The sequence below is a fragment of the Perca flavescens genome, chromosome 8 (assembly GCF_004354835.1).
Source record: "Perca flavescens isolate YP-PL-M2 chromosome 8, PFLA_1.0, whole genome shotgun sequence".
NCBI classification, from domain to species: Eukaryota; Metazoa; Chordata; class Actinopteri; order Perciformes; family Percidae; genus Perca; species Perca flavescens.
The window spans coordinates 31,964,587-32,108,765 of NC_041338.1; the positions used below are offsets into that span (position 1 = coordinate 31,964,587).

The 144,179-nt window shown below is 39.8% G+C and overlaps 1 protein-coding gene across 1 annotated transcript; it reads right to left on the minus strand.

Annotated features, from left to right (window-relative positions):
• Positions 1-17,018: 17,018 nt before the first annotated feature.
• On the minus strand, positions 17,019-74,576 carry si:dkey-106n21.1 (solute carrier family 23 member 2). The gene is made up of 12 exons (XM_028585254.1): positions 74,505-74,576; positions 61,991-62,143; positions 49,558-49,715; positions 48,106-48,289; positions 44,596-44,777; positions 40,647-40,764; positions 37,575-37,731; positions 30,115-30,368; positions 24,859-25,023; positions 19,255-19,363; positions 17,296-17,391; positions 17,019-17,200 (listed from the first exon to the last, which is right to left on the minus strand). Exons 1-12 carry the CDS (start codon positions 74,574-74,576, stop codon positions 17,019-17,021), a joined length of 1,830 nt encoding a protein of 609 aa, XP_028441055.1.
• Between the last annotated feature and the right edge of the window lie 69,603 nt (positions 74,577-144,179).

Consider the following 144,179-nt stretch of genomic DNA (forward strand, 5'->3'; position numbering starts at 1 on the left):
ACATAAAATTTGATGAAAGTCATGCTTTTGAAAACATGCTATTTCTGACAATAAATGAAAGATTTTTGAAATGGCATGTCTATTTTGTCTCGGCGGAGCTGAGATGAGAACAATCGGAACACGGCAGTATTCTTGTTCAGCTGCTTAATCTCGTTGTCAGTCGACCATCGCGCACCGCTCGCGCATGTGTTTCTAGGTAGGCTTAGGCTATATTTTTTGATGAATGTTCCTGGGAGATCCTTAGTTGCGTGGGATGTGGAAGCGCACGGAAGTTCGAGAAGACCTTATTCTGCCTTGAAAAAAAATCTCACGAGCTGCGGGCCGCCCCTGCTGCAGCAGATAGCCCAGCCAGCAATGACATGTGGGGCCCAGATGAGGGCTTCATGGGCGGCAAATGTGGGCCCCATTATGGGCTTGCACCCGGGATCCACATTGGGGCAAGCCGTGGAAGCCCAGACATACTAAAAGTGGGACCTGTAAGGGTACTGCATGGGTCTTAATTGGGCACTTCATGTCAGACCCATTTGGGCCCCACCTGCCCAAATGGGTCTAAAGTGGGCTTGCACCCGGGATCCAACCATGGCTACCCAGATGGGCTTTAAATGGGCTCTGTAAGTCTTATGTGGGTCCTAACTGGGCAATTCATGTCAGACCCATTTGGGCCCCACCTGCCTAAATGGCGTTTAAAATGGGCTTGCACCCGGGATCCACACAGGGGCCAGCTGTGGATGCCCAGATGGGTTTTAAGTGGGCCTGTAAGGGTCTTATGTGGATCCTAACTGGGTAATTTATGTCAGACCCATTTGGGCCCCACCTGCCCAAAGGGGTTTAAAGTGGGTTTGCACCCAGGATCCAGCCGTGGATGCCCAGATGGGCTTTAAAAGGGACCTATAAGGGTGTTATGTGGGATCTTAACCTGGCAATTCATGTCAGACCCATTTGGGCCCCACCTGCCTAAAGAGCGTTTAAAATGGGCTTGCACCCGGGATCCACACGGGGGCCAGCCGTGGATGCCCAGATGGGTTTTAAGTGGGACCTGTAAGGGTCTTATGTGGGTCTTAACTGGGTAATTCATGTCAGACCCATTTGGGCCACACCTGACTAAAGGGGTTTAAAGTGGGCTTGCACCAGGATTCAACCGTGAATGCCCCTATGGGCTTAAAGTGGGCTCTGTAAGGATCTTATGTGGGTCCTAACTGGGCAATTCATGCAAGGTCTATCTAAGCCCAACCATGCCAAATGGTTTAAGGAAGCAATCTAAGAAAAACGAAGAATGAATATAAGTCCAAGATAAATAAAAGACACTTGACGCTTTGAACTGCAAGAAATATATTGTTAAATTGAACAACAAAAATGATCTTTAAAAAACAATTTAAATGTCACAACATACCGGTAAACAAATCAAAAATATATTTTTAAAAAATCTCTGAAAAAAAACATCCCTCCAAAAAAAATACATTAATACAAAATTGTTACATCAAACAACAAACAATCTTTAAAAAACAATTTAAGTGTCACAACATACCGGTAAATAAATCAAAAATGTTTTTTTTTTTAAAAATCTCTGGGAAAAAAAAAAAAAAAAAAAAAAAAAAAAAACCTCTCCAAAAAATACATTAATACAAAATACACTCATGGCGTCCGTGTGGTGGACGCTCCTTTTTCTCTTTGGGCTCTTGCAGCCCTCTCCCCTCCACGGTCACGCGCGCCGGTAAACCACTTCAACAGCGCCATTTCCACTTCTTTGCGGTTCACATTTTGAGTCATTGCATTACTCTTCAGTGCACCTAAAAACAAAGAAGCATAAGTCAATATAGCAAGGTTCTTTTTTGCTCCAACAAGTGCATGTTCTGCTCTTTCAATGGGTTGTCTCAGTCCGTTTTTTAGCGCTAACAGTCACGGAGATATTCAAGCAGTTTAGCACTGTGATGGCCACAGCCGTGGCCACACAGCCATCTTAAAGGTGGTAACCTCATACACTCACATTTATCTTAGTTCATGCGGTTTTCCTTAAGATTGGTTTCTATATCTTTTCAGACACATTATATATTTTGTTGTAAACATTTATTTAGTTTTAAATAACTTACAGGGCACTGGATTTGGTTTACATATATACTTTATTAGTTTTGGATTGGTTTTCTAATATAACGGTTTTCTTTGAGCTTACCAGTGTTGCGGATTCCACACCCTGGAGTGAGGCATGCAGGCTGCAGGGACAAAGTGGTGGTGTCTGGAACTACAGCAGCTTTATAGGGGTGGTGGCTAAATTGGACTCTACCACTACTTGTTATGTCAGGGGGGAGTTTTATTTTTATTTGTCCTCAAGATATTTGAGTTTTGATTTGTATTGTCTTTAGTACATTTATTCAGTTAATGTTAATTAAGATTACATTTCTTTTGGAGTAAGTGTTTAGTTGTTTTCTTTTGTTATTTGTAATTTAAATATTAGTGTTATTGTTAGTCTCCCCCTGGGTGTCAAACCTGGTCTGATCACCCAGTATATAAGTCCCCTTTGTTTCTTTTGTAGGAGGTCAGTTGTATTTTTGAGTTTGTTATGTTCAGAGCTTAAGTTCAGTTTGTTTGTTTGACCTCTTTTAAGGGCCCAAACTTTATCTTTTTTTTTTGTTGTCAGAATTTTTTGTGGGTAAAATAAAAACCCCTTTTTTGAAATCTCCTTGCGACTCCTCATGCCTAACTGCTTGGTCCCTGACAAGCACCATGGATTTCTTTTCCAGTTAGTGCTCACCTTTCTTTGAAAAAAAGTCAGTTACCAATTGTTTCCCCTCATTCTGTTTTCTCTCCTCCTCCTGTCTTTCCTCTCTTTTTGGTAGCATTATTTGGCTTTCTTTGAGAAAAGACATTTCTACAGCAGAAGTTTGCGCTCCACCAGACGCTCAACTGAACTAGCTAACGTAATGCATGCAGGTGGACTAAACCATTTGGCACATTAGCAAAGGGGGTGGGGGGGTGAGACCTTTTTGTATACAAAATAGTCAGTCAATCAACCAAGTTATTCTGCCAATACACTAACTTTACATTTAATCTGATATGCATTATGAAATTTTATTAGGAAATAAAAATATCCAGGTAAAATAAAATATATTCCAGACTTTTCAAGGGCCCTCTCTCCCCTTGGGCCCTAGTAATCAGTATTGGTTTTACCCCTAGTCCTATGCCCCTGGTGTCTGTGCTGCTGCTCGTCTTTATCCAGAGAGAGCGAACACTAAGTGGCGCACAGGTCTGCTTCAGAGCTCCGTCTATCGTGATATATTAATTATTGTCCAACCTCTCCCGCTGTTTTTCCTTTTGGTTAGATTCTACATCAGATTAAACAGCACAAACCAAAAATACAGACCACTGTACAATCTGCAGTGTTATTTTTCTGGCAAAATAATATTTCAACTTACCTCAATTTGTGAATGTCTGATAGAAGTTCTCCTTGAAGTCACAGCTAGCAGCAGTGCTTTCCGAATGGACTGCTAACGTTTTGAGCGCGAAACAAGGCCTTTGCATACAGGCCCCTTATAGATGTCCTAAGAACTGCCTGACCAAATAACAATTAAATACAGTAAAATTTGTAAATTGAGAGAATTAACAAACGTTAACTGCTCCGCTGGCTTCATTATGAATGAGCCTAATTAGGTGTTGTGTGCATAACAGGCGGAAAGAGTACTGAAAATCTGTACTCAAGTACAAGTACTGTTACATTGCTAAAATATTACTCTGTTACAAGTAAAAGTACTGGTGTTAGAGAAATACTCAAGTAAAAGTACAAATTGTAAAAAAAAAAAAAAAAAAAAACTACTCAGAGTATTAGTTACTTTTAACCACCGTCACTTCTCCAGACTAGGTCTGGATGTGTGTTTTCCTTTACCAAAAGTTAAAATGCCAACAATCTATTAATCATTAATAATTGATTAGATACAAAACAAGAGTTTTTCCCTCATTTTTTTCTCAAACAGATCTACTGTACCTTTTACAGCCAACACATCAGTCATTGTTGGTGTATGAGCTACACCTTGATAGAAACACATGCTACTCCTTGGTCCAAGGACATCTATCAACACAGAAGTGGAAGACAGATTGATGATGAGGCCTCCTGCAAGTCCTTTTCTAACAAATATCGAATTACAATTTCCTAAGAGGAAATAAATGCATCATATTCATGTCCATAAAGGGACTAGCTGTCTGTGAGCTATTTGGCCTCATCTTCAAAAATGAAGTACCGTAAAACTTCGGTAGTTTTATTTGATCAAATAGAGCATTGGGACAGGCATCAATGGGATGTGGATAACCGTATGGGGTTATTTGTAGGGATGCTTGACATTGATTTTGTACCGATATCCGATATACCAATATTGTCCAATGCTTAATTTCTGATACCGATATTAGCCGATACAGATACCGAAACATAAGACGGTTTATAGGCTTACTGCCCACTGTTCCATGACTCCCTTGATACTGGGGATTTGAATGTTTTGAAGGACTAGCCAGCAACCGGTAGGATAACTGGGGTGCGGTGCTTACTACCCCTTCGAGAGAAGATGCCAACTGAACATTTCTTTGACTGAAAACCAATCTGAAAACAAATATTCACACAAGAACAAAAATTCAACTCATTCCACTCATTGGGGCTTAGATCTGCCCTGCTCAAGTATTTATTTACTCTACAAACCCTGTGTGTATGCTGGTTGGCCAACAACCTACACCCAAATTTTGTCTGCATTCGCTTTGAGAGGAAACAAGCTTTCCAATAAGGTATAAAATGACATACTTTAGTCATTTTAAACCATTTCAAAAACAATTCCGATATTTACCGATATTGAATTTTAAAGCCAATATCGGCCGATAATATCGAGCATAGTTATTTGTCTAAATATGTGTTTCTGCCCCAAGGGAGAGGCGTCTGGGACTGGGCTATTATTTGAAGTGTTACGGTAGGCCTGCAACCTTTCTGAGAGTCCACTAATCAGCATAATTCAACACTAAAACTTTGATGTTTTTTACATTTTTGGGAAGTTACATTTTTCATTTTCTGCACGACTAACAAAAATGACTGATGGATTGTTTTGGTGAAAGATCTACATGTATGCAATGTTTGTTCTTTGGTGACTAGCGTGACTTGAAATGTATTGAGTTACAATTACTAAATCTCAACATGCTTGATTAGCCTAAATGTAGAGGAACTAGAAGTTACTAAAAATTGTACAGTAAGTAATTACTTAACTCAATAGGCCTACATAGTTACTTTGCGCCTCTGCCATGCAGGTCCCGTATATGTGTTCCCAGATTAAACCCATGCCCACTCGGCACATAAATATGTCATGCAGGACCCATATATGTGTTCCCTGATTAAACCCATGCCCACTCGGCCCATAAAACTTCTATGCAGGATCCATATATGCATTCCCAGTTCAAACCCATGCCCACTCGGCCCATAAATGTGCCATTCAAGACCCATATATCTGTTCCCAGTTCAAACCCATGCCCACTCGGCCCATAAAACTTCTATGCAGGACCCATATATGCTTTCCCAGTTCAAACCCATGCCCACTCGTCCCATAAATGTGCCATTCAAGACCCATATATGTGTTCCCAGTTCAAACCCATGCCCACTTGGACCATAAATATGCCATTCAAGACCCATATATGTGTTCCCAGATCAAACCCATGCCCACTTGGCCCATAAATATGCTATGCAGGACCCATATATGTGTTCTCAGTTCAAACCCATGCCCACTCGGCCCATAAATGTGCCATTCAAGACCCATATATGTGTTCCCAGTTCAAACCCATGCCCACTCGGCCCATAAAACTTCTATGCAGGACCCATATATGCTTTCCCAGTTCAAACCCATGCCCACTCGTCCCATAAATGTGCCATTCAAGACCCATATATGTGTTCCCAGATCAAACCCATGCCCACTTGGCCCACAAATATGCTATGCAGGACCCATATATGTGTTCTCAGTTCAAACCCATGCCCAATTGTCCCATGCCTGTCCCTTATGGGGCCCATGTAATCAGCTCATATGGGCTTCCTATGTGGGACTCATACTACAAAACTTACATGGAACCCGCTGATTTCACCCAGCCAAAGCCCATGCCCACACAGTAGCCATGGAACCCGTACTTAACCAATCTTGGCCCCACATGTCATTGCTGGCTGGCAGACTTTGTCAAGTTCATCTGAGAGCACAATGTTGGTGGTACAAAAATTGCCCTGGCCTTGAATGACTAGGTTGACCGTGTGATGTTTGAAAAATTAATGAACATAGTGTTTCCCAAAGTCATAAAATGGCTGAAAGTATACTTAAAAAGCAACAAGACAAAACATTAGAAACAAGTTTTCTCAGAACCGAGTCTGAAATTCTTGAGTCTACTTTCAGTGTGTTTAGAACAGCCTACTATGTAATGTTTGCAAAGAGCAACCGGCCTTACACTGACCATCCAAAACTCATTGACTTGCAGATGCTTAACGGTGTGAATGTTGGCCGTGTTCTTCATTCAAATGTTACATGTACTGAGATCATTAATTTCATATCCAGGGAGATGAGAAGGGCATCAAACAAAGTCGACCAAAGCTAACAGTGATAGTAGATGAGAGTACCTCGTTAAGCAAGAGGTCCTGCCTGATCGTGTACCTTAGGACATCTGTCCATAATTCGGAACCATTGACCTTTTTAGATTTGCTTGAGTTGGAGAGCACCACTTCAGATGGGATTACAACCGACCTACTTAACTGTCTTCAGAAACATGGTCTTGATGAAACATTTCTAAAAGAATGCATGGTGGGTTTCTGCTCAGATGGAGCTGCCGTTATGTTGGGCAGAAACAATGGCGTGTTCGCAATACTCAAAAGTCAGTTCCCTGGCCTCATTGGTTGGCACTGCTTAAACCATAGATTAGAGTTGTCAGTGTCAGACGCAGTAAAACAGTGAACCAAAACCAATCACTTCTCATCATTTCTAGACAAGCTTTACTGCTTGTAAAATCAATCACCAAAGAATGTAAGATAACTTGAGACTGCTGTAACTGAAGTAGGCAGTTGTCTGAGAAGGATAGGTAGAGTCTTGGGGATAAGGTGGGTGGCATCATCATTCCATACAGTTAAAGCTGTTTGGACGATGTATGCAGCGCTATACAATCATCTCACAGCTTCAAGTAAAGATCTTAAAGGTCCCATGACATGGTGCTATTTGGATGCTTTTATATAGACCAGGGGTCGGCAACCTTTTTGATATGAAGTGCCCTTTTCAATATGTCTTGTTTATTAGTGTGCCATGTCAACATTAGGTTTAATTTTGACTTCACATCAAAATGTAATATCCAGGGAATCTGTAATTTTATTCCATAGCAACATCAGACAACATTTATTTCTCATAATCAGAACCTTGTAATTATTATTATTGTATATTATTATTATGATTGAAGTAGACGTGGAAAAGCCCAGCTTTAATGATGAATGGACTGATAAGCAGGTCCTGTATGCCTCATTTTCAATGAAACAATGCTGTGGCAAAAATAACACAATCGGCATCATTATCAAGAATGAAGAACACGAACATAACGATTGCGTCATTCACGTGCATATTAAGTAGCCACATGTATTTGTTTTGGTCTTATAATGCATCCATATTTACCGCTCCAGTGGAGAGGATGGTTTCTTCAGACAACTTAAGTTTATAAGAATGTGTCCAAATTTCAAGATTCCCTGCAAACTAAGATAAACAGACTACAAACCGTACAAACTTGTTTTGCAAAAATTCTCTATTTGCAGAGTAGAGCTGTGTTTGCGTAAAACAGCGCAGCAGACAAGAGTGGATTGAGCAGACAGAGTAGATTGAAATATCGCTTTCTACATGTTGATGACGGTCTACACAGGTGAGTGCATTGATAAGTATTGGCTTTTAACTCACGAAGGTTTTAATGTAGCCTACTTACAGTAACAAGACTAGCGTTAGTTCATCTACTCCAGCAGCCGTTGGTAATCCTCTTTGTATTGTTCCCAGTCAGAGATATGAGTCAATAAAACTACCGTAAATAACAGGTCGCGCAACTGTGAAAGTTGTAATTTGGCATGCGGATGAGAGATAATCAATAACTCTCTTGCACACATATTGCCAGTGTGCCATTGGTTAAGGTAACACGTGCCCATGGTGGCACGCGTGCCTAAGGTTGCCGATGCCTGATATAGACCTTAGTGATAATACTGTATCTGAAGTCTCTTTTATATAGACCTTAGTGGTCTCCTAATACTGTATCTGAAGTCTCTTTCCCGAAATTCATCCTTGGTGCAGAATTACAGCCACTAGAGCCAGTCCCACAATGAGCTTTCCTTAGGATGTGCCATTTCTGTGTCTGTAGCTATTGAGGAGGAGAGAGAGGGGGCAAGGTGGAGGGTGGGGGTGTGGCTTTGACCAACTGCCACTTTGCTTGTTGAAAGCCATGATGTCTCTCTCTCATGGGTGGGCCAAATTCTCTGGGCGGGCAAGAGAAAGGGAGAGCTCATCTGAGCTTTCATTTTCTCAAAGGCAGGGAACCTGGTGGTCATTTCTATAAGAAAGCATGTGATGCAGTGAAGGGATTTTTTTAGTATTGGCTTTGCTAGCATGAAGGCAAGCATTAGGGATTTAAAAAGTGACCCCAGTCTACCCATGACTACACCACTTCTAACACTCAGGCATGCTGTTGAAACAGTTGCTGTAAGCAGTGCAGAATGTGAGAGAGGTTTTTCCAAAATAAACGCAATTGTTAAATTTTTACATTCCCCGCTGAGAATTGAAAATGTGTCCTCTCTAATGTTTTTTTTTGGGGGCATTTTAGGCCTTTAATTGACAGGACAGCTGAAGATGTGAAAGGGGAGAGAGAGGGGGGGAATGACATGCAGCAAAGGGCCGCAGGTCGGAGTCAAACCCGGGCCCGCTGCGTCGAGGAGTAATCCTCTATACGTGGGCGCCCGCGCTACCAACTGAGCTATCTGGGTGCCCCTCTCTAATGTTTGTTAACATTGTTGGCCCTCCATCAGCATCCTGGGACCCCACTAAATTTGTTAGAAAGTGGGTAGCAAGGAGGAGATCTGCAGAGCACCTGGCCTGTAAGAAAAGGCAGACTAATACTGAGGTGTTTGCATACCAGCCATTATGGGAAGTAATGAAGTTATAGATGAGTTATGAGTTATAGATGTGTGTACTCTGTACTGTGTACTGTTTTTAATAATTTGTATGAAATGTAAAATCCAAATAAATTACAAAGGTAAAACACAAATAAATCCAAATGTTGATTGTAAAACTAACCAGTGTTATCATCATTTTTGTATCTTAATAATAGGCCCTTTGTAATGAGGCAACCACTGGAGCCAGTAATCAAAACTACATACTTGGTTGCCAAGCTGGCAGCTTTGAAGAGTTTATGTTGAGTCCTGGTTAAACTGTGTTTGTGTGTGAGTGTGTGTGTTGTAGTAGTAGTAGGCCTAGTAGTAAAGAGAGAGAATGGGAGAAGGAAGTTTGTGTGAGGTGGACCTGGTCACCACAGACCCTTCTCAGCCGCTGCTACTCTCATATGCTGCACTGTCTCTTCATGTGGCACATTATCTTTGGCAAATTGTATGGGTCACTTCTTATATCATAACAAGGTAATACAATGTGTAATCAAGTGATGTCTGATTAAAAGTAATGTAAATGCTAAATGCCCTAATACCTGTTGATACTACAACAATGCAAAGTATAGGCTCTTAACCTTGCAGTGTTGCACATATCATGTAAGACTCAATTTCTCTGCACAAAACTCTCCAGAAAGTGCCATTTAATGGTTTGTTTTTCAAAAAGAATTCCCAGGTGGGCATACCCCCAGACCCCCCTAGGGAGAGCCCCCCCACATATCAAATCCCAATTTAACCCCTGTGTGGACACATACTTACTCATGCATTCATGTGCAAACCCACACATTTAGGCACCAGGTTATAACCATGTGAAGGGCTCTTAGCTGCTTAAGCTTAAACCCCAGCTTAACCTTTACCCCTAGCTAATCTTACCAAATGAACCTTCTCCTCAGCCATTATATGACCTGTAAATCAGAACAAGATGCTGTGCGGCAAGTAAGGTCTAATCAAAATATGACTTCTGTGACGTGATACGGAGAACTCAACCACAGAACAATCCTCCAAAGTCTGTTTTTGATTAGAACATGATTTGCAATTATTATTATTTAACATTCACACGAGCAGCCCAAAGGAGCCAAAGCAGACAATTGAGCAGACATAGCTTACAATCCCCTTAAAAAACTTATAACAATCCCCTTTTGATATAATTGATCCTAAATTGTGCCAATTAAAAGCAACAAAACCCCCAGACCTATTCACAGTAACTGATTCGCATGATGCCTCCCACAGATAATATGCAAGTTGTTCGACCTCAGACAGTGACAATTTGGTACACCCTCAGGACAAAGTGCAATTAATTTGGGAATTTCCTAAATCTCCCCTGGTTTATGGTTCAATATGAATGCCATTTCTGTTAAGAAAAAACTCAGGAGCCGCACAACTCATTTGACATACAGTGGTGTGAAAAAGTGTTTGCCCCCTTCCTCATTTCCTGTTCCTTTGCATGTGTGTCACACTTAAGTGTTTCGGAACATCAAACCAATTTAAACAAAAGTCAAGGACAACACAAGTAAACACAAAATGCAATTTGTAAATGAAGGTGTTTATTATTAAAGGAGAAAAAAAATCCAAACCATCATGGCCCTGTGTGAAAAAGTGATTGCCCCCCTTGTTAAAACATACTATAACTGTGGTTGTCCACACCTGAGTTCAATTTCTCTAGCCACACCCAGGCCTGATTATTGCCACACCTGTTCACAATCAAGGCATCACTTAAATAGGAGCTGCTTGACACAGTAAGGTCCACCAGAAGATCCTTAAAAGCTACACATCATGCCGAGACCCAAAGAAATTCAGGAACAATTGAGAAAGAAAGTAATTGAGATCTATCAGTCTGGAAAGGGTTATAAAGCCATTTCCAAAGCTTTGGGAATCCAGCGAACCACAGTGAGAGCCATTATCCACAAATGGCGAAGACATGGAACAGTGGTGAACCTTCCCAGGAGTGGCCTTTACCCCAAGAGCGCAGCGACGACTCATCAAGAGGTCACAAAAGACCCCACAACAACGTCCAAAGAACTGCAGGCCTCACTTGCCTCAGTTAAGGTCAGCGTTCATGCCTCCACCATCAGGAAAAGACTGGGCAAAAATGGCCTGCATGGCAGAGTTCAAGGAGAAAACCACTGCTGAGCAAAAAGAACATCAAAGCTCGTCTCAATTTCTCCAGAACACATCTTGATGATCCCCAAGACTTTTGGGACAACATTCTGTGGACCGATGAGACAAAAGTGGAACTCTTTGGAAGGTGTGTGTCCAAGTATATCTGGCGTAGAAGGAACACTGCATTTCATAAAAAGAACATTATACCAACTGTAAAATATGGTGGTGGCAGTGTGATGGTCTGGGGCTGTTTTGCTGCTTCAGGACCTGGAAGACTTGCCGTGATAAAAGGAACTATGAATTCTGCTGTCTACCAAGAGATCCTGAAGGAGAATGTCCGACCATCTGTTCGTGTACTCAAGCTGAAACGAACTTGGGTTCTGCAGCAGGACAATGATCCTAAACACACCAGCAAGTCCACCACCGAATGGCTGAAGAAAAACAAAATGAAGACTTTGGAGTGGCCTAGCCAAAGTCCTGACCTGAATCCTATTGAGATGTTGTGGTATGACCTTAAAAAGGCCGTTCATGCTCGAAAACCCTCTAATGTAACTGAATTAGGACAATTCTGCAAAGATGAGTGGGCCAAAATTCCTCCAGGACGCTGTAAAAGCCTCATTGCACGTTATCGCAAACGCTTGGTTGCAGTTGTTGCTGCTAAGGGTGGCCCAACCAGTTATTAGGTTTAGGGGGCAATCACTTTTTCACACAGGGCCATGATGGTTTGGATTTTTTTTCTCCTTTAATGATAAACACCTTCATTTACAAATTGCATTTTGTGTTTACTTGTGTTGTCCTTGACTATTGTTTAAATTGGTTTGATGTTCCGAAACACTTAAGTGTGACAAACATGCAAAGGAACAGGAAATGAGGAAGGGGGCAAACACTTTTTCACACCACTGTACATAAAGAAGGTTTGGGAGACCTTGATGAATTATACAGGAGCATTTAATGAACACTCAATTGAGAAGACAATTAAGCAGGCAGTACAGTACAACTACGATGCGTTATTGTGCAGTGCCGTCCCAACTCTCTGAAGTTCCTGTCCTCCTAAAGGTGTATTTATAAAGGAGACGTTACGTTTAACTGAACCTTGAACAAAGACATTGCAGTGCCGTTAACACAGATACTAAATCGTATGGCTGGCCCACCAACCTCCAAAAAGAGACAGGCCTGAGACAAAACCGTCCCTTATCATGTAGCTGCCTACGTAAACTCTCTCTGAAGCTGTAGATAGTTACTGTATACACAAAGAGGTTTGGTTGTTAGAGACTGGTCGAATTCTCGTCCCCTGACCTGTAACCTGATGTTGTCAGAGAAAGCTTCCCCTTAGTCTCATCATACCACAACATGGTGTTCCTAGAAATTCCACCAATCAGCCTCAGCTGTAGTTTCTCTTTAGTGCTAATTTAAGATAAGATAAGCTTTATTGATTCCCAGAGGGGAAATAGGATTTGGTGCAGCAGGATGGAAATAAGTATGAATAAATAGAGAAGTCAAAATAAAAAAGAACATAATAAGAGGTACATTATATACAACTAGTAAAAGAGCAGAAGTTTTAAAAAAAAACTATATAAGAGCAATTAAAGACAAAGTTGTGAGGTTGGGTGCCTTCGCACACACTGTGGCGGTCACTTTGTCCCTTGGCCGGTGGGTTAATGTCCTATGCTAACCTTGGGTTGCATCAATGCCTGTTTCTGCTCTTTCTCTTTACCTCTTCATTGGCTTCCAGGATCCAGTTGCTGAGGTGTGAGAAGGGTGGTGGAACAGTACAGGTATTGTGGAGATGTCCTTGTGTTCACTATAGTTAACTGTTGCTGACTATTAATGGTGCAATGTGTAATACCGACAGCTAGCGTTTAAAATGGTTACTGCAGTCCAAATTCAAAATAATGGAGAGAGTCTTCTCCCCCGGTCCGAAGTTCACGGGGGTTGCCAGGTTGAGACAGCTAAACCCAATTTCCCACAATGTCAATGTTAGCTAGATGCTAGTCTCGCATTGCCAGACATTAATCCACAGCGTAGAGGAGTAGCTTAGATGCTGGCTATATTGACAGTAATAAAAGCCTACGCTCTCACTGTCACTGACAGCCACCCTTTCTCAGCTAAACCTTTCTGCAACAACCACTAAAACCACTGACCTCTTAGTCCTCTTTACCCAACTGACAGCCACCTTTACTCAGCTTAAAATTACAGCAACAACTGCTAAAAACACTGCAACCTTGTGGTCGTCTGTACCCAGGTCACAGTCACAGTTTGTCGGCTACGGCCGCTGAACAGGCGACACGGTTGTTTTGCCAAAGTTAAATTGCATGTTTCCATTGTGAGGAAGTCAAACTTGCAATTTCTCTCATATGTCTGTCATTGTGGTTGTAAACAGCCGTGGCTTGCTGGCCCAGTCCTCCGGTAACGCTAGCAGTTAGCGTGTGTTAGCATGGCGGCGTAAGCCAGCACCAGTTGGGATCACATTTATTTGCAAGTAACTAACTCTCTATATAATTTAATGCGAGTACGCAAATGTTGAAATGACTGAAAATGCCCATCCCTAGCAGCCGTGATAAATTTGCTTAAAGCTCAATGCTTACCTGTTCAGGAAGAAAATTAGCCTTTTCAGCTCTAAGCTGTCTCCATCTTTCAATTGCATTTCCAATATTTACCCATGTTTTACCACGTTTCTGGTCATGCAACTGTTTAGGAAGATGCTGAGTTTTTTTAAAGGAACACGCCGACTTATTGGGAATTTAGCTTATTCACCGTAACCCCAAGAGTTAGATAAGTCCATATATACCCTTCTCATCTCCATGCGTGCTGTAACGCTGTCTGACAGCCCCAGCGGCAGCAGCCCATCACAGAACATGCAGGTGAATGGTTCCAGTAATCCTACTGCTCCGAATTGTGACAAAAGTGACAAAATAACGCCAACATGTTTCTATTTACATGTTGGGATTTGTAGAGTCACAGCGTGTACAAAAAACAACGTAACATGAGACACAGCCATCTTCTAACCGTAAACAAACCGGGAACTATATTCTCAGACAGGCTTGCTGCAAAGCAAATCACTCCGCCCAAGTAGCAGAAGTAGCAGAGCTTCGCCTTCTGAGAATATAGTTCCCGGTTTGTTTAGGGTTAGAAGATGGCTGTGTCTCATGTTACATTGTTTTTTGTACACGCTGTGACTCTACAAATCACAACATGTAAAAAGGAACATGTTGGCGTTATTTTGTCACTTATTCGGAGCAGTAGGATTGCTGGAACCAGTCACCTGCATGTTCTGTGCTGGCCTGCTGCCACTGGAGTTTAGTTTAGTTTTAGTTTTAGTTTTATGATTTGTTTGCACTTTTACACTCACACACACTCATCCATCACTCAAACACACTTACACCACTGACTATACTGAAAACCACACCCCACACCTTAATAATCATTTAATTTGGTCTAATTTGGTTTGAGTGGCATAATAAAGTAAATCATGGTGTGTCTCCTATTTGTTTTGGCCTAAGAGCCGGGTGATAACAATATTGTTAAAGTACAGTATAAATTAAATTGTAAGTATAGTATAATATTTAAAGATGGCCCTAGCCTCTTAGCCTTGTTTAAAAAATAGGTTGTGCTTTTGAATTTCATGGATTTTTGGTGTAGTTTTCATTCTCATACAGTAAATGCACGAGACACACACACACACACACACACACACACACACACACACACACACACACACACACACACACACACACGTGTACAACCGTAGCTCAGAGCAGGGGTCAGGAAGTGTGAGTATCAGTGAGTGTTGGGGTTGAATGGATTGTTCTCCATGTGTGTGTGTTAGTGAGAAGACGCTTAAACATGGACACACACGCAGAGAATCATATGGACACCTATGAAAATAAATGCTTGCCAAAAACAAACCTAATCTAATGTCTAAAGTTGAAAACATGTTGAGAAACATGATGAAAATCTATTTTCAGAATTTATTCAATGACAGTCACAGTTTAGTTTAGACTGATATAAAACACTATAGTACAAACATTAGTAAAACTGCATATATATTCTTAAATGTAAAAGCATCATAATTATGTAAACATTTAAAATGTCCTTTTATACAGTGACAAAAAAAATGTAATGTATAAAGCAGTAACCTTAATAATCAAATGTTAATAAAAAAACAGACAATATTTTTTTAATGAAAATGCCTTCCATTAATTTTGTATCTGTACGTTACTGTTCTTGATGAGGTAGTAATGATCCTGCTAAAAACGTATGGGTTACAACACATTTGTAACACCTGAACAGTGGCTTCTGTGCAGCATCAGGACGCTGAATTGGAACAGTGCATCAGTTTATTGAGCATATATCAATTTATTTAATATAACGGAGCCTTGATTCAATGTACTTCATTGTTACATTTCATTTCAAATGCAAAGATCCTCACTCATCATTGCATTCTTTATTATTTGGTGGGTTGGACATCATTGACCACTCACAGAAAGTGATACTAGGTACACTTCCAGCTTACCTCTATACCCTTCTCTGTCTAAGTTCTGGTAGCTACATTCCTTCCAGGTTGCTGTGTAATGTTCCCCAGGTTTTGATGGATCTGGGATCAACTTTAATATAAAGAATGAGATGATGGAGACATGTGGTTGTTATTCTTTTTTTGGGGGCATTTTTAGGCCTTTATTTTCACAGAACAGATGAAGACATGAAAGGGGAGAGAGAGGGGGAACAACATGCAGAAAAGGGCCACAGGCCGGAGTCGAACCCGCGGCTGCTGCGTCGAGGAGTAAACCTCTACATATGTGAACCCGCTCTACCAACTGAGCTAACCCGGCAACTGTCGCTGTTGTTCTTGAGAAGCCACTGTGTAGCTGTTCTTCTGCTTCATTTGTGAATTTTTGTATATCATATTGAATAATGTCGCCGTCGGGCAGAAACCTTGTATATCTTGTATTTTGCCACTTTGTTTACATAAATCAATGCTATTGATCAACTTGTACGTCTGTCTGTGGGTTTTACAAATATTTAAACAGTTTAGAGCAGGGGTATTTAACATTTTTTAGGGCAGGGACCCTTTAGCTGAATGAGAGACTGAGTAAAACAAGGTTTTCAACCGACAGCGAGGATATGTTGTATTTTACTATGTTTTAAATTTTTTAGCACTGTTACCATGGCCAGGTCTCTTGTAAAAGAGATTTATTTATTTTTTTATCTCAATGAGACTTCCTGGTAAAATGAAGGTAAAATAAGGTAAGGTAAAAATTCTTAAGGTCAATTGGCTGTGTTTGAAACATGGGTAATGCAAAGATTTCGTGCATGCTTAAAGCCTCAAAAAGCTTTGCACACCCAAGAGACATTTTTCTTAAATAAACAAAATGTTTCATCTTCAAAATCTCTCTTTCACAAATTAAAGGAGTGTCTAATTTATGTCTTTGCAAGCTCTTTGTGAGGACTGATGATTCTTCCTAAGTGTATCATGCTGCTCTTTGCTTGTTCAGGCACTACAGATGTTTTATTAAGCTAGACATGGAGGGGGTTTATTTTGTTGAATTCCAACTGTAAGGAGACACAGTACCTCGACTTTGTTGTCAAAATTCATTAAAACGTTTAAATCAATGTTTTACTCTATATAAGGACAAAAGTATTGAACTTGGAAGTCCTGAAGAAGATATAATGTTTAGATAGAATTTATTTAATAAAACCTCAAATACTGATTGGCTATTAGTCCAGCAACAATGCTACCCTGTAAGTTAAAACGTCATTACTAGGATGCCCCCTGTTGGGTGGTCTTGTAAGAAGGGAGGAAGGGCAGGTATTGGAAGCATCTAAACCGTTTCAAAACACCGTTGCAGAAAGGGATATCATAGCACGACTGGTCACAAAAGTTTCTGCCTTCCTGTTGCACCTTGTCTCTCCAGCTTTTGATGCCCCGCTCTTTATCAGTGCCTGAAAAAGAAAAGACAAAGTAAGCTGATAGTGATGTTATGGCTTGTTTAACCATTTCTTATTATTAACCCAAGTTTTTTTTTTTTTTGTCAAACCTGGAATGGTGTTGTCCAGTATAAATCCAAAGAATCCTCCAATGAACATGTGTGTGGTGAAGAGCACTACAATCACTTGGTCCAGCTCTTTTATTCCTTCAAACGGAGAAGAGAGTAAAGAAATGACATTTGTTAACCAGTAATGAGTGTGTAACATGTTAAACAGCAATGTGACCACTTTAAATCTCGTAGGCAGGTTCTCTTTGCTCTGACCACTTCCACATGTCAGAGGTCAGGTTTAAGTTCAACCTACTAAAAGTGAAAGAAATAAAAGCACCTTCAAACAACAGCAACTGGAGCCTGGCAGTAAATCCTGTAGGACTGGATAACAGCTAATCCACACAGTCCAGCTGTCGCTCATGTGTAAACTGCTTAATGCAGTTGTAAGAAATTCAATGAATTAAATCGAGAATTGCAAACTGCGCTGAGGTAGTTTGACCCTGAACAAACAAACACTTCTTCAAAGAACCCATCCTAACACACACAGGCACACAAACACAGAAGAAGGAGAGGAAACAGTGAAAAGTTCAAAGGCACCCGCTAAGTTGGCCTTAAGTCCCACAGGCTGTACATATAAAGGCATCTAAAAGAGCAGCAGTGTGTTTACAAAGAGCGCGGACAGGCCTCCTCTTGTGTGGCGCCATCAGCTGAGTGTTGAAGCTGGGGAATAACTCAGGGGTAAGACTGCTCTATCTGAGCCGGGCGGGCAGATTACAGCCAGTTGTTATGGTTTTGGTGTCTTGTCTTATTTTGGTAGTCTGTTTTGTGCTCTGTTTCCTGTTTTATTTTGACGGTCTTGTTTTTTGTCTTGTCTTTTTGGTTTTACTTCCTGTCTTGTGTTTTCCCCGCCTTTTTTGATTACTCTGCCCAGCCTAATGTGTTTCACCTGTTTCCCAGCCCTTGTGTCACCTGTCTTGTGTTATCTCATTACCATCTGTATTTAGTCTTGGTGTTCCCCTTGTCCAGTGTCAGATCATTGTTTGTATGTTTCTGTGTGTGCCTGTCGTGCCTCCCGGTGTTAGTTCGTGTCTGGTTTTTTGCTCCATGGATTTCCTTTGGTTTCATTTTTGGTATTGTTTTTGCCTGCTGCGCTCAGGACTTTCTTTTTGTGTTTCATCAGTAAATCCTTGTTTTCAACTTACTCCTGCCTGTTCTCTGCATTTTGGGTCCGCCTTTCCCTGCTACACCCTTAACACCAGTGACATGGGGGTTAGCCAAGAGGATTGGGAGGTAAGCAGCTTAGACTTGAGAGAACCAGACAAACCCTCATGCCAAGTGTTGAACTCTGGATTAGAGAGTTCAGAGGTATCTTTCTTGGGAGACGCTTGCATAACACGACTTATAGGATCAAGGTCTGATGTCTGCAGAGAAGAGCTGTTTAATCTTAAAGTGCTCATGGCTATGTGAGACAAATGTCTAGCAATATTGCACCTTCAAGCTACACACCCAACTGGACCCATGTGGTTCGTCTGTTGAGATACAAACCGACAGACATTTCTATCCTTAAACTGCCTATATAGGGTTAAAAAAAAAGGAGTTAAAAAAATGGTGAGTTCAGGATCAGGTTAGACAATCATCTTTGCCACTACCAAATGTAGGCTTAAGAGTGAAGGTAACCAAGTGTTTGCCATCTGGGCCTGTGGGATTTGGGAACACCTTGCTTGACTTATAAGCTTTATAAGCAGAACCGCTGCCATCTTTTCAAGGGTAATCTGTAAGTGGAGCAGTGGGAGCACACAGGAGGAGGACCACGTCACTCCTCTGTTAAGGATTTGCAGCTTGGATGTGTCCATTTCTGGCATTGTTTGCTAATTCAATCTTTGCTTTTTCCAGCACGAACAAGACAGTGTGACCCAAGATGCATTTCTCAGCATAAAATAAAAAGGAGTCACAAAATGTTTTGCACACAATAAAAAGCACACCAACACAAGGGTGTGTGTGTGGGTGCCTGAAAATCACCTGTGTCAATGATGCCGGGATTGGAGTGAAACCAGGTAGGTAAAACAAGACCGCTGAAGGTAGAGAAGCCAAGGATGAGCAGGTTACGGGACGAGTTAAGATCCACATACTGGAGAAAGAGAGACAAAGTGAGAGAGAGTGAGACAGAGAGACTTTATTTTGCTGTTTTGGAACTTCACACAAATGTGATCTGAAATAATCTAGAACTTCAAAACAGGCCTGATTTCTTTTCTCACATTTATGGTTATGACAGGTCAACTCATGCCAGCCTATAGGGGCAAATCCTGTCTATAAATGTGCTCTGACTAATTAATTAGTATAAAGTATAAAGAAGCAACATTTATCCAGCCCCACTACAAAAGATTACTGTGGTGCTGAGGGGGGGTTGACACAGTTCTGAGTTAGCTTCTGTTCTACTAGCTTTCAGCTCAAATTTATTTTCCCTCTTCTTTCGTCTTTCTAAAAGAACTGAAATTTGAAACCAGGGTTTTCTGCCCTCACTCTAAGCTAAATCTGACCACCTTGTCGGTGCAAACAATTATTTTGTATATATTCTATACTGTAGCCCCCATGAGATTGTGACCCCTATAACTAAGACTCAAGGGAGCTGTAGTTGTCCAATGCAGACAAAATAAGCATTTGAACAAGGACATAAAACCCTAATATAAGGTTTCATCATTTTGCAAAGAAAAAAAAAACATTACAGGAAAAACACACTGTGTGGTTGGGATTTTGGCTCTTATATTAATGATTCAGTGATAACATGGTTGAAGTACAAAATATTTCTGTATTTAGAGATACAATTTCTGGCGAATACTCCCTCAAACACCCTGCATCTAGAGAACCCCTCCACCAAAATACTTACAAAAATGTTAAAGTGGCCAACAGTTACATTCTGAAACCAGAAAACCCATAAAAGAGCTAAAATATTTTGTAGGATTTAGCATTGTGATATCTTATGTTTTCTTCAAATGTTTCTGTCAGATTTCTGCTCCAAATAACTTCCCAGTATGTCTGTGATGGAAAACCTAGGGGATGTGAGATTTTCTAAGGAAGACCCACGTGTACAATTCAATTCAATTTTATTTATAGTATCAAATCATAACAGAGTTATCTCGAGACACTTTACAGATAGAGTAGGTCTAGACCACACTCTATAATTTACAAAGCCCCAACAATTACAGTAATTCCCTCAAGAGCAAGCATTAGCAGTGGCTATTGCGACAGTGGCAAGGAAAAACTCCCTTTTAGGAAGAAACCTCGGCAGACCCAGACTCTTGGTAGGCGGTGTCTGACGGGGCCGGTTGGGGGTGTGATGGCGATAATAGTTGCATTAAAGATATTGGAACAGTGACTTTGAAGGTAGTCGTTGTTCATGTCACAGCAGGGCGTTGCGGGATGAAACGTGGCGCAGCAGACGCAGCAGGACGCGGCAGGGCGTTTGAAGGGAATAAAGAAACATAAGGACTCCGGGGAGTAAACTCCCCAGAACTAGGTTAGTAACAAGCAGTTCTGGGACAGGATGCGTATAAAAGGAAACGAATGAAAACATTGATGAGAGGCTGTACTGGCCTGCCTCCCTCTACTCACACTATATTATTGATTATATGATCAATAAATCTGATGACTACGAAGAGAAGCAGGCGGACGCTGCAACTCCTCACTTCTTAACCATAAGCTTTATCAAAGAGGAGAGTTTTCAGTTTATTCTTAAATGAGGTGATGGTGTCTGCCCCCCTAACCCAGACTGGGAGCTGGTTCCACAGGAAAGGAGCCTGGTAGCTGAAGGCTCTTGCTCCCAGTCTACTTTTGGAGACTCTAAGAACCACAAGTAACTCTGCATTCTGGGAGCGCAGTGCTCTAGTGGGACAATAAGGTACTAAGAGCTGTTCTAGATAGGATGGTGCTTGACCATTTAGGGCTTTGTAGGTCAGGAGAAGGACTTTAAAGTCAATCCTGAATTTTACAGGAAGCCAGTGCAGAGTAGCTAAAACAGGAGAAATATGATCTCTTTTCTTAGTTCTCGTCAGAACACGTGCTGCAGCATTCTGGATCAGCTGGAAAGTCTTAAGGGACTTATTTGAGCAACCTGACAGTAGGGAATTACAATAGTCCAGCCTGGAAGTAACGAATGCATGGACTAGTTTTTCAGCATCGTTTTGAAACAGGATATTCCTAATTTTGGCAATGTTACGAAGATGAAAAAAGGCTGTTCTCGATGATTGTTTTAGATGGGCGTTAAAGGATATATCCTGATCAAAAATAACTCCTAGATTTCTGACAGTAGTGCTGGAGGCCAGAACAACACCATCCAGAGTAGCTATATCTTTAGATAATGAAGTTCGGAGGTGTTTAGGGCCCAGCACAATAACTTCAGTTTTGTTACAGTTTAACATCAGAAAATTATAGGTCATCCAGGATTTTATATCTTTAATACATGCTTGAAGTTTAGCTAACTGACTTGTTTCGTCTGGTTTGATAAGTATAATTGGGTGTCGTCCGCATAGCAGTGATAGTTAATTGAGTGTTTCCTAATGATATTACCAAGAGGAAGCATATATAAGGAGAATAAAATTGGTCCAAGCACTGAGCCTTGTGGAACGACATGTTTAACTTTAGGCTCTACGTCATACAGTTCATTAGCTGTGAAAAGGGGCGTGGCTAAAGCATAGGGAGTGGGTCAAACTATCTCCAATTAAATAGGAACTCTCTGCTGAGTTCAATGATACCTCACACAAGACTCTACCTTAAATGGGTCACCAGTAATGAAAGGGGGCGTGGCTTGATCATAGAGGGTGGGCCAAACCATCACCAATGAAGAAGGAACTCTCTGCTGAGTTCAATGACACCTCACACAAGACCGTACCTTAAACTGTTCAAATGTTATGAAAGGGGGCGTGGCCTGAGTAAGTGGGCGTGGTTGTCCTCAGGCCTGGACCCTTGTCAATCGTGAGAAATTTAGGACAGATACGACAACTTCTTTGTTCATTGCTCAACACTCAAAATGGCCACCACGCCACACCCACACCGTCTGACAAAAAGTTTTTCTTTTAATAACTTTTCATCTTTAAGGTGTTGAGATGGTACAGACCAAATTTGAAGTCTATCGGATGAAATCTCTAGGAGGAGTTCGTTAAAGTATATCACCTTGACTTTTAGGCCTACTTCCCGTTGCCCCTAGGGCGCACTATGACTTTGAGTCAATTTTGTCCGGTAAATGTCCTCAGAGTTACAGTGTCATGAATCATGAAACGTTTCGAGCCAGTTGGACAATGTACAGTGAAGATACACCCACTTCCTATTTCGGTGACGAAACGCACAAAATGGTCGCCCCGCCACGGCCATGCCCTATGACGAAAAGTTTTTCTTTTAATAACTTTTCATCACTAACATCTTAAGATGGCACAGACTGAGTTTGAAGTTGATCGGATGAAATCTCTAGGAGGAGTTCGTTAAAGTATGACGTGGAAACGGACAAAATTGCACAAATTTCGAACTTTCAATTCAAAATGGTGGACTTCCTGTTGTGTTTAGGGTATGGCTCCAATGACGTTTTTTTGTACGTCTTGACATGCTTCATATGTGTACCAAGTTTCGTGAGCCTACGTTAAACGTACTGCAGGGGCTACATTTTTTTAAAGTTTGTAGGGAGCGCTAGCGAACCATTTTTGTGCGCCTATTCCCGAAACCCTGAAAATATGTAAGTTTTCACCAGACTTGATGTGAACGCCAATTTTGGTGAGTTTTTGAATATGTTAAGCCCCTCAAAAAGGTAATTAATTTGCCGTAATAATAATTATTCCTTCAGTTGCAATAGGGCCTTTGCTACTGTCGGTGTTCGGGCCCTATTTTTTTTATTTTTTATTTTTATTTATTTAAGGACAATGCACATTTAATGAACATGTACAGCAGTACACGTAAAAGTGCCAGATTATAGCCCAAAGGCTAATTTCCATCTGTAGTCCCAATTGGCAGATATAAATTACAATAACAAGACATAAGATAAACACTATTAACATCTGCTATATAAAACAGGATGAAACAAACAAAAATGATTAATAAATGTTATAACAGAGGCTCAACATACATATGTTTCACTAAACTAATACGGTACGACATACGAGTAAGGGTGACCCATATGTGGTTAGTTTTAAGACAAAATATATACAGTAATAACATTTGTTATGTGAAACAAGGAAAAACAAAATAAACAAAAAAAAATTAAAAAAAAAATTACAAAAAAATAAAAAGCAAACAAGACAATTTATTAGTAAGTGTTAAGTGCTAACTAGTCAGTTTGATATTTATATTCCTGATTATATATTAGCTTTACTGATTTATAGTTCTGTTATGTTGGATTTAGATTTTTTTGTCTGCAACCTGTTAATCTGTTTGGTTAGTTTTTAGCAATTTGAGCTACCCAAATAAAGTTTACTTTTATTAATTGACTCCCATAGGAATCTTCTTTTCTTGCTCAACACGTCCTCATACGTAAACAACAGACTTGGTCGTTGGCCAATGATTCACAACACAATATATATGACCATTGTCATGAACATTGTGAGACAGTCACAGTTTTGAACATGTGATTAACGTTTTAAAACGGAACTATTTGGTTAAGTTTAGGCAACACAACTACTGGGTTAGGTTTAGGAAATGATCACGATTTGGGTTAAATTTTGTCTGCTAAGTCTGTGACATTGTTACGCTCAGTGTTGTGCCTGAACGTGTTCATTGAACGATAGATGAACGTTACTGTGAACTCGTTCATTCTGGTGTCTGTGAACGGCACGCTCTCTCAGTTTAACTTCATTCAATAGGGCGCCAGATTTCTATAGAGCCTTCCAGGCGAAAACCTGGCTAAAACACACTGTAAACAGGCCTTAATATGTAGCGGAAACAACACCAAATTTGGCAACACCAGCCACCAGTGTCGCACCGCCGCATGCGTCATCAAAACAAAAAGTAGCATGGAGGTGACAGCAGTATGGAGGTGACAGCAGTATGGAGGCGACAAAGCAGCAAGGAGGCGTCGTACGATCATTTAAATGAGTTTTATGACAAGGTCAACTTTGAACTAGTTCATGTAGAAAGTGGACTTTCTCAACGCAGGTTACGCTGCAATGTGTTTATGAACTAAAAATTGTTTATATTGGTAAACTTAAAAAAAAGTCATCTTTTGGTTTCCCATGGGACAGCAGCAGTCTCCGGGGTTAAAGTCCAATGTTTGTTTGGCGTTTTTTTAAATACTTTTTACTAAGCAACTCACTAAAATGATACTTCCTCTTTTGCTCCCACCATAATTACTACGGCCACTAGAGGTCGAAGCCTGACAACACGTTAACATTGGTCGTAATAAGCTGCTTGCATAATTGACCTATACAGATGGTTTTTTTTTGGTGAGGATGGTCTGGTATTTCAGGTCACAGGGTCAGTGACAGAGCAGCACCCCTGGAACCAGCTAGACTCAGTATCTAGTTCAAGGGCCCCTTAGCAGGGTGGACGTTTTGTGTCTCAGGGTCTTCATTTTCAAAGGAAGTGGGGTGAAATATAATAAAATAATAACATATGATACAGACTGTTACAATATTGAAATGTGTTTACCTGAAGGTTGGATATCCCCACTGCTGCGATCATTCCAAACATAACGAGGAACATGCCTCCAATGACCGGGTCTGGGATGGTGATAAAAACTGCTCCAAATTTCCCAAAGATCCCCAGGACGATCATCAGAATGCCGGTCGTCTGGAGGACCAGTCTGCTGCCAACCTGGAATAAAATGACCACGGGGACTTGTTAACCTGTGTTTACGAGAGGGGTTAATCCATCATTCTCACCATGCAAGCTTTATTTTTTGTACCAGAGGAAAACACCTCTGAGAAGCATGCAGAAGTCTTAACAAGGACACTATCAATTTCATCTGCAATGATTTTAAGTTGGATGTAGACGTGAGAAAACAGAGAATCGGGTCAAGCCCGCATAAATCATAAAACATTCAGCTGTAGCATGGGCTTTTTTTTGTGCTATTTATCTGTGGCTCAGTGCTATATATTTGTACATACCGTTCTAGTGAAATACGCAATAAAAAATTAACTAACTACATGCCAAGTCTCTTACTTCAACATTAATGTCCTCAGTGTTTGCCAAGAGACTACAGGCATCTTTATGGATGTTCTTATCTGTGTGATGCTGATTGTTGCTCATGCAGTTTTTTGCAGTATCTCCTCCTCCAGTTATATTACCGTCATTTAAAGTGTCAGTCTGCTCAGCATCTCAGAAACTGAGACTCACAAACAACTGCAGTGCACAATCAATAAATCATCCCAAATAATAGGTTTCCCTATAATATCATACTCATAAGGTCAAGCTAAATCCTATCTGACCCCTCTAACCCTGCTCACTAGCTTTCCTCAGGAGGTGATACAGGCTCCTGTCCACCCAAAACACTGAGCTTTAAAGACCATTTCCTTCATCCAGGATATACATGCAATTGCGCTAGTGTATAATTTCTTTATTTCTATTCATACTGTTATGACTTACAAATGCCTGGATGATGCTGGCAGTGGATGTATTATAGCTTTATTACGTAATTAAGGAACAGAACTTTTGTAATCACCAGCCAACATGGCTAGTAGATTTTTAAAGTTACCAGCCAATCAGATTTGCAACTAGCCACATTTGTTTTTTTCCTAATTAACTTTACTTTAATTTCAGCTCCTCTGGTTTGTTTGGTACGGAGGTATAGGTGACACAGATATAGGTGGATGTACACAAAATGCAAGGAGAATGGATTAAACATAAGGAAAGACGATGTTCGATTAATTCTACGAAAACTCCAAGGGGTCTTGAACGGGACACTCTAAAACGCTTAACGTGAAAAAGCTTAACGTGGTTTAATGTACCTAAACAATGATTACTGTTTACCAAATTTCTCTCTCATATTGCTCCTCATAACCACTGAAAACTGTCAAAAAATCTAACCAAATGTCCAATTATTATGGACGTTATCTGACATTAATTGTTCTGCTTCACATTTTCAGCAGGGCAGTGGACCGGCTGTGGGTTGACTCTCCACGGTTCTCATGGGCTTTATAAGTCCTAACGTGAAAAAGCTTAACGTGGTTTAATGTACCTAAACAATGATCAATGATCATCAAATTTCTCTCTCATATTGCTCCTCATAACCACTGAAAACTGTAAAAAAAAATCAAACCCAAAGTCCAATTATGGACGTTAGCTGACATTAAGCATTTCTGCTTCATTGAGGCTATAGAAAAAGCTTAACGTGGTTTAATGTACCTAAATACAATCAGTGATCACCAAATTTCTTGTTAGATTTTCTGACAATTTTCAGTGGTTATGAGGAGCAATATGAGAGAGACATTTGGTGATCATTGATCGTTGTTTAGGTACATTAAACCATGTTAAGCTTTTTCACGTTAAGCGTTTTAGAAGGTCCCTGGTGAACTCAGAGTGAGGAGACGGCTCCGTCGCCAAAACTACTTTGCTAAAGGGCCTAATTATATTTGCCACTTAGACTCTTATGACAAATTGAAGCGTTTTGGCATCTATATAAACTCATCTTTAGCCGCCATCCTTTCTAACTGGAGTTCTTTGCTGCAGTGCTGCTGACTCTGGCACTGGCACTGTTCATAATGGGTTTCAAAGCGGCGCACATGAAAACAAATCTGAAGTTTAGTTTCATGTGCTCACTTGAATCTTTCATGTGTGCACATGAAAAGGTTTTGCGTGCACACATGAAATTTTCACGTGAGCACTAAACTTTAGATTTTTTTTTTTTGCTCATGTCCCCTTAGGGGCTCCGTAGTTTGGTGCCGTTCCGTTTGTCTTCTCTGTTTCAGCGTAGCTCGTAATCAATACTGCGGACGCTAGGCACACAACCAATGGTTGTACGACATGTCACGAGATAAGTGTTCATAGGAAACGTAGGAGTAGTACTACAAGCATTGTTGCCAGATAAATATTACGTTTCCAAGCCAAACACACAAAACCGCCGTAACGGTATCACGGAAGGTTTGTATCATGTGGATGCGCCGACAGTTTTGTTTTCATTACTTACAATTCCTCGGGAGGGAGACAGAAACTACGCACTATAGTTTTGAATGTGGATGTTACACCATCAATATGAACTCTATCCCACTACAGGAGAGTGCTACCTAGCTGGCAAAGCTCTCCGCCAGACATACATTAATTACCTATAAATAAACATTATTTGTGAATTCAATAAGTCATTTAGTCTACCCTCCTTTACCTCCATAAGGTCTTACAACGTGAGTGTGGGTAAAGTCTGCTATTAACATGGCAAACACAGTTGCACTCAAACAGGCCAAACAATTGAGAATAATTAATTCACTGCTATCAAAACTATTTACCTAAATTCAATCATTTGACCTTTCATTTTGCAAAGTGCAGAGGAACTGATAGAAGAAGATCACAAAGCATTCTGAAGGGTTGAGCTCACTATAGTTCACTCAAGTTTTCATTTTAATGTACTGGAACTAAAGACAGCAGTAGGGATTCTTCCGAGGGAAAGGGCCGAGGGGCAGTTAACTATCACAACACTCTGCAAGACTTAAAAGGCATGAAGTGACAAGCATTTGTATGTCAAGACACAGTAAATTGTTCCTGCTCTCAAAATAACCAAAAGCGGAATCCTACACTGGCAGCATTAGGCTTTTTAGGTATGTAAACAAGAGGCTTATAGCTGGTTTCCACTGTGTAAATTAAAGTTACAGTGTGAAAATGTGCATATGATTATACTAGCTTTGGAATTATTCTCATACCATAAGGTTATGTTTGTAGGAACAATCTTTGTTTTGGTTTTAGTTCATTCATTTCAAATCTGTTTGCCACAGAGTCATTCTTATCTACCAGCACAAGGGCTATTTCACAAAACCAAGATAAGGGATTAAGCCGGGATTTCCCAGTTATGCTGGCTCATTTAGCCTCACAAAAGCAGAGGCACCTAATTTATTATTTACAGCTAGCCTGCTCCTGACCAGGCTAACAGCCAGGATTTATTAATCCTGGAGCCTTTTCTTTTCACTCAGCAGTGGTTTTACCTTATTGTTATCAGCCTGCATTAAAATACAACATGTGCATACGTCTGTTAACGTTACTGATAGACTTCCAAAAGTGACAAGGAAAAAAAGAGGTGTTCGATGGCTTTACGTCATAGGCCGACCAGGGCTAGGCCATTGGGGGAGGGGCCTCTCACTGATCCCCCTATATTCCTGAAAATCCTAGACATGGTTGTGATCGTTTGTGCTTTCTGATTAGCCTGTGTTTGTATTGAAATAAGAGGGTGCTGCTGCCCACCGTACAGGTTGAGCAGAGGCTGCACAGCGGGCAGCGGACTCCTGATTGCCACTCCGCTACTGCTGGGGGGAAATAACTGATGAATATACTATGTTACATTCATGTTTACAGTGTGCATTATATTGATCACTTAATTGTCTTTATGTTTTCTAGATTTTAGAGTCCAATTTCTGTCTTTATTTTCTATGTCCATATATACGAGGGAGCAAAGCATATAATATGTAAAGAAAGAAACTCGTCTAAAAAGTCTAAAACTATACATTTACGAACTACTGCTCTTAACTGAAACGATTCAATGAGTCAGTTGTACACTTTGCATTAAAAGGGAGCAATGGAAGTTAATATGTCTTAGGAAATTTATATTTTAGTCCATGAGAGAGAGAGAGAGAGAGAGAGAGAGAAAGAAAGAGATATCTATGCATCATATTCTAGCATTGTAGAAAATTGATCTTCATGGTAAATTTCCTGAGGAACATTATCTTCTGCTTACTTTTAAGGCAAAGAGTACAACGGTTAATTTGTGCAAATGATTAGTGGCCTAATCCTTGAACGGTATGATTATGAAGGTTTCAATTCAGAGCAGTGGTCAGTTAATGTAGGCCTATATGTTTAGGTTACATACGCATTCAGTTGGTCCGTAATCGTCTGCCACGCTTTCTCTCAATGTTTCATTACAGCACCCGTTTCTTTTTTTACAAATAATGTGTTTAACATCATCATACTTCCACAAGAATCTTCTGCTCACTCTGTATAAAGAATGAACAATGCGTATTCTCCATTTTAGCATCAGTAAATCTGTTATCGACCTTGCGGTCTGTTAAGTAAAGCCGTGAACGCGCATCTATCCCAAATACTTCAGCCTGGCTCGATTTAGTCGCTCCTCCTCAGCCTGGCTTGGCCCAGATTAGAATAGGTCAAGGCTCGCTTTATTGGTTATCCTGGATTTATAAATTCTGCTTTTGTGAAACAGCCCCCAAATGATTGTAAGTGATGTTTAAGCTGCACTTAATTAGATTTGGGATTTTTTTGTCTGTGGCTATGATTCAAATGACTGTGAGCAATGTTAAAAGGCTTCATTCGTAGGGACATAGAGAGTAGAGAATTATTAGCCCATAGAGAATTATCACTAACTCTGCAGCTTTACAAAAATTGTAGCCTCTTTTAACCCATTATTTTGGATTTACATAACCTTTGCTTGATGGTTCACACTCTGTGCTCCCTTCAGCCCCATTTCCAGCAGCAGCAGGAAGCTGTTTTAAGCAAACAATATAAACCCAGTGTACTCTACCGTCCCAGCATCAGATTGTCCGCAGACAAAGCAACTAACTGGTGATGAAAGTGGAATCTTTAGAAATAGCTGGATATGTTCTTGGTGGAGACAAAGACAAAACTAAAAGGTCAACAGAAACATGACTCCAGATTATGTAGCTTGTCTAGATGATGTACAAATAATCTATTGTTTGCTAAATTACTATATAGCAAGACTCCTAAAACATTTGAGTAAACTATTACGTTGCGTACCTTGGTGATGCCCAGTGCAGCGATGTTCTGGCTGTAGGAAGTGGTTCCGTTTCCAGTTCCCCACAGTGCAGCCAGGATGCAGCCGATGCCCTCCACTGCGATACCTCGGTTTATGGCGTGAGTCGGTGGAGGAGGGGCGCCAGACAAGCGAGCACAAGCGTAGTAGTCACCGATTGATTCCATGGTCGATGCCAAGACGCCTGCCATCATACCCAACACTGAAGACAAACTCACTGTGGGCATACCCCATTGACCTGTGTGTTCAGAATAGGCATACTTTAGTTTCCATACATATAGCTACCTGGGCTGCTCCATTATAGGAAAAAAATTATAGTCACAATTATTTTGGTCAATATTGAAATCAGGATTATTTAACACGATTACTCCTTGACCTTTGGAAAAATGTTGCATTTATTGAACTTGAAATTCCCCTTAAAATAAATAATATAAAAATATATATTAAAATGTTTAAATAGTATTAAATAATGAACACAAAATGAGATTAACTGTTGCAGTGCACTTTCAAAATTTCTTGAAAACAAGTAATAAATAAAATGCAAATAAAAGAAAAAAATTTGAAATTAAATTAGCTCAAAATAAATTTGTTGATATAATGTATTGAACATGTAACATTAAACATCTAGCATTTTGTCAAACTAAAATCAACTAATTCAGGAGGGGCGAGTCATTCAAAACACAAGACAAAAAAAGAGTTTACTTGCATGACTCAATTGTTTTTGTTTTTCTTGATTACATTTTTTGTGATCGTTAAAATTGATCGTTAAAATCAAAATTCTATTAATTGCACAGCCCTCATAGCTACAAACACTCAACCATACACGTAACTGGATTACTGCCAACATCCTTCAACATTTTAAATATTTCATAGGCTAGACCCAGCTCTGGTTGACATTTCCTGAAAGTTGCATATTTCGTTTTGACTGGGGGAATGGCTGCTACTGGATGACCTAGAGGCCAAGAAGTTCCATATGTCAACAGACAAACCATTCCTCCTAAACCATTGAAGTATTTATAGAAAAGATGTAGTGGTGCAAAACATCTGCCAGACCAAAGGTTTACATGACGCCATGTCCACTTTACTCAATCTGTTACATAAACATCTGAACAGATCCAAATATCATGCAAAGATTTATTTTTGTACAATTCTGGAATTGAACCCATCCCAGCAAAAACCTTTCGGGGTTATAGAATTCCTCACATAAATAATTCAACAGGTGAATGTAAGATGCTGATTATCTGATCCATAGGGATAATGCCCTCATAGGACCCTCAGCACAAACTAAAGAAATGCAAATCTTCAGTTTAGGAGACATTTTTTATCTCCACCTGCCATGGTTAACCTGTTGGGCTAGTTGAGAAGTCCAAATAGCTTTGCTTCTGGCTCAAATACAGTATATGGGTGGGATGCCAGTGAGGGGCCCGGTCCTTGTTGCTACATGGGTGAATCCTGCTAGTGGCTTCAGGCATACAGTATGTCTTTTAGGTTATGGACCCCCCCCCCCCCCCCACAGAAACATTTACACAACAAAGTTCATGCAATGTTTTTAGCCATGATTCCATTTCAAATGTTGACATAAAAGACATGACATGATTACATATTATTACATGTATTGACCACCTGAGTTACTGAGTCATCTTGGCATTGAATTGTTAACTTTCTACTTAAGGTAGCATGGTGGCCCAATGGTTAGCACTGTGGCCTCACAGCAAGAGGTTTCTGGGTTTGAATCCAGGTTGTTCTGGTTTCCCCCACCATCAAAAAACATGTACTCCAGTCAGTGCCTTTGATCAAGGCACTGGCTCAGATCTGGAGTTGGTCCCCGGGCGCTGTAAATGGCTGCCCACTTCTCCCGTGAGGGATGGGTTAAATGCAGAGAATGAACTTTGCTATGTGTATGTGACAATAAAGTACCTTTACTTAATATAGGAGTAACATGCAGCAATTGCAATGACTCAGGGACATTGTGGTAATTTAAACACCCAACATCCCTGCTCTCTTTGTTGCTTAGTTTTTGGCCTTTCTGGTGGCATGTAGGCCTGTAACAATGAATTGCAATATGACATGAATGCTTCATCTAAATCACGTTGAAAGAAGCAGGAGCAGCCACTGCAGGATCACGTTGTATAAGATACATTTGTTTCCAGCGATTATTGCATCCTCTCTTTTTGATATGTAAAAAGCTTTACATCTAAATTAACAAAAATTTAAATAATAAAATTTCCACCCATCATCTATGTACAAGCTGAAATGCACAAATGGTTCAAAACGTTTCACTCCTTTACAGAAGATTTTTATTATTTTTATTAGTGACGTTAACAAAATCTAGGGGAACTTATAAAGCAGTCTCCTTTCATACCCATTTCCTACAGGTTCTTTTATCAAAACATATTTTTCAGGTCTTTACCTCCAAAATAAACTATTGTCTCAACTGTAATTACAGTCTTGCATGCTGAAATGTAACCTAATTCCACCCATGTGTACATGTAATGGAAAGTCCTTGGAAAACGCAGCGGTCATGTCTTTTTTATATTCCTTGGCACTTTGTTGTATACATTTTGTAAATTACTTTGGTCCTATGGTGTGCATATTGTCCTTAGTATATATCCGTGATGTGGGTGTGATGTGTTGACTCATGTGTATTGTGTAATACTAACACGCTGATGTTTTTCTTCCGTGTTATTTTTTGTGCAGGAACAATTTTGCCATGGAAAATATAATGTTATTCTATTCTTAACGTATATTTGACAATTACGTTCATAAACCCAGAACCAGTATGTTCGTTAAGGCAGTTATCAACAGATGAAGGTGTCGAGATTACATTGAAAATGACCTTTAAAGCACGTTGTCATCGTCTTGGGTCGATAATGCCGATACTATACGATATAAGAGGACACACATGAATATAAATGCATGGGTTCTTATTCATAAATCTCTCCTAAAATTCCAGAGAGCAGATTAGTCATAGATGGAGAAGTATGAGATTTTCCTTATCCCAGTTGACAAGTCATTGTCCTCTGAAATAAACTTATTTAAAAGAGAAATTTGCCACTTATTATGTGGATGTCCAATCAGAGTTGATGGTAAATGTTATTGATTAAAGCAATACATTTCACAGTGGCATGCTTTATTGACCGAGTCGCAGCTGCAACATCTGTTGTTCTTCCTGCATCCAGTGACGTGACAATGCCGTAGTTGGAGAAGAAGGAAGAACTACAAACTATTCAGCTTGGATTTTGTCTCCGTCTAGCCAGGTGGTGTGGTCTAGATGCCACTCAAAAATAGAATTCCTTGTTCTTTTCACTTGTTTTGCAAACTTGTTACATTTGCAAAAGCTGAAATGGCATCCCAAAATACAAGTGCAGAGGGTGTTATGGAAGACGATTTTTATATTTTGCAGTGTTTTGGTTTCCCCGGATATTCAGCCGTATTTATTCGAGCCAGGGCATATGGCCGAAGAAATGCAGCGAGAGAGGCCGAGGCCGAGGCTGTAGCAGGGAGGATATTGTTGGATGCAGGGAGCCTCCAGAAGCTGAGCTGCCAATATCAAACGACGACTGGTGGTGACTTTGCTCAAATTGCCCTCTGATGCCAACAGAATCATTCTGCTGCAATGAATGTCAGTGGGCAGTTTTTGTTGGATGCTGTTTGTGCATTGCTATGTTTGCAGACCTTCTTCAGGATCCCGAAGATAAACTGGAAAAGAAAACCAAGACCAGCAGGGCCGATGTTTGTCACAGACTATAGACACATTTTGAAACTGAAGTGTTTCATGAACCAATAAAACGCTTCCTTGTATTTAAGGCCATTGGGTCATGTAGATGAGGGGGTGGTAAAGATTGTCCTGCTGTTGATAAAGGACTGTGTCAATGCGCTGAAATGAATGGGTGTTATGGGAGATAATATTGAAGTGGTTAATTGTTTAATATGAAGTTTGATTTATTGTTTCTAACATTTTTGTTTGTTTTTTTCAAGGTCGGTGGCGGGACCTGGCTCTTGAGGAGGGGTGTGTGACGGCTCCTAGGCCTCATTTCAAGTCCTTTTGGTTGCTTGGATCTGGGGATTGGCAAATAAGAACTCATGACTGACGCCTGGGCAGTCACTCTCGCTCCCTCCCTCATCAAGGTTGCTTGGTTTGTTTGGACTTTGGTTGAGTTACTTTTGCTTTCTTACTGTACATCGCTACAACTTCAAACATCCATACACTACACACATTACTGATAAACTAATAGCACGTTCTCCACATTTTGTCATACCTTTGAGCCAGGTTTGTTAAGTTCCTGATAAGGGAAATGGTGAGCAAATTTAAGTTGGGCCTATATTGTAAAAATGGAGTAGTGCTGCTAGTGACCATGTAGAAAAATTAAAGAGTTATTGCCGTCTTGGTTCATGCTGGTTTGGAATGTGGAGCCTCCGTGTTTTAATTTTATTACCTGCATAAGTATAGGGGCAACTCGGCTGCATTATGTTTTGGCTGGTCGTCAGTAGCTTGTGCACAATGCATCCTGGTACATGTATGTAGAAACTGCTGGCACGGTACTGTGAGCAGGAGAACTCTTTTCTCGGCCAATATACCACACACTGAAGAATGTATTGCTTAAATTGACTACAATCAACACACTGATTGGACATCCAAATAAAAGGTGGCACATTTTCCCTTTGATAACCACCATGCTAGAAGTAGATGGGGTTTGGTTCATATTTGGATAACAAAGTGAAACCAGCTAAGTCTCTATTCTGTTAATTAATTGATACCCATTTTTGCACACTGAATAATACAATGTCCTGCCAAAAACATTGCGTACAGACAATTTTCCAATTTGTTAACCGAGAACGTGCTGCTATCATTAAAAAAAAAAAAAAAAAACATTTTGTTTATGTGTTTCATTGGCACAGTTGTTCCTGCTATTATTTTAGATTTTGTTTTCTGGCAATAATATGGATTACAGGACCTGAGTTAATGTACCGCCTGCAAACAGCAGGGGCCATGTGCAAATAATCAAAGAGTCATGAAACTGACTTTGCCATTAACATTCATGAATAAGAAACTGACACCAAACTGACCCTGCAAGTGAGTGTTCCGACATCACAAATCTACAGATTGTTTTTGACACACATATGCATTTAATATTTGGCAGAACAAAGAATATGTAGTGAGAAACAATATATCTATGTCACTGTAATAAGATAAGAACCAAAAACTGCTAAAATGATGACCATGAGTGGTTTTGAAAATCAGTCCAAAGGTGTAGAATTTTATTACAGCAGCACATGTTCTTTGAAACTAAGGAACACATGCTCCACATGGAAATCCTGCATGGGTTGCTGCCAGTTCAACTTCAAGCCATAGCCAACTGACTGTCAGGAGGCGTCTTGTCCCATTGCAGTTATAAAAAATCTTATTTTGTAGATCAACATCCCAGGCACGGCGTTATGGGTGGGCCTGACGGGCCTAGGCCCACCCACTTTTCAACAGGCCCACCCAAAACATTTCCTCAAAAAACATTAATTAATTAATATATTATAATTTGGTGAAGAATTATTAAAAATCGGCAAATAATCTCCTAATTTGTGCTAAAATTTTCTAAATGTTTAGTTTTCAAAAACAATTTAAAAAAACTGGTCATGTCTATTTTTATGTTTATGCGCAAGTTCAGCAGACAGTGAGGTTCGGATTGGATGTTGCTTGTTGGTATGCTAGGCTAGCTCCCAGTGATCTGAGAGTGTGAAAATCATTTCCAGTAAAGGACAAGGTTGCAACAGTCGTTGTTTAAGTACCTTAAACGTGCACGAACGGTCTCAGAGTCATCGCTGCAACCAGGAGATGAGATGAAGGAGAGCTGAGATCCACAACGCCGAGCACATCTTTGTCTCGGCCACCGCAGGATGCTAACGCGGCTAGCTCGACCAGCGCGGCCAGCACGACCAGCGCGACCAGCGCCGGTGCTAATGCCTTTGCTTCTGCCTCGTGAGTGGATGATATAGCCCCTATGGATATAGCCCTGTGGATCGGTCTTCCGTGGATGAGCCCGCAACTCAACTAGTGCTAAAGTATCCGGTCACTTCTTCTGCTGAGTTTAATTGTGTAGGACCGCCAGAGGATAACAATAAGGTATGTGGCTACTCTGCCTGTATTGTATTATGTCGTTATATGAGATATATGGATTAAAATAATCAATTCATAACCCGCTACAGAGCTGCAGGCGCAGTTCTATTTCTATAACAGCTTGTTACTGTTGTCAAGTTGTTGTTCCCTCATGGTTTTCTCTTGTTATGGCCAATAATGCTTTAGGGCTATTAATGCGATTTATTTATTTTTGTTAAACATGTTTTTAACATGAATCATCACACTAAATCAAGAAAATAACTTGAGTCTTGTTTTACATGACAGATGACGTTGTCAATGAACACGTTCTGTGGCCGAGTATTGATTGAAACTGTCGGGCAGTGTTGTTGATTTGTATATTGTTGAAAACTTAAAACAGTTGAAAAGAATTGTGAAATATTCTGCCTCATGTTATACGAGCAGAACTAAACTATGTTTTGGGGAAATGTTAGATTCCTGACCACTTTTACAGTCTATAGGCCTTAGGTTAGGAGAGATGCGCTATAGCACAGCCAGGTATGGTGGTAATGGAGATTCCAAAGCGCTCTTCTTTTGGGCAGAATCAAGGAGAGCGATCGCGGATAGGTCCGTCCTTTGCACCGAAACGTTTTACAATGCAACAACATATAAATAGCATCAAGCTATTACAATCTTTATTATGTAAGAACTTATAATATATATAATATAACAGTATATTAGCCAGTCATTTTTATTAGGTTAAACAGGGATTTGATAACGTTTTTAATTTAAGGCCCACCCACAATTGGTCTGGCCCATCCAAAACTGGAATCCTGGCACCGTGCCTGCAACATCCTCGTGTTAATCATCATCATCCCATTTCAGACACTCAATTGTCAGGAGATTAAGCAATTAAAGCAAACACTGATAAGTTTAATCCACTCCAAGAGATTCAGCGACAGTTTGGCGGCTGAAAGATGAAAGAGCAGTTGTGCAACCCTCCGCTAAGCTACAGAATGTCGTCTGTTTGCATTTGGTTTGGATGTTTGCCAAAGATGAAATTATAAAGAGGCTGACAGACAAGATGAATAAATTAAAGGAACCGCAGTACTCAGCAGTTTCAAACAACCGTTAAAAGTTGGGACACTTTTGACATTTATTACAGCAGTAATTGACAGATTGTTTGTTAGTGCCACAACTAATGGCTAAACATTTAAAAATGTGTTGGCAAATAACTCACCCTTCATAGTTACCATGTGTGTTGCTCCTACTACTCCTAAAATCACGCTCTGGGAAATATACCTTAAGGTGACCAGGTTTGACCAATTAAGTATACAGCATACAAAATGTGTTAAATTATGACATTCATTCACTTACCTGGGTAAGGCACGTGGATCCAAGGGGAGTTTGCCACAGCATCCAGGCTGATGTCGGTCCTGGCTGAGAAGCCATACTCATCGGATTTTGAAGGAAAGACGTCAAAGATGGTCAGTAAGAAGCAGACCAGCCAGGCGCCACACATCCCGAACAAAGCCTAGAATTTGAAATCAGATCCAGAATGTCACATTACATTTAAACTGAAGTTCAACCAACATATAAAACATTAGTGAAATTATTTTAGGCCCGACAAGGCAGTATTTACTACAGGTTTTGAAGACTAAAAGCCTTAAAGGTCCCATGACATGGTGCTCTTTGGATGTTTTTATATAGACCTTAGTGGTCCCCTAATACTTTATCTGAAGTCTCTTTCCCGAAATTCAGCCTTGCTGCAGAATTACAGCCACTAGAGCCAGTCCCACAATGAGCTTTCCTTAGGATGTTTCTGGGTCTGTAGCTATTGAGGAGGAGAGAGGGGGGGCAAGGTCGAGGGTGGGGGTGTGGCCTTGACCAACTGCCACTTTGCTCGTTTGAAAGCCATGATGTCTCTCTTTCATTGGTGGGCCAAATTCTCTGGGTGGGCAAAGCAGAGAAAGGGGAGGTAACCTTCCTCCTTATGACCTCATAAGGAGAAGATTCCAGATCGGCCCATCTGAGCTTTCATTTTCTCAAAGGCAGAGCAGGATACCCAGGGCTCGGTTTACACCTATCACCATTTCTAGCCACTGGGGGACCATAGGCAGGCTAGGGGAACGCATATTAATATTAAAAAACCTCATAAAGTGACATGTTCATGCCATGGGACCTTTAAAGCTATTAAGTAAAGTATTAAACTCAACTAAATGCCTAGCCTCACGTGGCCGAAATTACCTTCTTGTTGTTTGATTTGTACCACAAGCATTCAATTTGAGCCTGCATACGTCTTCATACAACACGCCTTGGGCACAGGTCTGCATTTCTGATTGCATTGGTACAGCAATAAAGTGGGAGCAAAGAGTGGTGCAAGAGAGTGCTTTTACCATTTGCAGGGCTTTCCTAGGAAAGTCAAACAGTAGCTTAAGGCATCAAAAAAATGTCTTCATATTTAATTTCTTTGATACTATCTTGACATCACCTATAAGATCCAAGAGGAAGATAAATCAAGTGAGATCCATAAGATCCTCATATTTGAACTACTAATGATGATGAAGTGCCAGAGTAATGTATGCATTATATGACCCCTTAATGATGAAAAGGAATGTGTAAGCTGTGAGTGTTAGCTAACCTCAGAAAGTAGATAAGATCTTTCCCTGCTGCTATATAATTCCTGGCTTTGTTCCTTCACGCTTAAAAGCTTTGCATTGTATGCTTTGTTTTCATTTGATGAACAAAACTACTAATAAATATCTATAAAAAAAAAAAACTTTGTTTACTCTAAGATCAAAAGACCTTCAGGTCTTTTTTTGTTTCTTAGGTGTTCACATGATGAAAACGTGTTCGCCCTCAGTGGCTTATTCAGACCACACGTGCACGCACACATGTGCACACACATGCATACATGCACACTTACTGTACCTCATCTTTCTGTGCAATCATCATGGGTACAAGTTTGCACTTTGCAATTCATTGTACTTATTGTTATTTATTAGTAGGTGGACTTTTTTGTATCTGCTGTCTTTTTTTTATTATTTACTGACCGAGTGATCCGCACAGGTATTCCAATGCGCCTGTACGTTGTACTTGAGCAAATGGCAAAAATAAAAAACTTGAACTTGAAACTTGAACTTGACCTTATTTAGATATAGGCTATTAAGTCACTACAGATGTTACTGAACATTATTTTGACCATGCGTGCAAGTATGCATACAATGTGAGGATGTGTGCGTGTGTGTGGCTGGCTGTGTGGTGATGATTGTGTAAACTCGGCTTGTTGGCTGGTATTTGAAATATGTGAAATGGGCTAAGCAGAGTTTCCTGGTGCTGTTGTTTCGGCAACTTTAGTGCATAACAAAAAGTAAAATCCCTCACTCTCTCCCTCTCGTTCACTCGTTTATTAGACCGCTGTGTCTGTGTGAAGTTTATTTTTTTTTAAGATAACATTTTTATTTAGTTTTTTATTTTAAACAATAACAACAGAACAGACAAATACACTTGAACAAGAACAACCCCCCTCTCCCACCCCCCATGGTCTCGAGGAAAATCAAAAACAAACAAACAAAATCAAAAATAGAAATCCCACCTTGCCTAGTCGCCCTCCTCTACTTGTAATTCTACTAGAAATGTTGGCTCACATCATCCCACAAAAGACTTTGACTGGGGTTGTGTTTACTCTAGCCCAAAAAAAAAGAAAGACGCAAACCTGTAATTTCGTCATACATTTGTATCTATTTTCCTCAGTCCCATTGACTGCTCTTTGTGTGTTAATGAAAAAGGATAAAAAGATAATTATTGTATAGTATCTATTATAGTACTTCTAAATCGTAAGTTGTTGGTATGCTGTTAGCTGTACAAACTGAATACTCCACATCAGTAGGATTTCCTGTTCCAGGCCTCCTTGACATTAGGATGTTACCTACTGTGAAGGACCAAGCAAACCTATTTTCTCTGACAAAGCTATTTGCTTTGATTCTATGGATCAAGTGGACTCAAGTGTGAGTTCCTGTACTCATTATTTTTACAGCGATGAAAGCAGCAAAATCTGCACAGAGGCTCCTCGAATGGAGATGAGACCACCTATATTGTAAAAACAAATAAACAGATATGTACGCAAGTGGGATAGACTTTATTTGAAGTAAAAATCAAGTTGCGCTTTCTTTTGAATATAGAAAGCACACTATATGATTGATTTATCTCTGATTTGGTCCCTGTCTTTACTCTAAAAGTTATTTTTGCATTCTGGATTGGCAGACTTTAGCTTGATACTAGATACTTCTTTTGCAGTGTATTTTTTTTAAATGTATCGTTTTGAAGCAAGCCAAGGGTGTTATATGCAGGTTTTATGGGCCATAGGTGTTTAAATTACATTTGTATGTGTTTTTTTCACAATAGAAGATAACCCGAATGCATGAGACCTGGGTAATGTTGTCAACTTACAGAGAAGAGCTTGAAGAGTGGATACTGGAAAACCTTCCACTTCTTATCCTTGTAAGCAATCATTGGAACATCGACTTTGCTGAGATACTGAGAAAATAGGAGGATCAGACAGACCGTGCTGTGGGAAAACAGAAGACAGGACAAAATTTGTCACTCACAGTTGTTTCCCCCAAGGCCTTGCCCCCGCTCACAGCTATTAGTATAATTGTGCAAAAGCATGGCAGGCTTCCAAACTGTACAGTTAGTTGGAGGTCAGAGCAAGTGAGCACATGTCATTTTACCCAACAGGCATGCCTACGTGATCATTGTGTAAAGGATTATGGTTAAGTAACAGTGCATGACAGGCCATTTGAACATTGTTAAATACTTTGCTCAGTTTCCTGCCTTTGAATGGCATTTCATGCTGCGCGTGAAGCACTTCATGCTGTGCATGAAAACATTGCACACTGTGCATTAAGCACTGTTCTGGACCAGTGTGTCATGGTGCATGTTATTTCATTTGGAAAGTCTGCAGCCTGCTGAAATGTCTACCAGAGAAAGTAACTGGGGGAAATAAAGACGTATTCTATTTCGAAGAAGAAAGAGATGCTTCATACAATTAGCAAGTCACTCAAATCCGATTTAAACATTTACTTTGTACCTGATCCAGATTAAATGTATGACTGCAGCAGCAAAACCAGTCTAAACATGTAGTTGAACAAATAGAATTAAACATGTGTTTGAACTAAAAAAATAGTAATAATAATACAATTCTGATAATCTGCGCCTGCTCTACCAACTGAGCTATCCGGGTGCCTGCGTTCTGAGGAATCTTAATCGAGCCTGTATCAAAGACCAAGGCAAAGCCAGGACGCCTGAGGAGGGAAAGATGCAGGATACTGCTATACTGTTCAGGGGGACTTATTTTTAGAAGGCTAGTCTACATCCATGATGGTCCACTTCCGGGATTGCTCCTGTGCCGCAGGAAATTCCGCCAGATGCATGTATTTTCGCCGATGTCTTTCTTCCGCTTTCTTTGTGTTGGAATTCTAAACTAGGGTGGGTTAATGAGGACTATGGTTAACTGCTCCTTACACATAATAATCCACGATGATCACATTACACAAAACTGAAATTGTACGTCAAAATGACACATTGTCAATATTTTTAGAGACCCCCCAAAATTTCACAAATCACGTTTTCAGGGGAGCCCATGTCTTATTAAGCTCCCCCCGTAGTTCGCACCCTGAGTCTTTGTACATTTGGTTGTATTAGAGACTGAATTCTTCTGTTAATATGAAAGTCCATGATAACGAAACAACACACCATTCTACTTTTTATCTACTACTATATGGCTTGTTTTCCATGGGCAGTGTCAGTACACTGGGGCTAAGAAGGATATGACTGTTGACCATCCATACCACCAGAAGATGGATGTGCTGAACCTTTTCAAACCCACAAGGCTCACTCTGTGTAATGACTTTAGTTTGCATTATCTGGAGATGGTGGCGGTAAATGAAGACAGATTTCATGGAGTTGGACAGGTCAGGAGCAAAGGTGAATGAAAGTAGGGTTAATGTAGCATATTGAGTTACAGTAGTTGTGGAGAGTAGGTGGATTTAAATTAGGAACATGACTGCTTTGATAAAGAAACAGTGGGTGAAAACCAGACATTTAGATACTGAATGAATACAGACATTTTGCAGCACAGAAGCAAAGAAATTAGATTCGACTTCTGTTTCTGGTTATATTATTAGCTCCCCACGAGTTCTTATTTCTTATCTTGCTGTATTGCATTTGTAAATGCTAACATGCTATGCTGCTATGAGATTTCCTAATAACCTTACCAAAAAAGCTCAGCATGCTGCAAATGTTGGTATAATATGATAATGGCTGGTGGATTTAAGACAAAAAATAATTTATTGAATGAATCAAATTTGAACATATGTGTCAGTGGCGTGTTGATCTTTACATTGTTAGTTAATTTCCTATCCTGGCCTGGGACACACATTCATATGGTTTGATTAAGTACTGACTTTAACTTATCATTGCACTTACAACGAGCGCATCCACCGTGTGTGTTTGTGTGTGTGTGCAAGCATCAGTCGCGGGGGGAACGGAGCAACAGCCCCACCCGCTGCAGAGAGCCGACAGCCAGGATTAAAACAGCAGCAACTTCAGCGACTTTTAAAATGTTACAGTCTACATTGATGTTAAAATGTATACAGGTTGGCAGGACGGTCTGAAATGTTTTGCACGGTCTTTCGCTGTACGTTTTGTTGGTAAATGTTAGATGTTCGAGTCACACACACGTCATGTCTTCATATTTCGTCTTCCTCTGCAGCGCTGTGCAGAGGAAGGTCTGGCAATGCAAGACTATATTGAGTGAGACAGGAATACAGTGAGTAAGACTAGTCTAAGCGATATGTAATACAAGCATTGATGAAAGTTTCTAGATTCTTAAAAAACTATCAAATTTTCGAGATTTTACGAAGTTGCATAGAGCACGATTGAACAATTCACCATATGGTCAAATTCAGTCCAAAGATAACACCCAGATTTGTGCGCTGGGATTTGATACCCACTAGAGGGGCCTGGACCCTACGATAATGGCTACTGACTTGATCTGAGTTTAACTGAAGAATGTTTTGAGAGAGCCAAGATTTAACCTCCGTAAGACAGAATAGTATTTTGACCAGTTGTGTCGTTGGAGTGAAAAGAGAAATAGATCTAAAACGTGAAAATGAAAATTAAAACTGATGTTGTTTTAAAACATTTTAGCTAGAGGTAACATAAATGGAGAATAATAATATCCACATGAATCTTATTGTGTCAGTCAAGTGTTGCAATTTTATCATTTCTCCTATCTATGCTATGAGAGACGTACAATACATTACAGTAAATACAGCCTTAGACACAGACAGATGACAGAAAACAGACGGAAAGGATAAACCTGAATAAATGAGTTGAGAAATCTAATACAGATGTTTCCAAAAAAGCTATTAAGGGTTCTTACACTGTATGATGAGAATGATGTGAATAATATGCTATGGGACCTGACAATCCCCAGATCTCAACCCAGTTGAACATGTGTGGGAGATTTGGGACTTGGACAGGGGTCATCATAAAAACATAAAATGAGAAAATATATTTTGGTGGAATGGTATTGATCCCGTCACTGAAATTCAGAGACAAATTGAAGCTCTGAGGTTTGTGGTGAACAAGGCTAGGTTCACACCTCAAATCGGCTTTATTGCACGGATCAGATTTTAATTTTTTTTATGTGGCCAATATGAAATTCTAGTGTGAACTGGTCATGGTCCTGAACTAACCCACATGCCCAAAAGAAGTAAAAGTAGTATGGAAGTAAAGATGGATGCCACTGAAGTTAGAGTTTACACGTATAAATTGATGCACACTGGAAGCCAGCAAATTCATGAGCAGATGATAATGAGGATGAGGAGAAGGACAGCAGCAATTACGTTTTTTTTGTGGAGCAATGGCTGCTTATAGAATGACAAATTCTGCTTTGAGATTTGCGTAATTGTAGTTTGAAAACTTTTTGGTTTGGAGCGCAACTAGGCGGGCCCAAATTTATTGTAAACCTAAATTGATATTTGAGCCAGATCAAAATTTGCGAGGGGCCTAGAGTGACGTACAGTAAAAGTTGCATAAATTACGATGCTAGAAAAAATCTAATCTGTATCTGATTTAGGACCACATACAAAAAGGGGCCCAAATCAGAAATAAAAAGATCAGATTCCATGTGAGTCGTGCTGTTTACACTGCAAAAATCGATCTGAGTCACATAGAAGCAAAAACATTTGAGCTACTTTTGCCTGAAAAACAAAACTGCTTTTTTCCTTTACCTACCTATCTGTAGATTGGAGAACATATACACATATCCTTTGCTATACAAATATGTTCATATATTTTGTGCAATACACAGATTTAAAACACATCCACTCACAGAGCAGCTATTCCCCAGTGACCTCCAGACTTCTTCCCAGCTTCAATGAACAGTGACAGGCCGATGAGATTGATGGTGGGAGCGATAGCCAGCGGGCCAATGTATTTCAGCACAAGACCCACCAGCCCAGAAAAACCCAGGACGATCTGGAGCAGAGAGGACACAAGGATGGCCCCCTGAATCTGTGGAAGACATGGCAAGACGGACACAATTGAGATATATATACTGTACCAGTTCTGTGGTACTCACGTATGCATCATATAGCATACCAATGGTGTTCCTGGAGGCCTCTTTAAACTTGTATAATCTTTAAAGTAGTCTCGCTTTGACAGACCTTCCTCCACATCGCTGCAGAGGAGGATCTGGCTAGTCCACATAGCATTCCGGGATGGGAGAAAAAGGTGCTCTGGTTTATTGGCATTTCTTTAAACCAATCACAATCGTTGGTGCTAAGGGCCAGATGGAGCAACGGTGCCTCTGCAAAATAGCCTAGGGAAGGAACTTGTTTTGGTGGAACATGTGTACGTTCAAAAGTAGTTTTAGTCGTGCAACAAAAAACTGAGAGTTATCCTGCAGAGATCTGAGGAGCAGTTAACCATAGTCAGTAGCGGAGTGGCAATCGGGAGAGTCAGGACTTTTCCCGGGGGGCCTGTAGGGGTTCGAGGCCACAAGGACCGGTCTGATAATAGTTATACATAACAAGTTCTTAGCGACACCATCTGGCAGCTTGGTGTGCGGCTGCTGCCCACTGGTCAAACTGTGCAGCCTCTGCTCAACCCGTACGGCAAGCCACAGCAGCCTCTTACTTAAATACAAACACAGGCATAGGCGCCGATATCATTTCGACAGTGGGTGCTCCGGAGCGGATCCTGAGCACCTATCTGGGATCCACCATGATGCGCAACACCACACTAGACCTGGAAATATCCACTCATTTTGGAAAAGCAGCCTCTACTTTTGGTCGCCTAACTAAACAAGTCTGGAGGAATATACAACTATCTGTGCGAACTAAAGTTAAAGTGTACGAAGCATGTGTACTGAGTATACTCTTATATGGATCTGAAACCTGGCCTACATATCGCCCCCCCAGAGAGTAAAATCAGTGCTTTCCATACAAGAAACCTGCAGTTCATTATTGGAAAGACCTGGGAGGACAAGATGACGAATGAAGAACTGTTCACTGTCACAAATTCTGAACCCCTGTCTTCAAGGCTGAAATTCAATAGTCTGAGATGGGCAGGCCATGTCAACAGAATACCACGATCTCGCATTCCCCACTCAGTACTTCATGAAGGTATTGGAGGAGGGAACTCGGCATACGGGCAGACTGAAACTGCACTTCAAGGACGTGTTAAAGAGAGATCTCATAGACTTTGACATAAAACCTGAGAGCTGGACAACACTGTCACGAAATCGTGACCAATGGAGAACAAGCCTCTGACCAACAAGCATATGACCAAGATAGGAACCTACAGAAACTGAGGGAGAGACATCTTCGCTCAGCTAACAAGAACTAATATGTGATGATATGTGAAAAGCACCACACATTGTCATTCATGACAGAAGCATGCCAAGAGACTGTATATTTAACAATATCTTTTGCATTTCTAATCCAAACAACGTCAAACTTGGCACTGCACTTACTCGTGCCCATAGCAAGACACCTGCCAAGTTTGCAATCCATCGGACTAACAGTTCGAGAGATATGCGAATAACACACAGACAGACAGACAGACAGACATACAGATGTTCCTGCAATTTACAGATAGATGTTTTGTACTGTACATAAATGTTAGTTGTCCGTTTCATAAAGCAGTAGTTGTTTTTTACTTATCATCCTCCTTATAGAGCATAGATTCTAGATAATGGTGTATTACTATTCCAACGGCTTCTAACCTATTAACGCCAGTGTATTTTTATATTTCATATCTTCATGTTTTGGCATTTATTTTGTCATTTCCTGATAATGGTGACTAACCACGGTGTTCACCAAATATTGTTTGAAAAACAACTTCATTTTGTTCTCAAAGTTTAAAAAAAGGTTCTTGCTAAAATGGGACTATGACTTATGACTATTGTAGAATCTACTTAAAAATATTTGTATCTACAAAAGTAAAGAATTGGGAACTATTGTTCTAATCTTTTTTCAGAGCACATGGGAAACATTCCCTGCTGCAGACACTAGTAGACTCTGAAAGCTTAAACAGGAAATGTGTAGTAACTGTAGGATCTCCTTTAGAGGTTCCCCCTTTAGAAACATGCATCTGTAATATGTTGCAACAGGGAAAAATGTTGTGCAAAACCCTGCCGACAAGGAGGAGATATGAGAGAACAACATATTTAACAAGCTATAAGCTGAAATTGATTTACATGAAATTCCAGATAATGAATCCTTCTGGAAATTCACATTAAAGCCTGCTGTACCCACTCGAACATTGAAAGAGCTCTGTTATGGCAATATAACACCTTATATGACGGAAATAAAGTATATACTGTATTATTATAATGACAGTTATCATTTATGACAGACATTTTTTTTTCTTTGAATTAAATGTTATGATATATTATTATGATTGCTTTTTCATAAAATCCATTAATTTGTGGGGCAACCTAAAGTTTTTAAACCGAAAATTGAGGGTTTGGGGTGTTTTTTTGTTTTTTTTACCCAAATGTAACCCCAAATGTGAATGTTTACTCACACAAACTCTTAGCATTTGAACACAATTTATGGGTATTATTTCACCCAATTCTGAATTTTTTTTTGTTTACCCCAAATTTCCAGTTTTTGGGTCATGTTTTTACCTTTCTTTTTTTTTTTTACATACACTACTAGGTGTTTGGATAATACTTCACCTTTATTCCCAGTTGTCTTTATAATTTTTGTTTTATTTATTTATTTTTATTATGGCATTTTTAACACAATTTGTGAGTCTTTTTGTGTAGTTATCTACTTTTCCACGTTTAAAAATAAATAAATATTTTAAGCAATTGCTTAAAATATTTATTTATTTAACAAATGTCCCAAGGTGAAACAAATTGCAATTTGTTTCACCTTGGGACATTTGTTTCACGCATTACTGCATTTAAACACACTTCACGGGTCCTGGCTTACCATTTTTTCAGGTCTTTAGCTTTTTTTGACAATTTCACATGCTTTTTTCCCTTCAAAGAAAAAAATACATTATTTTGCAATAAAACATAAAGATAATTCTTTTGTGCTCCCATAGTTTAAGACAAAAACACTGTACTGAACATTTACTGCAATCAAGTCTTAACTTTAGTACTTGCTAATGTTGGCATGCAAATCTCTTAAATGAGTACATTTTGTGAGATTTTTCTGGATGCACCAAGAGTTTCTATTGTCAAGCCAACATTAAGGTGAGGCTAAATGATACAGGTCTTCGTTCCTCTTAAATCTGTTAGCGCTGCTAAGGTGAACGATTGGATTCCCTGCAGAAGCACTTAAGTTACTGATAATCATCTTCTGGCTCAAGTGAATATTTTACATACCTCACGCATTCGTGACATCCAGACCTCATCAGAATTTTCCATTTGCTGCGGGCTGGTGCTGTTCTGCAGCTGCACGGACAGCATGACAGATTCTTTTGGGGCTGGACACTGCCACTTCGGCAGAGCGAGAATGGCTAGGGTCGGAGTGATAAAACTGAATGTCCCTCCCTGGAGGATTGGTAACCTGCAAGTCAGTAAGGTGACGGGGTGAGGTCATAGGTCTAATTACCGAATTAGGCCAGGATAAACTGAAAAAAATCCCATGACAAATCTTGGTTATTTAAAGAAAAATTATCTCAGCAAGAACTTCACAAACAGTGCTTACATAAGGTACCTACGTTCAAACCAGCTCAAAATGTTCACATTATGTTACCCAATGGCAGAATTTCTTAATTTATTAGTTTTTAGAAAGTTCTGAGAACTGAACTTAAACTTTGCAAGAAGTTGCAAGAAATGGAAACCCATTTCCCATTTGAGTTGTTATCCTTATATTCCCTTGTTTCACAAAGCCATTCATTCTACAGGTTCGAAAAAAAAAAAATTGACTTACTTATTATTCATTGTCAAAGTGTGGGATCCCACTTTTGTCCCTTTAAGCTTTTGCCAAACTGTGTAGGTGGAGAACTCAAACAAAAACATTAGCTATTTGGCTTACTGTTACACCAGTGGGGGCAGGAAAGTGTGCGTGGAGCCCTGTGCTCTATTGTACTGTACTGTATGTGTGGGAGGCAGCTGCACTGTGGTAAGGCATAGAGATTGATGCATCGGTTTTAGAAGGATTTTCCAAACAGCTCCCAGGATTTCAGGATTCCCAGGATTATGAAAGGAAAGCCACAAATTAAGCCGCGTAAACTTTGGAGATAAGGAAAACTTTAGAACTCATCCTGAAGGGTAAATCTCATTTCCACTCTTAGAGTCATGTAGAGCCCGGTGATGGTGTGACTCACTGGTTAACTGAGCTGAGCTGAGCTTCAGGCTGTTGCAAATACAGCTCATCGCCGCTTTGGCTGGGCATGAAGATTGCGAAACCATCACAGGACCTTTGCAAGGAGGCAGTGTATGTACAGTATGTAGGGAAAGTGTTGGACGAAAGAAGCATACTGTCATGTAATTCTCAATCAATTAAGATTTAAATACTTCCTTGTCCTCATCAATAGAGGTTTAAAACATTCAGGGCAAAAGGTGTGGAAAAAGGTAAATATGCTGGAGTTCCCTTTGTCTTGGGAACATTCTTAACCAGTGCATTCTCTCAGTTTGTAGCTGCCTGACTGACAGCACTACTTCAAATTTGAATACACACACACACACACACACACACACACACACACCAATAACTATAAGTCCACAGAGGGTTACAATAACTTGTGTTACTTCTTAAGTACATGTCAATATCTCTGTGTGGCCTCGTGCTTCACGGTTTACTGGTGCTGTGAGACGATAAGTGGGAGTTACCTGATACCGATAGTTGTCTGCAGCAGTGTACATAGTCCCGACACAAAGAATATGGTGGAGATCAGCTGGCTTTTGGCAATGTTGTTGTCCTTTATGCAGAGGGGCTCGGCCAGGATCAAAGGGACTGCTATGATGCCCCCGAATGCGAGGATGTAATGCTGCGGATGAAGAAAAAAGTGGATCAATTTGGTGACTCTTTGAAGGGGTACTTTTTTTTTCTTCTTTTTTTTACACCCAATTAATCCTGTCTTTCTGGTTTCCTCTGAATTTAGCTGGCCTCCATTCTAAATAGGAAGTATTTGTTTCTTTAAACCAAAACATTTATTTGTATTGCTTACTAAATTACAAGGAATGGTGGAAAAATTAGATGCTAAAAGCCCTTCATAATTGCTGATATATATCTAATATATATATCTTGATAAATAATAAATTTATAAATTAATAAATAAAGTTTATTTTATGAAATATAGAATAATACAAATTAAGACTCAGAAGTCTGCAGCAAAAAGACCACACAGCTGAAATTGTCAAAATGCTTGCCTTTGTCACAGTGTATTTTCAGTGGATATAGAAAACAGATTTTTAGGGCTGCAGCTATCAAATATCTACCAATTATTCCATTGATTAATCGAGTAATCGGATACGAAATACTTTTGTTTTATTGAAGAGCAATAATATACTATAGTTTGGTTTAATTTTCGGAAAAAGCAACATTTGTATTGCCTACATTGCTAACAATATCATCTCTCAAAAAACTAAACATTAAGTGCATTTAAGTGCCATATTACATTGTTTTTAAAGAAAACATTTTCTGAAATGCAATAACAACCTCAAACTAAGGCATACATTAAACATACATAAACATTACCTTAAGTTGTGCAACATAACTTTCAGAACTACAATTTACAACCTGAGACTGTATGTAGGCCTATATGTAAATATTAGTTATACTATAACCTATAACCTATTTTATTTATATATTTAATTACAATGCTACACAGCTCTGTTACACTTATGCTAGTAGATCGTTGATCAGCTGTTTCTCCGTGAAGAGAGAGAGTGAGAGAAAATGGCACGCAACAATCAGTTGTTTTTCCGAAGGGATAGTCAACGCGTCAGCTCTTTAGATCAAATTGTGGTCACCACTACCTATTTTCTTGTCTTTGTTTTTGGTAGTTGTGTTTGGTGTAGTTTCATCGTCGTACAGAGTCATACGACTCTGTGATTTACTTTTGTCGGGTCTGCGTCGTGGAATGGATGATTTAAATTAGACTCCATGTTTTCTGTTGAGGTGCTGAAGCACTGACGTGCTATTATTGTGGTAAGCTAGTTTGATTTTGCAGTAGACATACTGTACAGAGTTTTCGTTTTAATTAAGTTTGAACTGATTCCGATTTGGACACTTTCTGTTGTTTTCTCCAGCCTGTCTCTTCTCTTAGCCCCTCGCTATTTACGCTTTCTTTCTTCATTTTGTAATCTGCACCGGTTGTGTCGGTGTGTGACAGTAACAATCATCCGTGCGGAAACACCGTGAGCGATACAACGTTGGTAACATTGATTAAATGAAGCTTCGAGGCAAATAATTTTGCATCGAGGATTTTTAGTAATTCGAGGAATCGTTTCAGCCCTACTGATTTGTAATGACACGCAACAAAGGTCCAAGGACGGAACCAAACTTTGGATGCTGCAATCACATTAAATGCGCCTTAACCACTAAGCAGCCGCGCACCCCTATGTCAGTGTTGTTTTAGTTCAGATTAGGAGGAAAGAGGCCACCCTGTGTAGCTCGGCAGTAGCTTGGAAAGCTGTGATAATACTGTACCTGGCACATCAGCTCAATGCCAGATCACATTGTGTGGGTGTTCTCCACCTTTAACAGCTGAACAAGTTGTTTATCATCGCCTTCTAAAACGAAACACAATACAACTATTAGTGTGGTCTGATCCAGTGCCTTACTGTATGCCTTGCCCACACTAAAAGATTTTTTAAATCTTAACAGATGTTGAAATTGTGAAGGACATAACGACATGCAATGAAAGATTTAACAGTTTTGTTCCTATAGTGTGTGGGGCCAGAACAGCACAGCACACACAAACAGATTCCATTAACAAGCACCCAGAGTCCTGAATTTCAAAACTCGTGCCAATGTAACTTTAGAGTATGAAAACATGGTGACATCTAGCCGCGCTGTCCGGGCTAGGCTTCTGGGGGAAATTGCTGAGTTTCCCACATACGTAAATATTGAACATGTTTAATATTTGCGATTTGAAATTGCTGTGGCCAGGATGGACTTCCGAGCAGGTTGGGGATGTAAAAAACACTCTTAACGTACCTCGCACAACAGGAGAATCTGGCAAGATAATCTGTAAAAGCATAAAAAAATTTGGGCTTTTCTGATTATTAGGAGGGGGAAATCAAGCCCTAAATCGGCTTGATTCTCACGTGGTGTGTAAACTGTTAAAAAGGACAATTAAAAAATTATACATAAACATTTTCTTGTGTGCCATCTCTCAAGATTTCGTTTAGTTTAGGAAACCAAAACCAAAGTTAACTACTTTAGAAGTAGTTACTAGCTCGATATCATAGTGGCTGTCTTAGTTTCATGTTATGACAAGTGACCTCTTGCAATCCCAAGGGCTCAGCTGCCAGTAGAACTGGAGAAAACTGAAGGAGCAGACTCAGAATAGCAGAATAGCGCTCAGTTTTTAACTCTAAAGATGTTTTGTCATTAAACATACTTCCACAGTCAGCACACTCTAACCATGTGTGTGCATGTGTGTGTTGAGGGGGGTGGGGGAGTTGGTGGTGGCTGAGATTTCATTGATCCAAAAGATAAAGGAAAAAAAATTAAAGGCAGATGTTAATAGGCCTTTTCCAGATTTATGGGGGTCTTTTTCAAACCTACAACTCCCATAGGTCAAAGAGAGATGCTTGTTGTCAGTTTGATGAAAGGAAACTGGGAGATCTTCTTTGGGAATAAGGCTGCTTAAACGGTCTCATGTCATCAACAGTAAATGTATAACCATCTGAATTTGACAGACCCAAAATCTTAACCTAAAATATATTTTTGATCTTCTCTTGGTGGCTGTGACCATGGACCGATTGCTTTCCTTGTTAATGTTATGACACCAAAAGTACTTAATATGTTTGAAATGATCACAATATATATCTTAATATGCTCCAGGAGACCATTTCAAATATGTATTACACCGAATCTAATACAGAAATTATGTGATGACAATAAATAAACCAAACTGTAGTGAAAAACACAGCACTGAGCCACACTATTGCACAGGTTGGGTAATGTCCCGTCTTTACAATGAACATGGCAGTTGTAGTTTACTTGAGTAAATCCCACATACAGGTACATGCTGGAATGCTCAATAACACACAACATTTTTATTAATCCATGACACAAAAAAGTCCCTGACAAATGCAATATTTAATCCTGTAAATTTTGAGTAACGTTTTGTTACTATAAATTACAATGTCCAGATGTTTCAGGAAATTATTTGGGTTTTTTAAAAAGTGAAACTATATACTTGTTTGACCTGCTTTTAAACATGTCCATCTTGAGTAGGAACTAATGGGTTTTTGGGTTGAGTGCCACACACATGTGAAATCATATTGAATCATATTAAATATACTCTGACCTAAAGGATTATTAGGAACACCTGTTAAATTTCACGTTCATGAAATTATCTAATCAACCAATCACATGGCAGCTGCTTCAATGCATTTAGGGGTGTGGTCCAGGTCTAAACAATCTCCTGAACTCCAAACTGAATGTCAGAATGGGAAAGAAAGGTGATCTAAGCAACTTTAAGCAGGGTGCCAGATTGGCTGGTCTGAGTATTTCAGACCAGTATCTGCTCAGTTACTGGGATTTTCACGCACAACCATTTCTAGGGTTTACAAAGAATGGTCTGAAAAAGGAAAAACCTCCAGTATGCTGCAGTCCTGGGGGGCGAAAAATGCCTTGTTGATGCTAGAAGTCAGAGGAGAATGGGCCGACTGATTCCAGGTGATAGAATATCAACTTTGACTCGTTACAACCGAGGTACGCAGCAAAGCATTTGTGAAGCCACAACACGCACAACCTTGAGGCAGATGGGCTACAACAGCAGAAGACCCCACCAGGTACCACTCATTGAAAATAGGAAAATGAGGCTACAATTTGCACGAGCTCACCAAAATTGGACAGTTGAAGACTCGAAAAATGTTGCCTGGTCTGATGAGTCTCGATTTCTGTTGAGACATTCAGATGGTCAGAATCTGGTGTAAACAGAATGAGAACATGGATCTGTCATGCCTTGTTACCACTGGGCAGGCTGTTTGTGGTGGTGGTGTAATGGTGTGGGGGATCCCTTTCGCCTTCAGAACTGCCTTAATTCTTTGTGTCATTGATTCAACAAGGTGCTGGAAGCATTCTTTAGAAATGTTGGGCCATATTGATAGGATAGGGTCAAACACAGTATTAGTATGGTGTTCCTAATAATCCTTTAGGTGAGTGTAATATAATATAGTTCCTTCAATTTATGCAATAAAAACTACTACTAATAAATATATAAGTGTTGTATGTGTGTATGATGGGAGGAGGGGGGGGCAGTCATAGGCAGTGCCCTTATTTGGGATCCTAGGAGCCTCACGGTAGAGGCTCCTACTGAGCCTCTGAGTGCTGGCCTGGTGTATCCGGTACCTTTGTCCTGACCTCAACAGGGAGAAAAGGATGTTTCCCGGGTGGTGTGGAATCTGTAATGATTCTCCCAGCCTTTTTCTTGTGGCGCCTTATGTAAATACCCATAGGCAGGATGCTCTGGAAGGAGTAGAAATTTCTCAGTATTTGAGAGGATACCTGGAATTTCTTCAGGGGTATAAAGTGGAACAATCTCTGTCAGTAGGTGTGGGTGTGAGATTGAGTAGATAAAGGTTAAAGGGGGGCCAGATGCTGGAAATAACTACTCCTATGTCTTCTCAAAGAATCAGGGTCTAAATAAAATGAAATGCAAGGAGGAGACAACCTGATAACCCCCGGTGACGTGCCCTTCAACATTCAGATTCGGTGGTTAGTGAACGGTCAAAAAATCCTGCAGATTTGTATGCTATTTAATAATGTGATAAATAGAAAGGGCAGGCTTTTGTGACTCTGAGGTGACCCCGATAACATGGACACATGTGGTCTTTTGACTTTGTTTTTAGTCACCCTGGGAATTTACAGCATGCCATCCACCTGGGAATGTATAGCTCAACTACTCTTCCCCTTATGAAAGAGACTTTAAAGTGGCCAATGAAAGATCTTCATCCGGCACAAAGCTTTGTTTATAAACCCTAAACTGGTCATTGCTTTCATCTATCATGGTTTCAGTTGTGTCATTTTTCTTCTTTTCCACAAAAATACAAATACCTATAACCAAGACAAGACTTCATACCAACAACTAAAACAATTCAATTCAATTGTATTGTATGAAATCATAAGAAGAGTTACCTCAAGACACTTTACACATAAAGTAGGTCTAGACCACACTCTATAATTTACAAAGACCCAACAATTCCAGTAATTCACCCAAGAGCAAGAAAACTATTTGGCAAGGCAATGGAGATACTACAGTAAGGGCTTGCTAATTTGGCTTGTGGCTGTCCAAAAAGATGTATCAGCCCAAAAAAACTTTCAGTTGAGCCTCATCACTAAACCAGCAAGGCAGCCCCAGTAATATACTTCTTTAGTAGATTCAGTGGCATCATGTTACTAAATGTTTGTAGTTCATGACGTCCAACAGTCTAAACACCAAAGATGTTTACTGTCTTAGAAAGATAAGAAAACCAGCACATACTGTAATTACATTTGAGAAACCTGACCCAGAAGAGTTTTGGCATTTCTGCTTGTTCATCAATCATCAAATATAATACAAATACAAATAATGTTCATATAAAAAACACAAGCTTTCATAACTGGGTACATGGTCAGAAATGGATGTAGTTTATACTCAAAACAGGAAGTAAGATGCAATGGGTTCTAAAAATTGAAAAGCTGGGGAAAAGTAATGATCCTTGTTAAAAAAAGAAGTTGTTGCAGCTGTAAAAGTAATTGGTCTAACTGGGGGAAAAATACTTTCTTACTAAACTTCTCTTCTTGTTTTTTGGTTTTCTTCTTCCATTTTTGTGTTTTAAATCTGTTAGTCTTGAACTTGTAGTGGAGCCCACCATTCTAATAATGCCAGGTATCATATCGCACGGCAAGCTACAAAACAACAAGACAAATCTTTGCCCTAAAACAAGAGGTAACTGCGTACATAAATGATGCCATAATGAACAACATGCAAAGGATGTATTAAATCACTGTTAAATATCTCCCTCAAGGGTACGAGGCTATAGTTTTTACCTTTGATGTGTTACAAATTGTGAGTTGACTTCATGTTTCCTTCAAAGAAAACCACATAAATAATAACAAAACGTTGGAGAAAACAAGACACTATGCAGCCAATAGTTATAATTATCACAGCGGTCGGTCAACTTGTTTCATACTACCCGCTGGAAGACAAAGACATGATCAATTTAACAAAAATTGTTAAAAAGCACCACACACCCCAAAACACTGTGTTCTTGCGTTTCCGTTGTGTGTTGTTTAGCCTAGGGCTGTGACGATGACCACATCACCGCAATACCGGCGTTGACGTGAGACTACAGCAGAGATGATATCATCACTGCTTATTTTCTTTTGCTGCCGAAAGTTACAGGAAAACAGATGTCTTGTGATATGAAATATAATAAAAGCAATAATCATCGGGTAGTTATGCTCATCGACTGTCTTCTATCCTATATTCAGGAGGTTATGGAGGAAAAAAACCTACATTTCCCGTCACTTCAGCTTTGCACAAGAGGATGGACAGTCCATTAAATAGGCTATATGGGGAATTTCTTTTGTGTGTCAGATTATGAATAATTTCTACAGGTAACGTTTAATATAAAACACGGTAGGAAAGGCAAAGACATTTCTCCGTTTTTAACCAAGGTGGACACATTAACATTAATGATGCAATGTTTACCATTGCACATTAGCCTAGCAGTTAGCGGAGTTTCCTTCTTAATCCCAACAAAAAAACGCATCTTATATTGGTAGAGAGTGCAACAAGTTAGCGGACTGTTGAGTCGCCTTCTCTGCTCTCTGTCTGCTCAGCTGCTAGACCCATACACAGTATATAAGAATGGACCAGCAGATCCCGTTGCTCTGGACGGAGACCAGTGAAGGATATTAGAAGCACTTTTCCGGTGAGCGCTGAACGTTACTGCGCAGCCTCCAACTGAGAGAGACGAAGTAAATGTGACGTGAGCAACCTGTCTGGAAGTTGGAAGTCTTCTGGTAGCTGTACCAAGAGAAATCTCAATCATTCCCAATTTTACAGAGATGGAGAGCGTAGTTACATGTAAGGAGATAACATGGGGACAGGCTAATTATTGCTAACTAAAATGCTAGTTAACATTAGTAATTAAACCTAAACAGCTCATGTAAGTCGAAACTGCCTGAACACTTCTCCTGTACTATACGGTAATTCCTCTACTATGTGACACAATCGTTAGCATATTTTTACAAAAATGTCTGCTACGGAGCCATAACGTGAGATACAAGGTAATGGAGCCTTTTATACATTGTCGTGTTTCTTTAGAAATAAACAATGGATAAATAGTCTTTAAACGCTTCAGATGTAATGTTATTCACTGTCAAAGTGACGTCAAAATGAACGGCAGTCAATGGAATGCTAACGGGAGGTGATCGCTTTGTAGCATCAAAATGGCGCCATAGGAGGTTCGAGTTCTGAAGCAAAGCTTACCCCCTTGGCTAGACCGCTGTGCCGCGAAGTGTCTTCTCCCGGCATTGTCTGCAAAATTTTATTTTTTATTTGAACTTTATTGACAATAGAGCCTTCTGAACTGTTTGTGGATTAGATCAACGGAGAGGAGAGAAAGCAGTGCGGCCATAAATGATGCCAAAACTCAGTCAAGACTCTCACATTGAGCTGAAATGGAAACACTGTGCTGCAATCTTTTTATACAGCTATGGCTGCAACATATGTTGTGTTCACATGTGAAACATATAAATTAGTTATCTTGAGAAAGCCTGGGAGAAGAGAAAAAAAGCTCTTTACTTGATTTGTAGATGATGTATTGTTTGTATGTGTGTATATATATATATATATACAGTATATATATATATATATATATATATATATATATATATATATATATATATATATATATATATATATATATATATATTTTTTTGTATTCATGTATTTCTCCAAATGATTTGTATATGCGACCGGAAGATGTCTGTTAAATAGGGTTGTGATGTCTTGTAATCCAACATGGGATTGGCCAAGTGGTTGGCATGACACAGAAATAAAATTGAACAAATTAAGTTTAAGGTTTTAGCCGATGTTTTTTGGGGATAACGCCATTCAGTTTACCGGCAGTATTGACAACAGATAAAGCCACCGTGTCTTGAAAATCTCAAACTTGTTGTTTTAATGGTCACTTTTACCTCACTTTACATCATCTTTGCTATCTCTTTTTCCTCTCGCTTTTCCTCACAGCCGCACTCATACACTACTACTCTCCGTTACCGCTCGCTCTCCCTTGCGCGACCACACGGGCACTGACATCACTCACTCATGGCAGCCCGCCATTCTCGCTCTAACATACGCTTCTCTTGTAAGGGCGTTGCGGTTAATCGCAATACCGCGGTGATACGTTGCTTCTTCACCATGGTAAGAAAAAAACTAAACAGTCACGGAAAATATTACACTCTAAAATATTCTCGATTGGTGATTCATGACCAACTCTTCAACATTTATCCGTTATTCGCAGGGCTTCCTTGTGACAAATTTTATTAAATGGTTCAAATGGCATGGCTGCTTAAACTCATCAAACTCCTGACCTTCTGTTTTTTTTTTTTTTTTTTTTATGTAGACTCAAGCAAGACCTTTAATCATGTCCATTTTGTCTGTATATTACCCTGTATATTATAACTATTCTCTTAATCTTTAATTTTTCTGTGGAGAGCCCCTTCCTTTATCTGGGATGTCTGCCTATAACAACTAATCCGCATGCAGCCATGACTGACAGCTGAAGTCACGAGGACCCACGAGATTTTGCAAATGCACGTATGATTGCGCGATATAACAGGAGGCAGTTTCTATGAACAGAACCACAAAAACCAACAACAGTTTGTTTCCATCCATTATGACGTTTTCAAGGTGTAGTGCAGGGAAATATGATCCGCCATGAGCACGGTGTATTTTATTTTGAAAATTAACCGTATGTTTTATTTTGTTTCTATGCTCGACTTCCTGTCCCGCACGATCTGCCCTGCGCTGAAATGCTGCGGAGCTCTCCGGCGTCCGGCAAAAATAGAAGCTCTGCGTATTAGCGCCGGAGGGCTGCGGACCGCCGGAGCTGGGACGGAGTCGGAACGCAGACGTTCTGCAGTCAGTGGAAATACACACAGTGCAGACTGATTTCATGAATTGGCGTATGTATGACACGCCAATTTGTATTCCGTTTTTGTGTGTTATCAAGACGCATAATCGCATTTTTGCGTGTATATCAACACAAATCGGCCGCCATTGACCTACATTGCGAGTCAGTTTCCGCTGTAGCGAGTAGTATAAAGGAACGGGGGATTGAGTAAAGAGGTAGGTTGGGGTGGCGGACAGGACTTTCACCCGGGAGAGCCGGGTTCGCATCCTGCGTTTGGCGATTTTTCAGCCGTTTCAGTTGTTTGTTTTTTTTGTTTTTTTTAATAAGCCTTACCCAATGTTTCTTTCCTAATTGTTTTCCTAAGCGGGTTTTTGTCGTTATTTTCCGTGTTTTTGTCACTGTTTTTTCCCTGTGTTCTTTTCCTAAACCCAACAATTTTTTTTTTTAACAGGCGTGTGACGTTGTTCTCGCGATAGTACGCCGCGTTCTCGCGATAACACGCAACGTGGCGAGGCCATGTGGTGGGTATGTTTACATATGTATACAGCGTAGGCATACACGTGGATAGCTGAAAATGCGTACAATAACGTCATTTGGCTTTATGAAAATGGCGTGTATATTTACGCAAAGTCATGATGCCATGTTGCACAGTGACTTTAATGGAAACCTAATGACTCCGCCGCTGTTCTGGAGCGGATCTGCAGATGTTCTGCAGTTGGTGGAAATTGCGAGTAAGAACTCTGAAACAAGTTTTGTCCTCCAACATGAGATTCATGAGTCTAAATCATCGTCACATGTTGACAACTGCTGGATCATAGGATGTCAGGATTAATGTCTATGTAGTCTAATCCCTGTGGATTACGGACCTAATACATGTTCACATAAAAATGTGAAGTACTGTGAAATGTTTTAACTACTGTACTGTATAACAAGCATTGTTTAAACATCCTAATACGATTGACCACATAACTTGACACTTCATTACCACATTGTTGTGCTGAGAACATGACTGAGTTACTCAAAAATTTACACTTGAGAGCCACTGAGATCTGATGGATGGCTTTTAGGGCACAAAGCAGGAAGAGGGTGCTGTTCTTCCAGGATGAACAAAGCTAAGTAATTCATAATTCCTTTTTTCTTTTTTTTGTTTAAAGCAGATGGTGAAAAAAAATCCCATCCAACATCTTATCTTTGTCCAAAAAAGGACCAGCCTCTACATGCTGGGGAAAAAAGCTTGGTTGACGAAATAGGATTGGAAATTTGAGAAATGCCACAGGCATAGCTCGCAGTCTGATAATTACACTAACTTGACAATAATATATTGTTGCTTAACACATGGAACCATTTACCATAAGGTAGCAGAATAATTTAGTATGTAAAAATATTTATTTCAAATAGTTTTTTTGGCTCAATATACTGTACATGTACATCATATTCACAAATGATGTACATGTGACTCACAAACTAAGATACACATACTTATTTTCAACCAAATGTAACGTTTTTTTTTTTCTTCTTCCAGTTTTGTGTTTTAAATCTGTTAGTCTTGAACTTGTAGTGGAGCCCACCATTCTAATAATGCCAGGTATCATATCGCACGGCAAGCTACAAAACAACAAGACAAATCTTTGCCCTAAAACAAGAGGTAACTGCGTACATAAATGATGCCATAATGAACAACATGCAAAGGATGTATTAAATCACTGTTAAATATCTCCCTCAAGGGTACGAGGCTATAGTTTTTACCTTTGATGTGTTACAAATTGTGAGTTGACTTAATTTTTCCTTCAAAGAAATGCACATAAATAATAACAAAACGTTGGAGAAAACAAGACACTATGCAGCCAATAGTTATAATTATCACAGCGGTCGGTCAACTTGTTTCATACTACCCGCTGGAAGACAAAGACATGATCAATTTAACAAAAATTGTTAAAAAGCACCACACACCCCAAGACACTGTGTTCTTGCGTTTCCGTTGTGTGTTGTTTAGCCTAGGGCTGTGACGATGACCACATCACCGCAATACCGGCGGTGACGTGAGACTACAGCAGAGATGATATCATCACTGCTTATTTTCTTTTGCTGCCGAAATTTACAGGAGAACAGATGTCTTGTGATATGAAATATAATGAAAGCAATAATCATTGGGTAGTTATCCTCATCGACTGTCTTCAATATAATATAATACACAGTAGGAAAGGCAAAGACATTTCTCCATTCTCAGCTGAGGTGGACGCATTAACGTTAATGCTGCAATGTTTACCTACAAATGTAACGTTTAAAGTTCCACAAATTTTGGAACATTTACTGTATGGTCCAGTCGAGGGCTGCAACTAAAAATCATTTTTATTGTCAATTAATCTGTAGAATATTTTCTTAATTAATCGGTGCGTTATTGGTCTATAAAATGTCAAAAAATTGTGAAAAATGTCGATCAGTGTTCCAAAGTGACATCTTCAAATGTCTTGTTTTATCCACAACTCAAAGATATTCAGTTTACTGTTAAAGAGGAGTGAATAAACTAGAAAATATTCACCTTTAAGAAGCTGAAATCAGAGATTTTTTTTTTTATTACTGAAACCGATTAATCGATTATCAAAATAGTTGGCAATTAATTTAACAGTTGACAACTAATCGATTGATCTTTGAAGCTCTAGTCCAGTCACGTTACTCTCATCAACCTCGTTTCCAGCAGCAGCAGAAAGGTGAATTCAAAGGTGAAGCAAACAAGCCTTGATAAGACCACTGTACACATGTCCAGCACTAAAAGGCAGGCAACGTTAGCAACCAGCTTGTGTTTGTCAATTTGTTCGTGTATTCTTTTGTTAAAAATGAAATAATTCAGCTTTGAAGAAGGATTTCTGCAGCAATATTCATTTAATGGAGGATAATAGGAGGACTTCTTAAACTAATACTATCAAACTAAGCCGAAAAACAAGCCATGGGATTAATTTACCTGGAAACCGAGCAGTATGCAGAGGTACCACGGCGGCCTGTCATTGAGGGAGTAAACCAAATCTGCACGTTTGTCCACAGTCTCCCCCAGGGCCTCTGTGTGTGGCTCCCCAATGTCAACAGTCAGCTGTGGCGGTTCATCACTGTCTTTGTCCTTGAAGAGAAGGAAAGCAAAGGGAAACAAGTCATTAATTCAGCAATTTTATCTATCCATGTAACATCAAATAAAAAAACAATATCTTCTTACGAATTCCATCCAAACTATTTGAACACCAAACATACCTTAAACGAATCACTGTTGTTGTGAGCATACCAGGGACTCTCACAGGGCCAAAGGTTTCATAATGTTTTTTTTTTTTTTTTCTTTGTCTTTAAAACTAAGGGTAGTTCAGATACATTCTTTCGCCTTCACTGTAATTTGGAGCCGTTAATTGAGCTCAGATGAGAAACATAAATACAGACCATACGCGATGGAGTTAATGTGAGCAATGACGTGCGAAACATCCATGTGGGCGATATTGGAGGACAGGTGGGGTGAACAACATACCAACCCAAATTCCATCTAGATGCTGATGATGAAGGTGCTTAAAACTAAAGTGCTCGGGCGCTACAGCCAATTTTAATATTTTTAAAGAGAAACTTGAATGTGTTTTTTAAAAGAGGGAGTGAAGGGAAATAGTGCAACAATGTCATTAAATCACTGTCAACTTCAAAAATCCCAATATCCCTGTTAATGTGTTAAATTAAGATGTGTGGCTGTGATGAGGAGGAACTGAGTTTGGTCCAACTTGCTGAAAGTGGTTTGAATTACATTCAAAGTGGTTAATAAAAACATAAAGAGACGACGTTTTGAGATCATACAACATGCAGTAGCCTATAGCTCCATGTGCTTCCATTTTTATTCATTGTTAAACTTAAAAAGGAAAACTGTTTGTAGCCACTGGGACTGCTGTAAGTGCTTACAGAGAGAAAGTGAGAGAAAGTAGATATTTCTGCATTGTATTAATTACACGGGTAGTTTGATATGTGTGCGTGCAGGTATGTGTGTGACATGTTGTTCTACAGGGTTGGAAAATAATAATAAAAAATGAATGTTACATATTTGCATTAACTTTAATCAATTCAATGTAATGCTTGTAAGGTAATGGTTTGCAGACGGTGTTCCATGTCACATGTAAAAAACACATTCACTCTTAGAAGACACATCTGCCAAGCACCTTGATTTAACCTTCTATTTTTATGTGGTTGTAGCATCTTTCACCTTAGTTTGTTTCACATGCACTTTTATTATAAAAATGGAAAACACCAGGGGAAACTGGCACAGTCTATATGTTGCTTTAAACTCATTAATCTGGCGCAAAGGGGCAGAGCTGTAGTCAAGTCCACCATTGTCGAGTCCAAGGCCAGGACCAAGTCCAAAAGAGGTTCAGGTCCAAGTCAAGACCGAGTCCAAAATAGTTTGAGTCCAAGTCAAGACCGAGTCTGCACGATATACAGTTAATAATGAGACAGAAAAAAAGAATCCTCTTTAAGACCACTTACTTACTTACTTACTTACTTACAGTATATCTTGTGTTTTAAGATGATCATTTTGCTTTATTATTTGTAATAATTAGTGTAGTGCAGAGTAACACACTATAGGATCAAATTAAGCCATATTATTAACTTAAAATATATAATGGAAATGTTCCCATTCTTGAACTTACTACTTGTCCTGAAGAATTCATAATACAAAGTGATCGCTGACATTGTGTCTGTGGCCAAAATGAAAATGACTGATACCTGATGATTGAGGTATGTGATGCAGCCAGGCGTATACCAGGCCACCAATCTCGATGCCTGTTCTAGATGGATTCTGAATTAACTAATACCTGTTTTCAGAATGAGCACGTTTCATCACTGGCTTTCTTTTAAAGGAGGAAGTTACTTTAGAACAAAAGCATATAGTGCTGGACTCGGTCGAGACCAACTACAATATTTGGCGAGTCCAATGGCCGAGTCCGAGACAACAAAAAAGCGGCTTGAGTACTACAGCCCTGCATGTATTGCTGGATTCCGCAATACGAAATATAAAATGCTTTCAAGGGTCTAAAAAACAGTAACTGCCACACCAGGCGTATGTGCCACAGAGATCCGCTCTGAAATCTTGATTGTCAAGGTTAGCACGCTGTAAATAGCTGCTATCACGCACATGCATGCACTCCCCCATCTCAGCAGAGAGCAGAGGTGTAGGTGTGTGTGAAAAGCAAGGTAAGCTGATTAAAGTACTTTGTGAGTATATAAAAACTAAAATAAGATGGAGAATAATTAGAAATCAAATGGTGAAATGAGAAACACTGACTAGAAATAAGGTATTGCATTATTTAATAGACATACAGTATATAATTTCCATGTATATGTTTCCGTTTAAGGGCTCTAAACCTGTTGTATAGTTCACCAAGAAAGTGGCTGTATTCTATAATATCTCATGGTCATTGTGGAAAATCAACTTGTGCCCAGCACCAACTTCAAGTTCTACAGATTAATAAAATGGCAGCTATCATTACATGTCATTTAGCTGACGCTTTTATCCAAAGCGACTTACAATTGCTATATATATATGTCAGAGGTCACACGCCTCTGGAGCAACTAGGGGTTAAGTGTCTTGCTCAGGGACACATTGGTTTAGGTATTGCACTGGGAATCAAACCCAGGTCTCCCACACCAAAGGCATGTGTTATATCCACTGCGCCAACACCACCCCTTTCCTAAACCTTATGCCCCAGCTATCAGTAGTATGAAAAGTAAACCTTTGTTGAAGGGATGAGCGTGTGTACCCACTCAGTTGTATTTAGGTTTAACAACTGTCACCTGTATTTTTTCCCCCGAGGTCAATTGTTTTTACAGCAAGGAATTTTACATCAATCAACATTTTATTACAAAAACTTTCACATTTCCACAGTGTACAAAGCACAGCAACATAACATCTAACAAATAACAAATAAATACTGGACCTCTGTGCCCTTATTTATGATGCCAAGAGTGCCAGAAGTTCTGTTCCCATAATTACAGCTTGCCCAAGGACACTTTATATGTGTGCAGTGGGGATTTAAGGTATTTTACAGCTACATGTCGACTAAATAAGATAAATTATGTGACATGTAACTCCCTCACCGTTCATGCTTTTAGAGGCAAAGTCATTATCCTTTGCTAGATTCACCTTATTATACTCTTACAAATACTGAAATAACCTTGAAACCGGAGATTCAATTCAATTCAATTCAATTTTATTTATAGTATCAAATCATAACAAGAGTTATCTCGAGACACTTTACAGATAGAGTAGGTCTAGACCACACTCTATAATTTACAAAGCCCCAACAATTCCAACAATTACAGTAATTCCCTCAAGAGCAAGCAGTGCGACAGGGCAGCAGGGCGAGATCACATGTATTTCTTCACTACTTCAACTTAAAAGGATAATTCTCCAGGAAATACGTGTTTTCTTTGCCATTCAAATCATTTTGTTAAGATGAAGGACAAGACAACTCATATAAATGTGAGAAAAATGGATATCAAGTGTGCTCCTCTACTCTTCAGTACCACTGAAGGTTCTGTTTATTTTTTTCCCACAATGCAAAGACAGATAGAGTAGGTCAGATGGTTAGTCTGAAGGGGAATACGTCCCAATAAGACTGACAAATGTTATACATAAATAAAAGCACCAACTTGTAGTTCTACAGATTAATAAAATGCCAGCTATCAATTTCCTAAACCTTATGCAGCAGCTATCAGTAGCATGAAAAGTAAACCTTTGTTGAAGGCATGAGCGTGTGTACCCACTCAGTTGTATTTAGGTTTAACAACTGTCACCTGTATTTTGTCCCCCTGAGGTCAATTGTTTATACAGCAAGGAATTTTACAATATTTGAGAGAACATCGACATACAGTGCAGTAAGGGGGAGGGGAATACAAGTGGGCTAGAAGTCCAACAACAGTAATGGTGTCCAACTTTCACATTTCCACAGTGTACAAAGCACAGCAACATAACATCTAACAAATAAAAAATAAATACTGAAGACTGGACCTCTGTGCCCTTATTTATGACGGCAAGAGTGCCAGAAGTTCTGTTCCCATAATTACAGCTTGAATTTTAAAACACCTTTCGAAGGACCCAAGGACGCTTTAAATGTGTGCGGTGGGGATCTAAGGTATTTTACAGCTAAGTGTCGAATAAATAAGATAAATTATGTGATATGTAACTCCCTCACCGTTCATGTTTTTAGAGGCAAAGTCATTATCCTTTGCTAGATTCACCTTATTATACTCTTACAAATACTGAAATAACCTTGAAACTGAGATCACATGTATTTCTTCACTACTTCTACTTAAAATGATATTTCTCCAGGAAATACATGTTTTCTTTGCCATTCAAATCATTTTGTTAAGATGAAGGACAAGACAACTCATATAAATGTGAGAAAAATGGATATCAAGTGTGCTCCTCTACTCTTCAGGTATGTACCACTGAAGGTTCTGTTTTTTTCCCACAATCCAAGATAGAGTAGGTCAGATGGTTAGTATGAAGGGGAATACATCCCAATAAGAGTGACAAATGTTATACATAAATAAAGGCACGTTTTATAAATATATATGATTTATAAATACATTGTGGTTAATTAAGCATGTCCATGTACACGCAGTGGTCAGGATAACATAGCCTCTGCTTAATGAGACAGAAAAAGTGCTGTCAGTGAAGCTATCAAAATAAAAGCCAACTGACACTGATCTATTCATACAGACATACTGTATACATGGTCTTTTGGAAAAAATGCCTTTGCCACATATAATCTTGCTGAAAGGTTGGTCAAGTTTTCTACCGGTCCCTGAACAAAACATTTTTTTGAGGGACCAAAGCATAGACTGTAAATACTAACAGACAACGCATCAGGTTCGGCGTAGTGCTGCAAATGTGGAAGTGCCTTAAACCTGCATTCTCTCTGAATTCCAGCAGGGGGCAAAACGTGTGGTTGCAGAAGGAGTTTGGTTTCTGTAGAAGTCTATGAGACAGTGAGCCACTTCTCACTTGATTTATTACCTCAGTAAACATTTTCATAATGAGTTCATGGTCTCAATCGCTAGTTTTAAGTCTTCTGCAACGCAGAATGATGTTCATTTTTTGAATTATGATCTCGTTGATTTTAAAATCGGCGATAAAGCAGGGGGTGTTTTAGGGCGTGGCTATGATGTGATTGCCAGTGAAAGTGTGTAATGTAACATAGAGTGTAAGGGCTCCTCCTTCACTCCTCCCTTTCATCTAAAATCATCACATTGCAACCAGGATGGCTGCGACAGAAAACGGCAAACTCGGCGACTCATTGCAGATCTCCACAAACCAATGGGTGACGTCACACATGCTCTGTCCATCCAGTCTATGGACCAAAGACATTAAATGAGTCTCCAAACTCCACATTCAAATGTAACGAAAGCCACATGTAGCAGGTAACTCGTGTTCACAAACTCAGCCAATGCAAAATGACAAACATAGACATTAACATGCAAAGGAGGGATATATTTCCCCCCCTCATTAATAGTTTTTTAAGGGAGTATTTTCCAAACTCATTCGGTTTGCACGTCATAGACATTTTCTCATCATTACTCTTTTAAATGTTTTCATATACATAGCACAAACTGAAAAAGGAATAGGACAAAGCAAAATAATAAATACAAACAAACAACCAACAAGCAAACAATACAAATTAATAAATCATATGTTTTTGGGACTGCAAAGTAATTCATTCCCTTTTGGCAGGGCATCCAAAAGTTTATATAGTGTGTACTTGATGCCAAAATTCCATTTAGGTTTATTTTACTACATACATAGTATCGTACAGACATAAGTATTTGTTTTCAAATAATCTAGGCTGCAAGTACGAAAACTATAACAACAAAAAGGTTACAGCCTAAACCGCCTATATTACTATACGTTTTGAAATTTTGAAGGCTATCTACTGATAGTAATGGAGAAATTTTTTCGTCAAAAGCAGAGTACGCAGATTTTTTTTTCCAGTCTGTTCCCATTCTCTCCTTACCTATTTTCACATCTGCAGCTACTTTTAAAACTTAGTTATTTCTCGGTCATCGGCAGGAAGTTGTCTATGTCCCTATGATGCATAGGCATCCTGTTCTGTTCAGGGTTTTATGGGATTTTCTTAGGCATCTTTTGGGAAAAAGTGATAGCTAATAATGGCAGATGTGAGCGTGACTTGTATTAACGACTACGAAGACAGAGTGATTCTGCCACCTGATATATGTGAGAGCAGGGGCGGTCTTCAAAGACAAAGAGGTCAACTCCGTCTTAAAAAAGCCACATGGGAAAGATCAGCTTCCTGTGGGATTTTACAAACACCATTGAGGATGTGATTGAAGTGTAAGTATGCCCGGTTTGCTCGTTACCATATAATTGGTACCATAAACCTTCTGACTTCAGAAACATATATTTTCTATGCAAAAACAGTAGGTTATGGGACGCTCAATGTGACCCATGAGCTGTATTTAAATGCAAAGAGGTCAGTCCCATTTTAACACAGTCCACATTAGACAGATCCATTTCCAAAGGCTTTGTACATCCCAAATCATAATGAGGGGGAATTAATAATTTAACTTTTTTATTATTCATTCATAGAAGAAGATAAAGTACATCATGGCTTTAATTTTGACCAACTTCTGATTTTCAAAAATAGCATGGGAACTATGGGAAAGGTTGAACTTCTCTCTATTATGTGGACGACATAACTAAACCGCTCACCCCAAACTCAATTCGAACACTCAATGAAACAACATAAAGAAACTGATTGGTGTTATGGAAGTTTCCTTTGCAGCAGGGGGGGAAATTTCAGAGTTTAGTAAATTGAAACAAATAAGACAGACTGAGACTAAAACCAAGTTGGGTTTTTGTATTTTATTAAAAAAGATATATTTGCAAATATAGGATCAACATGATTTCACAAAAGGCCGCAGCCCAGTGTGGAGTCCGTTTCTCAAATGAGTGCACAAGAACACTAGGCTTATATGCATCTTCAGAGTGACAACACACACGCACTTGGATTATTATGACGCTACAATTTTGACAGGCAATCTGATACACATGAAGACAATTAGATGAATACAAGAGACATCTCAGAGCCATCTCACCTCCTCCTCCCTGTACGACTGTCACCCCTCAGTTACAGCTAAGCTGGCATGAGAAAACTAGAGATAGTTTTAGGGTGACCTTGTACCTTTATCGGTTCAGGCTAACAGTGCTCACATAATGTTCCAGACTGCATGTCTCACAAAGTTAGAATCAAAATCTGCATGTGGGAATGAGATAGACTCTTTCAGCATTTGTGAGAGCAGTAAAGTAGAAATAAAACATAAAAATATAAGGAATTGTGCTTAAATGTAATTTTGCCATTACATTGGTTACATTTCTGTCCTGTATACTATGAGCCCAATTTAGGATTTATAAAGTCTACATGTTAACACCAAATATATTTCATCAATATTTCAGTATGAAACCTCAAAATAGTTTTTAAAACCCAGCACCAGTAACATTGTTTCTCAATTCACAGAGCACTAAAGTTAAAAACTAAGTATAACCGTTTTTAAACTACTTTTAACAATGAAAACAATGTTATTACCTATAATAACACCAGAAACCACAACTAAAATTTTTTTTTTATATAATAGACTTTTTATATATTATATTCATTCTTCTCACTGTATGTCTCAAATATTACACACTAGAGCCAGCACACAAGAGAAAATCCAGACACCAGCGAATCTAAGGATATTCCACACCAAGGTCCCAAGACAAGGAACAAAGCCACATACGGCAACAATTGCTCTGAAACCTGCGGTGTCTCAGAGGGTGAGTCTGACATTCAGTCAGCACTTCAAACAAGAGAAAACAACTTGTATTACGCATCCCACCGTTGCATCTGTCTCCCACACATGATGGCCACAGACCATGCAAATAGGGCCCCATCTGCACCACATTTCTTCTCCGTCTTTGATTTACTCTCAGGTCACAAAGTTCTCAGCAGGTAGTGTAGACAGACGCTTGCTTCAGTGATTACAAGGCCATTTGCTTCCATCTAGTGGTTTTCCAACTGCATTCCAGTAACCACATTTGTCGCATGCCATCCCCCTCTCTCTTTGTCATAGCTCTACTGTGCTATATCAACTTAAAAAGGCAAAAATGCCCAAAAATACTTAAAATAAAGAACTGTCTGCATTGCAACATACCATTAAGGAGGGAAAATGTGTTTGTTGTGTGTGTGTGTGTGTGTGTGTGTGTGTGTGTGTGTGTGTGTGTGAGAGAGAGAGAGAGAGATTTGGGTGAACTAAAAAGTAGCATTGTTAACATGAAAAATACACAAAATTTATGTAAAAGCTTTGTATTCAAAATCACACTCAAGTAAAAGAACACAGGTATTAGCAGTAAAAATGTAAGGCAATATCAAAACTAAATCCTTTCTGTGGAGAACTAACAGTTTAAAAGTGTATTGTAATGGTCCAGATGGAGATCTGATATAGGTGGCTGTGGTGGATGGTGAGTGTGATGAGTGCAGGACTTTGCCAGCAGGGACCGGGCTTCCCGTCTCGAGTCCCGTCGATGGTTAGGTTTAGGTAACAACAGGACTTTGGTTACGAGTTATGGAAAGATTGTAGTTGCAGTAAACTTTTGCTTAAGATCACAATAGCCCTAACTCTAACACACAATAAGCCTAACCCCCAATCTTTTCCTAAACTTAACCTTGGTTCTGTGCCTAGATACAACTATATGTTAATAATGCTACAAGCAGATATAAACATTATGATCAAAAAGCACAACGCCAATCACAACACTATTTTCCTCTAAAATGAAGAAAAATTAAAGTCATCCAAAAAATCACTCAAGTGGAGTACTAGTACCTGAATAGATAGAAACTGATGGCGCTTAACATGTGGTTAATCATCACTGATGCTGGCCAGTGTGATTATTTAGTGGACAGCATCATGTGCCGTGATGTGTGCCTTCCACGTCACAGCTGTGACTAAATAAATTGAGTGTGGGAAGATTAGTTTGCTGGCTGCATGGATGATCTTCAAGAGACCCTTTTAGTCAGTGACTGTAAAGCATACTGAAGAATACTAAAGAACTGGTTCAATGATGCTATGATGCAGCAGGAAGACAAGTGTTTTAGTTTACGAATGACTGATTGTCAGAGGCCAGAGGCCGTGGTTACACTTGCCTTTCCAATATGACTTTAGTGATCACCAGTGCTGGTCGGATCTCAGATTTCACAGCCTTTTTTTGAGATTGTTGCGGCCCAAAATGCCTGATTTCGCGGGAGCTTTTGTAAAAAAATTGCGATAAAACTTGTGATGTCTTTTGTATTTTTGTCGCAATGAAGTTGCAAGAGACAGTAAAAGTTGCAAAAAAAAGTTTTGATTTTTTTTGTATAGTTCTTTAAAAAAAAAAAAAGGAAAGGGGGAGAATAAAACTACTCTGGGCTGAGTTTTCCTAATAACCTTATCAAAAAGGCTCAGGATAATGCAAATGTTGGTATAATATGAAAATGGCTGGTGGACAGTTTGATAAAGTACTTATTGGACCACGGGGGGAACTGAGCAGCAGCCACGCCCCAACCCGCTGCAGAGAGCCAACAGGATTGAAACAGCAGCAGCTTTCAGCGTCATTAGAGTAAAAAAAAATGTTACAGCGTACATTGATGTTAAAATGTATACAGGGGTTTTGCTGTACGTTTTGTTGGTAAATGGGAGATGTTTGAGTCACACGTGTCTCATCTTCATATCAGAAACAAGGAAATTTATTTGGTGACGTACGTGTGTACGTCAACATGTTCTCACTCCCGCTTGGTCAGTGACTCTCAGAGTCACATACTGATACAAAGTCTGGCACGTGTGACTGCTGGGATTGGTTGAAGTAGCGGGAAACTCCAGTTATTGGTCATATTTGCGGAAAAGTTGCAGTGATTGCGAGCCCACCAAATTCATGGTGATTGGTTGAATTTGTGTGAATTGTTGCGATCGCGACATCACGAAATCCTGGAGGGACTGAATGTAGGGGAAACACTGATCACAGCATGAACTATAAAGTTCTGGTAGAATAAAATAATTTTGCAAAGCAACACAGCAATGTCATCTGCATATTTAAATACAAAAATTAAAGAGAAAAGGGGGGAACTATACCTAGTTATTTCCAAAGGGGGACAGTAGTTTTTTTCCATTTGAAACTGAATTTTAAAGTTTTGAAAAATGCTCTACATCTTACTTAACTTCAACTAAAGGCTTAATACCTGTGTGACAAGTCAAGCAAACAGAGCTGTTATTTCTGTGACCCTCTCTCTCTGCAACAAACATACATACAGTACTTGCCATATTCAATAACACCAACTACTATCCACTGTAAGACGTGTTCTTGCCTTGTTTTAAATACTGCTACTTGTTTGCCATTACTTTGAGTTTTTTGGGGGTGACAACATTTTGTAAGCATAATGGCTATTGTTTACTTCCCTGTCCATAAATGCATCGCTTTCTTTTAATTAATTTAGTTTGCAACAAAATACTGTATACCACTATAGCTACTACTTCTAGCACAGTTTTGTATAAACATGTAAAATGTTTGCCAGTTGTGTTACTTACATCCAGAATCATTTACAGTGAGTAAAAACAATCACCAGTGAGGCAATCATGGGTCAGAGTTACTGTACCATGGCCGTGTTCCAATATCCAGAGGCTACTAAAGTCCACCAAAAATGAATGAGAGATGTGAGTCACACTGAGAGTTGGAAGCTTTCTTTCACGTGAAGCCAGCCTTTGTTTTTGGAGTTTAGCTTCCATCTTGTGTTGATACCTGAAACGCTAAATTGGCTTTCACTGAACTCAAAACTGCACTGACAAACAAAAGCTCACTTGTACTAATGACAAGAAAAATGCCTTAAACACATTTGCTATCCCATTCCATTGCTTTGCACTGGTGAGTCCTAACTGTAGCCTTGGTAGAAAAGACATTCTTTACCAGGTGTACTGTGTATGAAAGACTTGTCAATGTACAATCCAGAATTACAATCCAGGTATATACAGTATATGAAATTTAAGAAATCAGTTCATTAAAACCTTAAGTAATAACATCAAATGAAAGCATCCAATAAAAACATGATTATTGCATTTGCTGAAATTGTTATTGCATCGGCTTCCAGTTTATTTTAAATCAATTATCCACTATCATTATTCCTCACATGGTATATGTTTTTAGCTCTAAATTGAAATGTAAAAAATCTTTAAAAGCAACTAAATATGGTATTTAGCACATATACACATTCTGTATCTAAGAGATATTAATATATGGCACTAGGGTTTCTATTCTATGAAACTCTCCCATGGGTGTCCTATGTTGTGGTTGTTTCCATGGTGCCGAACTGACCCGGAAGTACATTCATTTCCCCACCCCCCCCTCAACCTGAAAAGGTTTGCGAGAAAATGCAAACGTTTTTTCAGGAGAAACCAAAAGTATTTATCTTCCTTTCACCCATAAGTTTTTTTTCCCCCATGTCCCCTTAGCAGTTTCGTAGAAATGTAACTACAACTGATTAAAAAGAAGGAAAAAAAAGTAGGCCCCAAAGTTCAAAAGAGGTCCTTGTGAAATATATCTACATGCTCAAAGCCTAAACAGTAATGAAAACTTAATCTGGATGCCAAAGTCAGCAAGCTCGATTGATTGATTTATTAAATGTATAAATGCTACCTTAACATCTCTGAAATCGTTGTATGGTAGAAGTCTCTCGTTGGGCTTTTGTATAGTGTCAGGTAGTATAATAAGCATAATAATAATAATAATAAATGAGGCCTCGTTCCTTGCTTGTATTATTTTGCAGATGTTGACTACTGATGTGTTCACCCATCTGCAGTTGAAGCTGTGCTGTTTGTTTGGTGTTCCCATTTTTCTAAATTCGTCAGTAAATTTGGATTGGGAGAAAAAAATGGGAAACATCAATGCTGGGCTCAGCTGTGTACACTTGCACACCCCATGCAGCCAGACCTTGCAACCTCACAAACAAACAAAACATTCCCGCTTCAATATGCGTTTCTGTTTCTTCGTTGACGTTTAATTAAAGAGCACTTCTAGTTTAAACTCAGAGCTTTTTGATCCGTCTCAACTACACTCAAGACTGATATCTGCCACATACTTTGAAACCATGCAATTGATTTCGCTGCACAAGTATCCGTCTTTTGTGGAACACATTCACACTTTGGTCATTTCACATTCCACAGTGGCTTACATTTAGCTCTTACTGCTGTGATGTGAGAAAATAGCACTGTACTTCTTCTCTTGGTCTGTAAGTAAAAGCTAAATAATAAATATGTGTATTCATAAGAAAAAGATTAGTATGTGACTTTGTTTTATCTCAAACCCTTGGTCAGTGTTTAATTTTGTGGCTGTCTCAAAAACTAAACTGAAGAGAGAATTAATATGACACTACACTTACCCCAAATGCATGGTTGACTGTCCCCAGGTCCTTGAGTCCCAGCTCAATTTTCTCCTCTGTACTGAGACGCATTCTGATAAAATGAGGCAAGGTGGCGTATAGTTGTTTCTGATCTGAAGTGGACTCCACACAGATCAACGAACACACGGTGGGAGTAATACTCTGACTGATCGCAGACCTAATAGGACAACATCAACGACCGCCTCACGTCACCAGGGAAACCGGGTATCATAGTGAGGAAGAGAGTGGCTCAGTTACTTTGTAATCTCTTCCACAGTGCTGAAACATTTCTGGTCTGCTGCTAAGCTAATATAGGCTTTACTGTAGTCACTCTGACTTAACAGTCATGCGTCTGCTGCTGTGATGATGGATCCTATGAGAGGAGACAAGCACGTTTGTCACATGAATCTTTAGTTTGTCGTACTCATTAAGAAGTTCTTCTTTTATCAAAAGTTTGTAGTTCACACATTTTGTGACTTAAGAGTCATTGAGTTTCAGTAGATCAACCTCTGGTGTTTGATTTGATACATTCCTTTTTTTTCCCCAGGTACTCAGTATCAAGCAACGCTTTATTGAACTGCCAGAATTTTGAACGGTGTTTGACGGGTGACAAAGAAATTCACGTAATAAAGTAAACAAGCCAAGTTAGCCCTCTGAGCTAATGCATGCTGACTACTGTAGCCAAGGTTAATGAAATAAAAAAACGAGGGCTCTGTAATCTTAACCAGCATGAACAAAGATGGCCAACACGCTTGCACGGCAGCGCATAACGCTACAGCTTTACTTTTCCCGTTTTTACCCATCACAATAAAAGCCCAAGTTTTAATTCACTAAGACTAAGGTAAGGCAAATAAAAGGATTTGAATATTTGACTTTGTGTTTTTAAATGTCTTTAATTTGTTGTTGTGCTCTATTCTCAAACTTATCTCCTTGAAATTACGTTCATGTTCTACTAATTTGCAAAAGTACGTTTTCCTAGAATGTAATGCTCCCTAATTTATTTTTTATCAACATGATGATAACGATGTTAACGTTAATCAACATTTATGTGGATGAAATCAAATTTTCTTTGCAGCCTTTGGTTTCAGTAATCATATTGAATGGCAGTAATTTACTGAATTGTCTTGTTGCAATTGCCGATAAGCAAAAGAAAATTTGTAAATAAACAAATAAACATCTAAAATTATCATCGGATTAAGATGCAACCTGAGGATATTGTTAAAAAGGTTAAGAAAGTTTGTTAGTTAGCTCTGTTTGGTTATCAATATTTAATCCAGATTTTCTGGAAATTCGCTTAAAATTATACGCTAAATTTGTATGGATACTTCACTAAAGAGTGCTTTACATGGTCAGTCTGTCCACATTCCTTTACTGTATGTAAACATGAACAGGCAAAGGTTGAGAAGGTAGGGCTGGCTATCATATTTTTCTAAATACTATTAACAATAAAGGTACTTTGACTTGAATACAGGCTCATTCATTATACTTGTTTATTATAATGTTACTGTATTATTAAGAGTTGAGTTAGACATCTCAATAAAGTATTACCTTTAAAGAAGTCCTATAAAAAGAAACATTTACTTTAAAAAGTAAATGTTTTTTTATTTTTAAAGACTAAACAATTTTTTTCAAGTCCATTTTTTCAAGATGTACTAATAATGAAAAACAAAACGATTGCATTAAAAGGGAATTAAATAGCCTAAATACTCTGTCCCTCTGTATATTGAACAGTTTAGAAGGGTATACTTCTACACTTTGTGATAAATATAAGAGCATATTTGCAAGGCCGTGCCTGATCAATTTCATAGTTGGGTTTGCGAGTTGAGACTACATGGTCACAGTGTGGAGCCTTGGGTCTTGTCCCCTCACATTACCACTACTTTACCCTCTGGGGTCTGAGTGTGTGATTTTCAGACACACAGATGATTTTAGCATGCTCTGATATTGTTGTCAATTTGAACAAATGTCAGCAGTATGTTCAGAATACTATGTACTGCTTGTGTGTATTCAGCACAAGTTCAGCAACAATAATATCTAAGTAGAATGTATTTCATGATTGTGATTTTTTTTTTTTTTAAATCCTAAAAAAAAAACTAACTAAACCTTTATTTCAGACTTTACAAACTTTGAAATGTATCCACAATTGAAACCTCATCTGAACTCTAAGTTCCTTTTTTCAAGAATGCTGAGGAATTGGACACACTCTGGGTATGTGAAAGCAAACACTATGCATACACACTTTAAATACTATGTTTAGCATCACCGTCCCGCATGCCAAGTGGGAACCCGTTTTCTTGCTAAAGGAACAAGAAATCAATTCACTCCTATGTCATGGCATATTTTGGGACGCTTGTCTTAAAAGGTGGCAGTCACTGAGAAAAGGTTCTGCTGGGCTAGGAGCAGCTGAGGGGCTGATGCTTTTCTAAGCTTGGTAGTTGGAAAATGTACATTTGATTGCATTTGATTGATTTGCACAGATTAAGTTGCACAGAAGCTTGGACCACGAATAAGTAAATCATTTTGAATTGAATGTACTACTTATGGAAGATGTATGCGCATAACATAAAAACCGAGGACAGTTTAAAAAAAAAAAAAAAAAAAAAACGAAAAGTTTGGGTTCATTACAGAGTTGAATTAAGGTGACAAATCCATAGCTGTGAATCCCTTTTTAAAGCATGTTTACAGAAAATGGCAGCTGAATAGTAGTAGTAATAGTAGTTTAGTTGTTAAGTATGCAATAAAACTAATTCAAAACTAGAATTGTATGGTTTTCAATTATCTAATAAACTTAAAAAAACATCAACTTTAAGCTCTTTGGCTAAACTGCCAATCTGTTACCGTCACAGTTTAATATTAAAACAGCAAACAAACACTTGTTGTTGGTGTCCATTTAATTTATGGAATCAAGAATTTTTCTAATCTAATTTGCTTAATATTACCATACTTTTAGCTCTGATAAGGGCAAAGGTGTCATATTGTGAAAGGTTTTATAGCCAGTTTACGATACGTTTTTTTTAAATTGTAGGTCACAGTAAGCATATATGTCTACATATTGTGGCAAACCAGGGGAAACAGGTCAGCCAATCCGGCACAGGGGGTGGGTACATAGGCTCAGACTGGGGGAGGTGATAGCGGGAGTCTATCTGCCTGTGCAGGTGCTGCAGCCACTTGGCACATGGCACTGGTCACACCTGCAGCCCATCAGGTAATCAGGGGGAAGGTGTAAAGAGAGCCAGCCCAAGGCCCCAGGGAGAGAGGAGACAGTGACTACGTTCACATGCAGCCAATAACCCGTTCAAAACCGGAATATTAGCAATAACCTGGTCGCGCACGGCCATGTAAACAACGGCAAACGAATATGCTCATATTCCGATTTTTAAAAACCCGAAAATGATCCCTGGGTTACCCCTTTTCTAACCCGAAATTTTGGTCATGTAAACGCGTATCGGCATATCCCCATCAAAATGAACATTGATTTGTGTTCTGCGCATGTTCTATTCGCAAGGAATCTTGGTCTTTTGAGTAGAGGAACTTCTTGTATGCGCCAGAAAACATAGTTATAATAATAATTTATTACTATAATAATATAGTTATATATATATGTCAATGCAGAAAACCTGCGTGCAGTATACCAGAAGTAAACAAGAAGTAGAGGTAAACATGGCGAGACGCAGCACAGCACCACACTTTTGGAGCGAGGAGGAAACCGATTTCTTTATTAGTGTGGTGAAAACCATGAATATAATGTCTTTTGTTGACGGCAGAAAGTACCGAGATAGTGAGATTTATAAGAAGGTGACCGAAAAGTTTAGGTCATAAGGTTGTCCGTACGTCCAGACGCTAACCGTGCGTCGCTGTTTATATCGGGATATTGCCAATTGATTACAAATTTCATGTATACAGGAGTAACTCTCTCTGCTCACGCATGTAAACGGGTTATTCCGAATGTTTCAGAAACCCGAATAGTGACCTTAACCCGACCATAACCCGAAAATTGACAGCTTGTAAACGTAGTCAGTGAGTAACAAATGCCCAGAGGAGCAACACTTCAGGAGCTAATGGTCAACAAGGATATGGGCTAGGAGAAAGACTAACCTCTCCCTCTGCTTAAATCCTCCCAGGACAACCCCTCCTGAAGGCTGACAGACCCCAGACGGGAAGAAACCTAAGTTGCAGTTTGTACCATTACTCTTTTCCTGGGCGACTTCATTAAAGAACACTTTATGTTTAAGCCGACTGTCTCTGTGTTTCCTATGTTCATTGTGAATCTGGCGTTCAAGTCTCCTGGGTTGCCACAATATACTTACTTAGAAAGGTACATCACTCCATTGCAAAAGGAATAAAATACAAATATGTACAACAATTTATACCAATATTGTCCCTCCATCACTCTAAAGGTTATAAGGATATTTCAGACACAAAATCCTTTTCTTTTCTAGCTTTGCATGTTTAAATTTATTTTTGTCTTGCACAGAGCAAAGGAAGTCCATACTTGCTTGAGATCAAGAAACCGTGCAGCTGTTTGGATTGAAGCAAAACCAAAAGAAGAAACTAAACAATTCTGTTTGGTGCACCCCTGAGACTTTTGTATATTGTGTGTCATTGCACCATGTAGAGCTGAGTCAAAAGAGATACAATGCTGCCTGTTGTGAGGCTGAATCTCTTAGCCAACTTGGCGAACTTCAAAGCCGTTCAATGTTCTGACCTGAATAGCAACTCTTTGATTTACATTTACCTACAGTATCACCACAAAGAGGCCCTGTAAATAGCATTTCACACTACATTGTTTCTGCTCACATGCAAAATTGTCATTCATGTCTGTTTTCAAAAAACACCTCAGAAACATCAACAGATATCTCCAGTCAGGCAATTTTTCTCCCTTGATTACTGGTTCCCATTTGCCTTAAGTGCAGGTTACAGACTTTTTTTTCCATAAAGTTGCTGCTAAGAGTCTGTAAAGAAGGTGTCTGAAGGGATTTGACATGGTACTGCTTGCACTGAAAAGATTCTTTGTACCTTCAGCTTCTCACAGTTCACAACGATGTCGTGGTGAGTCTTTCACGTGATGAAACCAAAGAGTTCGGAATACTTCCATCATAAGAAAGTTAGCCTTGGTTTCGTTTTGTAGCTTCATTAACTGAAAGCATGGTGAGAACAGACATGGTAGACCGTGACTAATAAAACACATGAGTAGATGTCCATCGGAAATAATCGATCAGAGCTTCATTTCCAGGCTTTGATGAACTGTGGACCCTTGTGACGGTGTGACGCTCCAGGCAAAAGGAGCAGCTGTTGTCCCGTGTACAAGCAAGTGATCAGCATGAGTGTTACTGGCCTCGGCAGAAAGACAGCTTAAATCAACCTATATTGGCATAGTAGGAAGTAACGTGATGTTATGATAGTGTAGCAAAAAGTTATAAGAAGGTCAGGGTGGGTGATGTGTGTACAAAGCAGCTGACTTTGACACTGGAGACAGGGGTAGGTGTCCCGTCTCCTCCTAACAACAGTTTTAATAAGGACAAATATTTTCCCATAGTGATTGTTATGGAATGTAGAGAATGTATGGAAAAGCTACCTGACCCTGACGTGTATAAATGTTTTAAAAAGAAAAAGAGAGTGAGAACCGGTCAGAAACAGTGCCCAGAATAAATCTAATCAATCCAAAATCACGTAACAAGCAGCCACCATTGAAAAGAGTCGCAAAATGTAATTTCCATCTGCAATTTACAGGTCACACTCTCCCTCTCGCCTAAAAAAACCTCTTTTTTTTACCTCTTGTGATAAGTACAACGCAGCACGTGATCTGAGCTGATCATATGACTGCTCGGATCCACTCGGATATTAGACATATTGGCACAGACCCACGCGACAGAATGGAAGACCTGATTAGACTGAATTGCGGAGAGGTACACAGAGCATTGCTAATCTATTGACACAGCTCATGATGTGTCGATCACGTGTAATTCTTTTTGTGATAGTATTAGATAACGGTATGTGGTATATTTCAAATGTAAGGACTTTTTAAGCACTTTGTTAAAAAAGAGGCTATTTTCAAGGTATTCCAGTACTTTTCCTCAAAATTCAAGCACCTTGTGCGGACTGTTATTTGATGCCTGTAGAAATCCACATGTATCAGACCAGGGCTGTGCAATTATTCAAAATTTTAATAGCAATAGGGATTTTGGCTGCTAATGATCCCAAAAACAGAGTAATCAAGAAAAACGATTATTTTGCACACTACGTTTTGCAAGTAAACTCTTATTTTGTCTTGTGTTCTGAATGAAGAAAAAAAAAGTTCAAACGGGAAAAGTATTAAGGGACGTTTTACAGTTGAAGGTGTTTTCGCTATTGTTTTAATTGTTAAACTCTTTTTTAAATTCAATACTTGCAACATCTTTACAAAAGACAATGAATAATCGTGTTAAATAATCGTGATTTCAATATTGACCAAATTAATTGTGATTATGTTAGTTTTTTCTATAATCGAGCGGCCCTACATCATACAGACCGAAGAACTAGTCAAGTTTGATGATTTGAGTAATGTGATTAACTCACTTTTTCTTTAAAGCTTTAGTGCGTAACTTTTCATATTAATTATATTAATGAACATCTGTTACATTCAAGCCATTGCCAAATGAGAACTGCCTATTTTTTAAAGAGCCTATCGTGGAACATCTTTTGTAACCCCAATCAGAACTTTTAATTTTAATAGTAGATAAAAACTCCTATTCTCTTAATGGGTGCATCAAACATGGCAGTGCTTAAATCAGGAATTTAAATAAAGTTAAATTGTATTATAATCAGGCAAGTGAAGCACAGTCTTTGTATTCACGTTGTATCCAACCCCAGTCTTCTCTCCAGACTTAAATCCCTTTAGTGTGCACTGTTAAATTAAATGGATTTACTGAATTTTAAAACTAGGTATGTTTCCCATATTACAAAAAGAAAGCTGAAAAGACTTAGGCTGTAAACTCTTTTGTCCACAAGATGGTGGTATATCCTAAGATAGGATCTGACAATTCTCTGCTAAACTGACTGAACTGCTGAATAAACAGAGAAACACAAACACTATGCTAAATAGAAAACAAAAGTTCTGCATCACATCTGAACAATTACCAGGTTTAGGGTATGGAAGCACGAAAGCAGTCAAGATACAAACATGCACAAACCAACATTTACAACCGCAGTAATTGCAAGGGTTTTAAAAAGCTGAATGAGACAGCTTGTTTATTTATATTTTACAAACTGTGTTCAATTTCTGCATATAGCCGATAAAGCTGTTAAAAGTGGAAACAACAAATCAAGGTCATAGAACAAAGAGCTAGACACTGTCCTCGATACCATGCAGTGTTTCCCACAGGTTGAGAATTTACTTGTGAGGCGCAGGATGTGATGGCACGGTTCAGTAATAAACTAGGTTTATGAACTATATATGGAAAACAATGACTAGGCTACATAACAACAGATAATTTCGAAATAAATAACTACATATTAAAGATATGAAACTAAAAGATGATAAAGATACAGATCGGGGACGGTCCCCCTACAGGTTGTCTCATTGGAACTACAACTCTCGAGACAACCTGTAGGGCTAAAAGTTACATAGTGTTGCTTTAAGATGTAAACATTTGTTTAAGCAGTTGATGTTAACAGGCAGATGGATAGATAGATGGTGCACAACTTTAATTTTCTTCTTAATTTAGGTAAAAGGAGGGAGACAGCAATGAGATGCTGGTATTTAAACATTTCCGGCAAGGCTAGTCCTCTAATGGCTCCGCGTTTATGTAAATTCACAGGAAATGGGCAGAAGCCCTGAGTTAGGAGTGAGTGGCTAATTAGGGCCTTGCTGCTAACAGAGATTGGCTAGCCATGTTAATGGGATTGTGTTTGTATGTCAGCACAGTGTGTAGTGCGCCTGTGTGTGTGTGTGTGTGTGTGTGTGTGTGTGTGTGTGTGTGTGTGTGTGTGTGTGTGTGAGAGAGAGAGAGAGGAAGCAAGCTTACTGTAAGCATATACTGTATGTGTTGTGTGTTTCTTATGTGTGCAAAAATGAGTACATGTTTGTTTGTTTGAGCATATTTGTCTGTGCATGTGTTTGCACTTATGTGTTTGTGTGTGACTATTGGTATTGCATATGCATTTATATGTGTGTGCGTGTGTGTGTGTGTGTGTCTTCCCTCTAATCACTGGCTTTCCATTAGTCCACTGATTATTCTCTTTCTCCCACACACACACACACACACACACACACACACACATACAATAATCTGGAGTGGGATTCTCAATGCTAATGGCAAGCCGGAAAACCAGCAGAGAAAGGTGAACTCTCACAAAAACCCACACTTAGTTAGTGCTTTTGACACGTTACCTCCATCTAGTAAATTATCTGTAAGTTATCTGTCTGTCTGTTTTGAAAATTCCTGGTGTTTCATGTTTAGGCACATCAAACTCACTGCATCTCTTTCGAACACAAACTCTAAACTGTACTTGGTCAATAGGGAACAATCCATTTAACCCCATCACTGACACACACACACACACATACTTCCTGACTCCTGACCTACGGTTGTACACTGTGCGTGTGTGTATGTGCTTGTGTGTGTGTGTGTGTGTGTGTGTGTGTGTGTGTGTGTGTGTGTGTCCAAGCACTGGTCGACACAAATGGCCTCAGGCCTCAGTGAGTTTGACTGACCCAGTTTACATTGATGTTTCAGGCATTTAGCAAACATTAGCTCACTCTGGACTTGAATGGAGCAGTTTAGAGAAAATTTCAATTCCTCAAACATCTGGAAGCCATTTTATTAAAACAACCAGGATAAGAAAAGAATGGACAAGGATGACTACTGTACTAAAAAAAATGAATTGTGAGAAAGTCAGCTATACAGTATTTAGTTAATTAAATATGTTTTTTAGTTTTTTTTGCTTGCAACAGTTTTTTTTTTTTTTTTTTTTAATTGTTTATTTTCACATTTTTGTTCTTACCATAAACATAGAAAAACAAGAGAGCAGAAAAAAATAATAAAAAAAAAAAAAAATAATAATAATTTTTACAGGTCTACTACGCCTTCGTTTAGTTGGTTAGCAGTGTAAATTTTGTACTTCATGTATACACAGACATCGCATATATATACATACATTCTCTACACAAGTTTTATACAGACCGTAGACCATATTTAAGTACATTATTTGGGGGATTTCTTCTTCTCAATCCATATTAATGCATGTTATTGCTTGCCATTCATAGCCAAAATAATCTTTAAGGGGAAACCAATCATTTACAAACGTATCCAGAGTTCCATCCATCCACACATGAAGAATGGAAAGGCGAGCAGCATATAGCATTATAGACATTATTTTTGTTTCCGGCACACAGTTATTTACACCAAGGATACACAACATTGTTTTGACATATCAAAATGAAAGTCACATTTTCAAGTGGCAACAGTGTTGGGGTTGAGGTAAGTACTTATGTTCTACCCATACTTGTAATGCTGATGGGCTGTTGCCGGACATGAGTACAGTCTTTGTATTGCAAGCTGGTTACACTGTGGCAGTCATGTATTTCTGGAAATATGTTCAGGTGGCCATCTGCGGCACAAAAACAAATAAAAAAGCATTTCCCTGTGGACTGCCATCATAGACCTTGGTACCTCAGCGTCAGCCCGTGCAACACAGTACATCATAGTTTCACTTGATTTTCTTTTACCCATGATATCCACCAAGACTCTCGTCCAATGTCATTTTCACAAACCTTAATCTGTGACCTCTAAAGCGTCAAACATTCTAAACCTTTGGGCCCTGCCTTGTGCCTGGACTAGATGCGGTATGTGGGAAATGGAATTGAAATTATGTGTTAAGGGCAGCTAAAAGCAGGATTGAAAATACACTTTTTATTTTTTTATTTAACCTTTATCTAGACATACAGAGTTAACCACACAACAAATTTGTTAAATTACGTTTTTTAACTTCTGGAGCAGAACCCGGAAGTTCCAATTTAACTTTGTCTCTCTACAAAAGAGATGCAAGCAAAACTGTTGACAGGACAAAACTATGTAGATCTAATATTTCTATATCTTTCTTCAATAAGCCAGATATATTTTCTATCTTCCCCTTTTGCTGAGTCTTAGGACCTGCCTAGGTTTCACTGCAGTTGGAACAGGACAATGTTGACATCCATATCTTATTTAAAGGTCCCATGACATGGTGCTCTGTGGATGCTTTTATATAGGCCTTAGTGGTCCCCTAATACTGTATCTCAAGTCTTTTTCCCGAAATTCAGCCTTGGTGCAGAATTACAGCCACTAGAGCCAGTCCCACAATGAGCTTTCCTTAGGATGTTCCATTTCTGTGTCTGTAGCTATTGAGGAGGAGAGAGGGGGGGGGCAAGGTGGAGGGTGGGGGTGTGGCCTTGACCAACTGCCGCTTTGCTCGTTTGAAAGCTATGATGTCTCTTTCTCATGGGCCGGCCATATTCTCTGGGCGGGCAAAGCAGAGAAAGGGGAGGCAACCTTGCTCCTTATGACCTCATAAGGAGAAGATTCCAGATCGGCCCATCTGAGATTTCATTTTCTCAAAGGCAGAGCAGGATACCCAGGGCTCGGTTTACACCTATCACCCTTTCTAGCCACTGGGGGACCATAGGCAGGCTGGGGGAACTTGTGTTAATGTTAAAAAACCTCATAAAGTGACATTTCCATGCCATGGGACCTTTAATACTGTTTCCTCTCATATTGTTTCACTTTTTTCATAACGAAGTAGCTTGAGAGAGCAAAAACCTGACATCACACCCTGTCCCTTTCATCACAGCACATGCAGAGCTCTTCTCACTCTCCGTCTTGCTTTCTCAGTTTCTGTTTTGCTAGTACACTGCACCGAGCAAGGCACATCTTCAAAGCTTACAAATTAATTGTATAGTTGGTCCGTACATTGGCTGTGCCTGCCCTCTAACGTTTCATTGGCTTCTACACAACTATAGGAATATTGCTGTCTCAGGTTTCTTTACATAATTAATTCTGCACAGCACTGGAATTATTCTGTATAATGCTTTGCTTCCTCTTCTGTACATTACTCCTGCTCATATCATTTTTAGCTGAAAATCCTTCCTTGTTCTTTATTCACTCTCTCTGTCTGTCTGTCTGTCTGTCTTTTACCCTCCCTCCATTTCCATCCACTGCATTCAATAAACAGAGTCCACTTTACTATTAGAGTTAGTGAGTTAGTTGTTGATATAAACCCGTCTTTATATCCCTCCCTTCTCCTCCCTTTCTCTTTTTCACTCTCTGTCGAAGCCAATTTTTCCTGAATGGGTATATTTCCTCCGATGACGGCATGCTACCCCTTCGCTCAGGCTCTCTAGTCTCTAGTCCTCTAGTTTTCTCTCCCTCCCCCGTCTTTCATCCATCCTTTCATGCTATTTTCCTGAATGAGCAGTGAAACCATCCCATGACCTCACCATTGGTTCAGCTGTGCCCCTCTCCCCCAAATTTGAAAGATGGAGCGAGGATGATGATAATTGCTGTTGCCATGTTATAAGGCATCCAGAAAAATCCGGTCCTCTGCAGACAATCATGCATGTTCACACACACCGACACTCACAGGCATGCGCTAAATCACTGCGCTTCAGGATTACAGCAATTAATCTGCATGGCAACAGCTGCTGTAATGCTGAGCTGATGGGTGTAAGAAAAGAAATGAAAGAAAAGCATGAGGAAGAAAAAAAAGGAAATGTCAGAAGAAAGGGCACAAGACAGAAAAGCTAAAAAATGACAAACGGAGACACACAGATCACAAGGCGAGAAAGGGTTGGAGAAAGAGACCCAGAGGCAGTGGAGGTGAAGGCAGTGGGGAGAAAGAGACAAGATTTAGAATGGCTGCTTATTCATTCATAAATGCCTGAATGAATTCATCTTCATTCAGAACGCCTGTCAGTCCAGTGGACAGCCATGATCACCCTATTATGTAAGAGAGAGGGGGGGAGGGGCAACAGGAGATGAGGTCAGGTGAGGTAGGGTGGAGATGAAGGAAAAATGGAGAAAGAAAACGAGACAAGCAGCAACTAACTCCCATATTTTTACTGCTGAACTGATCACCTTAGCATCACTATCAGGATGTGATTCATGTAGTTTGATGATGTTGATGGTGATAATTTGTGATGGTTTGAATGGTTACAAAGCTGCAGAGGGAAAGTAGTGCATACAGCACAGATGCTGTTGTTGTAATGGTTGGGCACTATGCTTCTAAAATAAAAGGAAAAAAATACCCCTAAATGCATCCATTTGATTGGCTGAAACAAAGAGGATGTGTCCTGTCCAGTATGTATTATTGTATTATTAATTTGACTAATGGTTATTTCACCGGGACAAAAAGCACAAAGGAATGAGGAGAGGCATTACGATGTCTTACATAAATTCATCACGAATGCGATGGCCTATGACATCATCTATAGGACCAACCCTATAATAGGGATTCAGAATGCTGATTCAAACATGAAAGATGTTTGAATACTAGCCTCAGCTAGCTTGATAATCAGGCTTTGTCAGACCCTAACTCTGCTGTTTTCAGTCAACAGACTTTGTCTAGACAGAGCATAACAGGCTGACCTAGCTATCGTTTGCAAGATAGTTAACTTCTTAGCATAGATACTGCTGTCCTATTCACATCTCAAGTTTACTATTTTCTCACCTCTTTTCTTAAAATAAACTGGCATTGAAAAGTTTTGATTTGTTGCAAAAACTTAAGAAAAGACAAGTGGGTTGGGGCAGGAGAAGGAATTCAATAACACGTTAGATCGCTAGCAAAGGTTAGCAAGCAAGCAGAGGCAGGCTGTCTTCATTAAACTGTCTGCTAACACATGATTAACTCCTGTCTTAAAGCTAAACTAGTGCGTAGTTTCTGTCGCACCGATGAGGAATTCTAAGTAATGACAACAAAACTGTTGGCACGTCCACATGATACAAGCCTTCCGTGTTCAAGCACCCCCCTTCCTTCACGCTAGGGCTGGGCGATAGGCAGCATGGTGGCCCAATGGTTAGCACAGCAAGAAGGTTCTAGGTTGGAATCCAGGTCGTTCCGAGCCTTTGATGAATTTTGCTACATGTATGTGACAATAAAGTACATTTACCTTTACCTTTTATGGAGAAAATCGAATATAATATTTTTGACCAAATACCGATAAAATCGATACCGCAACGATATTGTAGTGTTGACTATTGGTGCTTTCACAAAATATTTACACAATGAGATTTTGGATAAATAATCATCAGTAATGTGGATATAATGATTAAGTGGGTAAAGGCAAATAATAGAACAGTTACAACAGTCAGGTAAGTTCAGAAAATTACCTTTAAAACCAGAAAAAGACAACACTTATGCCAAATTACAATATTCAAAATCTAAGATGATATCTCGTCTCATATCACAATATCGATATAATATCAATATATTGCCCAGCTCTACTTCACGCAGTTGCTAGTAGCCAAGGAGGCAAAAAGAGGTGATTATCTTTACTCGTGGACCTGCGCACGAAAGTTGCCGGACAACACAATCTTCTGAACATAGCCATACTGAGAAATTCAGAGAGAGTCATAATTAACTTTGTAACAACTCATTTGGCAATGGCTTGAATATAACAGACGTTCATTAATATCAAAAAGTTACGCACTAAAACTTTAATTGTGGTCAAACTGAAAATCAAGCAAATTTTAGAGGTGGCCCAGTTGCATGCAAAGACATGAAAAGACGTGAGATGATGTGAGATGTGTGTGAACATGCGTCTGTCTGCAAAGCCTAATCCTGAGGCTGTTTGACTCTAAAATATGAATGTATCAAATAATAAAGCAAAATAAACAAAAGGAAAACTGTACAGTTAATGGTACGTAGGCTTAAAAATTATACAGTAGTCACATTTGTGCAAATACAAATGTAGCCAGGGAAAAAAACCTAACCCTTAGACCTTAAAACCCTTAAAACAATTGACTCATGTACATGTTGAATTTGAAATTAAAAACACTGATTACTGGTGACGTAGCTAACGCGTCGTCTGACTTCGACACACGTTGATAATGTCACCAATTTTAGTTAGTCCCAGCCAAAAAGTCTTGGATTGGCTCAGTTTCTACAGCCAGGGAAAAAAAGGCCATTCATGAGAGTGAAACAAGACCTTTTTGAATTACTGACAAAATTGGAGATGGTGATTCAGAGGTCCGGTACCAGGCAACTGGCAGCTACAAGAGCATAGCAACAGAGAATGAAATGTACAAGAGGAAAAAACTAACAGTGCATTTTTAAATGCACATTTTCAGTGTCACAGGGCTTGACAAGTGCCTCAAAAAGTTCATGTCAATTTACATTTCATGCCATTTACATTTTACTTGTCCATGCACAAAAGTCATTTGTCCGGGTAAAAATTTATCATTTTATAATTATTTTTATTTTTTATTTTGCTAATGCAGAATTCGAACAAACCATTGAAAGCATCCAAACCCTATCAACATTAATACAATTCAGTTGAAACAGTAGAAACAAACGTGTCCCAATGGATTTCCCCTTTAACAAAAAAAAAGGATCTCCAGACTCCATGATACGAAGTAATACTTTGCACGCCGGTGTGCAGTGTATCACCAGAGGTAGTGGTGACTTAAATAAAATAAAACCGTCTGACCTTGATGCAGGCTTCTGTATGGACTGTATGGACTGTTTATTAATTATGGGAAACTGTGTGGTGTATAGGAATGTGTTTATGTGTGAGCTGCTGGACAATTGAATTTCCCCTTGGGGATGAATAAAGTATCTTCTATTCTATTCTATTCTGTGTGTCTGTCCAGGTGGGTAAATCATATCGGCAACATGACTGGAACACTATTCATCTTCTGTATCTTCGGACCCTTGATTCCCAGGGGTTAAATCCTGGGCACCGCTGCCTTTGGCTGCAGGTCCACCACCTCTCCACCACCTATCCAGCATCAAAGTTTTGCAACTTTTATTTGGATCCTCCACTGACAGAAAAAGCAGCCTCTGAAGCTGGACTTTTTTCTACAATTCCACTTTCTACCCGGCAGAGGCTGATTTAGCAAGGGATCCTTTAAAAGGTGTAGCTACTTTACACTTGAATATTAGCTGATATTTAACTACGTACATTTAACCGACACAAACGCTGCTAATGCTTGCTAAGTACACAGCTGCCGACGCTAGCTAGCTAATGTCACTTACGTGTCAGCCACTGGGTTACCCCAGCAGACACCGCAGAACATTACTCCTTCATAACGCACCCAGTCAAATTCATCTCTCCAGCTGTTCACAAATTTTCTTTCCCTTTTTAACTCGTATGGTGCTGCTGCTGTAAGGTTAATTGTTCTTGGTGCTTTCCCTGGCACTTGGTGTGAAAAAACATCACTCTCCATTCCAGTCTCCACCACTGTTCTTCTGAGGCAGGTAAAAATGTATGTTTAAACTGCGGGCGATTATTACTCGGACCGACTCCTGATTGGCCAATCAAAGCATTCTGAGTTGGATGCTGGTTCGACAAATTGTGGGGGAAAAAAAAGTATTCTTTTCAAATCGTTTAAATTTAATCTGTAATCATTTTCATACCATGTGCTGGGTAAGAATGAACACGACTGCAGTGGCTCATATCAACCATCAGGGAGGTCTCCGTTCCCGACAGTTGCACACACTAGCATGCAAACTGATACTGTGGAGTAGGCCTGCACGATTCAGGAAAAAATGTGAATCACGATTTTTTAGCTTAGAATTGATATGACAATTCTCTGCCACGATTTTTTTTCACGATGTGTAATGTTTATTGCACACATGAACCATGACAAAACAAAACAAATTGGCAGTACCAAACATAGATTTTTTTGGTACCTATAGCACATTGCGCATCACCAAAAGCCTGTAAACATAGATGCTTCAATGAATAAAGGAAATAAAGTAAATACTGGCCATTTAAGTACAGTAGGCTACCAAACATAGTGACCTAACATATTGAACTAAATATGGCCCTGATACCGGCTCTATCTGAACTCCATGAACATGTCTTTACATAATTAAAACATGTCAATCAACATGCTGCAGCTACAGCTTCAGTTTCTAGAGAAATGGACTTTGTCAATTGCCAGTTTAATTACATTATCAAAAACAAAATTATTTCTTAGCACACTCTTTAAATGCTTGCCCTTTATAGAATTAACATTCAACTGGCCATTCAAGTAGATTACCAAAAATAGAAGTTTAACGCACTGCGCTAAATACGGCCCTGAACATGGCTGTAAATAGGCTAATTGAAACGTCTTTTAGATTTCTTGTCTTGTACGGCTTCATCATATTGCACTTTGTGGTGACGTTTGAAGTGCTGGTAAAGATTGGTGGTGAGATCTACGTCATTTTGACGTCACATTGTCATAGACATGTCTGGAACGGAGACTGTAAAGAGGACCTTAGTCATGACGAGGAAGGAAGAATGCATTTGTCAAACTATTCCTTTAAAATAAATACTTTGCATACAAGTTGGATTCAGTTTCTTAATGCCCTTTAATTAAAATAAGTTTTTATAATGCATTTCACACAAGTTAAAATGCTTCACAAAGAAACCAAATCGAGTAAATGGACACTACAGAGGAAGTGTTTGTGTGCAACAAACCACATCCCTGAGTTCAGCGAGTTCAGTCCCTGTCCCACATGAGCAGACAGCATGGTGTAAAGACCAATTTAGAAATGGGCCATCACACGGTAACACATGACTGTGGGGAGCGTTATCTATTGGGAATGAGGCCTGTAAATAAATGTAGAAATGTGTGTGCGTCAATGTCCATACATATACAGCCACACAAACACTCACTAATGAATAACATCTAATTCAGCATTAATCATCATCAATTATAGTAAGTACCTTAAATGTACTGTTCATGTAAAGTGCTTCCAATGGGATAAGCAGATATGAGATTATGTAGGTTGTGTGAATTGCGGGTACTTTCTGGATTTCTTTTACTGTGCAGTATTGTATCTTTTGGTTGTCCCATTACAAGGCAATGGTCTGCTTGTGTTTGACACACCTAGTCCATCACCCTCCCAAATACAGACATCCCTTTGATGTCATCCTACAGGGCCATCCAAACTTCCTTCATGGATTTTGCTATTCCATCCAACCAAAATAAATAGCTTTAGGGAGCATATGAATCAAAAACCTCCGCCCATCAAACTCTCCTCCTCCTGTTTCCCCATATATCTCACGACTGTCATTAATTTAAAAAAAATAAAAACAATATTCATCCAGTGTGGACTTTTGCATGTATTGTTCCCCTGGAATTCACTTTCAGATAAGGACTTCCATCCTTAGTCAATAATAAAAATACTTGAAGTATTTCTGCAGACAGTTTAAAGGCTTGTTCAAAATCTTTCAGAACTGCAATCTCTTGCATTTTGCTTCTTACATTATAGTCTGTAATTGTTTTTGGAACAATGATTTCCCTTCCTATTAGAATGTCTACAAGTAGCTAAATTGCATTATTACGTTTTAGTCTGCGTCAGCTGATAGTGTGTTTAGTTCTGATTTAACCCAGGCATTGCAGGTGTGTGAGAAATGAGATTAATTCGGGAGTATGTTTAAATCAGAGGCAGCACGCTGTGGGCGGACAGCTGCACACCAGATGCTATCACAGGGAGACTATATGTATATATATATATATATATATATATATATATAGTATAAACAGTATTCTTGTTTTCCCACAACACAACTTTTGTATATACACCTTTTCTAGGAGGAGGAAAGACATGCACTCATCCAGGCTTGGTCTCACTCTCACATTAAACGCAACACGCAGGGAAAAGTAGACTGGGTTTGCCTTAAGCAGCTGTGTGTCTTTGTTAAACAAGCGCAGATTAGCTTAGCCCTGTAACTAGGGATGCAACGATTATAGATTTTGTTGGTATGATTATAGTCTGAAAAATAGTCAGTTTCACCATTATCACGATTATTAGGCATTAATAAATTTCACTGCTAGTGTGAAATTACATGAACACTCTAGATTTGACTGCGTTATTTATTGCTGCCTTTTGAAACAGAAATAACACACTTACAGTTTTTAATGTTTTGAAAATGATTATATGATCAATCATCAACCTTTTTAATTTAAATTCATCTGAAAAGATTAGAGACCAGAGGTGAATCAGTCACACCACAAACAAAGGCCAAGTTGGCAACAACCATGCTGTCCTTCTTAGGAAGACGTTCAGCATGTTGCCAAGAAATAAAAGCGGTGGAGAGATCTCTTTGCAGCCTTATGTCCAACAGGGGATGAAGAGGAGTAAGTAACGTTAAGTGGTAACGTCAGTGACATGATTGAGCTGTTGCGGAGTTTTGACTCACACGAACATAACGCTATTGTCAGCTCGCTCACTGTAAATGCAAACGTCGGATTCTGACTCGTTAGCTGTTAACTGTAATGTTACAGTTTACATTAGACAGGCTAACCTTAGCTAACTAGTAATGTTAAGCTAACAAACACTTAACAACAACGATAACAAATAATGTCACTAGCAAGCTTATCAACTTGGGTTGGCTGGGGCTGTGCTCTGTTTTCCTGGTGTTTGCTAACTTTATGTAACGTTAAAAAAATGCAGCAGTAAGTTATCCCACCTCAGAGAGCCACTGTCACTCTGTTCACAACATTTACTGTATGTTGTCAAGGAGGTTTAATAAGAACTGCACACACTGCTACTCATAACTTGCGGCCAGTTAACGCTCGGTGTAGCGGAGCCTTTTTGATTAATGAACCATAACATTATAAAGCTCAGTTAATAGTGAAATTGGTTAACCGCTGCATCCCTACTAGTAACAGTATCATAAAACATTTCATGTTCAAAAGTTTAAAAGCCTTATTCTTAAATCAAAAAAATAAAAGTAAAAAACTATTTGCAATATAATCTCTGCACTCGAGGTCTGCAAAAAACTAAGATGAGACATACATTTCATAGTCAACCCTGACTTGATTGAATGTTACAGTTTAGTTAACTGAAACTGAAAATGAGCATAAATGGGACCTTTAAATGTCACCTACATCCATATGACTTAACTATCCGTCATGTTTGCTGTTTCTGGTGGAATTTCGGCGTGACTTTCATCAGAATGAGTGAGCCACCTTATTGATGCTCAGAGAGAAATGGCTTTCTCAGAAATAAAGTAGCTTTGATCAGGTTGGATGATTAATGTTTCTGTTAAGGGAACTGCCATTAATTCGGTCTGAATCTAAATTTGGCCACAACTGATGAACCAGAGTAGCACTGTGTCACACTAGTCTGCATGGTAAACATGGCAGCGGGCTGTGGGTACACACACATGATGCAGCCCCTGGCCCAGACTGGTGCTGTTTACCAGCATTAGGAAGCTGAGCTGGCTGCAGATTGCTTTTGATGTGGTATGTCTCTGGCTTGGTAGTGTTCTGAAGGGATGAGGGCTGTGCTACTGGCACAGGCAGGAGGTTTTCCTGTAAATCTAAAGGAAATATTTGCGTGTCTGGACGGGCAGCGGCTGCCGATATCTCTGTGTCCGAGTAGCAGTGCTTCGGCTGTAGCCTACTTCCACCCAATATAGTACCAAGTCTTAATCTGCCTAGGAAATCGTCTAGTCTTAATCTGCATTGCAATTTTTACTTGTTGTGAATACGCAGGCCACAAGAAGTAATTAGGTTTTGTTTTTGTTGTTGTTGGTTCACTTTTACTCACAACATGCTAACGGCAACAAAGGATTCCATTCATTACGCTAAGCTAAGCTAGCGGCGGCGCCGGACTAAGACAATGCGTGCACTGAGACAAAAATGTGTTTGCCCACCTATATAAATATAGAGGAGACGGTGAATAACCCTATTTCAACAAATGGTGGCGTATTCCTTTAAAAATTAACTAAATGTGACAGAAAAGTGATTAAAAAAGTAGTTCTTAAACTTAATTCAACCTGGGTTAACCCAAGTTGTCAATCAAAACTAAGCTACTCACTACATTTACAAGTATTTCCAAGTCCAAAACAAAAATATTCTTTAACAGGTCGGCTCAGTTCATAATAAAGTTGGCTTTCCATCAGTACATTCCCATCTTTCAGAGTTGCACTTGCCTTGACAGCATCAGGGTTTAATTTGTGGTATATGGTTGACCGCAGTAATACACACGCTTAAGTGACAGCACTTAAATCTTACCCACCTACTCAATTTCATGACCTTTCACTAGATATCACATATACGGGTGAAGTGACAGGCGGGGTGAGAGGGCGAGAGGAATTCATTTCTTTCCCACACACATGCAGTACACTTAGCATGTTGGACTGATATCTGCCTCTCTCATTCGAGCATACAGACTTTTGAATGAATGAATAATTTCAAAAACATTTGTGTTTCAGTTATACTACTTCTTTTTGACTTTTCTTACAGGCAGCACACTGACACACTTGACTTCTTTTGTTACCTGTACCCAAGCCATGTCCTTTTTTTTTTCAATGTCCTGTACGCAGAAACAAAAACTGTGGTACTTTATTCATCAGGAATTCTACCTCATTGTCAGTGAAGTTTATTCTTAAACTTTTTTCCTTGTTCCATGTTGGCAGCAACAAGTAAGCCACCATGGCTTTAAAAAGGAAGGCTGTGTAGCATGTGGGATTTATCCTTGCTGATGGTGCACAGCTGTGCGTACGCGTTGCATACGTACTAGAGGTGTGACGAGACATCTCGTCGAGGTAAAAATTGTCTCGCGATATCGGTCATGGGTGCAGAGCAGCAGCCAGTCTGACCTGGTTGGTCTTATAACGAATCTGGCTTTGAAGATGAGTCTGGCTTGGACCTCTAAGTTAGCATGGAAGATCCCCTGACTCAAAGTTGACTCTGAGTTCACTTTTGCAGAGTGGTAGCGGAGTTGCCTGTAAAACCCAGCTCTCTCTCTCTCTCTCTCTCTCTCTCTCTCTCTCTCTCTCTCTCTCTCTCTCTCTCTCTCTCTTGACACACACACACACGGACTGTAGCGTGCAGTTCAGTGTGGCGCTGACTCGTGCAGCTCGCTCTCTTTCTGTCTTTCTTTAAAGAGTCAGAAGCAGAAAGCAAAACCTAACTTTACTTTTAATGACATTTAACAAAGAGAAATATTCTCCCCTCGTCTTAAAATCGTCATAAATCAATACGAGAGCAGCCTACTTCCTTGTTTACTGCTGCAATGAAACGTTTGGCTACGTTGTAACCTCGGTTCTCTGAGGAAAGACTGTTTTTCTTTTTCATATTTCTTAATTGAAATTTTCTTTAAAATAGCGTTAAAATCTCGACTTTGCTGAGTGTCTCGTCACACCGCTAACACGTACACAAGATTTATAGCAATTCACGGCTCTGGTACTGTATGTAGGGCTCTTTCTATGGATGCATTCATTTATGCTGTTGCCGGAGACTGCACTCGGATGTTTAATGCTAGCTTTCCTCTTGACATCCTGATGAGAAATACAAGCACGCAAAATGAGCTTCTGTCTTATACACACACAGACATACTGAAGCCTTTAAAGTTTTAATGAGAAAATGAGTAGATAAATAATGTTAAGCGCAGCCAGAACAACACACCAAGACAATCTCATCTATAATTCCGCACTTTGCTTGCTCATTCTTAAATCTTACTTATACTTTTCTGAAGTCATGACTACGGATTTGGAGCCATTACACAGTCACTAATCCTGACCTCACAGCTTGGGGCGGATAGGAGACAGAAAATATAAATTATTTATGACAATTCTGGGAACAAATATGACGTGAAGCTTACTGCTCACTTTCTCGTAAGCAAATGTTTATGCTACTTCAATACATGTCCTGTACAGGATACAAGATGGATTTAATTTCAAACTTTGTTTATCTCAGTGCTGTTTGTGTTGACAATAACACATCATGATAGTAGATATAGTGGGATACAGTGGGGTTGAGCCTGAAGAAAAATACTAAATTAGTTTTGATTTTATTCTTGGATGGATTGCCATTTCATCCGGTACAGACGTTAACGGCCTCCACAGGATGAACCGGAAGAACTTGTGATCCCCTGAGTTTCTCAAAATTAAACTCTTAAAATTATTGGAGAATTGCAAAACAGCTAAACGAAACGTTTAGTTAAAAATGGTAGTATAATTGCATGGGAATTAAATACAACTTTACCTAACATGATAAATATGCACCAGTTATAAAAGTAATCACTCTTCTCACAACTTGTCATATTTTCTCGTGTGAACCTGAGCCACACTGTTAGCCTGCACAACCACAACCAAACAGCTCTGAGCCTCCATCAATCTAAACTGACAAATAAGGACCCATGCCATGCAATTTGTCTTTGACGGTGTGTTCTCACAGGCATCAACATCTTGGCCGTGGGCTTTAATGTGGTACAGTGAAGGCGTTTTCCTAAAAAACCTCCACCCATTTCTACATTAAGTCCTGTGCCACACCAAAGGCCAAAGACATCTGGTGTCTCTCTAATGAGGAGCTCAAAGGCCTTCCGGCAGCTTCCCATCCACAAATAATGTCTGAACTCAATAATATATTGTCATGATTCAGCTCAAAGGCCATAACAAAGAAAGAGGAACACAGGGTTGGATAGAAAAACAAATAGTATATTTTGTTGTGCTGTAAATCAATTTGTACTACTATGTGCAATAGTTAGTTGCTGTTGGGCCAGTACTGAACCCTGAAACTTAACTAAAAGTTTCCATTAATACTGGAATAATGCTTACTATGTGTTTAGAATAATTTGAGTAAATATAACATTATACTGGTTGGATTTAAGTGGTACAAATTCCCTTTGCAATGACACAAATTACCAAAAGCAATCTCCCGAACATTCATACAATGCCATCTATCAGATGGACAAATCAGGACAAAATTAACTTTGCTCGAGACCTGTTTCTGTCTCAGCAACAAACTCTCACGACGTCTGGCCATACAGATAAGCCAACGTCAACTAATGTTCTCCAACTAAATATGTCTTTTAGATCTGTAAACAGCAAAAGAAATTAATAAATTATGCAAAAATTACTTTTCACCTATCCACATGACGTTCACTACACTTTCAAACGGGTCCACGCCCATTTAGGAAACAGTAAGTGTGTACTGTTTCATACCATTGGCGCAGCATGTAATGCGCTCTCTGTTGTTGAGCATCAAAGTTCATCCTTGACCATAAAAAGTAGTTTGACAAAAATCTTTACATCTTAAAGAGTTTTCAACCAACTCTTCGTAGAAAGGAGTTTGCTCAGTTGGAGCTTTCCACTGCATTTTATGGTCTTCATCCTTAGAATATGCTCATTTTGCTCTAAAATGTAAACCTGTCGTTTTCCCCATTTTAACCTGGAGAGGTTTTTTAAAAGTTGGGTTAGCAAAGGCATCAGGTGGTTTCAGTGACCATCCCAAAGACAAAATGACAAGTGATAATTTCCTAATACCATGAATTAAGGTAAACATATACAATTACTGAATCCACTCACAAGTATCCTACAAGTCTAATTTTCTTCTTTTGTGAGTAACGACAGATTATGTGAAAGAAATTTGGGTAATTACAGGTGGGTACAGAGTGTGTGCTCATATTATCTGACAAAAGAAGGTAGCAGGAAGTTTGAGGACACAAATGGTCCTTAAATTGCTCGTCAAAGACCACAAGATGACAGGAGGAAACACCCAACATTTGACTCAGACACGCACACAAACACAGTGAGCGGATTACCAAGTCTGACTTTAGATTACGTGTTCATTTCCTAGTCTTACTGTTGGCTGCTTTAGGTGCATCAAAGCAGCTACAGAGTCTTCAAATATTCTTACACACACACACACACACACACACACACACACACACACACACACACACACACACACACACACACCTGTGCAGCAATGAAAAAGCCAGCCCAGCATGTTACCTCAGCACCTTTGCTCTCACCAAAGCACCGGATCATTAAAAACCCATGAGCGCCTTTTTTTATTTTACAAATGGTTGTTAGAGCAAAACGCTGCAGACCTGACATCAATGTGGGCCAGGAGGCTAAATTATATATGGGCGCTTTGAGATGACATCATTCAAGGGACTCCTCTGGAGGGAGCCCACGTCACCGGTGTTTCCAGCTCTGTTCTAATGCTGCAAGTATGTAATGAATATAGTCATACATTATGTGAATCTGGTCTTTTCATATGACAAAAACATCTAAAGAGTACAATAATTAAATATGTCTGGGTATACTATTGAATCGTAAAGGCAAGGAGGTAAAAACAAATGCTCAAATGTGCAGAGATGGACATTTACAGTATCTAAAACACGATGCATCATTAATAGAACATTGAATAAACCACCACAGTAAGTACACCAAGTAAGTGGTAATCAGGTCAGCTCATACAGGTTTCTTTCAGTTTTGACCACACAGCTGAGAGCTGAGTCCCGGAAAGAGAAGCTTGTGCTTATACGCGCTCTCAGGTACCAACATTTGGCCCTGATTGATTTAACATGAATTGGTCCTCGGTAGTACAGACGTAATTCTGCACTTGTGTACTGTTATTGAAAGACAACTTTTGACCTCGACGAGAAATATCGTAACGTTTCACACCTCTACTAAATGGGGTAAATAGATCTGGACCTCTAGCTCACCCAGTAGAGTGTGCACCCCATGTAGGCTGAGTCCTTGGCAGCGGCCCGGATTCAAATCGGACCTGCGGCCATTTGCTGCAGGTCGTCCCCCTGTCTTTCTCCCCTTTCCTGTCTTCAAGCTATCCTATCATTTAAAGGCCATAAAAGTCAAAAAATAGATCTTCGGTGATTGTATCTCCAGAAGGGATTGGAGGTGGTCATTTCATTACTCTGAACTACAGTCGATCAATGTTTCTGTGGTGTCTGCGACCCCACATTAACCTGACTCCACCAGATGGATTGCTTCGTATTTGCTCGGCATATCCAGTTTTGGGAAGGGACGAAAATACTGGTTAGCTGATTGGATAAACCATCTGTATATCATCACCTATGTTGGTGATAGATGGGCCAAATCAACCAATCAGATCAAACTCTTGCCGAAACCAGTCTGAGAAAAGCCTGCAAGTGCAAGTTTTTGCTCTTTTTTCAATGAAGGAATACTTTCTAATTCAGATAAAACTTGCACGATAGCTACGCTCATCTCATCCGTGGAAGCTGCCATGTTGTTTAGACTAACAGTCGCTTCTCGTTGCGTCACACCTAAACCGGCCTCAAAGCCAACGCTGATTGGTCGGTCGTTTGGCGAACAGCTCCAAATTTTCTCTATCTCAAGATGCCAGACTGATCTGCGAGTAGAAAACTCTGCTCGCGAGATCAGGACGGTCTCACGAGGCTAACTTTACCTGGCATGTAATTAAATCGATCAAATCAAATAAATAGCCAGGACTATTTTCTAAAAAAAAAAAGATATTTTTATTTTTTTATTTTTGTGATTATTTTTCACAAGACATTATTAAGTCTTTTTTTTTTTTTTATTTACATTTGCAACTGAAATGCACGTCAAATGAAATAACAAGGTGATACATTTTCAAAGCAAGGTACTGCATGTGCTTGTACACTAAGTTCTGAGAAAAATGCCCTAGCTCATACCTAACTTTGTCTGTCTGGTGCTGGGCAGGTACAGTGGGTTTATCAGAGGTTTTTCCAGCTTCAGCAGCCTTGAGACGCAACCATACAGTAAATATGCAGTAAGCTACAAAAGAGCTTAAAGAGGTTTAAACAGCTGAAGGGAACTGCAGTAGAGTTGAGTGATAATTCTGTGGACTTGCAATCCATTCCACACGGTCACCTGACCCATTGTTATTATAGAAAGAAATCATTTTACTTGTAATGGTTTGATGTTATACCAATGGATTGCTACTTTTATCTAAGTCAATAGGCTTTTTCCCTAACTGTTTTTAATGAGTTATCTGAGGAAATAAGACCATACACCAATAAACATTAATATAGGATTTCTTTTAAGATTTTAAGTGTTTTAGGCTGTTTTGCAACAAATACGATAAATGCCACACAGTGTGTTTCCTTTCTTCCTGTAACAGAGTAGAAAGTCAGATTTGATAGAAGCAACAATAGTGACTCACAACAGTGTTGATTCTTTTCTAGTGGTGTTGGTGGGTGTGACTTCTCCAATATGACTCACCCTCATTGAGCAATGTAAAGACCTGGAGGTCACAGAAGGTGTTTGCGGATCATAACTTGTATAACTATAAACAATAATGGTGATTACAGGCACATTATAAAGGAAATGACTCACCTGGCATGTTCATAGCTGTGTGTGCAGTGATTCAATCTTTCCAGCTTTAAATTGTTGTTTTTCCATCGTGCTTCTTCACAAATCCGATATGATTCATTGTTCCAAAGCTCTCTAAGATCACAGTCAAATCCGCATTTTTACATAAACTATAATTAGATGAGTGCAGAAGACTGCTGGGTACAGTGGGGTGGACTCTGTTATAAACTAACTCTACTCAAGATGTTTCAATGTACTGTCATTCAGATATTACAGTCTATACCTTACAAAATAGAAGATATGATAGAAAAGGCACGGCAGTCTCTCAAGGCCAAATAGGCAAGACTTTTATTTTTAAAGGCACGATGATCCAGTCTTGTAAGCTTCATTCATAAATCAAAATAGAACCCAAACATTAGGCTCATTCACCTGTAAAGTGGACGGGAGCAGGCGGCAGCAGCAGGGGGCGTTGCCAAAAAGCAGCGGTCAAGTCGGACAGTTTCCAGCCCTTTCCAGCAGCCTTCAGTCTGAACAGGAAGTCGGAGAAACACTCGCATCCTGTTGGGTCTGATTCCGATTTATTAAAATGTTATCAGACCCATTTATCAGCTTGTACGCAGTCTCCAGTTGTTTTTATTATGACAGAGTAGCTGTTAAAATGCAACAGACTGTAGACGATCTGTTAACTTAAAGTATTTAGTCTCCCTGACTAATAAACGTTACTATCAGCCACACAACATGCATTCTGTTAACAGAATAAGCCTTTAAATCAGACAAACAACAATTAAAATCCCTCCAATTAAAAAAACAATGAAAAGTTTATATAAAACGTCATATTATTGAGTCAATGCTGATCAATCAGCTGTTAGATCAGCTGAGAGCCAGGCGTTTCCCCGTTATGCCCTGGGTCTTGCAGTCGGTGGAGAACAACTGCGGCGCCTGGCTCTAAGAACTGCGGCCGCCTTGATCTCGTGAGGTTATCGTTGCCCACGTGTCCATGACGTCGGAGCAAGTCGGGAACAAGTTGGGATCAATCACAGTCACAGATCTCACCCAGTGACATTGGTGTTCTTTATTTTGAATGGGGCAGTAGCACGGCATAACTCGCTGCCACAGCTTCTGATTACATCTGACAACCTGCATCATACGCTACAGGTTATTGCTATCCAACTAATATAATCTTATCACATAGTATATCAAATAGCATCTTAAAATTGGGGAATATGGTTTGCAATATGACACATATATCTACTTTAGCTGACTCATATGATAAACATTCTTATTGGATAAACCCACTTTAAAGCTGATGCCCCAAGACAGTTTTTGTTCATTGCTTCTGGTGAAGAGGAGTAGGCTGCAATTCAGAGAACTCAGATAACAGTACAATTACAGCATCGTTTTAGTGCAGTCTTGGTGTAGATTTTGTGGTTGCCACGGTCACACTTCAAGCAGACGTAGCAAGTTTAGAAAAAAGGTTAACCATCATCAACTCAGATGGCAGCAGGCAATAGCTGTGTGCGTTCAGGAGCAGCCGTCAACCTCTTATTTCCCTGCTGCTAGTGCCTATCTTACCTGCATGGCTTGCATCGCGTTTACACTGGAAACCAGTGGCAGCAGCCGTGGACACTGCACACTGTCTGAGAGTACTTTAACACAATTACTGTAAGTGCAACACATACTATGTTATAACATGTTACATGCATTTGTTACATATAAGATGTGACTTACATATAGAGCTGGGCAATATATCGATATTATATCGATATCGTGATATGAGACTAGATATCGTCTTAGATTTTAGATATCCTAATATCGTGATATGACATAAGTGCTGTCTTTTCCTGGTTTTAAAGGCTGCATTTCAGTAAAGTGATGTCATTTTCTGAACTTACCAGACTGTTGTAACTGTTCTATTATTTGCCTTTACCCACTTAGTCATTATATCCACATTACTGATGATTATTTATCTAAAATCTCATTGTGTAAATATTTTGTGAAAGCACCAATAGTCAACACTACAATATCGTTGCGGCATTGATATCGAGGTATTGGGTCAAAAATATCGTGATATTTGATTTTCTCCAGTTTGATAGGAGCATCTTAGCACTTAGAGTGACAAAGCACATTATAAGAGAGTTTGAAGAATACAGTAGTGCAACAGTAAAAAGACACAAAAGAACAACATGTGGTTTCACGTAACATGTCATAAAGCCTGATTGTTATGTGTACAAACGAAAAACGGCCTCTCTGACCAATTCAATTGTTTGGTTGGAGCTACCTGTTACATAATGTTAAAGATATCTGCAGCAATGACAGACACAAGTAACATGTATGAAGGAGTCGGAGCGTTGCATTAGTTATGACTGAGTCATGATGTAACTGTGTGGAAGCCGCGTGAGAGGCTGTGGAGACTCTAAACATGAGACTTGCTGCCTCTCATAAGCCATTTTCCATGCACTTGTACACTTCACATGCATGAAGACTTCTACTAGCATTACACACACACACACACACACACACACACACACACACACACAAAACATGAAACTCTGCTACTACTCATATTTACAGTACATAGAAGCACACATTCTTTCTTTTTTGCACTTGCACAACACACTCCAACATGTATATAACTCTACACACACACACACACACACACACACACACACACACTCTCACAAACATAATAGATGCTGATGCTGTTGTTGTGTTACGTGTCACGCCTCTTATCGCAAAAAAAGTATCCTTTTTTGTGGTAGTTCCAGGTAGAGTAGGTGTCTCATGGGGCCACATTATGCCACACACACACACACACACACACACACACACACACACACAGAGAGAGAGAACACATTGTTTTCATCAACTCTTTCTCCAAAGCCACTCTGACTCATTTGGTGTATTATGCAACTTCCCATAAGCAAATGATCCTCTAGAAAGCCTTAAGTATAATAGTATTCCAACCTGTGTGAATGGATCTACTTCTTTACATTGATATATATTCCTAGCGAACAAAAAAACATAAGTTAAATAACACACATATGTTTCAGTGGTTCTTCTGACTTGCTGCTGAATGAGAAACACCTGTAAAACAGTTGCATGCTGCAGCCACATGGTGTCATGAGTTGAGTGGCCAACATGTTGGTTTCCTCAGCCTCAAGCTGATGCCCAGTCAGGCATTTAACACTTGCTTTACCAGACTCAAGGTAACAGGGACTCGTATGAATCAGGTTCTACAAATGATAGAGATACATTCCCCCCCCACCCATAAATCACCAACCTCCTTCTGTCTATAAAAAGTTATTATTTCCAGTAATCAGCTGTTCAGAAAAGTTTTCCCGGTTGCTGATGTTTAAAAACAAAAAGGTGTGCAACTATGATTCACCATCAGGTTGTAGCAATGTGTCATTTTGGCAAAGGCCCTGTTGCCTTTTATCTTAAGATAACTGTGCATTGTAATGAAATAAAAGGCTTTGCTAAGTCAAAAGAGCGATAGTAACATGGAAGATTCTTTTGTTTGGTCTTGCAGCAAGAGTTTCATCCGACAAGGAGTAAAAAAAAAATCTATATGACATCATAAAGCTCTCCAAGTTATTATCTAAAGAATAGGCCTACATTAACTTTTAGATTTGAACCCTTTTACTGAAAGGCCAACATATCACCCAGCTGGATTGTAGAAAATGCATCATTTTCCTGGTCTGCAGACGAGCACACGGAAATCTGGGAACTCACGCCTCCTTTCACAGCATCAATATTTTAGACCCTCACAAGCCTCTGCTTCCGCTCAGCAGTGATGCTATGTTGAGTCAGATGTTTGACTTTGGCAGTCTTAGATCATTTTTGCAAGGGCTGGGAGAAGGGTTAAAATAGGTCAGTGAAGGCAGAAGAGAAAAATACAGCACTTAAATACAATGTTCTTTTCCTTACATTCTCTTACTCTTTGTAAAAATGAATCTATGTAACTAAAGGTTTAGTGTGGATGGAGAGTCAAAAAATTGTATCGGGATTTAGTTACCCAAGCGACAAAATCCCTCTTGTGATGTATGACAGTGCTATTTAAAGGCTGCAGGAAGCTGGAGTTTAACGTTACAGCCTTGAAGGACAGTTTTCCACTGTCAAGTGACAATTCATCCCCCAGGTGTTAAAAGTGTGCCTGTTTTATAACCCCGTTGATGACCGTATTCATGGCCTATGGCAGCCGTTTTCCTCTGCTAGCATGTGATACCCGACAGGTACGTTACCAAGTATTATTTAATGAATTAATAATTGATACCCTCAAATTACTTAATATGATTAATTAAATGACTTAAATAATTAATTTTAGGGGCCAAATTACTCATTTGTGCGCATTAATTATTATGTGTTTTCTCAAAAGAGTTCAAAGGTGACTGAGAACATCGTTGGGACGGGGCCGTAATCTGCTGCTTATCAGGTGTGTGTGAAAAGGCTCCACCCCACAATCCACGGTGACCTTTTGAACTTCCTGTGAGGATGAGGTGGAACTCTTCTGTGTTTGCCAGGATGCACTGGATTTTTTACAACATGAAAGGTCTGCTGGGAATTCCACAAGTGGCCCACTTCAAATGAGAGCTGCCCTGCCTTAAAGGGCCAAGCATGTGGCCCCTGGCTCAGAGGTCAAGTAAATAAAGCTGTAGGCAGGACACACAGGGAAGTCAGCTATTAAAGCACTTTGTGTAACACATTTTTGCAGACAGGCTTTATAGACTTTGTTTTTCACGTTACGTTGTTCTTCTTTGGTGGCAAACTTCTGCAAGGCAATGCTTTCTCTGCTGTTTATCTTTTTGGCTTTTATTGATATTGTCTGTAGAAACAAGTGAAAATATCAATAATATTTATTGATATTATTTTCTCGTGGATGTTTTATTTACTTGGTGCTATTGGTTTAACAAAGCCACATGAAGGGGCTGAACTGTTTCAAACACATTTAAAATGACGAAATACTGCCATTGAAAAAGCAGTTACACATTGAAATACATTTGTGAAACATTCATTTACACTCATTTCATTTTCTTACAGTGACAATGAGGTACTGATTCAATTTTAGTTTCTTTTTTAGAGGCCATAATTCTTGGTGATACTAAATTGCATTATGATGTGCAAACTGTTGCTATTATTATGTCCTCTCCATGTGTAGTTATTTGTCTGTTTTAAAACTGTTTCCACCACTATTGTATTAGTGCAACCACATATGTGTACCGAGTCGACCGTTCTCTGGGATATGTTTTCAGGCTAATGAATTGAATGTCTCTCTAGCTTGAAACAAGCTAGCCCAAACAGCTGACTAGCTTATAATGCTAGTCTTCGGGGCAGAGGGTAAATCACTATTTTATACCACTAACAAGGCTCAAAATAGCACCACACTTCCACGGTAGCATATCAAACCACGAACGCCGTCCAACCATTAACCAGAAACATAGCTCAAACACGGCCTTCGTGGTTCGACTGGTCATGACTGTTTTCCCAAGATGGTGCCTGCCTCTATACGCAAACGGTAATGTCTTTATAATCTATCTTTTTAATAAACTGTCTGTACACACAAAGTTCTTAATGCTTCGGTTTACATGTAGCCTAGGGACCCTCATTATGCTACCGGAAGTGTGGTGCTATTTTGAGCCTTGTTAGTGGTATAAAATAGTGATTTACCCTCTGCCCCGAAGACTAGCATTATAAGCTAATTAGCGGTTTGAGCTAGCTTGTTTCAAGCTAGAGACAAAACGGTCGACTCGGTACACGTTATTAAACCCTAGGTTCATTTTGCGCCGGAATTATCCTTTAAGGGTAACTTTCTTGATCTTGATTAACTGTTATGTCTAAAATGACCATGCATCAGGTTTTTCCATTTTGAAGATTGTGTGTTGGAGAACTTAAGGTTTCCAAAGAGTTCCTATGCAAAAGTGTGGCTGAGTAGCCAAATAGAAACTACAATTCTGTGATACAAGCCTTCACTGGGGTAAAAATGTCCCTCTCTTGGGGATGCTCATGACAAAATAGTACACCGGATGCACATGCACAGTGAAATATGTTTGCTTTAGTGATACTTGTTCCTGAATGGCAGCGTTTGTTGAGCGGTCATGTGAACTGTTGTGTTTAAATTTGGCTTCCTCTCTGCATCCCATGACATCCTTTGAGAGCAGGCGATCTGGGCCGGGAGGGAGAAGCTGAGGAGATAACCAGCGCACCACAAGTTCAGCGATACACATAAAGACGTTTCTGATCGAGGGCAAACTGACAACAACATCTCATGTGTGGTGCTGGCTTCACCCAGCATACAGGGATCAAATATCCGGAGCGGGGATCCATATATTGACACTCATCAGTTGTCAGGATGTGACGACCGTCTGCACACTAGCCTCAACATGCAGAGTGCTCTCATAACACTATGAACGCAACTCGGCTCAGTTAACATGTCACATTCATTCAGAAGGAGGCACATGCAACAAATGTATCCATGATACATGAGGCATGCTCTCCCACACACACACAATTACACAAAGTTACAGTTTACTTACATGCTGGAACTAGTATATCTTGACAACAACAGTTCATCCATCGACCCAGCACTTCTGTGCACCAGCATCTCTGGCTCTAGCATAGCAGGTAGTAGAGTCAATTAAAATCAAAATGAATGCTTTATCTATTTTATTTATGACTTTATGAAACTGTGTGTATCCTTAATGTCCATGGCCCAACCCCAATCTCCTCACACACAAAAAAGTAAAATAAAAAAGTCCAAAACCCACAATTAACATGTTTTGGCATCACCGAGGTAATGTGATATGTCGCCACAAAGTGCTGTTCCATTCCATTCCGAGCCCTTGCCACCTCTCATACTCACTTATCAGGTTACTAGGTGCTAGGTGATGCCAGTAAAGTCAGTGAGGGTTCAGGGCAAAGGTGTAGTCTACGTGATACGCAAGTATACCCACTAGGAAAGGTCAAGGATTTCAGTATACCCACTTACAAAAACGCAAGGATACCGTTACGTAACGATGATTGTTTTGTGAGAGAACTTTCACACTTACGTTCATAAATTCACCCCGTCTGTGTTGCGAGTCGCCTAGGGACAGCAACACAGTTGCTTTTCAGTCATTCTCTGCGCAAATTTGAAATTAACAAATGTGAATCACTAAAGTAGATATATGAAACAAAAGCAAATTTAAACCACAATCTTTCAGTGTTTTGGTAAGCCTGCCCCTGAAGCTATACTGCTGCTTCGGGTGACACTGCAACAGACGTTAACGTTACAGAAACTACAGAAAATGAGCCAGATGAGGCTGATGCTTTACGCGGTAACGTTACAAAAAACCTATGGGGTTATCGCTCTGGGACACGTCGCTCTGGGACGGGCAAGTCTAATGCTGGGAGGGAAAAAAATTACAGTATACTCACTACAAAAAAACTAGATTACACCATTGGTTCAGGGCTTAAGGCCTTAGGATGGAGATTGGGAGTGGCCCCATATGTTTACTAGCTACAAGTCTTCTTCCTTACCTTTGTTGGTGCATTGCTACGTTTGTTGGCTCGTTACTGCTACTAACTGTAGATCCGTGGAAAAGTGTGAAACAGCAGCAATGTGTATCGCAACACCCGCGTATGTGTTGGTGGTGTGTTAATCCTGACACACTACAATCAATTTCTGTAATTTCTTTCCAAAAGTTTTTCATCTTGCCGTCCGTTGGTCTGTTGACCACATTATTCTTTATATGTGAAATCTCATCTGTATGTTGGTCACAAATGTGTGGGCTTGATTTTGAGATTAAGATTAAAATGATTGAACGTAAATCAGAGAGTGGGCTAATGGGCTCGAAGACTTGTTTTACGCTTCAGGATGGTGTTGCACCAGCTATTGTCCTTTGCTGAAAGCATTTAATCCCTCCTTACAGTTGTGTTCATTGAGTGGTGAACCACCAACTATCCATTCACAAACTCCCTGAAAAGGTCCATGACCTAAACCTTTCTTTCAGTTTTCTCAGCTTCCTGATCACTAATCACAGCAGAGAAAATTTTCAAACACTCCATTGTTGCCGCCGTCTGTGTCAGGTCCCGGTGGGTTACACAAGCCACGTACACCCGACTCGGTTCCCCAGCGCGGCGGATGTGGCGGCTCCTCTTAGCTAGGCCTTGGCATTCTCGGGTTACTGAGTGTGCAAGCGGACAGGTCCTTGTGTGTATCCCTTACACTTGCTCAGGCAGGCAGGAAGTTCCTGTTGACATGAATGAACTGGCTTTTCAATAATGCAGGAGGAGCTCAAGGAAGAACGGCTGCCTCTCCCCGAGGACCATTACCTCAGTAAATGTCCTGCTTAGGCTGGCCCGGAGGCTGTGTGTGTGTGTGTGTGTGTGTGTGTGTGTGTGTGTGTGTGTGTGTGTGTGTGTGTGTGTGTGTGTGTGTGTGTGTGTGTGTCAGGAAGAGAGAGAAAGAAGAGGAGGAAGCAAGCAGAGTGTTTGTTTTTATGTTAAGTGGGTGCATTAGAGTGTGTCTGCACTTGTGTGTTTGTGTATGTGTGTTTGTTCTTACTATGCTTATGTGGACCACATAAACGTACAAGGACAGAAATGATAAGAGTAATCCATTGCTTCTCCAAGGTAATATTTCAGTTTGAGTTTCAAATTAAGATTATAATTATGTAACATGACTGATTAGAGAACGGGTTAATGTTAAGTTTTACCTTACCTTACCCTTAAGAGCCAGATATTTCCCCTTACTTGTCATAGTTTGACGAGTGACCGAGCATGCCGTAACTCCAACTTACAACATTATTAGAGAGCATTTCAAACCTCATGTCCAGTCAAAATCTCATCCATATTCCACATTATCCTTTCTCACACTATCCAGGTATTGCTGTAATTCAGTTGTTTCTGGTTCGATGCCCGTCTCCTCTTGTCTACATTCCAAGTGTCCTTGAACAAGACAATTAACTTCTGAATTGCTCCCTAAGTATATATACGTAAGTCGCTTAGGATAAAAGCTTTAGCAAAATAAATGTAATGTGTTCTTCGTAGTTAGTTTTGTCCTTAGGTTCAGTCAGCTGTGCAACAGTTACAACTAGTTTGTGCAGTGCAAACGATTTTAACCTAGTGATTTGTAAAGCTCCATTAAATTAACCCTTACATCAAAACAAAGCCAAGTTGGAATTTACAAAGATCAGCTGCAGGTTGGGACTGGTTTAAATTGGATCAGGGTTAAGAGTATAGATTTTGCAATCAGGATTGAGATTATTGTTGGTTGGAGAATAAATGGAAGGTTCTCACAAGTATAGTAAAATAAGTGTGCACTGAAAACACGAAAAAAGTCCTTGTCCTACTTGCGCATTTCTGAGTGACTTAAACCAACAGCATGCATGTTTCATCTCCCCAAAATATGACCTCTGCTCACATTCTCTACACCAGACTATCATCAAACAGACCTCGTCCCAACAGAGCCATTGTAAATGCTCCTTGTTATCCAACCAGACTAAACAAGCAAGACTACACAAACATTCTTGTTTGGCCATATAAAGCCCAGAGTGGAGCCTCTCCCCTCCTCTCAGCACAGCCTCCACACTACACTACCCTACACTCCTCAGCAGCTCTTTTGAAGTCATCCCCCACAGCTCTCCACCATTAGCCAGCCTCCCATCTGCTGTGCTACTGCTACTTCATTACCAGCCTACCGCTGCTGCCATAATCGGAAGGAGAACAGCAGGCTAACGTAGCCGTGACGCTTCCTGAACCAAACCCCCCTCTCACTCCCATTCCAGCTTCTTTATATAGCAGTCGGCTGTTGGCTTTTATTGACCTAAAACATCCCTAAACCTTATTCCTCCACAGCCTGTGCTAGCTCATTAAGCCAAGCAAGAGGAACAGTAAAAGCACATAGTCCCCAAAGAACACACCTCCACTTTGAGTGTAGTTAGTTGCAGTGTTGTGTAACGTAACTACTTGTTCAGGTAAAAAGTATTGTAACTACTGAAAATTTGGTAACAAAACGTAGTTCCTTTTTCAACATTACTTTTCCCAGGGACAGATTTGACTGCGACACTGCCTTCTCAGCTGCGCACTCACCAGCTCCACGCGGTACGTGACAGAGGCTGTTAGCAGAGCAATCATGGCAAGCGAGAAGCAGCCAACACTAACTTTTGAGAGCGTTTTAAGCTTCGTATGACCTCATAAGGAGAAGATTCCAGATCGGCCCATCTGAGCTTTCATTTTCTCAAAGGCAGAGCAGGATACCCAGGGCTCGGTTTACACCTTTTGCCATTTCTAGCCACTGGGGGACCATAGGCAGGCACTATTTTAGTACAATATGAGATCTTATGTTGAATAAGACGCCATGACGGTCCGTCTTTGAATTTCCGGAGAAACCAGACCCACATGATGCGTTCGTCCAGTTTTCATTTTTGGGCGACAATACAGATTAGCGGCGCCTGCTGTTATGGAGACGTATTACGTCTCGTCGCTTTGTTGTGTTTCGAGGCACTTTTTTGACCAACTCGGGGAGACTGATCAGTCCAACTGCCTTTTCTGCAGAGTGACGGCCGTCTGGTCGGTCTGTCTGCAGCTTAAGGCGGCAGGTAAGATTGTAGCCGATCCCTCTCACCCCGGACACAAACTCTTTGAACCTCTGTCCTCTGGCAGAAGGCTGCGATTCATCAGGACCAAAACCTCCCGCCACAAAACGGTTTCTTCCCCTCTCCAGTCAGCCTAATTAACAAGACCCCACACCCCCCACTGACACTGAATCTAAACCTACATCCTGTCCTCTGCACAAACTATATATGCTGAACTTTGCACATCCCTCAAATATGTTTTGCACATCCTGCATTAATCCATGCAGCCTCTTTTTTCTTTCTTAATGGTATTTAGTTATATGTAAGTGCTATTTGTTTCTGTATTTATTGTTTGTTTATTTCATATTAATGTTTAAATATGTTCATATGTATGCACCAAACCAAAGCAAATTCCTAGTAAGTGCTACAATAAATCTTTTTTGATTCTGCTTCTGAAGTGTCACGCATGACTAGCCCCACATACCTGTACCTTTGCTTAGCAACTACGCCTGTTGTCCCGTCATGGACTCTTCCCACAACATGACCAAAGACCAGCGTTTTGAGGTGTGTTGTAACCATTAAAGAACACAGTACACGAATGCACAGGCTACACTGGAGGGACATCTGTTTCTTAATCAGAGAGCATTAGCCTGCCACTCAGCTATCTGGCATCCAATATACTGTTCGCCTTTCTTGTTTTTATATGAGGGGTTGTAAACAGACAGATAGCCTCTGGCTTCACGGCTCCCCTCCCTCACAATCATTTAGTGACTTCCTCTCAGTGTGGCAGTAAAAAGAGCTTTATTCCTCATTACTCCTCTGCTTGGTTGTAGCTCTAGACAGCAGGATCAAGTTTAGGTCAGCCAGGTTCTTGTTTGCATGTGAGCGGAGGTTATTCCGGACCTCTCCATGTAGATTCTACACACTCTCTCACACACACACACACACACACACACACACACATATTGACTGATTACAGAGATTGCATGCTGAGCTGCTTTGATGTTGCTTTGAAAGTCGGAAAGTAAAGAACGTTTGCACATGGAAACAATGGGAGAATCTTTGCTATGAAGCTATGAGCTGTGACGTCAAATAGAGATCATGTCGATAGGGTCAGAAATGGAATCAAATCCAACCGGTAAATAGGTATGCACAGGTGAAAAGGTGGAACACACTGTAAAGTTAACAATGATGTTTTTTTTTGTGTGTGAAGCTTTTGACATGGAAGTGCAGCTGAAGTGCAATTAAAAACAACTGAATATTTAATAATGACAATTTAAACAGCTAAAAAATTCAAATTCATCTGAATGAGGGAGGGAACTCAAACAAATAATGATGATAATTCCAAAACATAGTAAAAAAAAAAATTAAAGTAACTGTGTAAAATGACTGTGGATTGGTCATAACATATTCTAGGTAGAATAGGTACATACACAGGTCGGCTATTCCTCATCTGTCACCCAAGTGTGCCACATAACACCTCATTGCTGAGCATGTGGTTTGTTTATGACGCCATTCGTCACATAGATCCACACCGCTTCCTCTCCAGCGGGGTCACAGCGCGGTGGTCACGTCACAGATGTACACTAAAAAGACAAGCCAAAGTGTGTCATTGGTAAGTGCAGATGACACTGTGTCCTCTCTCAACCCCTGAATCATCACCACAACGCTGCACTACTCAACTTTTTCGAGCGCTCTTCATGCATCCACATTTAGACACACACAGGTATTTTCTGCTGTATTTGCTCACTTCAGTGCACAATCTGTCTCTGTAAGTGTGAAGAATAAAAAACACTCGAATACATGTAATTGAATCAGAAACATGTTCCACAAAGGCTTAGGCCAACATTTCAATTAAACTTAGGTTGAAAAAAAACAGTAGTTGCCCTTTAATTAAGCCCTATTTCAGCCTTGGAGATATAATTTATTAAGAACAATAACAATCTCTTTTAACTCTATTTTTTTTTTCTTTGGAAAGTAGCTATGGCAGTTATCGATAATGCACACAGAATGAGTCCTGATGTAGAGATACTAGACCCTTTCACCCAGCCACACGCGCGCACACACACACACACACACACACACAAGCACGCACACGATGATGTGCAAGTTGAAAATTTCACCTGCAGTTTTTTTTTCTTTACTAGTTTTTCTTTAGTTTGAAAGAAAGAAAAAACATTTTCATCTTTTTTTATAGTTTTAATAGTCACAATGTACAGTTTAAATAGGATTGTCGGTAGTGGTGCGTAGCCAATTCAAACTGCACTAGAAAGTTATTTGTTTCCCTGAGGGAAACTGAGTTGCGTAAAGCTGAACACAACAAGCCTGAGTCACATCTGAGGTGGAAATCTAGAAACTATTTTGACAGTTCGAGTGATCATTCCAGTCGATTAATGTCAATGAAGACAATAAGTTATACAACGCACTTTTATTGATACTTGAAAACTGCTCTCCCTCGGAGAACAAATTGTCATGATCTTGAATGCTTACAGAGAAGACAAAAGTGTACATTCGAAGAACCAAGTGTGACGTGGTCATGCTTTGTTATGGTGTACTGCTAAAAAAAGAGAAAGAGTTCACAGAGTACAACTTTGCCCTTGCTTTACTGAAGCAACCAGTTCTCTGTTTTGACACTCTTTCACAACATTAATCTTACTCCTCCATGTGTTACACAATGGGGAGGCTTTGGTCTGCCGCTAATCTGGGTGAGAATGTAGACAGAGCAGGAGGGAATGTACATGCTGTCATGATATACAGACTCTTAAGAACAGAGGTTGTGCTGAGTTTATTCGGTCACAGCGGCCTTCGAGCGTTGAATCCGTCCACACGTAGCACACGTTGTTCAGACAAAAAGACAGATTGCAAAATCTGCAGCTCTTTCAACCAGCAAGATGTTGTCATAAGACAGGAGGTCATCCTTAAATCGGCCAAATAACCTCTAGTGTAGCTCATGTTGTAAGTGTTTTACACTTCTCAGTCAAAAACTAACTGAATGTTTGATGCGGAATACTAAAAAACATGTTCCAGGTATTGCTGTTAAAGCTGTATTAGGCACTTTTGTGGGGGCGTTGTTAGGCAAAAATTCCATAATAATCTTTCAGCATGTTGTAATACAAGTGGTCTGAAAGAAAACCAGACTTCTGCCGCTTTTCTTGGCTTTGTATTCAGGCTTCAGAAAATCTAGCCGTCACAGGAGACTTTGGTCAATCACAGGTCATTTTAGAGAGAGAGAGAGAGAGAGAGAGAGAGAGAGAGAGAGAGAGAGAGAGAGAGAGAGCGTTCCTATTGGCTGTTCTGACCATGCATTGCCCGTTCTACAAAGAGGGGAAAGGGAGAGCTGCAAGAAGAGGTCTTTCTACTTCAAATTCTGCCATTATTTGCACCTTCTGCAGCTTTAACTTAAGTTCCATACACATCATGGTTAAATGATCACAGTAGAATTTTTAGTTATGTATTTCAACTTCTGCTACATACAGAGTTGTCACAACTTGTAAAATAAGATGGTTTCATGTGCAGTTAGCTTAACATTTTAAGCTCAAAATACACTTGGGCAGACCTGAACAGAACACAGTTGACTGATGAACTCTGACTAGCTTGTTATAGCTAACAAGATAAAACATGTAACTCAGAACATTTTGCAGCAGTTGGAAGCCATATTTCTTTAATGGAGGTTAGCAGTTTCCACCTTCCAGTTTGGCTCCAAGCTGAACCAAAACACCTCTTAAAATAAACTCTGTACTGAATTCCTAAAGTTGAAATTGATCTTCTAACTCTCAATTAAAAGGTAAGTTTAAGACCACTGGTATTTCTGTACATCTCTGCATGCATGCATGTGCCAATTTTATTTACTTAAATCCTTCTAAGCGGGAGCATTTATAACCCTGTCACATAAATTAAAATAGACCAGACTCTATTCAGCTCCTCTCAGCCTCGACACAGCAGTCACCACCTTTATCTGCCCATCTCCCCGTCTAATTCTTTCTTTCTGTCAACTCAAAAGCCGACCTCTTAACCCCTACAGTGACCCCTGCCGCCCCCACCAGCGGCACATTGAATGAACCACAGGAAAAAAACACCGCCTCCCAGCCTGCAGGAAGCCCCTGACCTTTAACTCCTTTTTTTTTTTAACTGTGAGGTGATGCTTTTCCACACCATTTGCCCTGGCTCTCTCATCAACACTGCTGTGTTATCTCTGTGCTAACACAAGACCTGGTGCAGCAAGGCAGCCATCACACACAAGAAGCACTTACTAGGAATTTGCCTTGGTTGTCGGCATGGGCAATTTTAGACCCTCTTTAGGGGGGGGCTCAAGCCAGTTGTGAAGTTTAACGTTGGTAGTCACCAGAGAAGAAGTTGGTAATTTCATGCCGCAGATTAGAACCCATATTGGAACGTAAGCAACAAAAATTGCTGAATGTTAGAACTTTGTGCCAAATTGGTCGTTATGACTTATAAAGTTTCAGGTTTAGTTCCATCATAGTGTTAATAGTGTCAAAAAAGTTAGCTGATGTTGTTCAGTAGCTAGCTCAGAGACTACCGGCTAATAAAATTACTGATTTAGCGCGGGGAGGGGGTTAACACTTTTGCAAGGCACTTTATCCGTGTCAGATTCTCATTAGGGGGCCCCCCTAAATGTCTGATCCTAGAATCGCCCCTGGTTGTCGGTGCATACATAAAACATATTTAAACATTAATATTATGAAATTATGATTATGAAAAACAACATTTGGAAAAACAAAAAAATGGGTTCAGATATCCAATTGTTAATTTTTTTTCCACCTTGACAAATTAAAAAATTGGATCTTTTTTTTATTCAGAGGATCAGAAATTGATAAAATTACAAAATTGCATCTGAGCTCCAATTATTCAATACTGCAAATGGTATTCTCTTCCTCTACTTTGCGGAATATGGACCAAAAAAAACAAAATCTGATAGACTTTGGGGTCAGAGGTGCAACTGATGGTTTCGAGTGGGGGGGCGGGCCGTAGCTAGGCGGAACGAGGGAGAGAATACCATTGCAGTATTGAATAATTGGAGCCCATACACAGTTTTGTAATTTTCTAAATTTCTGACCCTCTTAATAAAAAACAGAAAATTGGAAAAACAGGTTAAAGATCCAATGTTTTTATTTGGCAAGGTTGAAATAAATGAAAAATTGGATATTTGAACACATTTTTCTGTTTTTCCAAATGTCCGTTTGTGCTTAGAAAATTGAACTGATAAGCGTTATACTGATCAATTTGGTCTGGTGTTGTCAGTCTGTAGTCTTTTGCTTGTGGAGGCAAAAAAGATTAAACCACATTGTGGGTTTTATAGACTAAACAATCTTTCTTTTTTTCTCTCTGACTGTCTCTGCTGCTGATTTGAAATGCTCGAATGTCTGTGCCAATGGTGCCAGGACAGGGTCAGTCAAACATTCGGAATGGCAGTCAATGATTGGCAGTTGCCTTGAATTGTCAGGTCCATAATGGCTAAGCATCTTGTTATCTTTTAATTTACAAATGCCCCTCCTTACTCCCTGATAACCGCCTTCAATCTAAATCCGTTTCTCTCTTATTGTGATTCACCTTTCTCTCACAGTTGTAAATGCAAAAGCAACCTTTGAAAGAGAAGGAACTTTGCCAGGGAGAATGGAGGCAGAAGGAGGAAGGAATGAAAAAAAACAACAAAAAACGGCCCAGATTACTGCCCAGCATTGTCCTGCTGTTAATCCCTCCTCTACCTCACACAAAAAACATTTGACACCGCTCAGTGACTCAACTCAACACCTCCAGATACTCCCACACACTCAGAGTTACACAAACTCAAACACAACATGGAAGCACTCATTCACATGCACCCAGATTTAAAGTGGTTCCTCGCTCTGTCCACCCTGCTTCTCAGAAAGCATGAAATCTGTCCTTCATTGGTGGTTAAGGCTCTCGTCTGTTGCACCCCCGCTTCTCCTTCCTCCTCGCTTTCATCCATTCTCCATGGCTCCGCCTTCCTTTGGGGCCCCAGAAGGCCTTTGTGCAGATCGATGGCCTGTGGCTAGCTTGGAAGTAGGGTTATACAGAGTGCACCACACTCACTGATGAAGGATTTTCAGGGTTTTTGTAAAGGGTAATATTGAAAACTCTCATCCCTGACTTTACATCTTCTGTAAGCTTCCTGTGTGGCTAACCAGCCCATAACCCTCAAGTCATTTATAATTTAAAAACCGCCTAATCCCAGTCATGAATGGAACATTCAAATATTTTAGTTAAAATACCACGATGGAAATTAGTATTGTCATTTTAAAACTGTGCAGTTTTACTTTAGTAGGTCTTAGCGGCACATTGTACTTTTAAAAGGGTATGTCTGGTTTTCTATATTTTTCTTAAATTAAACAAATCCTGTTAAAAGACCAACACCAACAATTAACTGATCCTATTAACGAGTATGTGGGGAGCTAGAGCCTGATAAATCTTCTTCCACCGTGCCAAAGAGCTCTATTGTTGTCCAAAAGTTATTAAAAACACATAAATGAGCCATACTGTTGCACACATGTTCGCTTAATTACCATTACTGCAACAAGAGCACTGCATTTTATTTGGAGTTTTTGAATTATTTTTGAAATTGTGTGGTTATTACTGTTGAGTAACATTTTGAAAAAAAAAACTACGATACTCAGTTGTTAAAGGAAATTACAGACCGTAAAAAATGATAATAAGTTGAGAGATAAGTTGAAATGAGTATTGAAAACAATAGAATAACTGCAAACCTCCTTTAAAGTATCATAAGTACTTATCAAACAGCAGTATAAAACAATACTTTATTAAAAGGTACAGTACTTCCACCACTGCAAAGACATGCTGCTATTCTTTGCAGCATGCGGTGTGTTATGGAAAGTAAAGTCTTATTATTCCTTTGTGTTGGGGATTAAATGTCGCCTTTACGCATTACTGTGTACTTTAAAATTCTATTTGTGTTTTCACAATGAAAATATTTCAAATGAATGAGATTTGATGTGAAATTATCTAGGAGACAATACCTGATGTCCCTTTTTGGAAGAGAACAGATAACCCTAGGACTTGCCAAACGAGAAACTGCTATATTTCACATGCATCATTCTAATTTAAGACATTTTTGTTAGCTTAGATGAATGTAAAATGTTTTGACATTTTAGCACTCTGAGGTTCTTGCCCATTTCTCACACTCTGTAATTAACGTTATCCTGCTTTTCTTACGCCTTCCTCTTTGGGTGGGGGTGATTTCGCAGGTGAGGTGCAAGCTCTGTGACCTTTTGACTCACACACTTCCCCCTCTTTCTCATTTGGAAAGAATTCATTTTCATTTTCAGTTCCTTATTTCTTTTTCATTGCCCCTTTTTCTAGCTTCCCCGCCCTCTCGATGCCCCCTCCTGGGGCAGTTAAAGTGCAGCTGTCGCTCTCTGCTCTCTATTATCCAGCCCGAGGGGCGGAGCAGGGCAGGGGCAGAGGAGGAGAGGAGTGGAAAAAAAGAGAGGAAAGTATGGGATGATATTTTAGCATTTCTGGGAAGCCGTGGGTGTAGCCATGGATTTCTTTAACAGGTGTTACTCCAGTTTCTTTTCTGCCCTGCTCTACCCACTTCCTTTAAAAAAAATATATATATATATATAATAATATATAATATATATATAAAAGCGCACATTTTTCAGCTCTGATTTATGCCTTATTAAAACACACTGCCTTCACAAATTGATCCCTCCTGCTCCATTGTGTTTCCACAGAAACTACAATGGCAATCAGAGAGCCTCCGCCAAGGCCAATGGTGCATTCACATGCTACTCGGATCGTCCCATTTCCAGGGTTGGGAAGTAGTTCTTCTGACTTTGGTGTGTCCATGAGCTTTAAGTCGTAATGTGAAAACAACATGGACGCTACAAAGAAGCAGTGTTGTAATTTATTACTTACTTTATTTACGTTTAAAAAACACATTGTCGTTTTTTCTGTAATCCTTCTGACAGACAACAAAAACAATCAAAAAGACAAACCGAGCCGAAAACGTCCTCTTTGGCGGAGTAAATAATGAAGTCACACTGTGGAAGTGATGATACCCTTTCAAGGACTCTTTAAGCTCAAAGCTCAGAGACTTTGACTACTTTGATACTCAACATTGGCACTGACAGGAATTCAAGCTCACCACTGCCATTGTGAAGAAATAAACTACAAACCTTTTACAGCCACCTGTTTGCGTGTTTGATACTCAATACATCAATTTTGGGTATCACTTTATGTAAAGACAAAGAAAGTACTGTATGACTTCAAACAGCAGTTCACTTTCCAGTCTTTTATTCCCTGTGCTATAAAACAAAGGTGGTGACAGCAGGCCAATGTGGCTGATATTCACTCCACTAACCAGCTATTTTACCTTGACCAGAAGGAAACCACAATATCAACTGAACTCTGTACGCCCGTCAGTCTGTCGGCTCGCCTGCCACCCTATCTATCTCACTCTTTAGGATCAATTTGGCTGAGTTGAACAAGGGGTCAAGGCAATTTAACACTCCTGCTGCATTGTAAAACAGGAGAGGAGGAAGGGTCAGTCAGGTGGCAGTCAATTTTGCGAGGGCCATCTACATTCCTGTGTGTGTGTGTGTGTGTGTGTGTTGTACTTATAACTAGTAAGGACTAATTTGAGTTTGAGGCTTTGAGGGTGAGGACATTTTTGTCCATTTTTACTTATTTCCAACAGACCTGCTAATAAGTATTTGTGTAGCCAAAGCCTGATATAAGCCTGACAGAGCTTATACCTCTGTGCCATGGAGCTAACTATGAAGAAACTATATAAAACACATCAATCACCCATACTGTGGCTGAATGATGTGACTAAGTGACATGTTCAATCTAACATACATCTTCCTGCTGACGGAAATACTCTGTAGCACCAAATACATATTAATCCACAACTGAAAATAGTTCCCAACAAAAGCGCTATCTACTTCTGTTTACGTAATGTTTGCTAAAAAAAGTACAGTATCCTTTTTTTTTTACACATTTTTACACATTTTGGTCTTCAGTAGCAACACATGGGCTTGGGGCCACAGACAGGAAAGGAAAGTTGGAAAATATTGAGAAATGACCGAACATATTGTTGGTTTTGGTTTTCCCAAATAATATGGAATAACACCACACACACACACACACACACACACACACACCCTACAAGTATCAAGGTAATTATGGTTTATTTCATTGTCTGTTGTCATGGCTTTCCTTCTGTGTTTGCGGTTTTCCTCCCACGATGTCACCAGCTGGCGTGTTTCATTGAGAAAATCACAGTCTGAGCTTACCTGGAGGTGGAGGGCGAGACTCACTCAACTGTAACAGCTCTAAATGTTGCAAACACATGATGCCTGACATGGACGTGCACAGGTACGGGCTATTTTTGCCCGGGCAACTGCCCGTTTGCCCTGATTGGATTAGCTGCCCCTCTGGCAAAAGAGCCTAAATAAACTTTTCTTTCTTTCTTTCTTTCTTTCTTTCTTCTATTCTTTTTTTTGCTGTGGTGGCTGCATTGCAGTTTTTTCCGATTGCTAAACGACAGTGGGCACAACTGGAGTCACATGTGCAAAACTCAAACTACAGTCTGCACTACCAACAGTCACCTGAGCTAAACAGTTCACATCAGCTGCAAAACAGGCTCAGAGCAGCCAAACACTATGCACAATCCTCACGGAGATAACACACACTGTCACTCAGAACACACTGAGGGTAAAAACACTAGCGTCAAACACCAATACACAAATTACAAACTTTTTCATCTTTACAGTTTGAACAATTTGAGTGACTTGACACTACTCAACAGTTTATTTAAGGAAAAAATATAGATTGTATAGCATTCCAATTTTTACATAAGGTAAAAAAGAAGGAATAAAAATCAGCAGTTTTCTTCAATAAAGTATTTTGTCTCTAGTAATTTATGGAATTACTGGGGGGAAAAAACTAAAGGTATATACGTAACAGTACCAAAGAATAGTGTGACTAATCCTGCCTCTCTCCAGCATCATGTGGCAAGTTTTCTTCATCACATTGGATGTCTGCATCATCTCTAAATAAAATCAAATGTGGTGTTTCTATTGCTTTCACCGCCATTACTTTCTGAAAAACAGTAAGAACACAGTTTTCCTATTGTAAAGATATAGTGTTTTTCCCTTTTTTTTATAGCTGTGTACATAACCTCAGACATCTTACCTGGACATGTTGGTATCTTTGCTCTTTTACCTGTTTCTCTCAAACGGTACAGTGTATAATTGTTTCATTCTTATTTGGTGTTTGTATACAAAAAAAGGCTTTCTGAGCTTTCTCTGTATAAATACCATATATTTTCACTAACTAGACACCTGCTTAGGCTTTCAGCTAAAATTGCAATCAGCAGTGTTTGATTGGCACCAGACTGAAATCTATTCTGTTTTGAATGTGTGGTTAACAGTTTTGACAGCAGTGTGTTAGCATTTGAACAAAGTGCTGTAAATCTACAGTGTTGTATACGTTGTGGTTAAAGTCATGGAATAAGTGTGTAGAGTTTTGAAAACTGTGTTCAAGCAATGAAAAACAAACTAGAGTTTGGTCCACATGAACTGCTGCTGTGCAGACTGTAGTTAGAGTTTTGCACATGTGACTCCAGTTGTGCCCACTGTCGTTTAGCAATCAAAAAAAACTGTAATACGATAATACGCCCAACATTACAAAATCAAATCAAATTCGCTATATCATTCAATCTTTCCCTCAGCCCTGCCCTCTGCCCCCAGTCACGTGACTATGTTTATATTCTCACACGGAGCAGCGCAAGCCCTTCTGCCTTCACGTGAGTTTTTAAAGTTATGGAGATTATGACAAATGCCCTGTGAATAGTAACCAAAACAATCCACTTGAGCTTTGAATAATGTGCTGCTTCAGCATGTACGTGTGTATCCCGTCGCGCGGCATTGCCTTAAATATTAACGTAAAATGCTACGTTATCTACCAAAGCTAACGAAGCTATGTTATGTTACATAGAAGAGAGAGGCTCAGTGATGTGATGGTTTGGGCTCTTGAAACGTGCTAGGTTATACGTTGTTTACAGTCAATATGTTACATGAGTTTTCAACTGACAATCAGATGTGACGTCAGTGAAAGTGAAAGTCACCTTACTTTGTTATGAGATGATAAATGAATGTCCCAATTGGTTAATGTAATAAACTTTGCATTTTAAAAAAAAAAGTATAGCCTAATGTTAGTTTTGTGTGCTTAAGTATGCCTTCACAACAAAGACGACTGAAGAAGAGTGAGAAAGAGCTCAGAGAAGCAGCTAAAAGATTGCAACTTTGCAGAGTTGGAATACAACTGCCAGCAGGCCAGCTGTGAGAGAAGCATTTAAAAATGTCAAGCAACCACCCTACATTATTTATTTAATGTGAAGTAGGCCTATTTTATCAGGGGCATTTTCTCTAAGTTGGAGTAGGCTAATAACTCATTGAAAAATGTTTCATTAATAATACATACACAGTAAATTGTGTCTGTGCCATATATGGCATTGTGAATTAGTTATTATTTTATAATAAATACTTTCACAGGCTATAGTCACGTTGCCTGTGACAGCATCTGACTCAGTCTTCCCAGTTTCCCATTGACCAGATGTTTATTAGATACTGTTAGATACTTTATGAAGGGTTTATAAGTAGTCACTAATGGCTTTATTAGTGGTTTAAAACATGTATTAATAGGTTAAAAATCTTTAATAATCCTTTTGAAATTGGTCTAAAAAAGAGTCAGCTTGACTTGAAATAAATAAAACTGATCTAAAAGGTTTAACATAAAAAGTAAAAGTCTGTTACAACTTATAAATCCTGTATGTACTATTCCCTAATTAGAAAGTGGGACCAATTACTTTAATGGCAAACAGAAAAGTCACTTGTGTCCTGTTAAAATCATTCCAGGCCCTGCAGCCGCTTTTCTTTACTTTTTTGGGATGCAGTACTGAGTTCAGTTGAACTATCAGTGCAGACTGAGTTACGGCTCAGCAAAGCAAAAGTTCAGTGCATTCATTTCCATTAACATGTTTCTTCATGCTGTTTTTTGAGAACTCGTGTTACCAGAAGCCTCTTTGCGTCAGCATAATATAGCAGCAGTTTGCTGAATCTGCTTAAGTCCTTCTTCGCTCGGAGGTTTAACATGTCTGGATTCCGGTGAAAGAGGCGAGCCGTTGACACAAAGACGATATTGATTTCAGGACATTTCCTCTTCTTATCTTTCACCTAAGTGTCAGTCCGACAGACTGAGGAGCACAGGTTGGTGTCGAAACTCAGCTTTCCCGACTTCGCCCCAGTTACAAAGAAAAACGGTAGGTCAGAGGTTGTAGTTTCTTCTCTGCTGAAACCCTGGAGCCAGCATGTCTGGCGGATGTAGATTCAGCACAGGAATTTCTTAAAGGTGCACTGTGGAAACAAAAGCTATGTTTACATGGTGCCACCAAAAAGCATGGGTGTATCCTTCAGGTCTAACAAATGCATTTCCTTCCCAATAAAAACATTCGCAAAGAAGATTTTTTTAAGTATTTGAAATCCAGCGTTGTTTACATCCATGTCCACTAGCTTGCAGTCTTCTTCTTCCATGCCTTTGTTAGCACATTGCAAGCATTACAAGCGTTTACTCGTGCCTATACATACCGGTATGTGTATCATCATGCATGTGCACCATCAGGGACGGACTCGGGCTAAAAAACAGCCCTGGACTTTCTCCCAAATAGGCCCATCATCCGGCCATTCGCCCCTAGCCGTGCGCGACAGACACTAGCCAGGATGTCCTGATACTATGCCACAATACTGTAGCCTATCAAAGTCAAGGTCAAGGAGTCTTTATTATCCCCGAGGGGCAAGTCGTTTTGCAGCAAATAAAGTGCAACATAAACAACACATAAGCCATACAGACAGCAGACACTATCGATGGAGGACTCAAGTAAATACATACTACACAGAAGTCCACATCTCACATTGAATTATTAACAAAACCTATAGCAGCAGGAACAAAAGAGTTTTTGTGTCTGTTTGTCCTGCATTAAGGCAGACAGAATCTGTGGCCAGACGGCAACAACATGAAGTAGCTGTTCAGGTGATGGCTTATATCAGCCAGGACTGACTGGGCCTTCTTCAGGGTCCTTGTCTCATATAGACATTTTAAGTCAGTCAGAGAGTTCTGGGAAATTTTTCCACACACTTTAGTAATGTATTGCAACCTGTTTTTGTTTTTAAGAGTGAAGGACCCAAACCAGCTCACAAAGGCAAAGGAAAGAATAGTTTCAATAAAACAACAATAAAACATCCTCATAAAACACAGACAAGTTATTCACAGTAACATCACAAAACCAATTATGATAATTGTGTTTATTAATGAAGCCTCAGCCTTCAAATAAAAACTAAAAATGTACATACCATTACATATGCATTGAAAATAAAATACAAATAATGAAATGTCACTGGTTACAGAAACCCCAAATTACACAAACTTGTAATTACAAAACAGTACAGAGTATTACTGACAACACTATCAGAGTTAAAGTAGGCTACTTGTTGTACCTGAACATGGGGATTAGATATATTGTAGGCCTATACCAACAATTACAGAAAGTGTTAGTTACTATATACTATACTAACAACTATTCAAATATAATGTCAATGTATAAAATATGTTTTGCTTTGTGTTAAAGCATTGAATAACCTATTTCATATTTTGTCAATGTAATATTACACTTTTGATTCCTATTAAGGCTGTGAAATGATGACAGTGACTAGGCCCTATCAATGTTGTCTGTGAAGCTTTCACAAACAACCACCAGGTCTTTGCCAGTTCCACAATAGTAAACGCAAATTTGAAAGACAAGGAAAAACTGCACTCTGATGGAAGACAGACAGAAAGTGCAAGCTAGGATTTTTTGGTTAAACTTTTGGTTAAATTTGGTGAATTATTTAGCCCTCTTCCCTGTTTGTTAGAACGTTTAGAGTGGTACCAATGCATGCCTGATTTTTCCCATTTAATCCAATACCATAGTCTTCATCCTAGCAGCAAAAGTGAGCTCACTACAACCTCTCATATACAACGAAGTGAAATTGCTGTCAACCCGCAATTACATTCTAACACGTTTAATGTTTCAAATTAACCTAACAGAAATGATTAAACACGTTGAGTTTGACAGCACTAAATGGCACAATCATTTTCATAATCATGATGCACACCCATGTTGACAGCTGACTATGCAATTCGCTAAAGGCAGCCCTGCTCTTAGCACTAACCAGTACCTCTTGTTGATGTGAAATTAACTCACATCTAATGATGTAGGCCTACTCAGTTGGATGGCCGTTCTGGACTTTTCCCGAACACACAGATTGTCAGTCCGTCCCTTTGCACCATATAAACCAAATAGGGACCTACCCATAGAAAAAACACTCTAAAACTTCACAGGGAACCTTTAAAGCCATAATACGTGGTTTCTGTAACCCCCATGAGGAATTCTAAGTAATTACAACAACACTGTAAGTGCGTTCACATGATACAGCCTTCCGTGATCATGCACGCGCCCCCACCCCTCCTTCACGCAGTTGCTAGTAGCCAAAGAAGACACGGAGGATGCAAAAACATAATGGACTCTTCAGAAGAGCTAATTATCTTCACTCGAGTTTCAGCGCGGGAAAGTCACCGGACGACACAATCTTCTGAACATAGCCATACTGAGAAATACACAGAGAGTTGTGTGGAGCTGATAGTCTTAATTAGCTTTGTAGCAACTCATTTGGCAATGGCTTGAATGTAACGGATGTTCAATAATATCAAAAAGTTACGCACTAAAGCTTTAAAGATCCAATATGTAATATTGTAGCCGTGATAAATTAGCCTGAAGCTAATGCTTACCTGTTCAGGAGGAAATTAGTCACCTTGGTGTCCTTTTGGCCTCTAAGCTATGTCCATTGATCCAGTTCGTTTGTTTGCTGCTTTCATGGCTGTACTAACTTTACAGCTGTAGCGTGCTGGGTTTACGTTTTTACAGGTATATCTGGCAACCCGGACTGGCTGTCAAACTGGGCAGTTGATAACAACACACAGGCCAACAGAAAATCCGTCACGGAACGGAAATTTCAAAAGGAGAAATTACTGGCATTAGTTTATGGAGCTAAATCAGGGCCAAATGTTTTGTTCATTTGAAAAAAATATATATAGTTGAAAAAATAAAGCTTGAAATTGAAAATTTAAGTTTTGGTCAAAACTTGGAAAAAATAAAACCATGTATTCAAACTTAAAATAAGTGTACCAATTTTTCTTTCAGTTTATATAAAATATAGATTAAATTCTGGAATTATTTTGAATAAATTATAAATTTTCATTTTTCACTTTAATATTTGTTTTCAGTTCCACATTTCATGTTTTCAGATTCAAAACTTATTTTTTTTACGCCTTCAAATCTTTTTTTTTTTTTTTTTTAGGTTTCAAATCTTTTTTTTTTTTCGTTTTCAGATCTGTTTTTCACTTTCAGATAATTTTTTTTCGGTTTCAGACTTTTGGCCCTGATTTTGCGTGTGGGGCGTGGCTTCAACTCAGAGGGGCGTGGTATTATGAGTGACAGCCTAACAACGAAGGCAGAAGACTCCTCTGTCATGTTGACTTCAGGAAATGGTGTTACTGTGAGAACTATGACTGAATGCTTTCTATCCACTATATACATGTGATGTTTACTTAATAAACTGATGCAAGTGACAAAGTTCCATTTAAAAAATTGTATTGGACAACACATGGTACCAATTACACTATAAGAGCAATAAACTGATTGTGCAGTTCGGCAGGAACAATGACTTCTCCCACTTCCATGTATGACATTGAATGTAGCACCACAGTATTCACTCGGCAGTCAGCATAGCGTCCGCTCCGCCAAGGCAACCTGCTGGCGCAGCCACAGGTAAGACATGTGAAAGATATTAGCCTTTTTGAATGGATACTTTGGGACATTATCCCGCAGTGGCATTTTTTTTGTCATTAACACATAAAGGGAAAATAGGTGGACAGCTGGAAATGAAGCATCGCTAGCACAAAGTTAGCATTAACTAACGTTAGCTTCACACTAGCTGGTGTTTTTACACCAATTTTAGTGTCCAGCTCAAGTTTTTTGACTTTAACGTGTAGTGGTCTTTGTTAACCTCTGTCAGAATGACCATAACTCGACAGTGGCTGCCTGCAGCCGTACAGCCTTATAAATGTAAAACATTATAGATAACTAACATTGCTAGTGTTACCTTTTCATGGTTAGTTTAAACAACATAACTTGTCCTGGTCCGCTTTGTTAATCAATCAATCAATCAAAGCTTTTATTACGGACACACACCGTCCAGAAAACAGACAGTAAGACATACAAATACAAAAAGACAAGTTAGTGTATTCTGATACTTAAGTTAGGCTGTGGTAGAAGCCTTCAAAGTTTGCCCACTTGGCATATTTTGTAAGGCATAACTGTCATGCTGTTACATGTAACGTTATAGTGTAAAACGTAATTTATCAGACCAGAGCATTAATGTAAAGTCATATTTGTCTACTCTATAAAAGGAGACCTTCTTCACTGCAGCCAGTTTCAAGTTATGGTCATTCTGACAAACCGAGGTTAACAAAGAACAATACACGTTAAAGTAAAAAAAACTTGAGCTGGACACTGAAATTAGTGTAAAAACACCAGCTAGTGTGAAGCTAATGTTAGTTAATGCTAACTTTAGTGCTAGCGATGCTTGATTGCCAGCTTTGTCCAGCTGTCCACCTATTTTCCTTTTATGTGTTAATCACAAAAAAAATGCCACTGAGGGGATAACGTCGCAAAGTATCTATTCAAAAATGCTAATATCTTTCACATGTCCTACCTGTGGGCTGGTGCCAGTGAATACTGTGGTGCTATAAGTCATACATGGAAGTGGGAGAAGTCATTGTTCCTGCTGAACTGCACAATCTGGCACAGTTTATTGCTCTTATAATGTAATTGGTACCATTTGTTGTCCAAAACATTTTTTTAAATGGAACTTTGTCACTGGCATCAGTTTAAGTAAACATCACATGTATATAGTGGATAGAAAGCATTCAGTCATAGTTCTCACAGTAACACCATTTCCTGAAGTCAACATGACAGAGGAGTCTTCTGCCTTCTTTGATAGGCTGTCACTCATAATGCCACGCCCCTCTGAGTTGAAGCCACGCCCCCACGCCAAATCAGGGCCAAAAGTCTCAAACCGAAAAAAAATATCTGAAAGTGAAAACAGATCTGAAACCGAAAAAAAAGATTTGAAGCCGTAAAAAAAAGATTTGAAGCCGTAAAAAAAATAACTTTTGAATCTGAAAACATGAAATGTGGAACTGAAAACAAATATAAAAGTGAAAATTTATAATTTATTCAAAATAATTCCAGAATTGAATCTATATTTTATTCAAACTGAAAGAAAAATTGGTACACTTATTTTTAGTTCAAATACATGGTTTTATTTTTAGTAGTTACTGATTTTTGAATTTGTAACGAATGATTAGTTACTGTTTTTCAGAATGGTAGTAACTGTTTTTTGAATGAGTAACTACCATTCTGCAAAACAGTTACTAGTCGTTACTCATTTTGTGTACCTTATTGTAAAGTGTATCTGATGCTGACGGGTTGCGCAAGTATATCAGAGGCTTTCCAATGAGGATATGTTTTATCTTTAGCATGTAAATGTGTTAATGTGTTGCATTTAATTATTTTTACACAAAGGTTACTTGTCTGGCAATTTGTTGTATCTTAAAGGTCCAATATGTAGGAATTTCTCCCATCTAGCGTTGATATTATATCAAATTTGGATTTTGAATATGTGTGGTCCTCCATGTTTCCTTCTTCAAATTTGCGGGGGGCGGGAAGCTACGATACCCATTAGCAGCATTAGCAGCACCTGTGAGTTTAGGGGCCGTTTGGTATTTATGGAATGGACCACCGGAGGAAAGTAGGGGAGGGTCATGTCTTTTTATTCTTTGTTGAGGGGAGGGTCATACAAAATTTTTTTTGTCTAGGGGATGGGGGGTCACCCAACTTTTGTATTCATGAAAACAGCAACATTTCAAAGTGGCTTGTTTGGTGCATATTTTTCCATGTAGCTCTTAGTCTCGACCCTCCTTCGCTACCAGATGGGTGCTACCCATGAGTTTGGCTGTGGGGTAGGGGGAGCACTGCTCCCCTGGTGGCTAAACAGGTAATTGCATTGTTTAAGAAATGAGTGGAATAATTACGTCTGGCATGACCAGATATTTTATAAATATCTTAAATAACACAAACTAAATGGTGGTAGGTAATACATCAGATTGCATATACTACTTTAGTAAAAAAATATTACCTGGCTGACGATGGCAGTAGCAAGACGCAAAAAAATGAAAATTACTGTTGCACTATGTCTGCACATCTTGCCGTGCCAACATTGCAATGAAGGTTTCCTATGTTAAGCTTTGGCGGCTTTACCTAGGTGCTAAAATATACAATGACTGTGGAAGCCTAGTGACGAGTCCATAGCAACCAGTTTGTGTGTTGAATGTTACCCAGTGTCCTTTGATGAATGGTCTCAAAGTTTTATTGTTTTATTTCATGTGAATACTAGTTTACTAGAGGGGTAACTTAGTATTTGAAGTAATGCAGTAATGCAGGAAGTGTGCATTTAGTTTCCATGTTTATTGTGTTTCCACAACAACGTTAGTGAGTAAATCTACTAAAATGGCCACCACACCATAACCCAGGAGTGGGATGTGTAAGATGAGAATGCAGAGGTTAACTCATGTACGTTATGGCTGTATAAAATCAAGTCACATCTGTACATCTTTGCTAAGCACAAACTAGCACATAAGGGGAGGGTCATGCCTCTTTTTCAAATCATTTTGGAGGGTCATAGAAAAATTATTACTGGTGAGGGTTAGGGTCAAGTCTTTTCAGCCTAAAGGTCCCGAAACTCCTCCGGTGGCCCCTTAAATAATTAACGAACAGTCCCTTATCATATGACAGCGAAAATGCGAAAGGCGGAGCAGTACGTCCTGTATGTCCCTTACCAGTTAACGTATTTCAAGATGGCGCGTGAATATGGAGCGTCTACCCCAGTTCATGCGAATGCAAATGTAAAATTTCAAGCTAAAAGGAATACTTGGAATTGATGGTGGAGTTAAATATTCATGAAAAGGACAAGTTTGTGAACGGGCAACACATATTTTTATAATGAACAACTAAACACGTTACACACTGGACCTTTGAAGGTAACAACAAAAACTAATAGTACTAAGGAAGCAAAGGCATTCTTAACTTTCCTTTAATGGGATTAACGAGGTGGAATTACCCTTTTAAGACATTACATTATAACACAAAAATATTTACAAGCCTCTGTCGGCTCCTGAGCCTTCAACCTTCATCAAGTGCCAGGGCTCCGCCATCCGGTGTGGCCCCTGCTGTTTGTTAATGGACTTCCTCCTCTACTCTAACAGAAGGATGGCTGCTGTGTTTATGCGCTCAAGGCCATTTTCAAGAGAGAGTATATGGGAAAAGTAACAGGTTTGATGTGTTTTATTGAAGGCTAGTTTAGGAAAATGAAGGAAGAAATGTCCGTTTGATTCATTAAATCACAATTTTCCCCGTGTTCTTTGGACGTTGTGCAGACTTGTTTGCAATAACTGGAAGAAGAATCTGTAAAGGGAAACTGCAGAGACAGATAAATACATGGATTAAATAAATAAACAGACACTTATTTATACAGCGTGAAGAAAGCATATAACCTGGGTTAATGCCATATAAGGGATTCATATCTTTGCCTTTGTTATTTTTGGACATAACCAGAAGGAAGGAAACTCAATGTCCCTCAGTAGTAGTCTGGTGGTTTTTCTAACTATTTATAGTCCTCCTAAGCATATATGATTGTCACATTCATGATTCTTTCCTTCAAAAACTGTTCATGTGTTGTTCAAAAGGTACCAGTATGTAAAATGTTTAGAGTTATGCCTCCAAGTCAAGTCAAGCCAGAGCCCCAAATCGCAAATTTGTGTCAAGTTGCTTTACAAACGCACAAGATACAACCCTTTTATATTTATTTTTTTAAAGAAAAACACCACAAAAAACAGAACAGAATAGAGTATAGTACAGAAGTCCAGTCAGATTATTGTTTCCAGTTTTATTCTGAAAGTGATAATGGTTACTGATGGTTATTTTTGATTATTTGAAGGAGATTGATTTGTTGTGGTGTGATTGTATTTATATTACTGGATATCCTATGTGATTATTATTCCTATGTCACTGATAATTAATCTGTCTAGTTTACTCAACCCGGTCTCACGCCAGGTCGTTATATAGTCACGTTATTGTAATCTATTAAGTCGTGGACAGGTCACATAAATCCCGTTTTTTTCGTGTATATGCAACGACTTTTGAACGTGTACAGGTCACGCTTTTCGAACCTGCTGCTCTGGGGGACGCGACAACGGGAAAATGAGGCGCCACACGCCGGCCAAAACAACGGAACGGGCCGCCACTCGCGATCGGGGAAATGAGGCGCCACACGCCGGCTAAAACAACGGGACGGGCCGCCACTCGCGACCCGCGCAGGGGGACACAACAACGGGGAAATGAAACACCACAACGGGGAAATGAAACGCCACAATAACAAGACGGTTGGGGTTAGGAAAAAAAAAGAACGGGAAAAGGAGCCGTCACACGCCGACAAAGGAACTGCAACACGCGGGACGAAGGAACTGCCACACGCGGGGCGCGATCCCCGGTCTCCGGGGTGAAAGTCCTGTGTTTTGTGACCCATCCACCACCCTGACCAACCTCCCTACGCGGACTTTCGCCTTATCAACTACTCGCTACTCGCTTTTGTTCTGGGATCACAAAATATGCTTCCCATTAAAATGCATTGCTTTCAATTTCGTAATGGCCACACGAAAAAAAACGGGATTTACATAACCTGTCCACGACTTAATAGATTACAATAACGTGACTATATAACGACCTGGCGTGAGACTGGGCTGAGTTTAATTCAAAATGTTACATTCTTTGTTGATTTGTTAAAAATGTTTGCAAGACAAACGCACATTTGCAATAGCTGCGACCACGTACATGCACGCACGCACACACACACACAACCTGACAAACACTTCACCACCATAATATATTTTAGCTTCTTAAGGCAAGAAACTGTGGGTGCCAAATGAGGAGATTTTTATGGACCAAACAACCGACCAACCAACAGAGCAGCTCTCAAAACAGCAGTGAAAAAAAGAATCATCATCAGAAAGACATCAGACAATCACAAAGGCGGGAAAACCAAAAGACAGGAAGGAAAACAACACACAAGAGAACAGAGAGACTACAAAATAAAACAGGAAATGGAAAAGCAACAGAAAACATGAAACCAACTAAACCTACTTCCAGCAGAGAAGGAGTTGGCAGCTCAGCATTAAAAACCTGCACATCAGTGCCTTAGAATACAGCTGACCTTTATGCAGCTCAAAAAAACTGTTTCTGAAAATGACGAAGCTACCAACAGCTTCCATTCACCTCATTCCTCCCACTCACAAGCAGCAAGCAAGGGTTCATTCAGACCAAGGACAGGCTCTGTTTGTCTGTACCCTGGTGCTTTTTTTTCTCCATTTTAAGCCGCTGCTGGCTAATGGTTGAATATGATGTGTATTTATTCATCTCGCCCCTGTTGGCCTGACAACAGAGACGCACAATCATTTAAAGAGGACACACAAAAAGAAACAGGGATGTCTATATTTACCTATTTTTCTCTGTATTGGATAATGCCAGACATGTTCATTTGGATGGAGATTAGTTCTGCTATTGGAGCTAAAACTCCTGTGTGGACAGAGCAAGTTTTTGTCTCAAAACGCTGCTTTGAAGTGCTCATATTATGCTTTTTGGCTTTTTCCCTTACCTTTATTGTGTTATATAGCTTTTTTTGTGCGTGTTATAGGTTTACAAAGTAAACAAGCTCAAAGTCCACCCCAAAGGGACTTCCCATCTCCAACAGAAAACACTGTTCACAAACTGCTCCAAACAGCTCTATTGTAGTCCAGCCTTTACTTCAGAGACAAACGTAACACACTTTGTAACACACGTTATAATGTTCGCCTAGCTGCTAGTGTGGCATGCCCTCATATGCTTCTGACTGGCTAGTAGTCCTTACCTAGCTACTGCGCATGTGCTGCTCCCAACAAAGATGGAACAGAAGTGAGATGCCTTACTCTGTAGCTAAAACAGAGAGCTCAAAACACAGGGTGAAAAGAGGAGCTGCAGTAATGTGTAGTACGACAAAAATATGGTGTTTTTTGTGGTCTATGTAGCCTTCTAACACTGTTGCACATTGCTCTTGGATACCACTGATGTTTCACTTTTATGCTGTCAAATTTCATTATAGCTACGCTGGCTCTTTATGGCCTCTGACTGACAAGAACACACAGCTAAACAAAAAATGTGTTTAGATCTTCAGAGTTCAAATGGTCTTCAGGGATGTAATCTATCAAAGTTCATCATCTGTAAACTGCATGATGGTACAAATTAAATCTTGGACTGCTCTTCTCGTAAACCCGAGCTGTGGAAATTGGAAAATCAAACCCAGAAAATAAACAACTAAATATTGATGTCATGAAAAGAATAAAGTGAATTTATCCCCTATTAAAAACAGATTTGGTTTTTATTATTAGCCAACTATTAGGTCTCAGATGTTGGAGCTTCCCACAGGCACCTGAAAAGACAAGCTGCCCTTTTAGCCGCAGTAGCGTACATCAGTAACATCATGACAAAGGAAAAGACAGATTAAAGCTGCCTAAATGTTCTATTGAGATCAATTATCTACCTTAAGCAAATCCATAAAAGTCTTTATAGCTTGCAACAAAAATAAGACCCAAGTTGTGATAAAACCAGAATTATCCAGTCCAGTTACCGCAGCATTATGATAGGGCTGCATGCACAGTAGCATCATGTATGTGTTATATATTGTGTCTATTTCGGTACATGTCAACAATCCTGTGAAGTATTCTGTTTATCTCCCAATAGTTGGTGAAGTGTGCTGCAATGCTGAAGTGATGAAGTGCTATTTCCTCCCACTGTCTCAATTATTAGCTCTCTTTCCCCTGTTCTGTCGCTGAAGTGCCACAGTTGTGTCAGCGGCATTACTCATACCTGAGCTGGATACACTAGGAGGGCAGGCCTGGATCTGCCTTAATTACCCACTTCCATTTCCTGTTCCTCGACGTGCCAACATCCCGCCGTGGGCGGAAACCGATGACGGGAAGCAACACAGGATATTATTATAGTTTCACTAATATAGGGGCGGCAGACTGGGAAGAAAAGTGCGGATGTCTCAAGTCAACGCACTGTAAGAACACACACATTTAGAGGAATGTTTACTGATTCCCATGAAAGATGTTCTTTTGCACTCTTGAATGAAAGCTTTCAGGGATGGAAGCATCAGAAAGGACAAGGAGACAAGAAAGGATCCTGCACACTGTCCAAACCAATAAGTCAACCCCAACCCATACGACCATAGGAAAAGATCTGGGCTAAAATCAGTACATTTGTTAGATTAACTCACTTCAGTACGTGACAAAATTGCGCACAAGACTGTTTTCCCCTGAAAAATGTCTTCATATTTACAAAAACAGGACTTTCACTCAGGAGACCGGGGTACGTGTCCTGTTTAAAAAATAAAAGTAAACGGCGAGTTCTTCTAACTTTATGGAACTATGTCACGTTCTGTGTCACGTGCGTAGCCAGAAGTGAAGTAACGTAACAAATGTCCTGACTTTAACCCAAACCACAATCTTTTTCTAAGCTTAACAGGCAGTCTTTCTTTGCCTAAACATAACCAAACTGCAACTGTTTCACAACGTTAACGACATGTTTCAAACCGTGACCGCTACGTTTAGATACGAGGATGGAAAACGCTCCTGTCGGTGGCATTAGAGTGTAGGAATAAATGACCTATATTGTCGTATGGTTTGGAGGACTTGTTACGCACGTGATGTACAACAGTTCAAATATCTCACCTTTGACAGCGGTCTCCTGGGTCAAAATCCTGTGTGTTTTGACAAGGAATTTCCTGACAGCTATACATAAAAATATAGATTTCCCCTATGCTAAGGTAAGCTAATCAGCTGCTGGCTGTGGCTTCATAATTAGCGTTCAAAATACCAAAACTCTAAGCCACTAGGACACAAAGTGTATGTACTGTATGTAAATAATGAGTGGAGGCAAGTAAATGAGAAATAGTTTCACATTTTAAGAAATGTTTTTTCATTCTACAGTTAGACACAAAATATTTTCATGTCGTGTATTTTGTAAATCATTACACTACACTACACTTTCACTACACTCAACTAGTGTTGTCAAGAAACATGTAGTTACAAAATCTAACTGTATACAAAAAAATTGAAAGAAGCCTGAATGAGTTTCACATTGTTTCCCAAATGCATTTATATATGAATTAAACTGTCTTGGTGACATATTTCATCCTCCAGAATACCATGTAATCTTTTATTTGGAGCTAAGACATTATGATCATATACACATTGCAGAAGAGGCAGTATGAAAGTAGAGAACAAAGAAATATTCTTTTCTTGATTAGTGAGTGAGGGTTATAGGCGTCAGACATATTCCTGCTTCAGAATCAGAATCAGAAAAGGTTTTATTGCCGCAATAAGAACACTTAGGTGGAATTTGCCATCTCAGTCAGACTGACACCAGACAGGTGTTGGACACAACTTACACTATGCTGCGTAACTGTGCAAATGAAAAAAATGGAGGCTAACAGACAACACAGTGAAAAAAAATCAGTTAAGTGGGCTTGATAGCAGGTCTGTCAGCGTGGGCGGGATGTGATCTTTGCCCGCCTTGTTTCTCTCCTTTTTGTCATTTTGAAAACGGCTTTTAAATGATAATGACTATTTATACTTCTCTTGAGTTGGCTGCGTGGGCTCCGATGGAGACAGCGCCGATGATTCACAGCCGTTAGAGATCGCCTTTTGTCAACCACCGCTTCCCTTTCCATGTGGTGCTCTCTCTTTCTCTTTCTGCTATCTCTCTCTCTTAATATCACGATCCCTCCATCTCTTACCTTCAGCAGAGCAAAAATAGAAAGATCGCTGTAGTCACTTCAGGTAGAGGCTGTGTGGGTGGAAGGACACGTTGGCTCAAGGTTTATGAAGGAGCCCGAGATAGTGTTTAAAGGAGAGGTTTCATAAGTCTGACTCACAAGGAATAGAAATAAAACAAGTTTTCAGCATTGGCCGATTCAAGAGTTCAAGTTTGAATTTACCCTTTGACAAGAAGATTCGGAAAAAAACATTTTAAAAGGCTGAAAAAAGATTATGTCAAGATCTATTTCTTTTTTAAGATTTTTTTTGGGGGGGGCTTTTCCCTTTATTATAGAGTGACAGTGGATGGACAGGAAAGGGGGAGAGAGATGGGGGATGACACGCAGCAAATGGCAGCAGGTCGGATTCGAACCCACGGCGCTGCAAAGGACTCAGCCTACATGGGGCGAACATTAACATCTATTTCTCAGCTAAAATGCCATATCAATTAAAAATACAACAATTCAATCAATGTTATAATAAAACTTTACCACATGCAGCACCACATACATATGTTTTGTTGGTGATAGACATTTGCAAAATCCTTACTGCTAAATCTATGTTATGGACATCTGTCATGTCACAGCCAAGCCATTGAAAGTGGCTTTGCCAACATTAGCTTAGCCAAGGTGTGGCATAATCACACTGGCCAAAGGTCATAATTCTTAAGGGGGAAAAAACGCTCTTGGTTGTTTGTAATTCTTCCAAACCAATCACAGTCGGGTACTGCAGGGGGTATGTGAGATTTTCAAAACATATCAATCATGCATGATTCCTAAAATAATTATACAACAGTATAATAATATATGGATTTAGTGATGGATTTACATTTTGAATTGAACACTTTTCAATTCTACATTTGAAATGTAGATTGTTGTTTTTCAGTTACAAGGTTGTAGGGTTTGCAGTGACACTGATGGCACAGCGCTGTATTTTACTCTTTTTATTTAGCCTTTTTTCTACGAAAATGTTTTTCACTGGTCTGGGGGAACTTGGCTGAAAAAAATATTTCAAAGGGCGTACATTATTGAAAAACTTTAGCTAATAAAAAAGACAAGCATCATTTGATTATCGGTACCCTAGAGGTGAAGGGATTTTGAAAACGGTATCACGCAGATAGCGGAAGGGGAGGCCAATGGCAGGCTTATAACAGCCTGTGAGTCAGCTTAGCCCCGGCAGAGGAAGCTGACTCAACATGGCCTCATCTACTTCTGATTAGTTGTTAAATGCTATGACACACAGGCTGACTGAAGAGTTCCAAGACAATTCTCTAAATCTGGCACTATGAGCAACTTTCACATCACACACTCATTTGATTCATTGTAAAAAAAGGTCCGCTTCAGATGTAGATTATGGCAGCCACAGCTGACAGAGAAATGTGATATAGCTTCTTTAAAAGCTGTAGTGTGTAGTTTCTGTCACCCCCATGAGGAATTCTAAGTAATGACAACCTAACACGATACAAGCCTTTCGTGATCAACTCACTCAGTTGCTAGTAGCCAAGGAGGACATGGAGGATTTAAAGGTGCCCTGCCACACATATGTCATTACTTTGTGGTAATGTCTGAAGTTCTACCATGGACTTTGTAAAAAATTTTGTGGAAAAAATGTCTTGGTTACTTTGTTTCAAGCAATCTAGCGTGGTATAGAAAGCCTACGGGAAGACTCAGCTCGATTTCTGCCAGTTCTCATTAATATTCAACAAGCTAAGCTGTTTGAATCTGATTGGCTAACAGCTAGCCAATGAGAGCCTGGCTGTCAGAATCCTTTACCCAGCGCAACTGGGCGAGCTCATGAATAGTAATGAGCTCAGGCAACATGATGTCAGACTGACCGGCTTTTGTAATTGGCCTGATTTCTCCGCTTATTTCTTTTCAGTGGCTAGAGCTGACAAAGGAGGTAAAAGTTCATTTTCACATTCACAACATAACACAAACACATATGGACCTAATATATTTCAAAAAATGCAAGTAAAAACGGTTTTGTATGGCAAGGCACCTTTAAAAAACATGATGGACTCTTCAGAAGAGGTAATTATCATCACTTGAGTTTTTAGTCATACTGATACAGAGAGAGTTGTGTGGAGCTGATAGTCTTAATTAGCTTTGTAGCAACTCATTTGGTAATGGCTTGAATGTAACGTTTATTAACATTTATTAATATCAAAAAGTTATGAACTAAAGCTTGAAATGCACTTGCAGTTATGAATCAGAAATCACTTCTTTTTTGGGGGGAGATTTGAACCAGTGTGGTTGTTATGTTGTCATCGCTTGATCTGATTCTTGATTATGTTTTGTCTCCATTACATCTACATGCCTGTTGGGCTGTGAAAACCATAAAAGGAACGTCTCAACTTGACAGACTGTGGTTGGTCTCCTTGGTTTAAATGTGACCAGACAGCAAGTTTGTTGCAGTTGAGAAAAGCTTGTGATACATCAAACTAGAACCAACAATTTTCCAATCAAACACACTACTGCTACTTTAAAAATCCAAGCTGGTTCTACCCGGATGCCTATAATGGCAAAAGCTTATTGTAGGGTATAAACCATGAAAATCGGATGTTTCCCCTCCATTGCTTTGCCTGTATCTGGGACAGCTCACAGTAGCACGTGCAGTAAAACTTGACAGCCAGCTATATCAGCACCCTGCAAATCCATCAGATCTGCACATGCATCTTGGTGGGAGATGGGTGGGTGATGAGGGGGCTGCAGGGACAGGAAGGTGGGTGTTATAAAGACATGCACGCATATCCACGAACTTATATAGAGGCAATTCAAGCGATAGGAATGGTCTAGTCTTGCACACAGCATTCCGGGATGGGAGAAAAACGTGCTCTGGTTTATTGGCATTTCTTTAAAACAATCACAATTGTCTTGGGCGGTGCTAAGCGCCGAGTGGAGCCACGGTTTCCCCGAAAAATAGCCTCGGGAAGAAACTTGTTTTGGTGGAACGTGTATGTTCAAAGGTTGTTTTAATCGTGCAACAGGGTGCACCGGAGCAATCCCGGAAGGGGAACGTCGTGGGTATAGACTAGGAACGGTCCAACTTTTTTTTGTCAATGGTGTAAAGCTCATCAGGTGATGTTGGGGTGGTAATCAAAAAGCTTAGAAATGGCCAAGAGAAGGAGCTCAATAAGGAAGGAAGATTGCATGTATTTGTACAAAATGTACAGCAGTTGTAGGCCCCAGCGTGTCATGCATTGTGGAAGTGCTCAGGGACAGGGAAAGTGTAGGGGGTAGAGATTGTGTTAGACCATCTCAGGCTTCACTGTGCTACCAAAGAGACTTTGTTTCAAAAACATGTTGCATTGCAGCTTTACTCAGTGAAAATGGTTTATTAATTCAAAAAGGCAAATATTAGTTTATGTCAGAGTTCAACTTATAGATCATGTTAAAGGGCAGCCTGGCTCCGCCCTCCTACATACTTACGCTCAATTTTCATTTCCCTTCCCTTCAGTCACCGTTCAATCAGCGAACAGAGGGAGTGGCTGAGAACGATGACGTTGAGGCCGTGCGCTAGAGTTGTAGTTCTGTAATGGCGGCGGAGTAAGATGCGAGCGAAGCCATGGGCAGGCAACGCTGCCGAATATCCAGAAGTTAAAACTCGAGCAAGGACAATCTTTGCTGAGTTTTGTTGGTGGCCGTGATGTCGTGGCCCTCCTCCCCACGGGGTTCGGGAACAGTTAGATTTTCCAACTCTCTCCGTTAGTGGTAAAGGAGTTGGCTAAATCTAACGCTAGCGATGCTAATGCTATATATAAGCCTTGTCGATCTCCCCTCTTGTTGCACATGCGCTTGACATACATCACGACCAAACGTTAGCGATTGGTTATGGTAGATCCAGAGTTGCTCTGGGCAGATCCAATAGTTTTAAACGTCAACAGAGTACCAGCCTTCAAGGAAGTTAACACTTGACTCTCTGTACAAATGAAAAGTACAAGAGTCTGGTAGGACCAGACTAGTTAAAGGGTAAATGTTGTGCTAAAATGTCAGACTGTTCCATCCAGAGCAAACTTAGTCTAGGTAGGATGGTGCTCACACTGGGGGGGAAAAACACTGCTGTGGACAGCTGTCTTGCTGTGGAAAGTGCGTGGGTTGAATGGCTGTAATAGAGAACATTGTATTATACTGTACATACACACACACACACACACATACACACACACACACAGAGTTCAAAACACTGAGTCCCACAACAAAACTTTCTATTCTGACTTTCCCCCTACTCCAGACATTCCTTCCCAGCATTCCAGAGGGCGTGGGTGGGGTCAGAGGTCCCAACGACACAAGTGATGATTTTAACAGCAGGGAAGCATGTTAAAAAAAACCTACATGCATGTTTGTACTCTATCTATACTTATGAGGACCCTATAATAATTGCATTCCCTGTAGCTCTTGACCCTTACCGGAATCTCTCAAACTGTCCTTTGAGGAAGTGAGGGCATGACAAAATGTCTTTAAAGTTGACACTCATCAGGATCAACTGATCCTGACAAAGAAAGTACAAGAACACACACAGACATTGAGGGTGGTGTCTGCTACAAAGCAGATACGGGAATACAGATAAGACCGGTAGTATCACTTCCAGCTATAAAGCCTGCAGAATTGCAATGGATGTTTTTCACAGGGAAGGGTTCTGAAGTGTGCTTTGCCTTCATTTGAAACTGTAAATATGTTTTGGAAAATGTAAGACATTTCGAGGTAATTGAATAAAATCTCAGTTTACAGTTAGAGGTGAAGTGGGACATACGGGAGTGTAGGACATCAGCTGTCATGTATGAGAGTGTTTGGCTGTAGAAGGAGGTCTGTTCATGTGGGAGGTTTGGGAGTAAAGGAGACGTGATGAAAGCTGAGTGTGACAGCAGTGCTGTCAGAAAGGCCACAGTGCAGCAACAAGCTGGACTTGCTGACGCTGTGAGAGGAAGTGCACATTTACAGAGTACAAAGACCATAGAGACACTAAGTGTCTCCCGCTATCTCATAGTTGACCTGTGGACCTCCATCTGGCGTTGGCGTTGATTAAACAGACGTAAAGCTCCAGTGAGCAAACAGACAATCGTGTTTGACAAATATATGATTTAGCTCATTTAAATTTGAATTTTAGTGTTTGTAAAAGTTCTCAATAACTGGCAAGAAACTGGGCCCAAAAAATGCTGGCGCAGGAAATGGCATACAGGCTGATAAGGCGATTTAGGCAAACAAATCTGATGAAATAACAAGCAGACAGCATGTCATACGCAAGTTGGCAACAGGTAAACAGGTTTCAATCAGGAAAAATCTGTTAAAGCAGCATTATGTAACTTTGTACCTTAAAATAATAGCTTCAAAAGCATTTTGATGCTACACAGACTTATAGGGAGAATGGTGCTTCTTTTATTCCCACCCCGCTCCCTGAATGCTTTACAGCAATAAAATGTGATTTATGCTTCTGCGTTAAATCCACGCCACGGCTACGTGCGTAGGTACATGGCGACACAGACCCTACGCCGTAGCCTGACGTGCACCTCTCAAAAAATTTAACCCCACTTCGCTCGGCTGTGGCTCGGTAGCGTTGCATTTCCCCCCCGACTAATTTCCTTGTTCTCCTTCTCCATAAACAACATGAAATCAAGGAGAGGGTTAACTTTTCCTGAAACAAATTTCCCACCGTGGTCAGAAAGCTCTTTCTCTCTCTTTGATTCCCTCACTATGACTCTAGAGTCGCTACTCGCTCTGAAGCTAATCACCATCACTCTCTCACTCGCTCTACCACACACTCCCCCCACACACGCACACGCCAGCCCTGCTATTCTCTTAAAGAGATCGACACACACACCAACCCACAAGTATAGATTTCAGGGCCACTTACGTAGGCTACGGCGAAAGCTCTGCGTGAAGCCGGAGAATTCACAGCGAGCGAGCGGGTGAGTTGACGATGTTTCTATCATGCAGCTTGAACGCGAAACTGGAAGAAAACTAACATTGGGGTTAGCGGGAAGAAGAAGGGTCATTTACATGAAGACACCAACGATAACGTCTAACTGGAGAGACAATGAGATTCGAGAACTTCTGTCGGTAACGGCTGACCCCAAAATCGTCAGACAAATTTAAAGAACAGCAAGAGACTCTGTTGTTAATGATTGAATTACAAACGGGCTACATTGCCGCAATGTAATCCTCGTCCTGTCCTGCCTACTGCACGCTTTACCCAGGCGCCACCCGTCGCCTTAACCAAACAAAAGTATTTCCAGTGAGAATGCATCTGGCATGGGCAATCTCCTATTGTGTTCTACATGTATGAAAGGGCAACTCCAGACAATGTCTGGGACCTGATTTGTTGGACATTTTTTTGAGTTCAAATGAGAAAAATGACTACAGTCACGCACATACACTGATCCTCTCAGCTGTGAACGAGGCTCTAATATGCTTTTTAACGAGCAGACTGCCTGCTGCCCAATTAGAAGAATATGTAGAACTGGATACCACCACACCCCTCCCATGTCCTCGTCCCTCACTCTCACACAAACACAGAGGAACAGACACCTTAACACACGATTCCAACTGCAGCAAATCTCACTCATAAAAACACAAAGTTAACACCCCCGAAAAGTGGCATGTTTGTTGGAGGAGGTGATTTCACACGCACGCACCCACACACGCACACACACACACACACACACACACACACACACACACACACACTTTTTGTCTAATCTTAACCTCACCATTATCATCCCTATATCATAACCATTCATAAGAGGTGTTATGGTCTGATCTGTATGTGTGCAAATCTGGGTAAGGTATCTGGCCGACAGGAAGTGTTTTTGGGATGTTTTTTTTTTTTTTTTTTTGTGAGTTGGTCCATCTGTTGCTTCCGACAAGGTTTTAGTCACAGCCGGTTCCCTGAGCGGGATTAATAATCTGGTTAGAGAGAGTGTACGTGTGTGTGTGTGTGTGTGTGTGTGTGAGAGAAAATAGAGAGAGAGAGAAAGAGAGAGAGAGAGAGAGAGAGAGAGAGAGAGAGATGGAGAGAGTATGATGGTGTAAGTGAAGATATTGTGAGGACTGGCAGTGAAAATGATAGTATTGCTGGCATGCAATAGGGAGTGTGTGCATGTGTTTGTGTGCGCCCTTTTATGTCTGTGTTTTGAGAGTCAGCTTGTAGGCAGTGTGCGTGTGTGTGTGTGTGTGTGTGTGTGTGTGTGTGTGTGTGCGTGTCTGCCTTTGCAATTTTGGAACTTGTAACACGATCTGCGAGGGCAACAGGAAATTGCTGGAGTGGATGAGGGGGGAAGCAATGTGACATGAGACAGGTGGGTGGGGGGGGCTGGGGGAGCGGATGGAGGGATGGATGGAGGAGGGATAGACGGAGGGGTGGGGGCTGCTGTCAACACGCTGTCGCTTGAGGGTAAGAGGGACAGGAACCGTTAGCAGAGGATTAGCAGGCGCGCCAAGTTTAGCCCCGCACCCTCTTGCCTTTATTTTCATGGCCAAAAAGCCAGTGGGAACTGGGGCAGCCGCGCTCCACTGAGCCCACAGCTGGATGCTATGCCCATACTCGATCATAAAACGGATGTGGCATTCTCAACACTACAGGATGTTACTTTGCAACACATGTTAGGAGAAATAAGCATGGGTTTTGATCCGTGGTGAAATGTCAGTATATCTACGCAAGTACTGTACTTAAGCACAAACTTGAGGTAGATGTACTTAAATAGTTTTCTTTTCTTTTCATGCTACTTTCTACTTCTACTCTGCTACATTTCAGATAGATATATCT

Excerpts from the sequence above, each read along its gene's own strand:
- si:dkey-106n21.1 (XM_028585254.1), bottom strand. The coding sequence starts at position 74,576 with ATGCGTCTCAGTACAGAGGAGAAAATTGAGCTGGGACTCAAGGACCTG. Across the intron at positions 40,765-44,595 it reads CACTGGGGAATAGCTGCTCT|CACGGTCTGTCTGATCCTCC; the intron begins GTGAGTGGATGT and ends GTTTTCCCACAG. Across the intron at positions 37,732-40,646 it reads CACTCTTCAAGCTCTTCTCT|GCTTTGTTCGGGATGTGTGG; the intron begins GTAAGTTGACAA and ends TTCAAATTCTAG.